Source organism: Polyodon spathula, chromosome 27 (assembly GCF_017654505.1).
Source record: "Polyodon spathula isolate WHYD16114869_AA chromosome 27, ASM1765450v1, whole genome shotgun sequence".
Lineage (NCBI taxonomy): Eukaryota > Metazoa > Chordata > Actinopteri > Acipenseriformes > Polyodontidae > Polyodon > Polyodon spathula.
Genome location: NC_054560.1, coordinates 1512222 through 1648247, shown reverse-complemented (window position 1 = coordinate 1648247; position 136026 = coordinate 1512222). Strand labels below are relative to the sequence as shown.

General features: G+C 40.6%; 4 protein-coding genes across 6 annotated transcripts in view; 1 reads left to right on the top strand and 3 right to left on the bottom strand.

The window, feature by feature from the left end:
• The window catches only part of ddx49 (DEAD (Asp-Glu-Ala-Asp) box polypeptide 49), a 15400-nt gene extending 7104 nt beyond the window's left edge, over positions 1-8296 (bottom strand). The window contains exons 1-8 of the mRNA XM_041231234.1: positions 8084-8296; positions 7400-7523; positions 6938-7023; positions 5554-5675; positions 4906-5093; positions 4571-4711; positions 1941-2016; positions 531-607 (exon numbers count right to left, since the gene is read on the bottom strand). Coding sequence (XP_041087168.1) covers positions 531-607; positions 1941-2016; positions 4571-4711; positions 4906-5093; positions 5554-5675; positions 6938-7023; positions 7400-7523; positions 8084-8198 — 929 coding nt within the window. The 5' untranslated portion in view covers positions 8199-8296. The remainder of the gene's footprint in view (positions 1-530; positions 608-1940; positions 2017-4570; positions 4712-4905; positions 5094-5553; positions 5676-6937; positions 7024-7399; positions 7524-8083) is intronic.
• Positions 8297-16438: 8142 nt separating this feature from the next.
• LOC121301401 (homer protein homolog 3-like) lies at positions 16439-68333 on the top strand. 3 transcript variants are annotated; one of them, XM_041230770.1, is made up of 13 exons: positions 16439-16624; positions 16945-17083; positions 19157-19206; positions 38726-38882; positions 42000-42131; positions 44118-44225; positions 45240-45248; positions 45961-45990; positions 53138-53274; positions 58658-58814; positions 61842-61952; positions 65233-65313; positions 67505-68333. In XM_041230770.1, the coding sequence occupies exons 3-13, from the start codon at positions 19184-19186 to the stop codon at positions 67688-67690; spliced, it is 1131 nt and encodes a 376-aa protein (XP_041086704.1). In that variant the 5' UTR covers positions 16439-16624; positions 16945-17083; positions 19157-19183; the 3' UTR covers positions 67691-68333. The 3 variants fall into 3 exon arrangements, with proteins under 3 accessions (XP_041086704.1, XP_041086703.1, XP_041086705.1); XM_041230769.1 differs by having other exon boundaries at positions 16439-17083; XM_041230771.1 differs by having other exon boundaries at positions 16443-17083; positions 45982-45990; positions 67505-68327.
• An 8194-nt stretch (positions 68334-76527) lies between these two features.
• On the bottom strand, positions 76528-80235 carry LOC121301389 (ubiquitin-60S ribosomal protein L40-like). The gene is made up of 5 exons (XM_041230742.1): positions 80146-80235; positions 79076-79193; positions 78318-78404; positions 77316-77418; positions 76528-76693 (listed from the first exon to the last, which is right to left on the bottom strand). The coding sequence occupies exons 1-5, from the start codon at positions 80233-80235 to the stop codon at positions 76600-76602; spliced, it is 492 nt and encodes a 163-aa protein (XP_041086676.1). The 3' UTR covers positions 76528-76599.
• Positions 80236-87365: 7130 nt separating this feature from the next.
• LOC121301434 (paired amphipathic helix protein Sin3b-like) lies at positions 87366-123196 on the bottom strand. Its single transcript, XM_041230827.1, has 19 exons — positions 122812-123196; positions 113865-113971; positions 112078-112231; positions 110988-111335; positions 106690-106842; positions 106050-106163; positions 99418-99504; positions 99179-99297; positions 98545-98755; positions 97652-97768; positions 95874-96112; positions 95163-95346; positions 93802-94405; positions 91950-92119; positions 89911-90084; positions 89326-89418; positions 89024-89118; positions 88659-88857; positions 87366-88133 (listed from the first exon to the last, which is right to left on the bottom strand). Exons 1-19 carry the CDS (start codon positions 122911-122913, stop codon positions 87903-87905), a joined length of 3501 nt encoding a protein of 1166 aa, XP_041086761.1. The 5' UTR covers positions 122914-123196; the 3' UTR covers positions 87366-87902.
• Positions 123197-136026: the final 12830 nt, after the last annotated feature.

Genomic DNA, 136026 nt, shown 5'->3' with positions numbered 1-136026 from the left:
ACATGGTTTAGAAACAGGTATTGAGAGGATCATATTCTGGGGCTATCTAGGGGTGTGTCTGTTCCTATGTATGTAGGACACACTTGCATGTCAGCACCTATCAGGAGAGCCGCTTAGCCGATTGTCGTCACACTTGTATTAACGCTGAGTTATTGATAGTAGCAGATTTGGGGGATTTATGGGGCTGTCTGTCGATCTGTAGATTCACTCATCTATATGCCACATTTACATTTTAGCATCGATCAGGAGAACCATTTACCTAACTGACTGAACATTTCTTATTCTATACTATCCTGTACACACTGATGATACATGTCATACTGATCATGAGTGCTCTAATTCAGAATTAAGAGTCGTTGCAGGGGATGGATAGAGCAGTGCGGAGCCCCTGCAATGCTGTACAGCAAGCTGCCCAGAGCCACTCTCTGCTAAGCAGCCTGAGCGCTAGTGAAGGGGAGACTTGTGGGTCTGTATCCTGCAGCAGGATTTTGTCCTTATGCATGGGGGGGGCTGGGGGGGGGGGGGCTTACCTGGCAGCTACATCAGTTGCAATGAGGATCTTGAAAATGCTGGACTTGAATTTTGCCAGAGCAGCAAATCTCTGTTTCTGAAGTAACACAAATGTTTCATTTTAGTACAACTATAACAAATGTAAAATGGATATAAAAACATGAGATTTCAAAAATAATGGTTTGCTGCAGGTCACAGCGAGTTGTAGTAACTTTGATAATACAATGCAATGCACGCTTACTATATATACACAGCAGTCACTGTCATATAAAAACATGTTCTAGGCAGTATTTTCTTCACTGTTTCTTCTCCACTAAACTTCTACCTGACAACGGGACATGTAGTTTTGAAGCTTGTGTATCTTAAACCTATGAAATATTTCTCTCTCTCTCTCTCTCTCTCTCTCTACACATACACAGTTGCAGACAAAAGAATTGGCACCCTATACTTACATAATTCAAGAAAACATGTTAAATACAAGCACTTAGTTAACATTCACCACTAATTAATATGACAAAGACCAAAATATACAATTTCTGGTACTTTAACAATATTTATTAAAAAAAAAAAAAAAATTAAGCAGCATTATAAAATCAATAGCCAGAAAAATAGGTCATGATTTCCAACATCTGGTTTGACAGCACAGCAGATGATGGTGAAGACAAAGGAGTTGGATTCATGTTTGAGAAAAGCACTCGTAGCAAACAAAGTTGTTAACTACAGAACAGTACCAAAGAAATAGAGAATAGCAATCAGAGCAATAATCAAGCAGCTCCAGAGAACACATTCAATGAAGCGCTTGAAAGAAGTGGACGTCCAAAGAAAATTACAGGTACAGCAAATAGGCGAATCATCCCATAGCTATCCATAATAAACAGCCAAGACTTAAAGAAAGATTTCAAAGCTTCGGGTATAATAGTGTACAAAAGAACTGTACAAGGCATCTGAACACAGAAGACTTGCATACATGTAGACTTCACTGCAAAACACTTTGAAAGAAAATTCTTAAAACAAGCCATCTGAAATTTGCCTTCAGTGAAGAAAACCTTGTGCCTACAGAGGTGGTTTGATCGTGATATGCTTGTGTTTTAGTAGTTCAGGGACTGGAATCATGTGATTGAAGATCGAGTGAAAGCAGCTATGTATTAAACACATGCTACACAGTACAATGATTCCATCTGTTCGAAGGCTGAGTGACAGATTTCTTTCAGTCTACTTCAGGGTATCTACATAATACTCAAAAATAGCTAAAAATAAACACCAAAAAACAGAAGCACTAATTATGATATAATAAGCATAGGGTGCCAATACTTTCGTCTGCGACTGTGTGTATATGTATGTATATAAGTTATCAAGTTTAACATTGTTGGTGTAAAATAAAATCTCTCAATGAACTGTTTCCCAGGAAGTGTTTCCCCTTCATGGCCTACCTGTTTCATCATGGAGTGGAGAGCCACAGATGGGAAGCTGAATTCTCTAAGCATCATGTTCAAGATTTGACAATTTCTAAAAACAAAACACACACAGTTCAGCATGGCTGCACAGCCCGTTCCAGCAGTGCTAGTGAATGACACACACACACACACACTCCGTTCCAGCAGTGCTAGTGAATGGCACACACACACACACACACACTCCGTTCCAGTAGTGCTAGTGAATGGCACACACACACACACACACACTCCGTTCCAGTAGTGCTAGTGAATGGTACCCGCACACACTCCGTTCCAGCAGTACTAGTGGATGACACACACACACACACACACACACACTCCCACCAGCAGTGCTAGTGGATGACACACGCACACGCACACACACACACACACACACACACACACACACACACTCCGTTCCAGCAGTGCTAGTGGATGACACACGCACACGCACACACACACACACACTCCGTTCCAGCAGTGCTAGTGGATGACACACACACACACTGTTCCAGCAGTGCTAGTGGATGACACACACACACTCTATTCCAGCAGTGCTAGTGGATGGCAGTTGTTCTGCTCCGTTATCATACAGAACACGTGCTGACCACCTTCCACACTGTCACTAACACATAAACCCTTTAACATCACTCTGTTCCGCTTATTATCACACTGAAATGTCCCAGCCACAATATGATGGGAGTCACTGGCTAAATTTACAACAAACACAGCCCTATCAAGCTCACGTGCTGCTACTGCTGGAATCTACTTCACCCTCTCCTTTTTAATAATGACAAGGGTTACAACAAAACTTCCAGTGGGGGTCACTGTATGCTAATCACGCACCAAAAGAACATACCAATAACTGAACATACATTGTATTTACAATGACTTCGTAAGATTGTACTTACCTAATCATGGCCATGCGTCACCTCTGCTTTATTTTTATTCCTTAGACTGGTAAAATGTAATTTGTCGAATGTTTCCATTAATTCAAGCTTACTAGCACAAGAGATTTGTTACTGTGCTGTGCTATTAGGCTATCGCTATTAATTCCACTGAAATGTATTTTTTGAACTTCATTCTATTAATGTTTTGTCAAGTTACCCATTCCCACTCTGCAATACAATCATCAGTAGCTTCACTGTAAAAATGTAGAATCTAAAAGACTCCAAATTATTATTAATTAGTCAATTAGCGCACACTTTTATCCAAAGTGACTTTCAGAGACTAGGGGGTGAAATATGCATCACAACCACTGGACCACCAAGCCTCCAAATCAATATAATTTTCAAAAGAAAGGTTATAACTACTATAATTCTAATATGAGAATTACTTCTGTATTCAAATACTTTGCAAAAGCAGGATTCAATGCTATAATGTCAGTGACTGTAAGTAAAGGCTGCATGGACTGCACTGCAAGGAGAGTTAGCAGCTGGGGACATATTGTTGTTGTGTGTGTGTCTGTCTCAACTATATAGTGGATTTGTCATTTAGATTGATACAAAAAATGCAGTATAAACAGATTCACCCTGTTTTGACATATTGAGAAGTCTTTTGTAAAATTCCTAACAATATATACCGAGCATCAAAAGAAACAACACTATTATAACATTTATTTTCGAAAAAAAATAAGGTATATAAAATGATGACCATTGATGAAAACAATATGCCACATCTGTCAAGAGAGCAGCGCCTTCGTGCAATCGGCATGTTAGAGGCTGGACTAGGGCAGTGTACTGTGGCTCGCCATTTTGGGTGCTCACAGCCAGCGATTTCAAACCTGGCAAGACGGTAAAACCAGACACACTCTGTCAACTGGGAGATCAAGATCGACATATCATTTGCAGCATCTTCGTGATGTCAATTGTTAAATTGTTAAAATATAACTGCGTTATTTTTTCTCAAGTTGTGTGATAAATTTCTTAATGAGATTTGCAGCAGATTACAGGAGATGTATTACTGTCTCAGTAACAGTAACACAATTTGTTCCTTGAATTTGACACATTTTGACCCATGGAACGATTTTAATCATACCAAACTGGCACTGACCCACACCTCCAGCGTTCCATGCAACTCACATTGCTAAAATCTAGTACAGTATGACGGCCATATGACCTCAAAATCCTAGAAAAAGAACATTCCTATCTGGGTGCCACAAGTCATTGAAACACATCCAGTGGAGACAAGCTGCTCATACTGTCAGATGAAATTGGCACAGCTCTGCATCCAGGAGGTTCACAACTCCCCTTGTTTAGATGTCTTATTGAAGACTAGATCAATCAGGACCCTGTAGATCAACACTGAACTGATCACACTCCTCATCCCAGAATGAATAAGGCACGCCCAAGTCAGTAGCTTTACTTCTAGGAGCGACTCATGTAGCCAGAAGGGAGGCAAGATTTATTTATTATTTAACATCAATCTCCTGATCATTATAAAGGTAGTTGAGAAATCCAGGACTGGGGCTAGCGCGAGTTCCAATTACCGGTTTAACATAACGTGTGCATCTTTCACACACGACAATGTGAGATGTATGAGGTGATAGTAACATATTATGCACGATTTGTCAGAATCATTTTATTAGCTAAGTATTCTTTAAGTACTTTATGAACAGAGATACCTACTTGCAAGTGTTGGTGAAGATCATGATAGACCAGTCTTCATGTTCGTTCTGAAATTTCTGAATCAAACGCACCAGGTAAGCATCTTTCACTTTCTCAGCAACAAGAATGTATCTCTGGTCCAGTTCATCGACCGTGCGCACCCTGAGAGAGAGAGAGAGAGAGAGAGAGTGTGAGAGAGAGAACAAAACAGTAAAATGTCTTCAATCACCTGGCGGCACTCTACGATGCGAGCTGTGCTGCCAGCACTTTACAAACAAGACCTCTACGGTGAATGGCAGTGCACACTAGGCCAGTTATATCAGAGTATTGTGTCTGGCTGTGTGGTGGATGCTCACTCAGACTGAGACTCCCAGTAGAAGGGCTTGTTCATGGCTATGCTCTTCAGCTCCTGCAGGGTGTCTGTTAAGGTGGCGCTGAACAGCAAGGTCTGTCTTTTAGCAGGAACAGCTCCCAGGATCACCTCCAGGTCTTTGGTGAAATCTGTACAGCCTTGTTCTAGGAGTCTGTCAGCTTCATCCAGAACCTGGGAGGAAGGGTAAACTGTCAGGAGACGCAGCAAGCCCAATGCATTCTCAACGTATTACCTAGTGTGCAGACGCAGCAAGCCCAACGCATTCCCAATTTCCAAAGACTTAGATTTTAATCAAGTCTACCTAATTGTTCTCTGTTCTGGGCTAAATAGATTCAGTTCTGTACAGCTGACCTGGTCTCTTATGGTATAACAGTGCCTTCTCCAGAGCTCTCTGAAGCTATCCCGAGTGGTTCTGTCAACCGAAGAGCAAAACAAATGTACTAAGGTACAGGTGATATTAAATACTAGACTTTGTATAATGTGTCGTATTAAGGGAAATCAGGGATTATGGGAAATATAGTAATATATAAAAATATAAACCCCCCCCCCCCCCCCCCCCAGTTTGGCTGGCTAGCTTCCCCTCTGAAATGTTTGGTGTCGGGGAATGACAAGAAGCCTGGCTAGTATATACCAGGAAGCGGAGTTTTCTCATATTGAAGGTGTTGGAACTTCTGATATGGTCAGCCAGTCTCCCGGGGGTTGCTATGACAACGTGAGGCTTTTTGGAGAGTTCCAGGGCCTGTGCTACCATATCTGAAGAGAAAATACAAAAACAGAGTCACACTGTTACAGAGGTACACACGCATCAGGAAAACTTATTCCAAGTATTACTTTTAGTTTTACTATTAAAGATCTTTCCAAATGTAAACAAAATGTTTTGCACAATGAAAGACAACGTCTGAATACTACCACAAATAAACTATGAAGGTAGTGTGCATGCTCTGTGTCAGTGAAGTCTTTATTTCTCAGTAAAAACAAGTTTAAATTGCAGTGAGCTGGTTCTGCTGTTTATGATATTAAATACTAAATGTGTACACAACACTTGAACACGTTTGGTCACCATCTCAACTGTTTCATGGAACTGGGGTTACCATATTCTGCAAGTATTAATACAGCACTGTATTCGATGAAATTATTATTACTAGTGTATTTGTTACCATCCTTCTCGAACTTCAGTTTATTACAACATGCGATATGTGTTTTTTCTCCCTTACAGACCGACGTCATAGCGTATTCGTGAATATTGCATCGTGCACGGGGGTAGGTTTTGTACAGCGGTATTGGCGCTACCCTTCAGAGCGGGAGGTCCTGGGTTCACGCCCGCCCTGTGAGAAACTCCTGCCTGCAGGAACCCAGATTGTTACATACTTTCAAACGGAGAGGCAGCATTTTTGTCTTACAGGTGCATTTACAACCATTTTTGTCACAGTCTGGAGCTCTGCAAATTCGAGCCTTACACATTTTACAGAACATGAGTCCATTTCGCCATCAACCTGGCAAGATTATCAACACCAATAATCTGCCTTCACTCAGCTTCCATTTCTCTCAGCTGCCGGCGGACTTGACAAAAACACCCTGAACACAGTGAACGATAGGTGAGGCTGCTAGAGGACATAACAATAGATAGTCCCCCTTGCAAATGAGGTATCTCTCAAGGGTTCTATCCTGGTTAAATACATTTTATTTTTTTATATAAATTTGAAAAATGTGCATGCATTACAGTAAAATATAAGACCTACAAATGTTAGCACCATGTACTTTAATGCAGAACTCTGCAGTGCATGTCATTTTGTGATGCTCTAACCTTTTGCCCTAAGCAGTCACAGGTAGAAAGGGGTTTGACTTATTTATGTTTTGCATTTTACCCCACTGCTAACAGCACTAGCCCTATCCCCAATAGATGATCTTCTCCTAGGCAATATAATACAACTTTTAATGAGTAAACCGTCTCACAAGTGAACTGATATCTAGCTGAACATGTAATCTGTATTTTACAGAGTTCCCAGTGTACTTACTCATTCCACCCACTACGACACAGTCCCTCAGTCCCAGTGGCCTTCCCAGTACTCGGAACTGCTCTCCAATTTGATACGCCAGCTCCCTGGAAAAACAAAAAACATTCATTTATTGCCTATAATCTAGACAAGCTCACTCAACATAGTAATAAATCACCTTTCAGAGTACAGGAACCCCAGGAACCCTGAGGATGCCACAACAGGGTTCACCACTTTCAGTTTAGGAGTCGTTCCTGACCAGCTGGGTCTGACTGAGTGGGGCGGTGATAATGCCCCCCTACCCAGCACCCAGGGTTCCCATGCCCTGGCATTGTGAAGCAAAGCCCCTGCAGCCCGCTGCACAATGACCAGGTTTCAGAATGGTTCAGTAAGATCTCAAGTCAGTTCAATAACATTGAAAAGGAGCTGTAATCCCAGCAAACCCAACACAATCTGCAGTGCATGAGCTTTGAACATACTGACCTTGTGGGTGTAAGCACCAGACAGAATATCCCGTAGGGGTCCTCTGACAGTTTCTGCAGCACTGGCAGGACGAACGCAGCCGTCTTTCCACTGCCAGTTTTTGCACAACCCATACAGTCCCGACCTTGCAAAAAACAAACAAAATACACTGGGGTTTACCAGCCTTGAAGCAGAATGACTGGGAGGGGCATTCATTTTCCCTTTGATTCCACTCACATCCCTTCTTTCCAGACATTTCTGAATATCTCACTGTACCTCTGAATACAGATCTGCCGCGCAGGGGTACAGTGAGATATTCAGAAATGTCTGGAAAGAAGGGATGTCAGAGGAATCAAAGGGAAAATTAATGCCCAGATGTTATCAATGCAGAATGACGATTTTTTTGAAGTAGGCAATTTCTCACTTCCAATCTACACAAACTTGAATTCATGTGGGCTGTGCTGATTCAAATGCAGTGCGATTAATCCTAACCCTTCACTCTCAGATCATCACTTGATTACTGAATCAGGTAACCGGAGGGGGGGTAAGTATATTGTTGGAATAGCCCCTCCTCCCCTGACCACGTGTACAGCAGTGTCTAGTCGAGTTTAGAGGGTCTTGTCTGTAGATTGATTTGTATGACACATTAATTCAGTACTTTTTTACATATAAAAATAGTTCAATATAGCATTACTGTGGCCTTACCTTCTAATATCGCGGGCACACAGCTCTGCTGCACTGGGGTCGGTTTGTTTATACCCATCTGTGTGCACTGCTGTAACAGCCACTCCGACAGCCCCAGTGCTGAGAAATCCGACATCTTTATATTATATCGTATAACAGATCAGGGTTACTTTCCAAGAGAGACAAGCGATCGCTTGTTTAACCCAAATTGTAAACGCGTGGAGCTCACTCTAGCGTCGCGCATATATTACACACAGTCAACACGTCATCATTTGGCTGCTGGGCTTTGTGGGTGGGGCAGTATTATACATTTCCGAGTAAGTTTGTCCCAAATTATTTTTATTTCTGTCTTTGTGGCAATTCCTGACTAGTTTTAACCCTTGTTCTATGGCGGCTAAACAACAGTATTGGACAGCAGGCTATTCGGAATTGTCTTTTTTTAAGACGGTATCGTCGAATGTAACCAGTGATGAAGGAATTAATAAAGTACATTTGCAAAAAAAAAAAAAAAAAGTCCTTTTCTTATAACTACGTGAGGGGGAGTCCAGAAAAGGTGTTGCACCGTTCAGTCTAACTGCCGCCTCATTGTGTTATTTCAGTTATCAGACACGCGTAATCGATGCAAGGAGAATTTCAAATCCGATGTGTTGATGTCTAATGTCAAGGTTTCCAAAGTGTATCATGCACACTCAATTTCTCTTATAAAAAAAAAAGCAGGTTGTTTGCAGTCCAGTTTGTGTACATTCCCACAGGTAGATTCATCCCTCCTTCAAATAGCTTTTACTAACATCTTGCATTGTTCTATTTTAATTACTTTAATTACAAATATTTAGAAAACTAACATGATTTGTTACAAAAAGTACATAATTATAATAACAACGAATAAAAAACCATAATTGAATTAATATTTTTGAAATCATTTGACACATAATTTAAATACTTGGCATACAGTAATACAGTTTACAAAACAGAAAATCTTTGCTTTTGTTTTTTAAGGGCTAGCAGTGGAACCCGTTATATTTTTTCTTTCTTATTGAACAGTTCAGTCTACAGAACCTCACTCTGCAGCAACTTCTCCAAGTGTGGAATAGGAAGAATAATATAATGCTGAATTCGTCTTTATTGAAAGGAAGAGCACGAGAAGCGATTCAGAAGTTAGTCAGTAAACGGGAATTGCGGTGGAATATGTTTCGTTTGTTTGGGAAATAAAACCTTCATGTTTTGTTCTGGTGTGGTATTTATGTTCATATCCACTAGATGGCAGCAAATGACATGCTGTACATGTATAAAATAAACTCGCAAATAGTTCATTAGTGACAAAACAGTACTAATATTTGAGGCCTCTCTGTATAAGAATTCTGTATAAAATCACCAATGATGAATTTTGCTCTATGAAATACATATGAAATGGATGAACATATTTTAAATACATATTTCCAGTTTCAAATGTCTTTTGAATATCTTTTTTTTTTCATGGTTATGGAGTTGTGTTGTTCCCATATTACATTTTTAACATTTTCTCTAAATCTGCCTTTAATGACCACTAGAGATGTCCCATTGTAATTCATGGTCCAGTGGTTAAAGAAACAGATTTATACCCAGGAGGTCCCTGGTTTAAATCCCAGCTCAACCACTGACTCACTATGTGACCCTAAGCAAGTCACTTAACCTCCTTGCGCTTCATGTTTTGAGTGAGACGTTGTTGTAAGTGACTCACACAGCCTGGTTGCTTGGATAAAGGTGCTGCTGAATAAACAAATAATTGCATATATTAACTGCCATTGCAAATCACAGTTGTCATTAATTAAAAGCACAAATAAAAGGAGAGCAAACAGGTAAAAAATATCTTAAATATCCCAGTTATCTTAACTAATGTTTTCCTCTTGTTTAGATTGACTGTTGTTTCAGTCGCCACATCCTGGTTTAAATCCAAGAAGTTTAAACCACCCCTGTGACCTCAAAAGGGCTCTTAACATGTTCACACAGAACAATGGGGTGTTCTTTACATCCACAGGGGGCAGTGTTGCCAGGGGACAGGTTAATCGTTACACTTTGGTGTACCTGCTGTACTGAGAGAGAAGATGTTGTTGAGTGTTCTATAGAAGCCTCAGGAGAGCTTTAAACTTTTGAATTTGTATCAGGATGGGACGACTGACACACAAAATGATACAAAGTGAATCTAAGGGTCCCTGAGCGGCTTACCTGGTAAAAATACAGCGGCGTGGTAGGTAGGAGGAGTCACACAGTGCAGGTTTGGGCTTTTGCTGTGCGAAGTCACCGTTCTTCGCTGGGGATTCCAAAGGGAGCGTGGTATTGGCTTTGGTGCTCCCGTGGGTTAGGAAAGCAGAACCGCAGGGACTGTTTCTCTTCACCACCGGCCAGGGCTGGCCTTTGTGGGTAGGTCGGTAGCTCACCAACATCTGCTCTTGAGAAAAGTAGTCCTTCTGTAAGAACATAAAAAACACACAAAGGAGAGGAGGCCATTGTCTGGGTCCTGGTAGCTGATTAATCCCAAATCTTTGGGTTGGGTCTTAAAGGATCCCAAGCATGAACAGAACTAGATAACCCATTCCATACACTCACCACTCTCTGTGGAGTGTCTCCACACAATTTCTAGCACTGTTCTTAATGTATTTGTTGGGGTTGACTTCAATCAAGTCCCTCCCAATTCTTTGTTCTAGCCTGAATACAGTTAACTCCTCTTAAAATATTTATCATTTACCAGCAATGATATCTTTACTGACACTGTGGAACAGTACATTTCATGGCCATTTCATTAAATGAGCATTCCGACTTGTGGACATATATATATATATATATTATATATATACATATATATATATAATATATATATATAATATATAATATGATACTTTGAACTGACTTCAGGAGCCTCGAAGTCAGTCAACCTGACGGTATATATAAATAACACAGGCTAGATTGACTAAGGTATCTTTATATTAGTAAGTGCTAGCACACATCTAGTGCACAGCTGTGTGTTGACAGCAAAACTAAAAGAATACTTGGTCCATGGATGATCTACAATTGCTTTTTAACATTTTTCAAGCCAGTCAATACAATATTATTGCCATTGAGACCAATGCTGGTCTGGGATCAGTAAATTACAACAGCATTGCCGATTGAGCAGCTGTTTCCAATGGAGTAATACTGTCTGCATTGATGAAAGACCAAGCACTGCCTTACTTCAGCAGTATTAGCATTGCTAGCACTCAGCATTCCAGCAGGGCTTTCACTCCTCTGAGCTCCAAGCTAAGGGAGTCAGTATTTCAACTTAGGCCCTCGGCTCAAATGTTTATTCTGCTACTGCTGAGCTCAGTCTGAACGGAGAATAGCACACACTGGTAGGGTATACCAACTTGGATTTTCATTCACTTGGTTAAAGAAATCTGTTTGCAAGCCATGTTTTCAGATAGTGTTGCACTTCCTGGGTAAGTTTAACCTTGAGAGTGTCCCCACCCCTTTATTGGTTTCTTTCCTGGCAATAACCAATCAGCTGCTTCCCCTATTGACTGAAACGCTTTCAGCCAGTGACATCACTCAAAAGACACTGCTGGAGTGATCACGGAAGTAAAGCAGTAAGAGACTTCCTGGAAGGCAAGGCAAGCAAACTGAGAATGTCATTTTGCCCGGTGTAATAGCAGTTTTTAAAATGAAAACACATAAGAAAGTTTACAAACGAGAGGAGGCCATTCAACCCATCTTGCTCGTTTGGTTGTCAGTAGCTTATTGATCCCAGAATCTCACCAAGCAGCTTCTTGAAGGATCCCAGAGTGTCAGCTTCAACAACACTACTGGGGAGTTGGTTCCAGATTCCCACGATTCTCTGTGTAAAAATGTGCCTCCTATTTTCTATTCTGAATGCCCTTTTATCTAATCTCCATTTGCTATAGCACATGTTTCGTTAAAAACAGCATATTTGAGAACTATTTACTAATAGAAGTGCCTCTAGTGAATGGGTTCCTCCCATTCAATGGAGTGGGCTGCAGCTCATCGGGCACTCAATACCCTGCTCACACAGCATTCCCCCATGGTGCCAGAGAGCCAGCAGATATTCCTCCATTCAGACCATCAGTACAGACATTCCTCCAATCAGAGGAGCAGTACAGACATTCCTCCAATCAGAGCAGCAGTACAGACATCCTTCCAATCACACCATCAGTACAGACATTCCGCCAATCAGTCCATCAGTACAGACATTCCTCCAATCAGACCATCAGTACTGACATTCCTCCTATCACATCATCATTACTGCTACCATCACCAGTCAACAAAATGACCTTAGGTCAGGTTAAGTCTATGCACTGCTCTCTATTGCACAATCACTCCACCTTTGCTGGGGTTCAGCCACAGTCCACAGTGAGGCCCATCTTGACTTGCAAGCTGGCACTTTTAAACTTTCTTCTGTGAAGTCATCTTTTCCCTGTCACTTACCAGCCGCTACAATGAAATGGCCCTGTATAAAACAAGCTGCATATCAATTTTAGAAGAAAGAAATAGCTATTTAAAGAGTAATGCATGCTAATAAACGTTTACCACAGTAAAAGCATAGCAAATTGTAATTAAGCAAAGCATGGTAAAGCATAGGTAAGCAATGTAAAGCCTAGATAGCTATAGTAAAAAAATATTGAAAAGACATGGCAAATTATGGTAAACTATGGTAAATGCATAGCATAGCCACAGGAAAATTGCACAATTACTGATGTTATTACAAAGCGAGGAAGAACAAAGATGCCACAGCTGGTCCTGTCCTTCAGAGCTCTGAAGAATTTGCCATTTAGAAGTGCGGTGACGGAAACTGGATCAGTCACACTGCCAGGGGCTGGAGGGGATTCTTTCAGACAGTTCTATGCCTTCTCAACCCTTGACATTCTCCCAGAGAAGAGCAGAGAGAGCACAGTTACTGCTTCCTAAAAACTGCCTGAGGAAAACACGTCTACTAGCTGTTCCACTGTACAGTAAAGGGTTGGTGCAATAGACATTGTGATATTATTGCTAATTTGATTATTTATTGTACTGAAAAATGATTATTGCCAATAATCGTGTTTCTGAGCATAAAGAGAGGAGTATTAAGAATCATGTAATTCAGGGGGTCGCGGAGTGGATCATCTGGTAGAAGTGCAGTCAGGTGGTGCGCAGGGCCAGTCATACAGCGCAGGCTTGCATCCCGGCTGTGCAAAGCTGTCAGCCTTCGCTGGGGACTCCAAAGGAAGCATCGCATTGGCCCAGGCACTCCCATGGGTTAAGGAGGCAAAACCAGGTACTGTTTCTCCTCATCGTGCTACAGCAAACCCAGAGGCCCAGTGAGCTCATAGAGACACCTGCACGGCTGGCCTTTGTCCTCGCTAACACTTGCTCTCGAGTTCCTGGGTAAAAGGAAGCTGGCACGTTCGTGGGATCGGAGGACACTCACTGAACCTTCAGTCTCCTGAGCCGTGTGGGGAATTGCTGCGGTGAGGAGGAAATGATTGGGCATTCCATATCGGGGGGGTAAAATAATAATTGGACACATTAAATAAATAAAAAAAAGTCATGTCATTTAGAACAATATAATTCAATAAATAATACACATTTTAACTTATGTTAGCTACATGGGTTTCAAATCTGCAGTTTTGAAAGCACACATATTATAACAGACATGATCACTTTAAAACATGATATCTGGTTAGGTTAAAGGAAGTTTCAATTTTCTGAGGAAATATTCTGCTTTCTGTCGAAATACGCAGCTTTTCTGAGTCTGTGTCCTAATGATTCAGCCCACTGGCCTTCAGTTCCCCTGTTGTGGGTAATTGCTGCAGTGAGGAAGTGCAATTGAACTTTTGAAATTAGGGGAATAATAAGGGGTATAGGACCATTGTTCCTGCTCCCATGCTTGGAATTCCTGTCCATTTGACCTCAATGAAACTGACACCCAGCATTTGTCCACAGAGATTGATTGATGTATGTTCCATTTAAATACCAAGATCTCACTGACCAGCATTTGTCACAGAGATTGATTGATGTTTTTATTTCCTGCATGTATCCATTTCTATATCCAAGATCTCACTGACATAAACAAGATTTGCCACTCCTCCTACTTTTGTGTAAAATTTAACAGGAACACTCTATGTATACTGGATACCACACTCCATTCTGAGGAACAGTACTTTCTGTTTAACCACTCTGTATCCACATAGAGAGAATTAATCTTTTATGCTGGACTTTGAACACTCATCTGCTTTGCAATTATTCTGTACAACAGGAATCTCCCTCTCTCCCAGTACCCTGTACCATCTAGGATTATATTTGGCTTACTGGTCTGTAGTTACCTGGTTCAGTTTTGTTTACCTTTTTGTGGATCATAGTCTGTCGGTACCACCCCTGTGTCAAGGAATGACTCTCTTTGTAAATTACTTCTTTCATTTCTTTGAGTACTACTGGGAGGATCTCTGTCCTAGTCCTTTAACACTTCTGCCTCAGTTATGCTAAAGTTATTTAAAACTGGATAGGAACTGGATGACATGTGGGGCATGTTGTCCAGTCTCTGTATACTGGACCCACAACAGGAACACTCTCTGTATACTGGATCTATAACAGGAATACTCTCTCTATGCTGTCCCTACAACAGGAACACTCTCTCTATGCTGTCCCTACAACAGGAACACTCTATGTATACTGGATCTATAACAGAAATACTCTCTCTATGCTGTCCCTACAACAGGAACACTCTCTCTATGCTGTCCCTACAACAGGAACACTCTCTGTATACTGGATCTATAACAGGAATACTCTCTCTATGCTGTCTCTACAACAGGAACACTCTCTGTATACTGTATCCACAACAGGAACACTCTCTGTATACTGGATCCACAACAGGAACACTCTCTGTATACTGGATCTATAACAGGAATACTCTCTCTATGCTGTCCCTACAACAGGAACACTCTCTCTATGCTGTTCCTACAACAGGAACACTCTCTGTATACTGTATCCACAACAGGAACACTCTCTGTATACTGGATCCACAACAGGAACACTCTCTGTATACTGGATCTATAACAGGAACACTCTCTCTAAGGTGTCCCTACAACAGGAACACTCTCTGTATACAGTCCCTACAACGGGAACCTTTTTTGTATACTGGGTTACATCAAACCTGCATTTTTATTTTAAAGCATCTGGTACTAGACTATCAGATGATCAGGCCCTGAAGGGGCGGGGCCAGTTTCGCTTTCCAGGTGAAATGACCCAGGCAGTGCCAGACAGTCAAAAGCAAGGCTTGCAAAGAATTCTCACCAGATACCATTTCATACCAGATATCATGATGTCATGCAGTGTGTTAAACTGTGGACATATAAACAAGTCTGTTAAGTCAGGCAATCCTAAAGCTATGAGTAACATGAACTACCTGATGACCATGGTATGAAGAATAATAAAACAAATAATCATAACGCAAATAATAACAATAAAAAATCATAATACAAATAATAATAATATAAACAAAGTTTCAAGACAATTGGATAAGTGGTTCTACACATATATGCACAAATATAGGTGTGGCATTGATGGACAGATGCATGGACAGACAGACAGCCTCTGTATCTCCAGATATTCTCAATAATTTAATCTGTATCTCCAGATATTCTCAATAATTTAATCTGTATCTCCAGATATTCTCAATGATTTAATCTGTATCTCCAGATATTCTCAATGATTTAATCTGTATCTCCAGATAGTCTCAATAATGTAACCTGTATCTCCAGATATTCTCAATATATTTAATCTGTATCTCCAGATATTCTCAATGATTTAACCTGTATCTCCAGATATTCTCAATGATTTAATCTGTATCTCCAGATATTCTCAATAATTTAATCTGTATCTCTAGATTTTCTCAATAATTTAATGCTACATCATGTTAATCCCAGGTTCCAGGTTACAACAAACATTATCACACACCAAACCAAACATTAATACAACATGAGAAATCTAAAAACGATACAGTCTTCAGGGGCTGAGTGTTCATTTCAAGATGATACCAAAAATAACCAATGGCAACATTTTATTTCCCCTGCTGGTGATGATGTGATTTAGCACATGCAATGTATATTAGCATATACAGCACATTACATAGGTATACACACAGCATATACAGCACATTGCATAGGTATACACACAGCATATACAACACATTGCATAGGTATACACACAGCATATACAGCACATTGTATAGATAAACACATTGCATATACAGCACATTGTATAGATAAACAAAATAAAGATGTAATCTCGACAAACTAAACATGGTTAAAATAAACTATAACATTTGAATAAACAAATCGTATTGTACACCAATATTAAAAACAATAAGGGGTATTGTATTGAATAAGCTAATATAGGTTATGAAATACGAGTAGAGCCACTTTAAGGAATTTGACACTAGCAGCTATTGCCAGCAGGCGGTGTAAGTGAGGATTTAACAAAATCCGACTGGAGCAAGAAATCTCAAGCACAATGGGTTCGGGAGAGTCATTCAAGAAGAAAACAACGGAAGCCAAAATATAAGTAAAGGAGCCAATTAACTTGTGGTCCTGTTCGACATTATAAAACACAGAGAAAAACGCACACACAGAGAGAAGTAACCCGGAGCTTTGCGAAGGGTCACAGCCTTGAGCTGTACAGCGAAGAAGAGGCAGCACGAGTCCGTCTAAAAAGACGAATAATATTAAAAAATAAATAAATAAAATCTTACAGTAAGCGAAACTACAGGAGAAAGACTGCATGATCAATAAAGACGCGTAGAACTACAAGGACAGCCTTTCTGAAGGAAAAAAGTAACGCTGTTTTTTGTTTTTGTTTCTGTGAAATTCCGGTGGTAATTTAAGAAGCATCCGGATCCGGAGACAAAACAGGGGAAAAAAGAAGGAAGGAAAAGAAGAAAAAAAAAACAACACGATAGAAAAAAAGGAAAATTGGAATAAAACCAAAAGAAAACAAATATAGAAGTGACAAGAACGAAATGGGGTGAGTTTTTAAAACTTGTTTTGTGGAGTAAAAAATAAATAAAATACGAGTAAAAATATTAAACAGCAAGGAAAGTTTCAAGCAATAAAAGTAAACCAATATCCTTGATGAACAGTGCGCTAATTATTTTAAACCCTGTGTTACTTAAGTTTGAACGAAAAAGTGACAAGGGCGCTGACTAGCACTCAGTCATGTGATAAACGATGCAGGGTAGCGGGTTTACTGATAATGCAATACAGTTAATCTATATTATGCGTTGTGTTTTAAACGTTACACTAATCGGCAGTTTTAAACGTCGTGAATTTGGTAGCCTAAACATGAAATATGCATTTTACTCAAGATTACCTGTTCAGACTTTGTGAATGCAGCTCAAATAATTATGAAACGTGTGTAAAAGCGATCATTTATAATATGTTTTATAGAAATACAATTCCAAGTTTAATAATAATAATAATAATAATAATAATAATAATAATAATAATAATAATAATAATAATTGATAGTCGCAGTAATAGTACTTGTACGTTAAGTGGTACTAAATAACTCCTAGACTGGCTTTTAAATTGAACATCACTGGATACAGTAGGTTCGCGTATGTTGTATATTAATAATTGCAAACTTTATCGAAATAAATATCCGTCCTAGAATTGACTTGATGCCCAGATTTCAGCCGACACGTGGGGACAGATGGTAATGCCAGTCGGGTGATTTTTAATATATTTCTAATGTTGTTTATTGCACTCAAGACAACGTGGTCCGATTTTGTATTGACGGGATCCTGTTAAGTGCATATGAACCAGAATGGGAAACGTTTAAATACATTGCAGATACCAATCACCGGCAGACCTATCCCGTAATGCAGATAGAAGCGATGTGCTAAAAGCATTCCTGGTCCCGTAAGCGAGAAACCTGATTCGGTAATTGGTTTTCTGGCCTACATTTATTTGATTGGGTAAAGAGCTGGAGAGACGAGGGCAGGATCTCTTTCTGAAAGATACATTTAGACAGACCTAGTTTTTAACCTAGTTGCAATTTGATATAAGACTTCCTCTTATAAATGTAACACTTACAGCTAGTAGCTTCCAATTAAATGCTCTTGGTATTCTTTAATGGCCTTTGCTTTTTAGGATGTGTAAAATACGAGTATCTTATTACACTTGTATTAAATTTTGCTAAGTGTGTGTTCCTTTCTCCCTAGTTAAGAGCCTGTTATAGCTGTAAGTAACACAGGCTAGATCACTGTCCTTATAGCAGGTCAGGTCCCACACCACTTTGTATTACATTTCCTTTTGTTTTGCAGCAATACACAGCAGTGTGCTAGATGGTGCTGGAGCTCAATGATATAAAGGCACTGTCTGATCTAGCCTGCATTACATAAGTAAACTGGGACTGAAGCATTTAAAGTGTAGCTATCAAAATAATTCTGTCAATCTTTCCTGTAGTACACTTCCATTAGCTGTGTCGGTCTCAAATGTGCAGTGCTGAACGAAACACATGTTACAACAAACGCATTTTTTATTTTAAAAGATGATCTCTGGTGCTAAAGAAAGCTCTCTGTTTTCTTTCCTTAGTAAGTTACTCTCAGAAACCCTGTCTCCTGGATCAAAGTATGTCACTGTTTGGAAGCATGTCGGTCAGCAGGGGGAGCAGTTGAAAGGGAGGGTGCAGTTTCACCCTCAAGATGGCCAGGGGAGGGTAACACTCTCCTGAAAGCAGAGCTTGGAAACAGATTTCTTCAACCCTGTAGTGCAAGATGTTTAAAAATAAATAAACCCTTTGTTTCTTTCAAACGGCCCATTTGAGACCTGTGTGAGAATGAGACAGCGTTGCAGTGGAGACGGTTGTACATGTGTCTGTCACACTTGCATAGCAGGAGAACCGGTTGTCATGAAATCTGTTATTAACGTTATTTAGTTTGCCGTGGGACTGTGGGTGGAGGAGGGCTGGCTCTTCATGCTGTACATCATTCTGTATGTGTGTCACACTGATATCCTTGTTTCTGATTCGCTGGTTGAGTTGATTGTTTTTTTGATTGTGTACAGTATGCTTACAGAGCTTTATTTTCTCTTCTAGACAGGGCTTCTTGACTGGCCTGTAAGAATGTATCCGCTTCACAGAGAGAGGTACGAGTACATTTCCAATGTTTTTGGGGTGATTTTTTTAAATCCTTATGCACGGTGAAAATGTTACAATCATGTTTTAAAGTGATTCTAGCTATAATAATTCCATAAATATTAACCATTTTGTATTTCTGTTAGCTGCTTGGGTCTCAGATGTGCAGTTCTGAAAGAAACACTTGTTTTAGCAAACATGTATTTTTACTTTAAAACAGACAGCTGATACTGCATTAAGTTCCCAGTTTGCTTGCTTTGCCATCCAGGAAGTCTGTTACTACTTTACTTCCTTGGTCACTTCAGCAGTGTCTTCTGGGTCATGTCACTGGCTGAAAGCCTGCAAACAGAGATGTATTGAAGCTAGTGTAGTAGCAGATGTTTTGAAATGTAAATGCATGTTTGCTAAAACAAGTGTTTCCTTCAAAACTGCGCATTTGAGACCTGCTGTATATAGTGAATAGAATTTGCATGGCGGAGAAAATGAGTTAACTATTTTGATTGTTACAGTTACCATAAAGTGTAACGGAACACTCTGTGAAGTTCATAAGAAACACACTGTGTTCCCTTTGCTGTGTCATCTTGTCCCTATCGCAGGGTTGCATCTGTATTTCATTATCATTCAGCATTGGTTGGATTTGAAACTTGTCTTATAGTCAGAAGAAAACAAAGCAATGGTTTTTACAAAAAATTTAATTTTACAACACATATTGATATGCTCTCCAAAAAAATAAAATTGAAATTGGGTTATTTTTAAAGACATAAGTCATGTTTTTCAGAACAAACAAACTGATCTTGAGTACATTTTTGCCTCTGATTGACTATAGTGACATTATTTACAGAGTATCTGCTACGGCAGTCTAAGGAGACTGGATCCTTTCTGCATTGAGGTTCAGAACAAACCTGGGTTATTCTGTTCATTGTGATTTACATAGATTGGCTGGTCTGACTTCTTTGTCTTCGTGAGAGTGAAACACTGCTACATAATGGTTTAGAAGGTTATCCTTGGCAAAAGCCCAGATTGTCGTATTAAATTGTTGCTGAAACTTACTGTCTTGATCCCTTTAGAGGAGTTCAAACTCAGTACACACCTATGTAGCCGAGACTGGTTTCTGTTTTGACCAGTGCTCTGGAATTGTTTCTTGTGATTTGATTGACTTTTTTGTATTGGTTGTGCTGTTTGAATTTGTGCGTTTTTGTTTTGTGTTTAATGCCACCTTCTTGAACTGGTCCTCCTTGGAAAAGTGATTTTTTTAGGTCTCCTGGTTGAGTAAAGGTTGAATAAAATATGCATATTTCCAACTTTAGAAATCTGTAATTGCCCTTACATATAAATAAGCTGGGCAATACATTTCTCAACATCAACTCAGAAGCGTTATCCAGGAGAAATGATTTGTGTTCGAGGGATCACGGTGTATCCAGATCACGTTCCCTCCTGCAACAACGCTGTTTTTCTGTTCCCATCAACACACCACTCATTTCAATCCCCATCTTTGTTACGGGAGGGAGCCTGATCCGGATCACTGCAACAGTTAGAAGAAACAATCTTTCTCCTGGTCAACGTTCCTGCGCAAAATAGACAAGAAGTAATTCCCTAGAAGATAAAGTAAAAATATCAAAACAATTGGGAATAGTTTGAAAAATGTATTGCTGCAATATGGAGAGCATAGGTTAGAGCAAATCTAAGGTAACATGTTTCTTATAAACAGCTGTTTCTCATCCAACCCAAGAGCCATCTCTTTGAACCCGGACATTTCCAGTTAGATTGTCAGAAATGATCCAAAAATGCTTAAACAAAATAGAATGATGTAAAGTTGCCATTCTTTTTGCCAATTCTACTGTTTTATATAATGTGTTATAATCTCTGGATCTATGGAGGCTGTTTGTCTGTCGGGCTTTCCTGTTGATAACCAATCAGTTGGTTCCTCTGTTAACTGACATGCTTTCAGCTAGTGACGTGACCCAGAAGACACTGCTGGCGTGATCAAGGAAGTTAAGCAGGAACAGACTTCCTGGAAGGCAGGATTTATTTAACCTTCCAGATGTCTGTTTTAAAATGAAAACGCATGTCTGCTAAAATATGCCTTTCTTTTAACAACTACACATCTGTGACCTGTGCAGCTAATGAAACTGCAAAATGGGTGAGGTGAATGGAATTGTTTTGTTCACACAAACACTTAAACAACTTTCATAGTATATATTTCATTTTTGGCAGTCAGAGTGGTCCTTTTTAATAAGTGTTTATGAACATGTTCAGCATGTTGCAGTCTGCAGTGGTTGATGTTTATTGCACAGGCTTGTGGAGTGCTGAAGGAAATCTTCTTTATAATCCTGGGGAGTTTTTCATTAGACTTGCATTCCAGTTCTGCTGATTAATTGGGGAGCAACAGAGCTGTCATGCTAATTTCAGAGCTACTTCTCTGGCCACAACACTCTGTAGTTCTGTAGTTCACCAAATGGCTCTTGAATGAATAATACATGTTTTTATAGTTGGTATGAACACATACCCTCCCTAACTAAACATTTGTGTTTCGTAACAAAACAGTGCATCATTGAATAATGATTTAATATTATTATGCATCATACAAGAACCATCGGGACCCTCACATGATCAGGATGCATATTGTATTGTGTCAGCCCTAGAGGAGAGTGCCCAGACTGCACAGCTTTCCTCATTCCATTCAGTGGGATTTTCCAAGCTTCCTAAAGTGTGTGTGTGTGTGTATATAGATAGATCATTTTTGCTACTCAAAACTCTTTATTTGCTACTAGCTTTTTTATGCAGTAGCAGTTTATATGACCGACCCCGAGTGAACACGTATGTAATTACCAGTATTAGTTTTTTAAACACATACTTTATCATGTCATTAAGTGGGAAACGATCGGTAGTAGAGCTTCCCAATAGATGACTGAGGTTTGTACCGCCACTTTTTTATCGTTATAAAGCTGGAGAAGGATACAAGAAGATTTCCAAGCATTTTAGTATCCCAATTTCAACTATTTCTATTATTAAGAAGTACAAGACTCATGGTTCTGTCACAACACTCCCTCGGTCTGGAAGAAAGAAGCTTCTTTCACCAAGAACAAGTAGAAGAATTGTGAGGAAGGTTAATGACAGTCCAAGATTGACTGCCAAAGATATTCAAAGTGAACTGGCTGCAAGTCGGACTGGGGTTTCCATTTCAATCACAGGGCGAGTATTGCATGGTGAAGGTCTCAATAGTTGCAGGCCAAGCAAAAAGCCACTCTTAGTTAAACGTCACAAGGACAATCGCTTAGTTTGCAAAATGACATTTGAATGATGGATATGAGTTCTGGTCAAAGGTTTTGTGGAGTGATGAAACAAAAATCGAGCTATTTGGTCACAAGGATAGTTGTTAAATTTTGGAGAAAGTCTGGTGAGGTGTACAAAGAAAAGAACACCATACCTACTGTCAAGCATGGAGGTGGTAATAGCCTTCTATGGGGCTGTTTTCTCTCTAATGGCATAGGAAATTTAGTTCCAGTACATGATAAAATGGATTCCATAGCATATCAAAAGATATTTGCCAGTCATGTGAAACCCTCCGCTACACAACTTGGTTTTAAGTGCAACTGGACGTTCCAACACAACAACGATCTGAAGCACACATCAAAATCTACATCAGATTGGTTAAAGAAGAATAAAATCAAGGTTCTGGAATGGCCTAGTCAAAGTCTCGATCTAAATCCAACTGAGAATCTTTGGTATGAGTTGGAGAAGGCTGTGTACAAGAGAAGTCCTCCTGAATTTGAAGGACTGGAACAATTTTGCGTTGAAGAATGGTCAAAAAATTGCTAATCATGCCAGAAGCTCATTGATAATAGTTTAAAAGAGGTTGTTATTGCTAAAGGTGCCTCAACAAGCAATTCCTTTTGTTTTCCTCGTCAGGGTATGAATAGCATTTTTTGAGTTTTGCCCAATTTTTATTTTATTTTTGTATCTATTTCTTGTAACTTTTTTCCTCATCCACAAAAGCAAAACCTTTGCTACAAAATATTTTTTCCTCTAATTATTTAAGTAATTTCTATGAATTATACATTTCCAGTGGGGTATGTAAACTTTTGTCTACAATTGTGTGTGTGTGTGTGTCTATATTTTCTATATATATGGGTGCCTTGCAAAAGTATTCAGACCACTGACCAATTCTGTCATATTACTGAATTACAAATGGTACGTTGAAATTTCGTTCTGTTCGATATTTTATTTTAAAACACTTAAACTCAAAATCAGTTATTGTAAGGTGACATTGGTTTTATGTTGGGAAATATTTAAGAAAAAAAAACTGAAATATCTTGCTTGCATAAGTATTCAACCCCCACACATTAATATTTGGTAGAGCCACCTTTCTCTGCAATAACAGCTTTAAGTCTTTTGGGGTAAGTATGTACCAGCTTTGCACGCAGTGTCGGAGTGATTTTGGCCCATTCTTCTTGGCAGATTTGCTCCAGGTTGTGCAGGTTGGTTGGACGACGCTTGTGGACCGCAATTTTCAAATAGTGCCAGATTCTCAATAGGATTGAGATCAGGACTTTGACTAGGCCACTGTAGGACATTCACCTTTTTGTTCTTGAGCCACTCCAATGTTGCTTTGGCCTTCTGCTTGAGATCATTGTCCTGCTGAAAGGTGAATTTCCTCCCAAGCTTCAGTTTTTTAGTGGACTGAAGCAGATTCTCTTGCAGTATTTTCCTGTATTTTGCTCCATCCATTCTTCCTTCAATTGTAACAAGATTCCCAGTCCTTGCTGATGAGAAGCATCAACACAGCATGATGCTGCCACCACCATACTTCACTGTAGGGATGGTGTGTCTTGAGGCATGGGCAGTGTTAGGTTTGCACCACACACAGCGCTTTGAGTTTTGGTCTCATCTGACCGCAAAACCTTTCCCACATCGCAGTTGGGTCACTCTCATGCTTTCTGGCAAACTCCAGACGTGCTTTCAGATGGTACTTTTTGAGTAACTGCTTCTTTCTTGCCACCCTCTCATACAGGCCAGTGTTATGCAAAGCTCTTGACATGGTGGAGTGGTGCACCATTACTCCAGTCCCAGCCACTGAACTCTGTAGCTCCTTCAAAGTGATTGTTGGCCTCTGTGTGGCTTCTCTCACAAGTCGTCTCCTTGTTTGAGCGCTGAGTTTTGAGGGACAGCCTTTTCTTGGCAGTGCCTGGGTGCTGTGATCCAGCTTCCACTTCATGATTATTGATCCAACTGTGCTCACTGGGATATCCAAACACTTGGATATTATTTTGTACCCTTTCCCTAATCTATGCATTTGTATTACTTTATCTCTAACTTCTGTAGAATGCTCTTTGGTCTTCATTTTCCTTCAGATTCACAGCCTTACCAATGATCCTTCAACAGCGGGGTTTTTATCCAGAAAATGTGACAGGAACTTTAATGGTTCACAGGTGGAGGCCAATGGTAAGGTAATTGTGTCCTCATCAGGGTAATTTCTTTCATCGGTGCAAACTGGGAGCTTCCACAGCACAGGGGTTGAATACTTATGCAAGCAAGATATTTCAGTTTTTTATTTTTCTTAAAAATCTTTCTCAACGTAAAACCAATGTCACCTTCAATAATTGAGTTTGAGTTTAAGTGTTTTAAAATAAAATATCAAACAGAATGAAATTTAAATGTACCATTTGTAATTCAGTAATATGAGAGAATTGGTTAGGGGTCTGAATACTTTTGCAAGGCACTATAGAGAGATAGATAGATAGATGTATTAGAAATGCACTAGAAATTAGTAGAAAATTAATTAATAAAAAATAAAAACTTAAATAGCTTGGTTGGATAAGTGCCCACCCCCTTGTAATAGCAATCCTAAATTAGCTCAGTTGTAAGCAGTCGCCTTCAAAATCACACACCCAGTTTAGTGGCCTCCACCTGTGTTAAATTGTAGTGATTCACATGATTTCAGGATAAATTCATCAGTTCCTTTAGGTTCCCTCTGCTGGGTAGTGCAAAGACTCAACCATAAGCACAAAGGCGCTTTCAAAAGAACTCCGTTGTTGAAAGGCACCGATCAGGGGATGGGTATAAAAAAAATATCAAAGACCTTGAATATCCCTTGGAGCATGGTCAAGATGATTATTAAGAAGTGGAAGGTGTATGGCACCACTAAGACCCTGCCTAGATCAGGCCATCCCTCTAAACTGGATGACCGAGCAAGGAGAAGACTGATCAGAGAGGCTACCAAGAGGCCAATGGCAACTTTGCAAGAGCTACAGGCTTTTATGGCCAAAACTGGTCAAAGTGTGCATGTGACAACAATATCCCAAGCACTCCACAAATCTGGCCTGTATGGTAGGGTGGAAAGAAGGAAGCCATTACTCTAGAAATCCCACCTTGAATCCTGTTTTGAAGTATGCAAAAAAACACTCAAGAGATTATGTAGCCATTTGGCAAAAAGTTTTGTGGTCTGACGAAACTAAAATGGAATTTTTTGGCCTAATGCAAACCCAACACAGCGCATCACCCAAAGAACACCATCCCTACTGTGAAGCATGGTGGTGGCAGCATCATGTTATGGGGATGTTTCTCATCGGCAGGGACTGGGGCACTTGTCAAGATAGAAGGGAAAATGAATGGAGCAAAGTACAGAGCATGACAACGACCCAAAGCACACAGCCAAAGCTACACTGGCGTTGCTAAGGAACAAAAAGGTAAATGTCCTTGAGTGGCCCAGTCAGAACCCCGACCTAAAATCCAATCTAAAATATGTGGCATTACTTGAAGATTGCTGTCCATCAGCTCTCCCCAAGGAACTTGACAGAGCTTGCCAAATCAGTTTTGTAAAGAAGGTAGAGAAATATTGCCAAATCTCACAGCTGGCTGCCAAATTGCAAAGTTATTAACTCAGGGGGGTGGAGAGACAGTTTTGTATCCCAACAGTGTGGAGTATGGTGTGTAGATAAGTGGGGAGAAAAAAATCCTCATTTAAATGCTTTCTATAGGCACTGTGTGTGTGTGTGTATAATATACAAACATACAGTGCCATGAAAAAGTATTTGCCCCCTGTCTGATTTTCTGCATTTTTCACATTGTTTGGTCATATCTTTTTGTGGGTTGCAGTAGTATATAGAGGGAGTCTGAGAGGAAAAAGTTTGGTGGTGCTTTCATTTATTTGGTGTGCAAGGTAATCAAACATGTAATCTTCAGGTGTGAAAAAGTTATTGCCCCCCTACTTAACTCAACCCAATTAAAGGGATAATTAAGGTCAGCTGTTTGAATACTTTGGTTAACAGTAAGCCTGAAATGGGCCAGTCCTGCCCAATATAAATCTGACTAACTTTGGCCCTTGCCATCAGAGTGAAGTTCTCAGCACACAGGTTCTAGAGGCACATCATGCCACGATCAAAAGAAATTTCCTGAAGACTGGAAAAATGTTGTTGATGCCTATCGGTCTGGAAAGGGTTAAAAAGCCATTTGTAAGGCTCCGGGGCTCCACCAAACCACAGTCAGAGCCATATTGTCCAAATGGAGAAAGTTTGGAACAGTAGTGAATCTTCCCAGGAGTGACCGTCCTGCCAAAATCTCTCCAAGAGCAAGTCGTAACTTCGTCCAGGAAGTCACAAAGAACCCTAGAACAACATCCAGGGATCTGCAGGCCTTTCTCGACTCGGCTGAGGTCAGCGTTCATGACTCCGCCACCCGAAAGACACTGGGCAAAAATGGGATTCATGGCAGAGTAGCAAGGCAGAAACCACTGCTCACTAAGAAGAACATGAATGCTCGTCTCAAGTTTGCCAAAAAAGCACCTATATTTTCCTCAAGAGTTCTGGAACAATGTTCTATGGACAGTTGAGTCAAAAGTGGAACTTTTTGGCCAACATGGGCCTGTTATGTCTGGCGAAAATCAAACCCTGTATTCCACAACAAGAACCTCATACCAACAGTCAAGCATGGTGGTGGTTGTGTGATGATTTGGGGATGCTTTGCTGCATCAGGACCTGGATGACTTGCCATCACTGAAGGAACCATGAATTCTGCTCTGTATTGGAGAATTCTACAGGAGAATGTCAGGCCATCTGTCCGTGAGCTGAAGCTGAAGCACAGCTGGGTCATGCAGCAAGACAATGATCCAAAACAAACAAGCAAGACTACATTAGAATGGTTGAAGAACAAGAAATTTAAAGTTTTGGAATGGCCTAGCCAAAGTCCAGACCTAAACCCCAATGATGTTGTGGCAGGATCTGAAACAAACAGTTTATGCACGAAAAACCCACAAATGTTAATGAGTTGAAGCAGTTCTACATGGAGTGGGCCAAAATTCCTCCACGACACAGAGACTGATCAATAACTACAGGAAGCGTTTGGTTGCAGTTATTGCTGCTAAAGGTGGCGTAACCAGTAATTGAGTCTAAGGGGGCGATTTACTTTTTCACACGGGGGTATTGGATGTTGCATAACTTTCTTAAATAAATGAAATCAGTATCAAAATGTTGTGGTGTTTGTTCAATCAGGGTCCCTTTTATCTAATATTGGGTTTTGGTTGAAGATCTGATCAAAAATATGCAGAAAATCAGACCGGGGCAAATACTTTCATGGCACTAATATATATGTGTGTGTGTGTGTGTGTGTGTGTGTAAGAACATAAGAAACTTTACAAAACGAGAGGAGGCCATTCGGCCCATCTTGCTCGTTTTTAGTTCTTTAGTAGCTTATTGATCGCAGAATCTCATCGCAGCTTCTTGAAGGATCCTAGGGTGTCAGCTTCAACAACATTACTGGGGAGTTGGTTCCAGACCCTCACAATTCTCTGTTCTGAATGCCCTTTTATCTAATCTCCATTTGTGACCCCTTTTTTCAGGTCGAAAAAATCCAATGGGTCGACATTGTCAATACCTTTAAAAATTTTGAATGCCTGAATCGGATCGATGCATAGTCTTTTTTGTTCAAGACTGAATAAATTAAATTCTTTTAGCCTGTCTGCATATGACAAGCCTTTTAAACCCAGGATAATTCTGGTCGCTCTTCTTTGCACTCTTTCTAGAGCAGCAATATCCTTTTTGTAGCGAGGTGACCAGAACTGAACACAATATTCTAGATGAGGTCTTACCAATGCATTGTACAGTTTTAACATTACTTCCCTTGATTTAAATTCAACACACTTCACTATATATCCAAGCATTTTGTTGGCCTTTTGATGTATAGCTTCCCCACATTGTCTAGAAGAAGACATTTCTGAGTCAACATTAACTTCTCAATCTTTTTCATAGGTTCCTTCTTCAATTTCAGTATCCCCCATATGGTGTGTGTGTGTGTGATATATATAATAATAGATGGGCTTCAGTGAGTTACAGGAAACTAATTACATCTCAGCTTTCTGTGACTTGATAAATTACGAGACTGAAGGTCGAGTTTATAAACTGTCACAGAAACCCGAGATGGAATTTATTTCCAGTAACTCACTGAAGAGGTCTGTCTTTTTTATAATACATGGATACCCTTGTGATGCTAATATTACAGTACAGTTTTTTTTTTTTTTTTTTTTTTTTTTAAGTTTGTGTTTCACTGCTGTACAGACGTTCTGTGTCGTTATCCGTTAGCGCTTCAGCCTTATTTGGATGATTGCCTTTACCTTGTTTTTAATTACCTGTTCCTCTCCAGTTTCTCTGAGATATGAATGTACTAGCTTTACATCATGGTTTATTCTAAATATTCTCATTTTGTTGATTCATTAATGAACACTTCTGTACTGTGGGTGTGATCGAGTGATGGAAAACGAGACATTTTGTGTTTGAATTGAAAGGGATGATCTTGAGGGGTTGAATGGGTCAAAGTTCAAGTATATTTTCCTCGAGAGGATTTATCACTTTGATGTCACTACTGTGGTATTATGCCATTTTTTAATGGCTCAGGATGCAAATAAAGCCTTCATATATATATATATATATATATATATATATATATATATATATATATATATATATATATAAACAACAAATTTGTTTATAAAGAACAGCACACAAACACATGTATTGTAATATACAAAAGTACATGTGGTAGAAAGTTTGTTTATAAAGAACAGCACTGCTTGCTTAGCTAAAGGTGCAAGCCTTTTTAACTGTGGGTTTGCGCTGCGTATTGCTCATGAAACTTGTACAGTAAACATTGTTTTACTGCTGGCTCCCTGCGTCATGTCATTTGTAGCTGCTGTACCACTGCGTCGATGCCGGCACACACAATACCGGAAGAATCAGCTTTATTACAGAATATTTATGACTTTCATTAGTGTCTTCCAAAACTATCATCAATTACTGTAAGCGTACATGGTGTGCTCTTTTCAAGCCCCCCCCCCCCCCCCCCAAAAAAAAATATAAAATATATAAATGCTTTTATAAAAATGCTGACATCAGAAATAGACATTGGATTTTCACAATGTAATTACACACCATGGTGAAAGTGAAAAATAAACATCATTTTTGCACATTCCAATGGGGAGATACCCAGGGTAAAATACCATTGTCGACAACTAAATAAAGAAAGAAAATAAACACTTTTGACTGGTTTACTGTATCCTCTATTGTACACAAGCATGTGAGGACTGCAGAATTTGAGCACCAAAAATGTATAATAATCCTCTTCTCTCGCAAGCAGATCATCATTTGTAACTTGGCTTTTCAGAGCTTAACTTAAGCAGGCACCGAGAGAGACGGCTTTTCACTTGTGAAAATACATTGACACACCTCTACCTCATCTAGAACAAAGATCCCTGTATCGCTATCCTTAATATTACCAATAAGTTATCTACTGGGCACATTTATATTCTTCAGCTTATAACTTTACCAAGCACTTTTTACACAATTACCAAATTAATCTCGATATTGCTTATTCAAAATAATGTTTTAAGTACATCACGCAGACTGTCATTTCTGATCCCAGCCCCGATCACTTGCACCATGGTCCTGTGTGTTCTGCTTTTAAGAAAATATATCCTGACAATGCAGAGCCGGATTAAAGGACGTGGGGGCCTATGCTAACCCATATTTTGGGGGCCCTATGCATATTATGGTGAACAGTGTTACTGGCATACTGGTTAATCCAGCCCTGCATGGGGGACAAAAAAGTGTGAGCGGAGCGAGCCAATTGTATATGGAGTGGGGGAGCGGAGCAAGCCAATTGTATATGGAGCAGAGCGTGGAGGGGACATTTCCAACCCACTGAAGAGCACGGTTTTATTTTTCTTAAATACATGTTCAACCATGGAGTTTGCACAAATTTTTTTTTTAAAAAGGTGGTGACAAATACAAATGCAGTCAATCTGCATAAAGCTGATTTGATACGAATCATATGCAAAGTTTGAAATAGGTGAGTACATCATACATGACATCCTAGGAACCTGTTCATTGCAAGATGAGATTTCCTAACTTACTTTCTTTTCAATTTATGCATTTTTTTTCAGTACCAATCAACATTGATTTTAATTTAATTCTTTGCCGATTGTAGCTGGGCATGAGGCTTGTTAAACTGTGTATGCCTTTATTGCCTTGTACCGTACGACACAAATCACATGCGAGTGGTAATAATTAAATCTCACTGTTGTTAGTGATCATTTTAATTAACTTTCTAACATTAAAAAAGCTTCAGTCCCAGGCAGTAAAGTACAAAATCATTAGCAAATGAATAATATACCATCCACTGAGGTTAATGAGTCAGTGGTTTTGCTAGTCTACCAGAAAGTCCAACAACTAATCTATACAATAGTAGTGTGGTAACAGACATTTTAAAATAAAAGTACATGTTTGTAAAACAGACTTCTTTCACAACTGCACATTTGAGACCTTTTAAAGTGAATGGATATGCATGGCTTTAAAGTGAATAGCGTGAAATTTTAAATTGATATAAATAACATGCTTCTAGGACATTCAGAAATATGTTTTTTTTTTTTTTTTTACAGGAGAAAGGCAATTTGGCAACAATAGAATCAGGAATGGATGGTTGTTAGCAGGATTTAGAGCTGTGTTAGTTAAGACAGCTAACAATAAGCATAGAAAAATGAAATTAATAAAAACCGAACAGAAGCCTGATATATAATGTATAAAAATAATAATCAAGATATGTATTTTATTAAACACCGACGTCTCTAATAAATACTGTGATTGAAAGAAAGAGTAGATCTTTTGAACTGAATAAACATTGGGTCTGTTTGCTTTGTTTACGTCAGTGTTATAAATGTGTGTGTTTCCATGGAGATGAGCAGTGGTGGGGGAACAGTAGGCACATAAAGTAAGTGAGCCTCTCCGTGAAAGAACCCATTTAACGGCATGCCCCGCTCCCTCTGAGCCACTCACTTACTTAACGCACCCAGTGATTCCCATGGGAACACTGCTTATAATTGGGGTGTGTTTCCATGGAGATGAGCAGAGTGGTAGTGGGAATAGTCCCTTCAGCGGTTCAGTCCAGATAACCAGGGGGGGACTCCACTGAAGCACTTGAGCAGATGGCTGGAGTTCAAGCAGCAGAAACTGAATTCTGTAAAAAGTCCCCTTGCTTTTTGCATGTCTTTCAAGGAACCATTTATTGACTTGTAAAATGCAGCTTTCAAGAAAATCCATTAAGAAATATGAATACAAAGAAGACCTTGTGAAAGAATGCCTGTCTTTGCATTTATTAAAGTAATGGCAGCTAATAAAATAATTCCATAAATCTTACCCATTTTTCATCATGTTTTTAAATAACATGTTAAAAAACAAACAAAAACAGTTGAGAGCTATATAATGAATGGATTTGCATGGTGAAGAAAAATGAGCTACAATTACAAAGTTTAATTTGAGTATTCTAAATTGAGTGTTTTAATAGTTATGAAAGAAAATACACCAGCCTGACAAGTATTTGGACAAGAGAGTCACAAGTATTGGGTGCTAAAACATGATTTCAGATAATAAAGATAATTTATGATTGTATGAAAAATGTACAGGGTGTATCTGAATGAATAAATACATTTCCAGATTTTGTATTCAAAATGCCATTGCCAACTGCCATTCGTATTCCCCTTTCGCAGTAAACCATATCGTATTAACAGTTGGCTGAGAACACTTCATTTAAATTGCATGCAATGGAAAACGTGGTATTCATAGAACTCCCCACCTAGTGAGCTGACTCTTGGGATCAAGCTTCCTTCAGTATTGTGGGTGTGATATGTTGCTGTGCACTAGATGGCACTTACTAATATAAAGACACATAGGCCGATCTGAGATAGATACATATATATATATATATATATATTAGTGAATGAGATAGAGATAACAGGCAACTAAGACTGAAGAGCAGCTCCTGAACTCCTAGTCAAAGCACAGCCACTCCGATTGACTGGAGGATGGTAAGAGGGCACGTGAAGATGTAATCCTGAAGCGGCTCACTGTTCTCACCAGCTTGTTTCAGTGTGCACTCTCAAACTCCAGAACAAAGCCGAATAGAATATATAATTTGTAAAAGAAAGCATCATTGATTCATAGGCATTCATAATTCATCTCCGTTTAAAGAGGATCGTCTTGCATATAGCATCAGAAACTGAAAACAATGTTCGGGATTCCCTTTCAGGTGAGTGAACCATGAATTCACACGTGACTTAACCTTTTGAGGACCAACCCAAATAGAGCGTTCGTGTTCCAGCACAGTAACAGAATGGCACTTTACAAAGTGTGGTGCTGACAGAGTAGTCCATTAAATCTTGCCTAATAGCCTTTAGATCTCGGGTTCTCCTATATGAAAAACGCTCCCATAATGGCGAAGATGACTTTGTGTCTTAATGTTAATTTATTTGAAGCTGTTAATGAAGAATATTTATCGAACGCTCCTTGCAGGTACGTCAATGCTACGCTTCCGATCCACTTCATAAAGTCACATGAAGGAATTAGATCAACATTGCCACACTTCAGTCACAGGAAAAGCAGTAGTTTGGTACTCAAAGGCAAGCCATTGTGTGAATTTTCTAGGAGATAGAAGTTATTTTGAAAAAAATAAATATAATATATATATATATATATATATATATATATATATATATATATATATATATATATATATATATATATATATATATATATATATATATATGCTATTTGCCATTTTCATTTTGTATAATACATTTTTCATTTATTGCTGTAAAATCTGGTGTTTTGCTAGATTGTTGTATTGCTCTGACAACAGGACAAACTTACTAGGCTAACCAATGCTATACATTGATAGAAATCAACTCAATACCTAAGAAAAGGTTAATTACTTACATGTTGAAGTTAAATACAAAAATGACTTTCACTTTCCTGTTCAAATCACATTTTGCACAATTCCCTGCTAAATCCAATACCAGCGTAATGATTTGCAGTGCTCTCGTATCATAAAATTATATTTACACTTCCAGAATGTGAAGACCTTGCTTTGCCCCACTGGATAACTGTAAATCAAAGGATGTCACACAGTAGTTGGTCATAATTTTTTATCTTGTGTGTATTTAAGGCAGAAATAAATACGCTCAGCAATATTTAATAAAAGTTCCCCATGCACAGTGATGGCAATACATGTCAGATTTGCTGGCATCTGCTTTAATATTACCCAGCATGTGCCTCTTGAGGCATGCTATGAGTTTAGCAGGAGAGAGTATCCTAATCCTAATCTGTTGGCCGGTTGCCATGGTAAAGAATTTGATGGCGCTTGAACTCATTTTACATTTGATTAAGATTTGAGAGCTCTGTATTGCTGGAGTACAAGACCGTCCAAGCACTCAGGAAATGGTCAGTCCATCAGGTCAGCTCGCACCGTCCACACCACAGACCAGATCTAAGCCAAATCAAATCCACAGCGTCTCTTTGTGTAAAATATCGATTGGGGAAGTGACTCTTTGTGTAAGATAATGATTGGGGAAGTGCCTGGGTTAATATCAGTTAGATATGAAGTATCAACAGGTTAACATACGTTTTTGGTCGGTGTGTTTGGTTTATAGTGTTGTCACACTAACATTTCTAGCTGTAATCCGTACAGCCAGGCTTTCTCTGCAATACCTGATAGAACTCTATCAACACATTGTGTAATGTGGAAATGAATTTGTTCCATTTCAGAAGTTTGTTCAAATTTGATATTCATGCTGAAATTTGATGTATATGATTCAGCTTAGTTCTGTTTTTAGTTTAAACTTAGGGTTCCGAGTTGGTGGAGATGCAACTGAAACGGGAACTTCCTAAAAGCGTGCCATGTGACAAGCCTCACAGAGTTGTAAATCCTGTTTGGTTCAGATTAATTATGCTTATGTATATGAATGGTCTCTAATTTTTGCAACTTACACCCCGTTCACACTTGCGGTTTAGGCCGGCCCATGCCTCCTTATCTCATGTGTGAACTCTCCAAAAATGAGAAGGCGGCCCTGGACCGGGTGAAATTTAGACCAGCTTTTTGGTGCGGCCTTTTTGGTACCAATGCCAGTACCACTTATCCAGTTGCCATGAACATGTAATAAGTAGCTCTACAGTTATATGCAAAAATGTAAGTGTCAGATGGATGTAGAGACAGACAGAGACCTCCCTATTTCCCTCAATCTGATATTCTCATTACCATATGCTAATATTAATCATACCAAGTTTTATAACAATGGGATCTGCAGTTCTCCAGATATATTGGATAAGTAAGCAGTAAAGCATGCCAGGGTGTGTGAAATACTCAATTGATTATTAGAGTATATCGCACACCCTCATGTGCCTTATTGCGCTTATAAAATGCATTAACCAATTCAATTGAAAAAAAAGTCAAAACGTCTAACAAGTCATTTTTATTAAATGTCCTTCTGCCTAAAACTGAGCAAGAAAAAAGTTCCATATAACTTTACAAATAAACAAAAGCAAAAACAAATTAAAAAAATCGATTTTACAGATGTTAAATTTGAACATTGCCATTGAAAGTGCAGTTTCTTTTGATTTTTGTTCTACTTTAGATTTTGTTCTCATTAATTCTTTGTTTGTTCATTACATTTTAAAGTCAGATATTACTGCCCATTTTCATCATGACACAGCACAAATGGGTCTGCCGTCACACAGACCCTTTCTCACAAGACCTGCAACAGCATTAGGTGACAGTGCTGTTATATAAAAATTGTCCTTATCCAGGGTAGTGACAGGGGGTATTCAGACCAGATTTGTGCTGTCAATTCACAGCGAGATAGACGTTTGCATTATGGAATACCCTGTTACTTATCAAACTGACTTTACAGTTGACAGCTGGATGACGTGGAGGACTACTGGGCCAGTGTTAAGAAACTACTTAAAACAATGCAGGGCATAATAGAAGAGATGATACTATTGTAGCTGGACACATTTATGTGGCGAGAAAGGTGATGCATTTATAAATATTCTGCAGGTGGGACCTGTGACAGCAGGCAGGGCAGGAGATGCAACCAGCCAGAGAAGAATGGACAGAGATGGAGCAGGGGCAACAAAACATCCATTTAACCACCAAAGTCTTTTAATAGCGACCCAAATCTTTTAAAAAGCTGAACGTTTAAGATATATATTTTCCCATTTTCGGAATGGGATAGGGAAACGCTGTAGTTCAGGGAGAAGCAGCAGAGCGATCAGAATGGCGAGTTTTGAATTTGAATTCTTACTTTTGCCTTTTGTCACTACTTTAATTAGTCATTGGAGTCAGACTCATTCAATATTTCATGTACACTTCGGTTTCCCAAAAAGTCAACATCTACATAAATCTCCTGAGTCATGTTTATTCCAATATGTCTGCCATTGTTTTTTCTAAATTCTACTTGTGTACGGACATCTATCAGTCCTTTGAAGCAGAGCCCCACAAGGACATCTTCAAATCAGGTCAAGTGGAATCAGTCTTACTGAGGAGTAAGAACAGCTGGCAGTGCTTGTGTTGTGTTAATATTGCAGGTCACAAAATATCTTTTTTCTATAGTGTCTTTTATAGTGGACACACAATGAGTCAGTCAGTGGCAGAGGTGGGATTTGAACCGGTGACCTTGTGGTTACAAGCCCCTGGACTTTAACCACTGGACCACATCGCCTCCTACTGTAGAATATGTAGTAGATCCTCAAGGTCAGAACGGTAGATCTATACCCTCAGACTATGCTACATAATGTTAATACAAAGTTTTATAACAATTGGGTGAGTGGTTCTCCAGATATTTTGAAACATGTGAAGTGTGACATGCGTGCGTACAACAGCTTCCACTATATCCCTTTCGCAAGTTATAGAGCATTTGAATCTGGAGCTATTTAGAGGTGTCTTCTAGTCTGTAAATCTGGGAAACTGCATATCTAACTCTGAGCTAGTCTAATGTATTTCAGAGCCTGTCCATATTTACTTGCATATAGTATGTCAAACTTACATTTTTACACTTCATGCTACTGTATGTAAGTTGGTCTAGTTTCTCACGATACTGATAACTACTGGCATGCAAGTTATTCTGGTACATGCTGTTTAAACACTGTCTGTTCTCCACCTACCAATTACAGTCTCCAGTCTCCTGCGGTTAGGACGTTTGTGCCAATGCACAGAGCAAGCTGGGTTAATATGCCCTTCACAGCTTCGTCATTCTCCTAGTCCTCCAAATATTCTATCATTGTAAACCTAGGCATCTCCTCTTTATAACCCAGTGTGCTTTCTGACTGGGAGACTTTCAATAATGTCTCCTGAGAGGACATAGCTAACAAGCTCCACACTGGAGCCCATGTGTTCTTGTAACATGTGTCTACTGTGTGCAGATGAAAGCAGGGTGGAAGAGTTTCAGTAGTTCAGGATACACTCCCACCACACAGAATGTAATCTAGGACAACCCCCCACAACACAGAATGTGTAATGAATGGTGTTTATTTGATGATGATGTAGTAGGGTACAAGATGAAACACTCAGCTTCACTTGGTTGGGAGTTCGTTGCCGGGTTGTTTGGACGAGACGATGGACCCCCTATGGTTACCATGGGGAAGTGAAGAAAGCTAAACAAAACAAAAACCGAACTCCCATGCAAAACTATACCTATTTTCTAGTTCTCGCTAAAACTGGACTGCTAAACCATTTACCCGTCAAACAAGACTCTTGTAACACACTCGCACACAGAGGGTACAAGTTTACAAGACTTTAGTAAGGTGCACTCAGGACCTGTACTCGCACACAGAATTATTTTTTTTTTCTTTCACAGACTTTTCGTTTGCTCCCTGGTGGACTCCCAAAATGGAGCTTCAAGCTCTATTTTTATTCTCTGTGGCTGTTTCCAATTAACACCAATTACCTCATTTGGGAACAGCCACATTCTCGATTTCATTAGGCAGGGATAGGAATTAACCCCATCCCTGCCAGCCACCACCAAAACAGATAACACCAACACTTTCTTTATATGTCTTTTCTTTGTATCAGTGACTGAAAGGTGGCTCAATGTGTGCCTGTGGAGAGGGGCCGCCTTCCTGCACTGAAGTTAAAATCTTCACAAATAATGAAAATCCTAACCAGATTTGACTAAATATTTATCTGAATTTTTTTATTTTTTTTTAAAGCATGGTAACCCATTGTAATTGAGTACAGTATGTGTGTAAATAAAGTAATGGTATAAAATGGTAAAGAGTCATTGTAGAGACGGGTTAAACGTTTAATAAATATACAGCCTTAATACAGTCTCTTCTCCAATTGTCATGAAACTAAGAACATTAATAGTAATTTAGAGATATATGACAGTTGTCTGTATGGAACACATGAGTTTCAAAACTTTATCCAGTCGGGTCTTCAATGATCCAAGTGGTTCTGCCTCAACAGCGTGACTAGGCACCCATTCCAGCCTCTCTCCTGTTTTCGGTCCTCTGTCTATCTCCTCTCAATTTCCAACTGGTCCTGCTTCTGTACTTCTCTGTGTCTCATCCTTTTGAAGCATGTCTTGTCACTGAAAAGTTGTGTTTTCAATATAAAAGATCTGTTTTTATAAATGAAGACTGACCACTGAATTCCTGCAGGTTTCAAGTCAACAAACAGCCTGAAGTGTACCAGCTCATGATTCTGTGCTCTGATACACTTTTCACAATGCACCGACAAAAATGTACAAATTAGGAATTGCTCGGTATCTATAAACTCCCCATTTTATTTTCCAGCCTGAGAGCCCTGTTTGCAACAAGACATTCGAACAAGAACAGCGCCTCCCTGGGGACGCAGCGTGGGATTGATCCCACTCCTACAATGGCTTATAAAATGTAGTCGTGGAAAAATCTATTTCTAGTCACAAAAATGTTCTTTAAATAACTCATGAGTTAAAGCTTTGGGAACACGGCTGTGTTTTTTGTTAAGCAAACAAGTGTGTCAGTGTTCATTGCTGGAAATACAGAAAAAGACCACCATGCACTTACTATACATGCACAAATACAGACAGGCAGATAGATGACTCTCTAAACAATGTCGTAACCTGGAGAGGTAGTAGACCTCTGTAAAATATCAGACCCCCCCCCCCCCCCCCCCCCAGATTACAATGTAGTTTCACACTGCCTGAAAGCAAATCTGTTTCTTTTTTTCTTCTTCATCCAGGGAGCAGCCAATTTTCAGTGCTAGAGCTCATGTGTTTCAAATCGACCCGACGACCAAGCGAAACTGGATCCCAGCCAGCAAGCATTCCGTTACTGTGTCCTTCTTCTACGATGCTACAAGAAACGTGTATCGCATCATCAGTGTGGGGGGCACCAAGGTGAGCACACTAACATATTCGCTACGTGTACATGCAGCCTACATTATTCAGTGATCTTTACTGTTGAAATGTTACTTAGCAACGCACTAAAATGCTTATTTGAAAAAATAACACTGGAGGATGTGTCTCAGTTGACCTGTTTTTGCAAGCCCCAAATGGCACCTGGTCAGCCTTGTATTTGCCTACCCTATTGTACAACAGTAATTACCTGCAACAAATTAAAGTTCATGTCTAGACTGTGTGTGTGTGGGGGTGGGTGTGTGTGTGCGCGTGCGTGTGTGTGTGTGTGTAGTGTGTGTGTGTGTGTGTGTGTGTGTGTGTGTGTGTGTGTGTGTGTGGCAGTGTGTGTGTGCGTGTGTGTGTGTGTGTGGTGTGTGTGTGCGTGTGTGTGTGTGTGTGTGTGTGTGTGTGTTTGTGTGTGTGTGTGTGTGTGTGTGTGTGTGTGTGTGTGAGTGTGTGTGTGTGTGTGTGTGTGTGTGTGTGTGTGTGTAGTGTGTGTGTGTGTGTGTGTGTGTGTGTGTGCGGGTGTGTGTGTGTGCGGGTGTGTGTGTGTGTGTGTGTGTGTGTGGTGTGTGTGTATGTGTGTGTGTGTGTGTGTGTGTGTGTGTGTGTGTGTGTGTGTGTGTGTGTGTGTGTGTGTGTGTGTGTGTGTGTGTGTGTGTGTGTGTGTGTGTGTGGGTGTGTGGTGTGTGTGTGGGTGCGGTGTGTGTGTGTGTGTGTTGTGCTCGTGGGGAGTGCGTGACAGGGGTGTGGTGTGTGTGTTCCCACACACACCAACACACTGCTGTATGTGGGCACGTGTTGGGTATAGTGTCGTGACGATGTTGCGGGACCCGTGTCGTGGGCCCACTTAACCTGGTTCGGAGTGTGCACGTGGGTGTCACGTGGACCATTCGCCACGTGTTGGCAACCAGTGTGTGCGGTGTGTGTGCGTGTGCGTGTGCGTGTGTATAATCACATATTTCAAAATCCTCTCAGGTCTCTGACAATGTTTTCAGAAATGAATTGGACGAAAGTCCAGACGTGTCTGTGTGTCACTCTTGTACATATTTAACTGGAGGACCACTTTGTACAACTGCGATAATGTTTTTAAGTGAATTAAAGAACATTCTGTAATCTGCGTACGACTGTTGAATTAACAGCGTCTTTTCCCAAGTGGCTTCCCTGGAAATGGCACAACCGTGTGGTGTGCAGGGTGAGCCATACAGTCAGAGTGCAGGTTCCTGGCTGTGCCAAGTCGCCGCTCTTCACTGGGGAGTCCTTACGCAGGCGAGCCGCAGCTCTTCACTGGGGAGTCCTTGCGCAGGGCGAGTCGCCGCTCTTCACTGGGGAGTCCTTGCGCAGGGCGAGTCGCCGCTCTTCACTGGGGAGTCCTTGCGCAGGGCGAGCCGCCGCTCTTCACTGGGGAGTCCTTGCGCAGGGCGAGCCGCCGCTCTTCACTGGGGAGTCCTTGCGCAGGGCGAGCCGCCGCTCTTCACGGGGGAGTCCTTACGCAGGGCGAGTCGCCGCTCTTCACGGGGGAGTCCTTGCGCAGGGCGAGTCGCAGCTCTTCACTGGGGAGTCCTTGCGCAGGGCGAGTCGCCGCTCTTCACTGGGGAGTCCTTGCGCAGGGCGAGCCGCCGCTCTTCACTGGGGAGTCCTTGCGCAGGGCGAGCCGCCGCTCTTCACTGGGGAGTCCTTGCGCAGGGCGAGCCGCCGCTCTTCACGGGGGAGTCCTTACGCAGGGCGAGCCGCCGCTCTTCACTGGGGAGTCCTTGCGCAGGGCGAGTCGGATAATTCAAATATTGCTGCTTATATTAGTCTTCCCGTCATTCTGCGCACTGTCAGCTCTTGTTAAAGCTCTAAAATTTAAATTTAAAGTAACAAATAAAAATATTTTAAAACTAGCAAGAAATGACTTGGTTGCAGTAGCAGCAGTTACATTATTGTTTTAAGTTATTTTATTATGGGCAAACGTTGCACTCTGACTCAGTGGATCGTATTTAGAAGCAGCAAAAAGGCAGAGACACTGTTTCATAGGGGAGTAAGAAAAACAACTCTTGACTGGTCCTTCCTGCAACTAAGTTTATACTGTTAAATATATACTGTTTGAAATTTGTTTTATTGAGGAAAAAAATAGTCTGCATTTGCTAAAGACATGGCAAATATTTTGAACTGCCTTATTCAGGAATACTTCCCTTCAAAAGAACAGGACTTGCTTTTCTTTGTTTGTTTAACACTTTCCTTTAATAAACTACATGTGGGGATTCTAGGTGCAGCTCTGTGCAGAGATGCCATTGGTACTGGTTTTGCCATTTGATGCTGCTTGCATGTGTTTGTAATTTAATTCATGCTCAGTAAGTACATATTGAACATTTTATGCAGAAACGTCTGCCCAGTTTTGTCAGTCTGCAATGACTAAAACCGTAACTTTCCAGCATCAGGGTTTGCTTGGTTTCTTAGTGCTTCGGCAGTTTGCCCCCCACTTAAAGTTATGCGCCTGTGACTCAGAATTCTTGGACTATTGCTTTTGACATTGATTATAACACTGAATTGTTGTACTGCTTTTAGAATGAAACACAGCTATAGGTACTAAAACTGACTCTATACTCAAAGTGGGTATAATTTACAATTGTTACTGTACAGGTCAATAAACTGTTAATGCAAAAACTTTATTTTTACAGTTATTAGTTATCAACATTGAAAATTGTCAAACTATTTAAATTAGGTCTTTTGAAAATTGTCAAAATGGTCCTTGAAAAGTCCTTGAAATTTGTATCAGAAAACTGTATGAGCCCTGTATTTACCACATCTGATTGATTTTTACAGCTGAGTTTTTATAAAGTTAATATTATGTGAATTGGGCATACATGTAAAAGGTTTGTTAACCAGCCTCGTGTTGATTTCTCAGGTTGATCTATCTGGTAAAATGACGAGTTGTAAGTGAAGTAATTTCTTTTTTCTACAAATTTGTTTCTGAAAGTGATCCAAAATGGCTCAGAATGCATCTGAGAGCATGTACAACCCCAAACCCCGGCCAGGAGTTTGTTAAAACAATCATTCGCCACTTTCACCCACATAAATAATCAGTGGTTCATTTACACAAAATTGCTCAAACTATATTTCATTCATTTTCAGGCGATCATTAACAGCACCATTACTCCCAACATGACGTTCACTAAAACGTCCCAGAAGTTTGGGCAGTGGGCGGACAGCCGAGCGAACACGGTGTATGGACTAGGCTTCTCCTCAGAACAGCAGCTTCAGCAGGTAAGCACCTAGATGCCAGTGGATACCATTCATTCAACTGAACTCTGCAACACATTTGAGCTCATTTTGCCTTTTCCTATTACTTTTTAAAGTGATTTGTAGCTAACACAATAATTCCATCTTATCGGTCCGGATCTTCTGTTTGTCATAGAGGTCTCAAATGTACAGCTTTGAAAGAAGCAAACACTCGGGTAGATGGGTGCTAATTGGTTAAGAGCACCTCTGTTTCTACAGACAGCTGTGAGTTTTGATTTCACTTGCTTGGTAACCTGAATAGTCTCGCTCCATTCGCAGTCTACAAATCAAAGTTTGAATTGATGATAATAAGACGTCTTCTTGCAGTGTGAATGAATATATGATGAACTAATAGCTTTCAGAACCTAATCTATTAAAACCACTGGCTGTGAGAATTTACTGGTCTTGGCTGGGGATTCCAGAGGGAGGCTTGAATTGCGTCTGGCTCTAGGGTTAGAGAGGCAAAACCAGCAAGGACGATTTTTCCTCACCGTGCTACAGTGGCCCTGACTGGCCAGGTGCTGGTGAGGTCAGGCAGACACCTCCAGAGGCTGGTAGATCAATGTTGCCTTTTACTGCTCAATAGCTCCTGACTGCCTAAAGGTTTTACTGTTTGCCTGTCAAAATTAAAAGGGTGGATCTCGGTAAAAGACATTTTTTGACCCTAATGTTAGCTTTAAAAATGACATATCTGGAAAATTGTGCAGAGTCTCCACTTAACTGCAAGCAGTGTCTTTTGCTCCTGATTTCTGTGTTGTACTTGATGTATTGTTTAGGGTAAGCTTAGTGAAATCTTTTTAGGATTTTAAAGACAATCGAGTCCTCGTTCCTTTAAGTCACCAGCACATTCTGTAACCTCCTTTTTGATTTTCACTCTTCACTTTTGGCTATTTTTCCCCCTGCATGAATAACGAAGTTTCAGGAAAACTTCACGTTTATGCCAATTGTCAGTTGACAGTGTGCCCTTCATAGGAAGAACAGTATTCAATGCTTATCTGCAGATCTTCTCTGTAGCATTCAGACTTGTCTAGGCAACCTTTCTTAGCACTGGATCTATTGGGAAAATGGCATGAATGAATAAGTGCTCGTTTGATAAGCACAGATGTTTCTTTTGGAAACTTGTACAGACACATAAATATCTGTGCTATTCATGGAGGGTGATTGATTTTTGCCTAATTTTCTGTTGGGTTTTTCTCCCATAGAAAGAAAAGTTTAAGAGATTGTAGCTAACAAAATAATGATTTGGTTTTTCATATTATAGTGAATGTCAGGTTCTGGGTATGTCCATACGTCAATCTATATGTGTGCCTCATTTCTCCATTATGTCTTATACATTATTGAGAGTATGCCAAGTCTGTGTTCATCCATCTGTGTTTATCACTTACATTTTTGCAATAATCTGGAGAATTGGTTATCGAACTGACTTTAAACTGATTATTAGTCTCACCTTATTAGTTTAATGAAATCGGACTCATTGCATCTTGTTATAGCAGCAGCAATGAACTCAACTATCCCCTCACAACAAGACTGTCAGCAGGGTAGCTCACACAGGTCTTGAAGGTGAGACTGATAATCAAACTAGCCTCACTGCATTCCCTTTAGTCTCATGATGCAAAAAAAAAAAAAAAAAAAAAAAAAAAGTGGGACATAACTAGAAGTATCTTGTCATGGTAGATATTGCTATAAACCTTGCTGATCACAAACATTAAAAAAAAAAAAAAAAAAGTTTCAAGGATAGGATAAAAAACAAAACCAGAATGGGAAACCAAACCCTATGAATTATGGGTGAGAGAATGACTTCATGTTGTACATCTGTTTGTTCTACCTTTTTAACTCTGATTCTTGTCAGCCCAGTCCCTTTTGAAGTAATGTTTTTTTTTTTTTTTTTGAACATGTGAATTTTCTGTGGTCAGAACCTTATAAAATAAGAAGAGTTTCACGCTTGAACTGTTTTGTGGTTGGTTTTTTCAGTTTTCAGAAAGGTTTAAAGAGGTGAAAGAGGCGGCGCGCCTCGCGAGGGAAAAATCTCAGGATAAACCCGAGCTGAGCAACCCAGCGCTGAGCATCGCTGCACCCCAGGTGAGACTGTGCAGTACCAAACAAGCCACAAGTATGGCAAACAAAGAGTTAACCTGTGGAGAGAGAGGAGGAGGGGGATAGAACATGACAGAACAGGTCATTTATCTTTCAGAGGAGAGAGAAACTAGGACACCGCTAAAATTATCACAGCTCCTCTTTACAGACTGCTATCGGCTAGGGGTTTCAACTGAAAGACAAAGACATAAAAAGTGCCACTGAGGAGCAGGCTGTAGGTATTAGCAGCTTTCGATCCAGCATGACGCTGCCTATGGCATTGACACTGGATTAATAACACAATCATCATTGCCTCGCAGTCTGGAGTTTCCTAGCAACACAGCCTATCGTGTACTTTGTAAAGCACATTAGGGTCTGAACACCTATTCTATTATCCATTTTAATTGGTTTAGTCTTAATTGTATGTATTGTACTAATTATAATTGTATTATCAGCAACTATTTCAATAGTGCTACATTTAGAAATACTAAAATATAAATGAAATGACCAACGTTAATGTCATCAAATAACTAAGTTGAAACATCTGTCTGAGCTGATTGTAAGATGATCAGAATTTTGGTGATAAGTGTTTCGCAGAAAATCAATAAAGTTGTTTAACTTTTTAGTGGAACTGCCGTAGTGTATATGAGCACATCTTGCTAAACATGCTGAAGTTGTTTAAAGAGGGCACTTGCATTTAAAAACATTGATACGAAGTAGGAACCTTAGTGAATGGGCATACATAAGATTCGACTTGCATGGAACAAATAAGATGAGACAAGGTCATTCCTTCAGCTTTATTCTAGTTCCATTTAAACCTGGAACAACTTCCATAAGAAATATTTAATAGACCCTTGTCCTTTTAAGGGGGGGAAATACAGTTTATTTAAAGATCAAATGCATGTACTGCATACTTATAAGAAATATTTGTAGTAAATTGTTTGGCTGATTTATTTTTTTTTTTAACCAGCGTTTTCAATTTGTTTTATTCCCTTGTTTCTGTTCCTGTGGTTCTGACAGATGTCACAGGTGAGTATTCAGTTGTGTTCCAGAATCACCTGCACTATGTGCACAACACCCATGAACACTGACTCCGTTAGCCAAGGGCCTACGTAACTGGAGCATGACCTGCCAGGGCAGTCAGTTTATTAGCACTAAGAGCCTGCAGGTGTTTATTGTATCACTGCAGATAGAAGCAGTGTTTACACATCATAAAAATGTTTCAGTATTAGTAAAATCCAAGATGATATCCTCAAGATCTTTCCGATCTTCTCAGATGCCCTTGCAGACAGCTGTTCTTAGTGCTCAATCTGTCAGGTGTGCGTGTGCACCTGCTTTCTGTCCATCTGTCACACTCAGAATCTTACGATCTAAGCAGGTCGCGGAGGTCAACACAGATAAACTAGGTGACATATAAGTGAGACACCATCTTGCCAATGTTAAAAAGCAGTCATTCCTATGTGCTTCATCCACCTTTTCTTTTAAACACAAATTCTATTTGTTTAAAATCCATTGATAGGTGTTCATAGTCATAATTTCTTACTGTTTCTTCACTTCTGTTTTTACTGCCTCAAGCCTGAGCAAAGTGGAATTTCTGTCACAGTCTTTATAAAGATGACCACTAGAGGTTGCGCACCAGAACCACCCCCCCACTATGAAAAAGTCAGCTTGATACATTTTTCTGTAAAACAGTTTACATTCTAAATAAATAAATTTCCTTTTTTCTTTTTTTTTCTCGTTGCTGCTTTGCCGAGCCTCACAGCTGTCTCAGGTGAGTTCCATTATAGCTAGTGTCTTGTGATTCATCATGTGGAGGACCGTGCAATCTTATTGCATTTCAGTGACCCCTACTGGTCAGACATTTCACAGCACCAGGGAATCCAGCTGGATGTATCGACCATATAAGAGCAGTTAATCCAGGGGGATTCCCAGTGCTGTAATAAACTGCTCAAATTAAATCTATATCCTATGTTCCACAGCCACACTTTCTGTATGTTGTACCCAAGTTATAGCTGAAGAACTGCTTATTCAGTTGTCATGAGACTGGGTATTAACGTTAATTAGGATTTTTGTATATGTTGTCATGAGACTTGGTGTTCTATATCCTGTACTGTTCTGCAGTGCTGTTGATGTATGCAGTGGTCATCAGCCTGCTGCTCTTTTTGATTGCTAATTTTGAATTCACAGCTGTGACGGGGATGTGTGTACTGACATGCTTTTTAAAGATCATTATTAAAACAGGGTCCACCTCCACTAGCTTCATAGCCGTGTATACACTGCAGAAAGACAGACATACTTTGAGCAATCCAGTGTTACTTATTCATGCCTTTTTGTCATGTATAATTCAGGATCTGAAGATCCCTCTCCATTGGTTCTGAGAGCTCTTGTCATGTTTAATAAAAAATATGGGTCTCTGCACAGCTTCAATTTCCAAGCCCTTCTTTTCTCCAGAGCATCTCTTTATTTTCAGGTTTTTCTGTCTTTCTGTTTAACTTGCTTCTCTCGGCCCCTGCGTCTAAGCCCCTTTCTAGACTTGTGGGATTTTTATATCTGGCAGAACAGATATAGCTGCATGGTGTTTTTGTATCGCACTCAAACAGCTTAAGTTAAAACGTCTAGGAAATTTCTGAACTAAACAAAGACTGCAGTTTTGATAGACATGCAATACACTTGATTACCTTATTCAGGAAAATTTAAAAGGCGCTCTGATGGCAGTCTGTGTGTCGGACTGTGTGTGTGTGTGTGTGTATATATGTATGTATGTGTGTGTATATATATATATATATATATATATATATATATATATATATATATATATATATATATATATATATATAAATATAGTGCCTACCCACTTTATTAGGACCTGTGAGGATAAGTAGAGGATCATACTGTCTAATTATTCACGTTCATCCCAAAGATGATCAATTGGAGTCTTCGCTGGGGATTTCACAAGGGCAATTGGCTCTGGTGCTAGGTTGGGCAGGTTAGGTGCCTGGTGCGCTCAAGCGGACCCCCGCAGGGCTGGCTTTTGTCCTCCACACATCCACTGTGGGGCTCCTGAGTGTAAAAGGCAATTGGCTTGGAGATTGAAGGACACCCACTGACCTTCTATAATAAAATACATGCAAATTAAAGGAGGGTTATATTCGCAAGAGAGCCTGTTTACAAGTGTAAACCATTTTAATATTTGTCCAGATCTGTTTGTTCCCAACCTGGCAGTGTAATATAGGATATAGGATAAGTCATAGGATGTTCGGTGCTCTGAGTAAGTGCCAGCCAGAGAAGGCGAGAGACAGTGAGAAATGTGCTGAAAGCAATCATGGTGGTAATGTGACAGATGAGAGATGAAAGGGAGCCAGCACATTCAGTGTCTCAGAGGAGGGCTAGCTAATCAGGGCATTGTTGGCTTTTTATCCACGCAACAGAGGTATAGCAGAGGTGACTGACTGGATTTCTCATGACGTAGGCATTGCACTAACATTTTACATACAGGCACATGGTATACGTAATGGGACACGCATTATTGGAGAGTCCTACTGGACTAATATTCGAATCCTGAGTAGAAAGGTATTTAATGACTGTTATTTAATTTATCATAATTTGTATTATGATCCTTATGCTTTTACACAATTTATAATGTGTCAGTTAAACATGTTGTTAAAACTGGGCTAATTTATTAAAGTGTTCCAGAACCCCCTACAGTGTTTACAATAACCCTGTGACTTTACCTTTGCAGCATCCCGTGTTGTCCATATGACAGCATTTAATTTTTTCCATCATGTTCCCAATTATTGTTTTGATATTTTTATACATAGGTCAGTCAATTAAGAAATCCCTTTTTTGAAACTTTTACTTGGACGTCTCCCAGGGCAAAGATTTTATTTTCTAAACATCATTGTATACAGATCATGCTCCCTCCTAGTGATTTGAAATGAGTGGCATGTTGTGGGAACAGAAAAGCAGCATTGTTGCAGGAGGGAGCGTGATCTGGATACACTGCGATCCTTGCAGAATGTTTGTTTCTCTTCTGGTGAACGCTCTCGAATAAATGCTGAGAAATGTGTTGCCAGTTGATTTATGACCCATGATGTGTGGTTAAAAATGTCAAGAGTCAATAGTATGTTTAAAAATATAATGCTGTACGAACAACCGGGACACAGGTAATGTGCTTCATGAAACTCTACAGGGTATAACACTTGCACAGATAGAATCTCCCAATCTGGCTGCAATTTCTAAGTGCTTTTAATAGTTAGCTTTTATAAAAAAAAATAAAACCTCCCAGACGCTTTGAAACTTCATATTTTTATGGACTGTATGCCTGTAAGCAATATATGCAATGTCTGATTTTGAACAGTTAAAATAAGTCAAGTGTATTTGAGTATTAATCCCCATCAGCACAGATGACTGTCTAGACTCATATGTCTGAAATCATCTGAGATGGTGACTTCATATTTGCATGCAAAATGAGATGGTGATTTAAGCATGATTCGCATGGAATTAACAATTAGGGGTCCTCAGAGTCGGTCAAAAGCCGAGGACATCTAGTAACCTCCCAGACGTGGATTAGTTTTCGAAGAATGAAGCGTATCGACTAAGCCCCTTTTAATTTCATTGTACCTGCTTTTCAAAGGCTACCACTGCCTTGGCCGCGTTGAACCGCTTCGTCCCTTGAGTGATCTGCATTTTAATACATATCTCCAAATGCTTCATTCAATATCCATTTTGTAAATATTTTGTATTTTTGTACACTTGTATCAATTGTAACTTAACTCTGACATGCAGTGGCGGTGTTTGTCCCGCGGTGGCCCCATGCAAAGCTCAATTTTCTGGGGCCCCTATTGTCTATTCTTACCAGTAGTACTACACTACTGTACCAGGACTTTCAAGCAGGGCAACAACAACACTATTAAATGTATTGCATTTTACTACAGCAATTGCACAGAAAACACAGACACAGTTAAATTAATATATCGTGCTTTCACAGCGGCAAAGTCTGCAGTTCTACCTGAATAATCCAGTTTTCTGCAAATCTGGTGCCCGATTTGATTTCCGCCCGAGTCCAGTCAAACGCTCCTGCAACATTGTGGAAAGTAAATAGTTTTTGATTAATTTCATGTTCAGGCAAGAAAAGCTTCTCTCCCCTGATGCAACAGTGGCAGGCAGTCAAAAGCAGACTGATGTTAGGGCAGCCCAGCAAACTTCCCTTGTAGATGTAATCGAGCATCGCAAGAGACGAGGACGATACATTGGCTGGAAACGCATTTATTTGTCTGTAGTGTGTCAATTAGTTCATTTTTAAAGATGTTATTTTTTTTTAGCTTATATTGTGGGTGACATGATTAGGAGGCACATACTGGCAAAGTTGCGGTTGGCTAAAAACCCCACATGTTGTTTTTTCTGTTTATGGCTTGTTGCATATCAATAAAAAGAATGGTAAAATGGCTAAAGCCACTCATTCTGTTGCAGACTTTAGGTGAATATAAGCTTTTTTTTTTTTTTATAGTAACAGAGTTACGATAACAGGGGTCCCTTGCTGCCTCGGGGGCCGATGCAATTTCATGGGCTTGACGTGCCTAAAACCGCTACTGCTGACGTGGTCGATTCGCACGCGAGTAAAGACACAGGATGCCTGAGTTTGAAATTTTACAGAAGGTCCCGATGTCCTGTAAAAAAAAAATTGAAGGACTTCTGAGAATTATCTGGGATAAAAAGAAATGGACGATTCTCACAGGACTACATTTCACAGGCAATTCAGAGGCATGTGATTTTTTGCGAATCTGGCTTTAGTGTGGCTGTTACAGAGAGGTCATGTTTCTGGGGTATAGAGGCACAGCATTTTGAGTTAATATCTGAATATCTGGTGTACTGTATCTAGGATTCTGCCAGTTCCATTGCCGTTGTTGTGAAAATGAACCACGACTGCTGCACTGTTTTAACATAGGATCATATCAGAGTATACACCTGGAATACATTTTTTTATTTGATTAAAAGTATTTTGAGTGAGTTAATCTTTGATTTTAATTTACATGAGCGAATGCCAGCTGCTTGCTCCCTTGCTGTAGCAGCGTGTGGTGAATGAGCCTCATGCAGGCTGTTTCTGTAGTGCAGACTGTGTGACTCCAATGCGGGAGTCCAGCTGAGATCTGAACAAATCCGTGGCATAGGGCCAAGCAGCGTGGTCATACCGGGAATCCACTGATTTTAAAATGATTGTAGCTAACAAAACAATTCCATACATCTACCCTCTATGCACCTCCATTCACTACATAGCTCTCACATGTGCAGTTTGGAAAGAAACACGTGTTTTAGCAAACATGTATTTTCATTAAGACATCTGTTACTATACTTGGTTCCATGTTTGCTATAACATGTGTAAGACCTTTGAGACCTATATGTGAATGAAAGTGGACAACAGGGGAGATGCATTAAGTTATTGTGTAGGCTAGAATCACTTTTAATCGCATATGGGTGGAAAAGAAAGGATGTTAAACCCTAAATTGAGTTCAGACTTTCTTAGATTAAGCTCCACATCTGCTTGGCAGCGCAGCTTCATTAGGAGCAATGCAAGTCCCTTGTGCATTCTGAAATTGGATCGGAATGAATTGGCGATTTTGCAAAATGAGATCCAAGGAAAACACAATTCACTCTGTACCACTGGGTATGAAAAAGTTATTCAGTGCTAAATCTCTCAGTAATTGTTGTAGAAATTGCAGTGTTACAGTTTGATCTGACATTACATTGCTTTTTAAAAAAAATATTTAGTATTTTTACTCTAGAAATGGTTCATTCAGCCTCAAATCTACCCCTAGTTAATTGAGGGTCCTCTAATGAAACTTAGTGTGAAAATAACATCCCCTCTTCTAATGCTGAGGAATGCATTTACAATGCAGAACGACTGGGTACAGTAGTCGCTGCGTAATTGGAACACCTCCTAAGAGAACACTTCACCTAAGGGAACACCCTTGTGATGAAGCTGATTTCCCCATTGTAAACGCTCCAGGTAAAGGAACAGGCTTAACTTAAAAGAACACAGATAGTGATTCGTTCACAACAGATACAGCATTGTTTTGTAAAAAAAAGTGACTTGTCATCACGAGAGTGTCTTGAGGCACACTGATTGGTTTATTAAATCTTTCCAGAGCTGCCGTCATATCACTGAATTGTTTTGTATTCTGATTTCCACGAGTGCACCTCAGCGCTACAAAATGGCATATAAACAACCACCAAAATGCGCCGCTGTTTCTCCTGCTGCACAAAGTTGGAAATTGTTGGAGCTCTTGAAAAATAATAGGACAGAAGTCGCAAAACAGTTTGGTGATTCCCGTTCTTTTGAGTTGCCTTCACCATTCTGTCAAATATTGTGCATGTCTTGTATATTGCTGCTGCATTTTGTAACGTATGTAGGGGTGTTGTGTTAATTTAGTTTGACAGTTTATTAACGTTAAGTTCACCCTAAGTAATAGGTATTATTTTTGCCTCTGTGTGACAGAATTACAATGAATCTTGGTTGTAAATCTCCCTCCCTCCCAATAAGGGTACTAAGCAGTGAGGACAGAGTTCTTTGGAGGGGCTGGCCTGACAGTTCAGTCGGTCAGTCTGGAAAAAGACAAGACTCCTTGCAAGAACGTATTGACCTGGAAGGGAAACAATGTAGCAGCCGCAGATTGTAAAGGCAGCTGCATTCGTTTACCAAGGGGTCATGCATGACAGCATATAAGGGGACAGAGAATCATAATCTGTTCCATTGCATTGGTTTGTAGTGAGTTAAAGCCAGAAGGACAGTAAAAGTGTGTTGGTATTGAAAACCATGACTGTTGTGTTTTTGTTTGTTTGTAATTGTCTCGTCTTGTACGTTACCAGACAGTTAACACAGTTCTGGAGCTGTTGCCAGGGGCAGCACAAAACCGGACACCACTGCACCTTTATCACAAATAAAACTGTATTTGCACCACTAGCACTAATTCACGCACTAACAGACTTGTGTATGTGTTTTGTGTGGGTGTATAATAGAAACATGATTCTTATTTGCGGGGCAACACAGAGATTATAAATGAAGTAATACACACCACCGTATTACTCACTTCCATTATTATTTACTGTCTGTTTTGCCGTTAGGCACTGGACTTTACAAATAAATAAAACAAACCTTTTCACCTGGATTGCAATTGTCTGTCCACTTTGCCACGTTCTGCCATTTTGATAGACCGAAACACACCTAGCAGCTAATTTCATACCACATAACGAGTTTTTTTTTACCTTTTTGTTTTGCTTGAGTTTTATTAACATTAGTTTGTCTGTTACTTTTTATTATTATATTTTATTAACATACACTTGTCTATTGCTTGGCTTTTACTTATTCAGTTCATTTCATATGCTGATGCATGTGTGTCATACATACTGTATGTATTTTGTTTAATTATTGATTCATAATTGTGTCTATAAGAACAGTCCCGCTTCATGGGATTTGGTTTCTAATTCTTGTTTCGTTTCTGTTTTTCATCACATCCTGAAACTTATTTTTAAAAAGTTTGGGCTCAGCTAGGTTCAGAGCAATGTGTACTGAAGCTGCTGTAGTGAGTTTCCTTTGTGAATGTAACGCTGGTGCTCAGTAACCTGTATCAGTGCCTCAGTGTTAAACAGACAGACGCATATTGCACTATTGTAATTTTAAAATTGCTGGGTTTTTTATTGTGTACACTGTTATTTAAATGGTCTGACTCTGTCAGTTGTATGTGTGACATGCTATAAAAATGTACTGAGGTTTGTTGTTTTTTCTGTTATGTACTGTATAGTGCTTTGCGATACTTTTGTATAAGAAGTGTTATATCAATGCAATAAATAAATAAGTGGTATCAGAACGGTTTCACGCCGCTGTATTGGAAGGGAGTCTCAAGGTTCCTCCCTCCTCTCTGCAGGATATGTTGGAGGACCTGCAGTCCCCTCCTGTCCTCTGCATCAACGGCCCGGGCGAGGAGAAGCTGTACCGGAGCCAGAGCGCTGACATCGAACTGTCCTCCGAGAAAGAACGCATCAAGAAAATGCTGTCCGAAGGGTGAGCCACGTTTGCCATTACATGCTGTTTGCAATCCATTTTCTTCTTTTCCTTTGTGTTTGGGATGTTTGCAAGTCATTTCCACTTTTCCTTTGTGCTTGATGCTTGCAGTTCTGTAGAGCGGTTCTGGGGTCAGTTGCTCCAATACTGTTCATGTTGCTCTATCTGTCTTTATCTGCAAGCTTGTCTGGAGAATTCTAACTGACCAAACAGACTTCCTCATTCCGTTCACATCTTGTGACAAAATGGCCTTTCAACTGGGCTGGTTCCACATACTTGCCCTATGTAGAGTGGTTGGGCCAGTAGAGTTGAAAGTTCCCATGGTTTGAATGGAATGAGGGAGTCTGTTCAGTGCTAGGCAGTTAGGATTCCCCAGACAAGCTCAAAGCCAGGTAAAAGCAGACTTGGAGCAACAAAACCAGGCAGAATGATTACACTCATCATGAAAGCTTAAAAAGCTTTAAAGCTTTAAGTGATAAATAAGATTCTGCAAGAAGACTCGTAATATAGAGTGCACACAGAAGACTCTCTCAGGAATCAAATATTAATATAAAAATGAACCAGATTGTGGGATGTGAATAACAACATACTTGAAGCGTTTTTCTGCATCTCGAGTGTATTTTAGGCTACAGTCTGGTGTACATGTGTGTCTTATAGAAAAGCTTCAGTTCGTGTTGAAACGTAGTTTTTATATTTGAAATTAAGCCTCAAGGGAGCGTATTCTAAAGCCCTTTTAATGTTTGTTTGTTTGTTTGTATATTTCATATTTCACGATGATTGCAATGATTCTGAGGAGTTGAGTTCGACTGCTCCAAATGGGTCAGCTCTACATATATAGCAGCAGAGAAGGGTCACATGGTTTTAATGAGAGGAGGAAGGCTGTTCTGTCTCCAGACAAGCTCAAAGGTAGAGAGAGATTTATAGAGAACTGGTAATAACTTTTAAATTGGAGCAACAGCACCACTCTGCAGGATTGCAAACACTGTAGAAAATAACAGAACCACACTACAGGATTGCAAACACTGCAAAAAAGAACAGAACCACTCTGCAGGATTGCAAACACTGTAAAAAAGAACAGAACCACTCTGCAGGATTGCAAACACTGTAAAAAAAGAACAGAACCACTCTGTAGGATTGCAAACACTGTAAAAAAGAACAGTACCACTCTGCAGGATTGCAAACACTGTAAAAAAAAAGAACAGAACCACTCTGCAGGATTGCAAACACTGTAAAAAAGAACAGAACCACTGCAGGATTGTACACACTGTAAAAAAAAGAAAAAGCAATTCAAATGACAATCTTCACATAATTACTGGTGTAAATATGGCTAGGTTATAAATAGGGGTGTTATTAGTTAAGTGTTTAAATGTGTTTAGAATTGTTCCTGAATGTGTAAGCATTGGTGAAGTTGTGTATGATGGGTTTAGATGTGTGGTGTTTATTCAGTGTTATTTATTCAATATTTGAGACGGGACAAGGTGCCCTGGAGTACCTCATGCAAATCTGACATCTTTATTTCTTTTTGGCACGGGCCCACATACACATAGCAAAACCATAAAAAAAGTATTTTAACAGTAAAGTATATGTTATTGGATTTGTATTCAGTTCACATGACGTTGCACTAGTGAGCTTCCAATGTTGTTACACAGGATTATTACACACCTAGAGTTAAGAAAAATAAATGTCTTCACTTATCTCAAATGAGTTAAAAACTGTAAATAACCTGTTTAAGCAAAATCACTTTGAGAATTAATAGGCTTTCCTGCTGCAGTCACTTGTGTCTGATAATTTTTGAGACATTGAAACTGTCTCTGACAGTTTCCTTCAAAACCATTATTAAAATACAATATAATCAGTTCACACAAAATAAAAAAGAAACTGACTATTACATTTAGTAAATCCATGAGTAAGATGATAAAACACTGCTTTTATTAGACAGCACTAGAATAAAATCATAATAGTCTGTATAAATGTCAATAAAAATGGTGCGTCACTGAAAATATAGTGCAAATATCAGCCTTAATAACCTAGTCATGCTGCTAAGCCTGTGTTGCTACCTACCGCTTAGCAGTGCTCTTAGCAGTGCTCTTAGCAGAGCTCTTAGCAGAGCTCTTAGCAGTGCTCTTAGCAGAGTTTTTTCTTTGTTCTTGGTGTGTCTGGCGAGTTGTATTATATTTGTTTTAGCTGTGAGACCCCACCTGCACACAAAGCTGTTTTTGTTTTTACTGGAGTCTCCAGATATTGTCATGAGAGACTGGGGTACAGCACTGCCCGGGGAGCTGTGTGGTGTCTCCTAATATTGTCATGATGCAAACGAGAGAGACTGGGGTACAGCACTGCCCGGGGTGCTGCATGGTGTAAATTAGAGAGACTGGGGTACAGCACTGCCATTGGGGTGCTGTGTGGTGCAAATGAGAGAACGGGGTACAGCACTGCCCGGGGTGCTGCATGGTGTAAATGAGAGAGACCGGGGTGCAGCATGGTGTAAATGAGAGCGACCGGGGTATAGCACTGCCCCGGGTGCTGCATGGTGTAAATGAGGGAGACCGGGGTGCAGCATGGTGTAAATGAGAGCGACCGGGGTATAGCACTGCCCGGGGTGCTGCATGGTGTAAATGAGAGAGACCGGGGTGCAGCATGGTGTAAATGAGAGACTGGGGTACAGCACTGCCCGGAGTGCAGCATGGTGTAAATGAGAGAGACCGGGGTATAGCACTGACCGGGGTGCAGCATGGTGTAAATGAGAGAGACCGGGGTGCAGCATGGTGTAAATGAGAGAGACTGGGGTACAGCACTGCCCGGGGTGCTGCATGGTGTAAGTGAGAGAGACCGGGGTGCTGCCTGATGTAAACGGGAGACTGGGGTACAGTACTGCCCCGGGGTGCTGCATGGTGTAAATGAGAGAGACCGGGGTACAGCACTGCCCGGGGTGCTGCATGGCATCTCATTTCAGTTTTTTTTCATGCAGACTTGCACACATTCATGTTCCAGTGGATCATTAAGTGGATGGCTTCTCATGGGGGATTTTTTAGTTGATTACAAACATTCCCAGTATGTTAAAGTTTAAACACCCAGAAAGACTAAAACCCTAAGACATTTCAGCTCAACTTTGGCATTTGACAATTATTTGGCAAAGATTCTGTAAGATTCTAGAAAGTTCTGGTAGTTTCAGAAATCCCTGTGATTTTCTGCCTGTGCTTATAACACTCTGCCCAGATTTTTTCGTTTTCCAGCACGATGTTAATTCTTTAATCAGTTGCATTGCTCATTTGCTCATGAAACTAAGTGGCAGGTGAAATTGGATTACACAGACAGCTATTTTTCAATTGACTTCTCTGGGTCTAATATACAGGGTACATGCTTTATTAAGTCACAGTCAATTATGAGTTTAAATTCAAATTTATGTAGCTTTCAATGGTTAATAAAGAGTAAGTAGCGGGGTTCCAAAAAATAGAGCGTAATAAATCCGTTTAAAATAATGTACCAGCTATTTTGAAAAGAGCTTTGTAACAGACTTAAGTTTTATAAGTGTAAAAAGTGGTCAGGATGTTAAATGTGAAAAGAAAAATTACAAGTATGTTATTTAAACAGTTGTAGTAACAACTGGGGATGTAAAAAATTATGTTTTTCAGAATATACAGGTAGCTGTACCTGAGGGACTCCCCTGGTAAAGGCACAGCCCTGTGATACCTGTGGTATGCAGGGTGAGTCATACAGTCAGGGGAGCGCAGGTTCCTGGCTGTGCCGAGTTGTTCAATTTCATTGACACCTGCTGATCTTCAGGTCTGTTGTGGGGAATTGCAGCAGTGAAGGAGCAGAATTCTAAATTGGGGACTGTCACAAAGACAGCTGCAGTGGGTGACGTTAGACCAGGAACCAGGAAATAAACAATGGAGCGGTGGAGTTTGGTGAAGCTGAGCGATTGGTACCGCTCAGCATTTAATAATTAAACAAGCAGAAAATAAAAGGTTGCAAGACAAACAAAACACCGGACACGGCACTTTCGCCAAAACAAAGAGACAAACAAAATGGACTACACAGACAAACACGGTGAGCTTGTAGTTTAACTATTAACTATTCTTATTACCTCCATCTCCAATCCCGTTCTCCACTCACCAACACACAACCCTGAGTGAGTGAAAACATGCAGCTGTACCAAGTCGATTGGAGTCTCGGTACAACTGCATGTGAATTAATAAAAGTGCAATTCCCCGTGCTCACATATTATTTTACCTGCACGTGAAGTGCTCTGCAATCCTTGTGCCTAAATACAAAATATACATTTTAAACACTTGTGCTCGCAACCCATATTTATATTCTGTGTATTTTATACATAAACACCAATATTAACACACTTCATACAACATAAAACACTACATAAAGGGGCGGGACACTCCACCACAGGGACAAAATAACGTTCCTATTTCTTTAATATCCTTTCTCAAAAGTCCTCGTTGTTCATGTTCAAGTGACTGTTGGGCTTGCATTACATCATATGTAATTATATTCCACCTACCTTCTGTACCTAGCTCATGTGTGTAGGAAGTACACTCGCTTTAAAGCTGAGATCTCATTTAAAATGTACTTGATTCATACTGCTGTTGAATTTGGTTTTGGGATAGTCTTTTACACAGATGTGTTATCTTCACAACAATATATACAGCGCTGTCCTGTAACGTGAAAACTTGGTGTTGGTTCCTGGTTGCTACGGTGACTAAGTAACTGGCTGTGTCATCCTCCTACTTCAATTAGTACAGTCATTCAGCTGGCATAATGAATGAGTTAGTGAATGTTTCATAAAGCCGTGCTGAATTTGTACATACGCTTTGACAGCAGAAAACAGAAGATGAACATTGCAGATCACTTGGGAAGCAGGTAAGAGGACTCCTCCTCTTAATTTGTTTGATGTAACTGCTGTCCAGCGGCCTTGTTTTACATAGTGTTTTAATGGAAGGTGCCATCCTTTGAAGTAGTTGCTGCTCACCAAAAGCTGATATGTCTATCATATTGGCATATTGGATTATTTTACTGTTTTGCCGTTTTGAGTGGAGTTCTCTTTCCTGTCGCTATATACATTGTAGTGTTGAAAGATTTTACTTTGTCGTGTCAGACTTCAAATAAGATAAGAAACCCTACTAACTCCTGGCCAGTGAACAGTGATGCTCCCTGTGTACTTGTTCAGTTCCCCAACGAAGACTGACTATGCACAAGCCTGCGTTCCCATGACTCAATCACAGGGCTACACCAGTGGAGACACTCTGACCCGTAACTTTATCATTTTAAAGCTTGTTTCAACTTTCCAACCAAGAACTCATTGAGGGATCAGGTAGCCTCCGCTGGTCCAGGGGAGCTGGAGTTAACCGCGGTGCTTGTCTTCCTCTAGATCAATCTGTGAGCTGAGCTGGGAGGCAGAGTTGTTCACACTGCAGGACAGCAACTCCAAGCTGGTGGCAGCATTGCATGAAGCCAATGCCAATGTGGAGCAGTGGAAGAAACAGCTGTCTGCATACCAGGAGGAGACAGAGAGGCTGAGAGAGCAGGTAAGAGACGGGGCAGCACAGCACACATGTTTCTAAGCTGGGGATGGGAAGCTCCTTTAGAAATACTAATATAAAAGCCAATGTTTTGGATTATAACAGCAGGATAGTGAAGTGTTTGATAAGCAGGGTCTCATTTGTAACACTCTTTCAATTAAACAAGTTTCTCACTGGGATCTACCTGTATCGCAGGGATGCGCAAACATTTAACTTCCGGGTCAAAAATGTCAAATGTGTATTGCCTGTGTCCCGTGTGATGTCTGCTTATTCTGTCCAAATTTAGCATATCAAGAGGGGTGCTTGTTTGAGAATCTGTCACCACCTGTGTAATATTTCTCATCAGTAAATTTAATTGGTCACGTTTCAGTCCAGTTGTTAATGCAATCTAAATCCTTTAGGATTCCTGGTTGGCTGAAAACGTTTGGGCCACTCCCCCCAGCTCTCTGTGGTCTGCAGATTACCCCTGATCTAGATCAGTAGTATTGATAAGGAACAGCAAGGGTCCTAACACAGACCCCCTGTGGCACCCCACTGAGTACAGATCCCCAGGTTCTCAAGCACTCTCTGCTTCCTGCGTGTACTACATTTAGGAGTCTTTCCAGAAGCAGATTTTTGTATTAAAATACTTAAGCATGGCAAATAATGCTATTTTTATTGTTAAATTTTGAAGTTTTATCACTGATTTTCCAATTTAAATTATGCAGTGCATTCTTAAAGCAATTGTAGAAATGTTATATGATATTTCTATGAAATTTGAATTGCGTATGAATTAATTTGTTTTGAAGTTTTAAATGCATTTTTATTTTCCCCAGCAAACTACAAAAATCTTTTTTTTTTTTTTTTTTTTTTTATTTTAACAATTGCTATGCCAGTCTACACAACTTGGGGGGGGAATAATGTCAAGAATGAGCTGGCAAACCTCATCCATTCCAGTTGGTATTTTAACAATTGCTATGCCCAGGTGGCTGGGACTCGTGCCTGTCTCCTGGGGCCACGGTTTGTAGGGCAGTGCTTTCCTTTTTCCATTGGCCTAGTTTGAAGCAATGATAAATCACCACAGGGAAATGGCAGCTTCTGCGTCCACATGGTTAAAAATAATCCAGAGTGTCTCCAGGCTTTTAAACTGAGAGCCTATTGGAGGCAGCTTTTTTGGGTTACTTTGACTTTGCAGTGATCGCTCCCTTCCTCCCCGCGTGGATGTTCACTTTCTAACTAGAACACCAAGCATATGAGGGAATATACTGCCTTAATAACTGAAATATAACAGAAGTTATAGCCGTGGAACATTTTCAATGCTTGATACTTGGAAGACACATTAATATTATTTAAAATGATAATCCTTGCTTTGCTTTGCGTGATTATAAGTTGTTTTTGTAGCGATAATCCAAAAATTGGGTTGCTTTCGTTATAGACTGCATAAAAACCATTGCCAGCATGTCCCACTCCACATTTCTGAGTGCATTTAAATGGTCTAGAGGACCGTTGAAAAGTGGAGATAGACTTGGGACAAGAGACTTATTCTTTGTCATTGTGTTGAGGCACAATTGCTTGAATCGCAGGGAGCACTGCTCTTGAAAACTCTTTCAGTTGACTACAGTGCTTATTCAGACAAACAAAGATAAATAGACCAATAACTTTGCAAAGCCATGACTGGAAGCTCACAACCTGTAAGAGTTGTGCAATTATTGTGTTGGCTGCACTCTCTTTAAAGTGATTGGAGACTGAAGTTTCTCCTTGAAAACGCCTCTGTACCCAGAACAGTGAAGTATTCAGAGCACCTCGAATAAAACAGTAGCACTGCATACCCACTCATAGTTGTACGGAAGGAAGAAGATTCTCCAGCCTTTAATTCCTGCTGTTTTTGAAGAGAAAGATTCTAAAAATGGACATGCTTATGCTCTGTCTCTGATACTCCTCTACATGGTGAACAGGCTTGATTTTAAACTTTTATCACACAATCCTAGCCTCAGTTTGAATTGCATTTGGCTGTAATCCAGTAAACACTGGATTTTATGCAAATATTTGTAACCTTTCAGGTGCTGTGTGATTATTACCTGGTTATGAGGACCCTCTGTATGTACCTGCACTGGATACACAGCTAGAGCCAAACCTGTGTAGTATAATTCCAGGTGTCTTAAGCACTGTTCTGTGTTTTAAATAATGTATTTAAAAAGCCTGAAGCAGGATATTTTCATGAGTTCAGATAGTTTAGGGAACTGAATCTATTTTGCCCGGAACAAAGAAGGATTAGGGGAGGGGTTGATTTTCAATTCCTCTTTTATATTTTAAAAAGTTCTTAGTTAACACTAACTAATACTTTAAGTGCAGTGCAGAAACCAGGACCAGAGAACACAGCTGGAAATTCAGTGGAGACAGACAGAGGGAGGAGACTACTTCTTCACATAGAGAGCAGTGAGGGGATGGTATGGGTTGCCATGTTGATGCTGAATCACTTGGATTCTTTATAAATTGACAATGTTTTCAGGTCAATCAGCTACTAGGAAGCCAGACTCATTGATGGGCTGGTTGTCCTCCTCTTGTTCTAAAAACATTAAAAGATTTAGTCTTTAGAACCACCTATCCAATTATGATGAAACTTGGTAAGGACATTCTTTACCACAATTGAGAGAGCCAAAGCTTTCATTGTCTTATAGATTTGGGGTATTTCATCCATAACTAAAACATTCAGTGGTGGTTTCTGTGGAAATTAAGACATTGAGAAAGACTTTGAAACATTTGTCATAGAAGTTTTTAGTACATGGACTTCTGGGACTCAGTCACTTCCTGTGCTATAGGTCACACAGACAATTGGAGTAAATGTGACCTGCACAAGAAGGAAGTAATTTAGGTTCTGCCTACAGCAAGTTATTAAGAGGATCAGAGTGGCGCGATATGGAAGACATTTTACATAGAATGGTTGTCTGGCCTCTTTGCATGCTTGTGATTGCTTTCATTTGACAGCCTTGTCGTTCTTGAGGAGAGTTTCCTGTGAGTCTTGCTCTGATTGTGCCGTGTCTCTCTGTGGTCCAGGTGGCTGAGCTGGAAGCGCAGGCGGCCCGACACGCTGCCTGTGACATTGGCAAGGACGAGCTGAACCAGTCCCTGGAGGAGCTGGAGGCCGTGCTGAAAGCAAAGGATGAGGTAGCGCATGAAGAGCATGGCAGTGTCAGTGCATTCAACAGTGAGGCTGTAGTCAGTACTCACAACATACTGTGATCAGTTGCTGCCAGTGCTTGACTGGGGTTCTTCATCAGAACACCAGGAAGCCTGTTCATTGTACAACAGGGTTCGCCTCAGGTGTGATTGACGCCAGTTTGGTTTGCTGTGATCTCTAAGATGTCTGTAGTCGAATCTGATCAGCTGCTGGTCAGACACAAAGAATACATTGAAAATGGTCGCATTAAGTATTAAAAACCCTGCATCCTGTAACATAATTAACAGGATTCACAATTTAAATTACCTGAAAATAAATGTTACTCTAAATCTATTCATCAGAAGCCATTCAAAATAAATATTAAAAAGAAACCCTTCTGCTGTCATTCCCATTTCAGTTTACAAGGGCTTTCTTTTCATTAGGAAGTTAGTAAGCATAGCAAACAATAAGCTAAGCAGAAGCTATAGGTAATGACAGAGAACAGGATATTAAACTGGAAAGCAAACTAAACATATACTAAAAATAAAATATCCCTTTAAGAGGTGCTCGGTATAAATATTAAGAGTAATGAGGACAGAGTGTGTGTGACTCACAGGATGAACCCAGCAGCCTCGCATTGTATTTATAATGTCTGACTGAGGTCCATGTGAGAGAGCTGTTGTACACTTGAACACATGTAACTGGGGGTGGAGGTTTATATAGCTTTTTCCATTAGTGCTCCAGAACCCCTTGCAGTGTTTACAGAAATGCGTGACTTTACCTTTGCTGTATCCCGTGTTGTTCGTATGCAGCAAATTTAGTTTAGATTTTTCTTTAAATCACAGGTAAGTAGATTAGGGAATTGCTTTTCTTTTCAGCCTCTATACAGGAGCGTTCCCCAGGTGAGAGAGAGAGTTTCTTCAAAGCATCACGGTGTGTCCAGTTCATGCTTCCTCCTGCACAATGATAGAAGACTTTTTTTTTTTTTTTCTCCTGGCGAATGCTCCTGAGTTAATGTTGAGAAATGTTTTTCTGTATTGCCCAGTTGGTTTATGTATGAGTAAGCATTTTGAGAGTTGACTGTGATTGCATGATTCAGCAGTTGCAGTTACAGGACTGGTTGCTTTCATCTGTGCAAAGTATTGGTTTGATTGGTTTTGTGGATAATACGATTAACTTGAACCAATGTTTTAGTATTTGCTGTTGAGTAGATGTGGATTGATCTTCTCTTACAGCATGTAAAATCTGGCACTTGTGCGGATTGATTTTCAGTTTGTCACGGTTGATGCTGTGATGCACCGGCGGGCATCTACTGTCTGATAGAAGCCCGCTAGAGCCAGAAGCTGATTGGCTGATGGTACTGAATCATTTCAAATTAAAAATATAACATACAGCAAAGGTAAGGGAATGGACCGAGATAGAGAGACCACAGGCACTGCAAAAGTAAGGGAATGGACTGAGATAGACAGACCACAGGCACTGCAAAGGTAAGGGAATGGACTGAGATAGACAGACCACAGGCACTGCAAAGGTAAGGGAATGGACCGAGATAGACAGACCACAGGCACTGCAAAGGTAAGGGAATGGACCGAGATAGAGAGACCACAGGCACTGCAAAAGTAAGGGAATGGACTGAGATAGACAGACCACAGGCACTGCAAAGGTAAGGGAATGGACCGAGAGAGAGAGACCACAGGCACTGCAAAAGTAAGGGAATGGACTGAGATAGACAGACCACAGGCACTGCAAAGGTAAGGGAATGGACCGAGAGAGAGAGACCACAGGCACTGCAAAGGTAAGGGAATGGACTGAGATAGAGAGACCACAGGCACTGCAAAGGTAAGGGAATGGACCGAGATAGAGAGACCACAGGCACTGCAAAAGTAAGGGAATGGACTGAGATAGACAGACCACAGGCACTGCAAAGGTAAGGGAATGGACCGAGATAGACAGACCACAGGCACTGCAAAAGTAAGGGAATGGACTGAGATAGAGAGACCACAGGCACTGCAAAGGTAAGGGAATGGACTGAGATAGACAGACCACAGGCACTGCAAAGGTAAGGGAATGGACCGAGATAGAGAGACCACAGGCACTGCAAAAGTAAGGGAATGGACTGAGATAGACAGACCACAGGCACTGCAAAGGTAAGGGAATGGACTGAGATAGACGGACCACAGGCACTGCAAAGGTAAGGGAATGGACTGAGATAGACAGACCACAGGCACTGCAAAGGTAAGGGAATGGACCGAGATAGACAGACCACAGGCACTGCAAAGGTAAGGGAATGGACCGAGATAGAGAGACCACAGGCACTGCAAAGGTAAGGGAATGGACCGAGATAGAGAGACCACAGGCACTGCAAAGGTAAGGGAATGGACCGAGATAGAGAGACCACAGGCACTGCAAAAGTAAGGGAATGGACTGAGATAGACAGACCACAGGCACTGCAAAAGTAAGGGAATGGACTGAGATAGACAGACCACAGGCACTGCAAAGGTAAGGGAATGGACTGAGATAGACGGACCACAGGCACTGCAAAAGTAAGGGAATGGACTGAGATAGACAGACCACAGGCACTGCAAAGGTAAGGGAATGCATTTCTTGTGACACTGTAGGGGCTCTGAAACACCTTGGTTCAATTCAAGACCTTCCAGGGATTTCAATCCAGCTATTCTTGGCTTTCTCAATCAATCAATCAATCTTTATTTTATAGTTTTCTTAGTTGCATACACTTGGGACTTCAGTTATTGCAAATAGGAGAATGTGATGTTTAAAAAAGTGTTTAATTGTTAGTTAAAACTTCTTTACAGTCCAATCTCTTTTTTTTTAATGATTATAGAGTGCGCCATTTCCCTATTGTCTGTATGCCTTAGTTTCAGGTAGCCTTGCTCTTCCTCGGTCACCCACCTGGACTGTGAAATTGTCCCCACCCATTCAGTGGCTTTTTCTGGCACATTTAACCAACTGGCTACTTCAGCAAATTACACTCTTTGATCCTGAAATTGATCCCATTTGGAAAACATTTGGACATCCACATCCTGAATACGCTGCTGAGGTGAAATTTAACTAGGAAGTGAAACAGTGCAGACTACCTGAAAGTCATTCCTTTTACTAATGAGTTGAACACAATTCAGTTCTTAATAAAGTAACCTCATTTCTCAGATTGCTTGATTTAAATTCTAAGATGGCTGCAGTGATTTTGATATTGATAGGAGCCCTCAAAAGACAAAACTGAAGATTTCTTCATTCAAGTGCAGTTTAACATGGTGTGTTCATGTGATCTAGGAAATACATCACCTGCAGAGCAAGAAGTGTGATTACAATGAAGTGGAGCAAGAGAGGGAAGAGGCTGTGCAGAGGCTACAGGTAACAGCAGCTTTCAAGATCACAGGAGCGACGGGAGCTGTGGGCAGTATTGTAACAATTCATATTCTTAAAACAATAACTGCATTTTAGTATAATGTATAAATATCTTTCTCTGAAAACGGTACCGTAAACTAAAAATAGACCACAATCTATTTAATTTAAAGTTCATAAAGGTATTACAAAGGCAAATAATTTACCAGGAATATATTTTAAAAACAAGGGGTTTATTAAACATGCATTCAATCTGGTAATATGTTCATAAAAACAAGAAGCAATAATGCAGAATAGCAACATAAATAATTAAGCAGGCAATACGTTCGTTTGCACAGTCAATATTACATTAAACAAAGTTACAATGAAACAAAGCATTAGACAGCAATTTTTATCAATGAAACAACAATAATTGGTCAAAGCAACTTGTATAGATTTCAATGCAAGACATTCTCTTCTAATCGCTTAGCTTGAAAACTGTAAGTTGCATACAATTGCGATGGAAACTCCATAGCTTACCATACACAAAACAAGAAAAAAACATGTAGGATTATATTCTTTAAACACAATGCTCCATTAGGGATTCTGCATCTTAAAATATTCTCCACTAGTACTGCAGGTGACACAGCATTGCTTATATGAGCCAATCTCTAAAAGGACTTCACAGTGAGTAGCACAAGAGTCCACAATTACAATATGCACTCTGTAGGGTAAGGTACCTGTTATCTAATAAATATAAGCATTGATTTGTACTCTATCTTGGATTTGCCTCTGTTCTTGGGTAACCCTGGTAAGCACGTCAGGGAATGACAGTCTGAGCTCCTGCACAGCCCTGCTAGCAATGAGAGAGAGACCCCAGCAAGGTGGCACATGGGCAGAGAACTGCTCCTCTTATAAAGGGAGGAGGGATGGGGGGGGGGCTCATCTAGGCACAGCCTGAGGCCCAGTCCAGCTGATCCAGGGAAAATGCGTAACGGCTCGGGGGTGCAGGGTTTATTTTGGAGGGATGTGTGAGAGTCTACAATATCTAGAGACAGTAGATAGTTTTAATAAGCCAACTAAACAGATGGCGGATAAAATCTAGGGCAAATCAACAAACTAACTGACAGTGACTCTGTTAAGGAAAATATTAACTGTAATGAGGTTATCACATAAACATAGTAATTAAGAATATTTAATAGAAGAGATGCAAACACTTCAGTTTGACAGACACTCATGGTCATTTTGAATTTAGGGAACGGGCAGAGATGAGTCATTCTTGTATTGGTGCTCAAATCATACTCATGAGCTGCTTTTACAGTAATTGTCACAATTATTTATATGGAATGATGAAGGCCATTCACTGCAGGCATGTAGGACTCTCAAGGACAGCTCAGAGCCAGGTAAAGGCAGATCTAGTGAAAATACTAACTCTATATGAGTAGTATTATTACATTTCAATTAGTGTTGCACTTGCTGGCCTCCACCCCATCAATGGCTTCTTTCCTGTCATTAACAATGTCATTGCTTGATGGTCTCTAATGTGCAGTTCTGAAAGAAACACACATTCTAGAAAACATGTATTATAATTTGAAAACATATCTGGAAATCAAGAAGCCACTGAAGGGTGGAGGCAAGCAAGTGCATAGCTTGCAAACAGATATTTCTTTTAATAATACCACTCTCATGTAGAGTTACCATTTTTCTCTAGACCTGCCTTTGAGCTTGCCTTGAGAGTCCTACATGCCTGAAGTGAATAGCCGTCATCAATCCATTTAAGTCCATGTGATTTTTCAAGGGTCTGGCAGAGTTGAAAAAGCACATGAATGGAATGAGGAAGGCTGCTGAACTTGGCACTTAGATATCTGTAGACATGAAAGACGTCAAATACAGCTGAAAGCATGCATGTGCTGGTAATATAATATATAGAGGAGACGTGAGGTTCCACTTAGAGCCATGCCATAGCGATCAATACTCCATTAATTTGCAGCACTAATCCTCCAGGGGCCAGCAGCTCACATCCGCCGTGGAGCTCCTGCGTGTAAGGAGGGGACTGGCTTGGGGATCAGAGGACACCCGCTGACCTTCAGTCCTCCTGAACTGTGTGGGAGTGGCTGCAGTTAGGGATTAGACTTGGACAAATTGGGAAGAAAATCAGGGGCAACAAAAATGTCAAGGTTTTATTTGGACAGGCCTGACCCTTCTTGTTCTGTGTTTCCAGGAAGTGGAGTCTCGTAACGCAGAGCTGGAGAGGCGCGTGCACGCACTGGAGCAGACTCTATCGAACTCTCTGGATGAGCGCAGCCGAGCGGAGAACGAGGTGCAGAGAATTATCGACATCCTGGATGTCAAGATCTTCGACCTCACTGACCTGCGACAGAGCCTGGCCACACTGGTCCAAAAGTAAACACCTGAGTGTCGGCAAGATACAAGCACAGCACTCTGGGACCAGGCCAAGGGAATCTAAAGCACAAAATCCATTAGCTCAAACTGAACGTAGAACGCATCGTTAAAAATAGGTAGAAGTAGCACTCGGGGAAGTCTTTTTACAGGTAGTTTCTCAAGTCAAAAGTGAGCTGTTTAGATGCTTAACCCTAGTACTGGCTGTTACATTTTCAGTGTTAAGATTTGAGGACAGTTTCAGAAGTTTGAGAGGTGTGTTTTGTATGTATGATAAAGGGCTCTGTGATCATATAATGGTGTGCCCGTTTTAAACAAAGTTTAAGGAGCTCTGATGTTAATCCGGCTTTAAAATTCTTAAATGTGTAATAACCAAGACTTTAAAAACATTACTATAGCCTAAAGGAAGAATGGATAGGGTTAGCCTAAAGGAAGAATGGATAGGGTTAGCCTAAAGGAAGAATGAATAGGGTTAGCCTAAAGGAAGAATGAATAGGCTGTACTAAATGAATTCTCTCATGCACAAATCATTCGTGGTTTTTCATTTTTTGTTTTATTTCTGTTTTTCGTCCTTAAAACATATTTTTAAGTTTGAGCTCAGCAAGGTTCATAGCAATATCAACTAAAGACCATTACAAGCTGCTTCTAGATGTCCTCTTTTTACATCATCAGTATGAGACTAAAGGTAAGAGAGTGAGACTTATTTGATTATTAGTCTTGCCTTTAACATCTGACACCTGTGTGAGTGTCCCAGCTGACTGTTGAGTTCGTTGACACCTGTGTGAGTGTCCCAGCTGACTGTGGATGGGTTGGTTGAGTTCATTGACACCTGTGTGAGTGTCCCAGCTGACTGTGGATGGGTTGGTTGAGTTCATTGACACCTGTGTGAGTGTCCCAGATGACTGTGGGTGGGTTGGTGGAGTTCATTGACAGCTGCCTGTGGATGGGTTGGTGGAGTTCATGTGGATGGGTTGGTGGAGTTCATTGACAGCTGACTGTGGATGGGTTGGTGGAGTTCATTGACAGCTGACTGTGGATGGGTTGGTGGAGTTCATTGACAGCTGACTGTGGATGGGTTGGTGGAGTTCATTGACAGCTGACTGTGGATGGGTTGGTGGAGTTCATTGACAGCTGACTGTGGATGGGTTGGTGGAGTTCATTGACAGCTGACTGTGGATGGGTTGGTGGAGTTCATTGACAGCTGACTGTGGATGGGTTGGTGGAGTTCATTGACAGCTGACTGTGGATGGGTTGGTGGAGTTCATTGACAGCTGACTGTGGATGGGTTGGTGGAGTTCATTGACAGCTGACTGTGGATGGGTTGGTGGAGTTCATTGACAGCTGACTGTGGATGGGTTGGTGGAGTTCATTGACAGCTGCCTGTGGATGGGTTGGTGGAGTTCATTGACAGCTGACTGTGGATGGGTTGGTGGAGTTCATTGACAGCTGACTGTGGATGGGTTGGTGGAGTTCATTGACAGCTGACTGTGGATGGGTTGGTGGAGTTCATTGACAGCTGACTGTGGATGGGTTGGTGGAGTTTGTTGCTGCTCCTAATGAGATGCAGTGAGTCTGATGTTTTTTTCCATTAAAGGGAAGCTTGCATAGTTGTTTATGGTGGGGACTAATAATCGAATAAATCTAACCCTTTAGTCTCACATTGATGATGCAAAAAGCCCTAGTGGAGAACTAACTAGAAGTCATGGTGTTTGGTAGATAAAGCCCTTGCTCTGAACCTTGCTGAGCTGATTAAAAACAAAATAAGAATCGGAAACCAAATCCTGTGAATGGCACGTGAATGAATTGCACGCACATGGAAGTCTCACTTGAATTGGATGGAATTCTTGTTTTTCCCTCCCCACTCGCATCTCATTTGTTTTATAGCATTTTTATTGGCTATTCTTGCATGACTGTGTGCTCAGAGGCTTCCAGTTGAAAAGTTAGCATTGCGTAAGAAGCTTTACATTTAATTTCCCGAGTTTGCTTTTGTACTTGTTTATGATGTTTCTGTTTTTCTGAGTGGTTCTGATTTGCAGTTTACTCAAATACTCTGCTTTTATTCATCTTGATAAGTCTGCATTCAGGTGCTTTGACTATGACATCAGGAGCTGCTCTTCAGTAGTTACCTGCCATAGACATGGGTAACATAGGCTAGGCCAGCACTATCTTGTGCACAGCAGTTTATTACCAGCAAAAATAAAGGAAACTTGAACCAAAGTGGCAAATCACAAGATGAACTTCTGTAGACACTTTGGCTGATCTAGCCTGTGATTCAGGTATCTATGACCGGCAACAAGAACTGAAGAGCAGCTCCTGAAATGGGTCACCTTGACACAGTATTTTAGGAATTACACTAAGAATAATAGCGCCATAAAACACTAAGTGTACAGTTATAAAACAAAATCTAAGAAAATGTAGTTTTAGCATGAAGTAACACACCGTTAGAAATGTAAAGAGCTGGGTGACTGAAGCAGATAGCGGAGTACTTTGTGTTAATGATTGTAGAATGGAATCTAAAATTAATGTAAATGTTAATGGACAGCTTTACCTGGTTTTGAAATACTTTTGAGCTAGACTGTTTTAATATCCTGATTTTGTTTAAACAACTGGAAGTTAACTATTGATAACCAGGTATTAAGGAGGTGTTGCTCAGTTAGTGTAAATTATTTACAGTACCACCTTTTTACACGAGTGAAACCATGGTATCTTACCTTTATCACGAGACCCTGTATTGAACTGGAAATATTTCAGAACTCCCTGGATAAACAGCTTCTTCCTTAATGTACTGTAGGTCACCTGGTCTGATTGCAGCTTGACCACTGGAGTGAGTTTGACCTACAGCCCATGACCATGATTAGGTACCAGGATGCAGCAGCAACTTTCTATCTATAGTTAAAATATACAGCAGTAAACCCTGTCGAATCCAGCCCCTCTGTATAATTCAGCATCATTTTTAGGTCCCGACCAAATCCCTATTGAATTGAATGGTGTGATCCCCTCAATCCGGAACATGCCTATCCTGGAATCACCCATAGTTTGTAAATGTCTCTTCTGCCTAAAATCAATGTAAATTCGACTGAGCATCTGCCATCGGCTCATGTGATTTTTGTTTTCTAAATTTTATAATGAAATATGTAAATATGCACAGCTGTGATTTGCGTAAAGCACGTTACCCTTGAAGGAGCTGGAGTCTCGGGCTGCGTAAAGCACGTTACCCTTGAAGGAGCTGGAGTCTCGGGCTGCGTAAAGCACGTTACCCTTGAAGGAGCTGGAGTCTCATGCTGCGTAAAGCACGTTACCCTTGAAGGAGCTGGAGTCTCATGCTGCGTAAAGCACGTTACCCTTGAAGGAGCTGGAGTCTCGGGCTGCGTAAAGCACGTTACCCTTGAAGGAGCTGGAGTCTCGGGCTGCGTAAAGCACGTTACCCTTGAAGGAGCTGGAGTCTCATGCTGCGTAAAGCACGTTACCCTTGAAGGAGCTGGAGTCTCGGGCTGCGTAAAGCACGTTACCCTTGAAGGAGCTGGAGTCAGGCTGCTGTGGCAAAGAAAGTTGGTGTATTATGGGATTTCATTCTTTTTCATTTTCGTGTAGAAATAAAAAATGGCAATTTCATTTTATTTAGGAATTATGTATTTTAACATTTAATCAATGTGATGCAATCCCTTGTTTTTCTTTTTAATTTGCAAACAAAAAAGTGTGACCCAAGGTCGTCTCAAATGCCTCTCGTTTAATTTGGACAGCAGCTTATTGGGGATATTCTTACTTCTCCCGCAGCATCCCGATAAAGCTGCGGCGACTGTATCCTTGTTTCTACAGTGGAGACAGTGAAATGAAAACTAATACAACCCTAGAATTACACTGTATACCGCGACAGTGTGTATGTACTGGAGTAGAGTTGTTGACGGCTTTGTCATTTTATTTATTTTCTTTTTTTTTAGGTGCAGTATTAGATTTCACAGCACCTCTGTAATCCAGCATACTGGGATCTGGAAATTGTGCTGGATTATACAGGTGATGCTGGATTAGACAGGCTTTACTGTACCAAAAGCATAAAAGTGAAATACAATGTAAACCTTGGTTAGCAATCCTGTTGTTAATAATGGACTTGAATGATTACCATTGACACTAAATGCACAGCAGCATGTTGGGGTAATGAAAGCACGCTGTTTATTGCTCTCTGCTATCTGATAAAGGCCTTTAAATAGCCCCATATCTGAACCACTGAATCTGCCCGACTCTTTCACTAGTTTATTCTTTGATACTCTTTCAACTGCATGCATTGTATTCTTTTCCAGTAACTTGTGTCTAAGCAGTTTCTTAAGGGGAACGTTTTTGTAGATGACAATGTTAATTTAAAAACTGATTGTTAACATCGTATTCCTTTTTAGTGTAGATTCAAGAGCTCTCTAAATGATTAAGAGTGCATAGGGCTAAACACAAGGCTATTTTTGGTGTAGATTTAATTATAGGTATAACTTGTATTGCTATACAATATCGACTTATATTTACCAAAGATGTAATTCAGAATGCTTTGTGTACGCTATTGCACGGTAAGATTATTGTCTTGTGTTGCCTCTTTTTTAATGAAACTGGAACCTGATTTAAAAAAAAAAAAAAAAAAAAAAAAAAAAATCTACATTTGTGACCTAGAATGTCTGTTTTGAAGGGCTTAGTCACCAGTATGTATTTATTTAGTCTGAAGTGTAAGAACCTTTATTATTAAACGTCGAATGGTATTGGTAAAAGCAGAAAGCACAGTTGTACAGATTGCTTTTGTCTCCTCCTGTTCAAGGTACTGCAGTCCCTATAAGAAACCCCTGTGGAGTTATTAAGTGCACACTGTTAGGAAATAGCTGAATCATGTTGTAATCAGATAAGAAATTGCATGTTAGAATTATTGTAGGATTTGTAGTTCAATTTCTGAAACTTTTAAGAATACATTTGTTAAAAAGGGTGTATGTATATGTTTTCAGTACTTTCTCAACTTCATTATTCATACATCGTTTAAAAAAGGGGACTTTGACAAAACCAAGGTCACTTACTGTGTGTGGAACTCTCTTGTGTATTTAGGACTTGAATTAACCAAACCTTTTCAAGTAAGTAGGTTTTTTATCTTCCATTATGGTGTTATGACTGTGTTGTTGTTAGTGTGTTAGCGGCTGGCTCTTATAGATCTGTTGGCTGATCTGGCCTATTTTCTATATGTGTGTTGCAGCAGTGAGCACTGAAGAGCCCCTCCTCACAGACTAACATTCAAGAAAGACCTCATTGCACCTGAATGTACAGAGAAGGGTGGCGAGGTTGATCCCAGGTCTCAGAGGATTGAGCCAGAGGAACACGGTTCAAATAACTGTCTGTTCAGCCTAGAAGAGGGACTCAATGTTAACTTTATAAAATCATAAATTGTTTAGATAGTGAACCCATGGCACTACTGTACTTCAGATTTAGCACAGAGAGCATGGTTAGTTTAGAACAGAAGGTAGGAATCACTTTTTACACAGAGTTCAAAATGCATGGACTAGCCTAGCAGGTGAAGTGTCTAAGACACTTAGCTGGTTTCACAGACCTCGATTTAGCACTAGTATGGGCTGATCCAATGTTACTTTAGGTAAGGGAGTCTGAGATTCATGCTAATCTGTGAAACCAGCCGTCAAATCTTATTTACCGTAGTTCTACTGTAGGAATTAGAAAACAAAACACAGCCAGTCCTTTTTAATACAGGAATCCAATATCGAGTGTTTCGTTAGCTGGGTAATAATATGTCTGCAGTAGTTTTTGCTTTTTATGATCGGCTAGTAGTTTTGCAATGCTAATTATTTTTAGTAATAGGCTCAGTTGACGATTGCTAACTTTATTTGGGTTCAGAATAGTTAAGTGCTGTTCTGTGTTGTGTTCGGTTAAAATGCAATTCAGATCAGGTCTCCCTTGCTCGAACGTCTAGTCCACATCATAAAGCTACTTAATTAAAATGTTCACTAAGCGGTCAGATTCCTTAAAGTTTACCACAGTATTTTTGCAGTTTTCCCATGCTTTTCAAATGGTACTGTACTACTATGCGTTTGCCATAGCTTACCCTAGTTTGCCATGTTTATTAATATGCTTTACCATACTTTGCTATTCTTTACAATGCTTTTACTGTGGGGAAACCTTTTAAAGGATCTTCAAGTGATAACCAATATTCCAAAGATGAATCCGTCAATAGCCATGTCTCCCGTCTCACTCTCTGTTTTGCTTGTGCTACAGGTCAGATTCACTCCAGTGGCTGTTCTTCCTGCAGTGGGAGCATGTGACTGGGTACAGAAAGCAGCAGTTTAAAGTATCACCTGTAGTCAAGGCCCTTGTATTCTCACACAGGCGATTGCTTTTCTCAATCCCAGAGTATTACCCCCAGTATGTACGTCAAGGACTGGGAAGTTCATTATTCTCGCTGGTTTTTAATTCATTTAGATTTTTTGATTTTAAATAAACATTGATAAATTCCCAGGAAATTTTATATGAAAAAAAAAGATCTTCATGCAACACAAATGGAATGGGGGCAGTGAATGTTTCTGATTAGCCGTTTTAATTCTACATTGTTGTGTTCTATCTGCAAAGAACCAAACAATGCCCAGTGCAAGAAAATTGTTATTTTATTGTAATAAAATACTGGCTATCACTCCTTCGAGGGGCAGTTTTTTCTGTCATGGAGACAAGGGAGGGATAGCTTTTTCTGTACATACAAAGCTGCATTTTCATCTGGGATATCTTGACCATCTATATTACTAGCGCCTGTTTATTTAAAATGGAAAGGTATTTTGTTATTCACAAGTGTACAATGAGCACAAGAGCAGGTATTGTTTCTTTTAAAGAAACACTTGACATTGGTTTCATAGACTGATTTTCAATAATAAGGCAAGATGAGTGCTAATCAGGGTCTGTGAAACCAGCCTGCCCAATTCAATTTGCACTTAAGTTTAACATTTGTACATGTTTTCATAAAATGGTAGAGGAAAAAAATCTTGGTACTACTAAGCTGAATTTAAAAGACCCGTTTATAAAGAATAGTATAGAATAACAATTGGCAATTAAATGTTTAATCCTAATTTATTAAGTGGTTACCAATATTGGCAAAATGCAGTGTGACATACAGATGACTTGACAGACTCCTCTGTGTATCCCCAGAATCCGATATCAGTAACATGCACCAATTCATTTTAATACCACGTTTCAGGACAATAAGCGGTTCTCTGGCTATATGGAATCATGTGAAGTGTTACATATGTATTTTTTACACACAATTATAATACTGTTTTAAGATGAAGGGTAAGTGATTGGATATTTTTGGTGCCACTTTATAGTCATTGGTTTACATGCGCTACCTCGAACAAGTAGAATCAAAGGGTTGAGGTAAAGACCGAGATGAATGAAAATGACTTACAGCTACTGGGCATTCGCAGCTGGGCGCAAATATTAAGTATTTCCTTCTAGTTTCATATTTTGTAGCACTTCCATGCATAAAGAGACTGGAAAAGGTGGATAATTTATATGAAAGACGTCAGGTACAGGTTACATGTGGTAAATCTGTGAAAACTGGATGAATATTTTCAAACTTGTTTTTAATTAACATTAGTTTACAACTTGCTAAGATGAGTAGATAAGAATGTATTGAGAAATGTGTATTTAGAAACAGTATTTGTCTGTTACAAATGTATTATTTAATCCAGATTACCAAGAAGGTATTATATCAATAGTATTATTGTTTGAAATGTATTTGTTTCTTTCCTAAGGTTGATAACATAAACTGCCAGTTTCTTTTATGTTTTCAGACTACCCTGCTGCTGCAATGTTCTATTTCTGTAGTTTCTTAACACTATTGAATGCAATTCTGTAACATTTAAGGTTCGCTTACGTAATATATTTTAAGATTTGCTGAAAATAAAGAACATACTTCTCACTTTTTTTTGTCTCCTTTACCATAAGCATCAAAAAGCTCACTCATAGGTTCAATATCCTAATGTGGAATTTAGAAATACTAAAAGAAAGTGTCAATGAATTGAGGCAAAGACCGTCCAATACAGTATTAACAGGAACACACCCCCACTGTGATTTGTGCCAAGTCTGCTCCCCCAGCAGGTACCATTAATCAGACTATGGGTCATACATATCATGAGTGATCTTTGTAAATAAACATAATATACATGCCTGTTACAACAAAGCTTTCTGTATAATTACAGCATCAACTATAAATCTATACTGCCCCCTAAGGGAAAAAACATGCAATTACTAGTTATACGACACTACAAATTAATTCAAAAGGATCTTCAATTTTCAACCACCACCTAGGGATGCACTCAAAAATAGTTCTAATCTGGAAAATGCTTGCAAAGAGTAACACATTTAAAAATGCACTGTAGGGTGGAACACATGGGAGATAGACTGATACTTAACGTTTGTGGGATAATATTTTGATATCTGTGGTCTACAGATTAAAGCAGGGGTTTAAAATCTAGTTACTTTAAAATACTCAACTTTGCTAGTCAAATCTGCAAGTGTTGTTTTAGCTGGTTAACTGTGAAACAGATGTACAACTTCATAAACAAATATATACTTCTCACTGACAAACCCCCACCACAGCTATAGAAGTCACATCCGTATTAAAAAACTAGAAAAGACTTAATTTAATTCAAATATCCCACTTCCAATCAAGAGTCCGATATCTTACTGAAGACTGGCCAATAAAGTTTCATCAATTGGACAAACTATTTCATTAAACCTCTAGTTTGTCATGTGTATGGCTTGACTGGCTATAATCTGCATTGGCAAAGATATTTTAAGAAATCATGTTAAATGAAAGTACACATTGCATCCTTTTTTGAAATCCTTTTATTTGAAACCGCTTTGTGGACAGTGGGAGCCGGTAGCCCCGGGGTCTCCAGTTTACTTCAGCTTCTTCTTGGGGCGCAGGTTGTTGGTGTGTCCGCACTTCTTCTTGCGGCAGTTCACTGCGCGAGGGTGAAGACGGGCGTAGCACCTAGAACACACACACAGTGTCAGGGCTCCACTGTACTAGAGGCAGTGCAAACAGCTCGACCAGGTCTGACACATCACACTGCTGTATTTTACTATCTGACTTGTCATCAAAAAATCATGAAATATTGAAATGTAAAGTGTATTAGTGAAAGGCCCTTATACAAGCAACAGGACCATTTAGAAGGGAGCACTATAACCAACACTATTTCCAATCAAAATGGTAAGAATTGAGTTCTTACTACAATGAAGTTCCAACGGCAACTACTGGGATCAAAAAGACTCAAATATACAAACTAAAGAGAGAATCAGGTGGGTCGCACAGGCAACTATCCTATCCATAATGTATATATACACACACTACATCAATTGATAACTTTACATTCGAATCATAGATTTCAAGGTAAAATGTATAAAAAAAATACAGGGTTGATCAACCTTTACCAGGATCAACTGGATGATGTTTCTAGCGGTTGATGCAATCCAACAGGATTCCCTGGTTGACCAACTCAACCCCCGAAGTCACGAAGACCATTCGTGCTTCATTGTAATGTTTTCTCTACTTGACTTTGTGTGATTGATGCTACCTTGCCCTGTGAGGAAATTGCTGATGGATGAATACTCACTTGCGGCAGATCATTTTGTCGCAGTTGTACTTCTGAGCCAGCATACGAAGGGAAGGCTCAATGATGCCTCCCCGCAGACGCAGGACCAGATGCAGGGTGGATTCTACACAAGCAGAAGCAAAGACCACCCGTCAGTACCCTCATAGAGCCAGAGTAGGAAACACTTGGAAAGGATCTTCAACTAAATGGGCCCTTTATGAAAAAGGGATCCCAACACCTGTGTAGTCAAGAAGCCAAAGTATCCGCCCCAGTAGGATCTAGTTCAAAACTAAATTTAGAGGACTCTTCAGTCCCAACTAAACTCTCAATGAAAGACGGCCACAAAGTTTTTGAATAAAATGAGTTTGAATAAAATCACACAAGACATTTAATTTATTGCATTTTAAAAAACAGCTGCCTTTATGCACACAAATAACCTTTCTTTAGCAAAGGAAAAAATGCATTTTAAATATTGGAATCATTATGATCATGCAGTTTCTTGGAATTCATAAGATTTTATGTTTTCACTTTACCATTAGACTTGTGGAATTGTCACAAGTCTTCGTAAACAGTAACTTTTTTTTTTTTTTTACGATTTGAGAATGCATGAGTTTGTACTAAGTTGTTACAGGCTAGACCTGTGGTTTCCAACTATGGCCTTCAAAACCAATTTCAGTGCCGATAATTCCAACCATGACCTCAGTTAGTTAACTTAACAGGCTATGGGTCAATTAACTAATAAAGGACTTGACGAACTGACTGACAGCCTTCACCTCTGAGCTAGACCATCACCAGGGTCCGACCCAATATAGTTATTAATATTGCTGTACCAAATTAACAATATGCAGACTTAAATCTATCACACTGAAAGAAGAAAGCATGCTTTTGCAGATAAAGGATTGAGGGTGACTGGTGGGCAAGTCACCAAGTTTAAAAAGAAAGCACCAAATCTGTGGTGGCAACAGATCGCAGCCTTCCCAAACTAGATTTATGAACCCCATTGAGAAGCAAGTGGAGCCATACCTTTCTGGATGTTGTAGTCTGACAACGTGCGTCCATCTTCCAGCTGCTTGCCAGCAAAGATCAGACGCTGCTGGTCAGGGGGAATACCTGGCAGGATGGGGAGGGCTGTGTTATATATCAGCTTCACATCATTGCAGGATTCAAGTTACACACTTATCATTAATGAAGCAGCACTGTAACACATTCATAAACTGTTTGAATGTGTTGAGACAAATAACCATATTCATACTGGTCTCTGAAACAGAAAGTACAATGACTGTAGCAAACAGATCTCATGTAAAACAAAGCCAGCGCATGAGATCCGAAATAAACACTCTACTGTACAGAAGAGCGCTCTGTTCTTTGTAACGATCACTGAAAAGCATTTCAGGGTTATTTTCCTCCTGAGACCTTCCTTTATTTGCAATACATTTGTCAGCTCCCACAATGAAATAATTACATGTGTCAGATACAAAATTAAAGGTCATTTGTGAGTAGAAGGTCTACTGGAAGCAGCCTTTAGGGTTTATTACCTGTACATTTTTACTGCCAGTAACTAACCCCAAAGACAAACTGTAGTTTAATATCAGAACTTAATAAAGGGACATGGGCAGTTATATTAAGAACCTATTTTGCGCAGCTGCTTACTGACAGCAGTGAAATCTGCCACCAGCGCCAGTAAAAACTATGCTTATAACATCCACCTTTATATTGGTGTTCATGCTACCACGTAAAGTTGTAGATATTGTTAACCCGCACATAACTAAGCAGTTCTGTACCTTCCTTATCCTGGATCTTGGCCTTCACATTCTCAATAGTATCACTGGGCTCTACCTCGAGGGTGATAGTTTTACCCGTTAGGGTTTTCACAAAGATCTGCATTTTGGCAACAGCGGGCTGCGGGAAAGAGAAAAGGTTTTAGTTAAAGAACATGTAGAAATTAAAATGGGTCCCAGCATCGTCTTTCTACCCCTCTAGACATGCACAGCCTGTCACCACCAACTACACTTAATACTTTGCTTGCGATATGGTGACGCAAACATCTCTACTAAATAGCCTGTATCGGTAACCGAATAGGCGATTAAGAATAAGGCTCCAAGAGATGCACGACAACTATCTGAATTATTCCGCCCACAAGCTTTTGGTTGGAAAAGAAATTAAGACTTCGATCACATTCCGTTAGACAGGGAGACCCATTCTGGAATTAACCACGCATACCACCTATTGCTTTATTATTTGCCAGCCACATCCACGCTCGCTTTCAGTTAGCGTGGAACGAATTAAAAGCAATCATTACTAGGAGAAAAAAAAAAAACCAAAAAAACACCCCGGTTTAAATTTGATACCAAAAGCGTCTCACCCCTGAACACTACCGTAACAGAGACGTGAAATTACATAAAACACAGCACTACTGCAGACCAAGCCAAAAATAAAGACCACGCATAAAACATTATTGAAAAAACGATTAAGAAAAAGTTGCATTAACCATGTCAAACAGAGCGACACTAGCGGTCTCTACGCGTTTGGTTTGTAACCTTGCGTTGCATTAGTTTCTTTATAATATGTGAAATAAATGCTTTCAATGTAAATCATTCGGATTTGCGCCGGGAGAAGGCCCTGCAGCCTCGGCTCTTATTTCGGGATGATCTCCCGGCTCACATGGTGGGCCTCTCAAGCACGCCGCAACACGATATATTAGTTATATACTCAATTATAACACTGGAATGCTATACTTGTGCATCCAAAAACAACACCACCACATTACCACAACAACGTGCTGACTTTACTTCGACCGGCGCTACTTTTCTAACAAGTTATTTGCGCAAAACGGCGGAGTCGCGATACGCACCCTGTCGACGAGCAAGCCAGCAGAGAAAGGGCACAATGAGGGGAGCGGAAACAGAACACTGCCCTCAGTCCCGCCCACTCGCGCTCTCATTGGCTAGGGGCGCTCTGGCCTCTTACAGGCAGTAGAGAGCGTGTCTGAGGCGCGTTCGTTTCAATGCCATTTTAATAGACGGAAAAGAAGTTGGAATAAGTAGCTATCATCTCAACAACGAATCCACATCCATCCTTGGTAAATCCAATGATTTATAATAATGTGTGGTTCTGTTTTACCGTTTATACATTTATTTCTTAAATGACAATCTACACAATTTCTGATTCTGCGCCCCTTATCAATTTAAATTAAGTTTGTGTCGTTTGTGACGATGCATTCAATGTACTGAATCTCCAGCAGGAGAGTTTAAAATAATTGCATCATCATACCTCGCTGACTGGTTCAGCAGGCCATGCCAGCTTCAAGTCTAGCGAGTAAAGGAGCAGTCTTGTATTTCATTTGGGCAGCCACTGTAAAGAAAAGGCTCCGAGCGTAAAGCTGCATCCACACTGGGCAGAGCGAAGCCAGTGAAGTCTCCCAGTGTTAATCCTCAAAACAATCCAGAAGACTGGAATTAAATACATGACCCCGCCCATGCGTTCCTGTTAGACTTTCAGGAGATAGTACCATTAGTAGTAGTCTGATTTGAAGCTGGACAATATTAGTGTATACATATAGTTGAACTGCTGTTTTCAGCAAAATTATATATATATATATATATATATATATATATATATATATATATATATATATATATACACACACACACTTGCACTGCACAGAATGTACTTAATCAACAAAATGTTCTTTACAAAGAAACTTGGCCTTTTTTAAATTCAACGTTATATATTATTATTATATTATTATAATTATTATATTATTATTATTATTATTATTTTATTTTTATTATGCACAGGTCACCACTTACCTGGTATTACTACCGATGCCGTTCTGCAAATCTATTTTTCCACTTTATTGTAAACGCTACTGAAGACTGAGACGCATCAGATCATGCGTGAGTAAGGCGTCTCTGGCTTAATTCACTTATGAATAATTATACGCAGAACAAGGTCATGTGTCATGGCAAGACTGTTACTTAGTTTTTCCTTTTAAAACAGTCCAGTGAACAGTTATGGCTCATAATCCTCAAAACTGTGAGTTTAGTAATGTTGGGATGCGTCACATAGAATACAAACGTGTTGCTGGATTTATTTTACAACGTATAGAATAGTAGGACCTCGATAATATTGTAATGATCTCGGTTAACGCAGGCAGGCGCCTCACACAGGGTGAGGCAATCCACACACAGGCGGAAGCCAGGCATGAGTCCGGGACCTCTCACAATAAAGCATAGCGCCAATACCGCTGTACAAAAGAGCAGGCTTCTTTGCAAGGATCGTATGTCGGGCTTATGTCTTCGTATGTGATTACATCACCTACCAGCCCTGTGCATTCTACACTTTCCCCTGCCAGCCTCAAGTCCGCCCCAGACTTGCTCACCAGGCAACAGTCCGACAAGTGCTTGCCGGCGTACCTGCATCCCACTTCTAACACCAATGTACCGATCTCGGTTAACGCAGGCAAGCACCTCACTCAGGGCGAGGCAACTTAAAATGAGGTCACATGTTTAGGTTGTGTGAATGCGGGACCTTTTTTGTGTCATTTTTAAAAGCTAGCAAAAGTGCACATTTTTCATTTAAATGCTGGATATGTCGACTGCATGTATACTCTGGTTTATTTTTGCTTATTAATAAACCTATTTTTATGCAACTTGCATAACTGGAAAGAAAATGTCTTGGTGCTGCTAAATACACCACCTGCAAGCCACAACTACTGGTACTTGTGGCAAAGTGGTGAATACGTGCATGTGAGTGCAGTTCAGAGCGGATTAATCACACAGACAAATGATTCACAGGTGCAAGGGTGTTTATTAATGATTATAATGTCCAGAGCCTTGTGGCAACCAACCTGTAAACAATAATAATGAAGGAGGTGGTACAGCTGTGTGTATCACTTCTGTTTGTAAAAATCCCATGGGTTTGACCCGCAACCAAAAGTCCCGTCTTTCCTCACCCACACAAAACACAAACAAAGACAGTTCCGTAGTGAAAAGTGAGTGTTGATGTCCGGGTTAATGCTGGCCTGCGGCTACAGCTCTGGGTGCGAGTATTCTTTAATGACAAACGACACAAAACAAACAGTGTTACGAGACAGATGAATACGCAGAACACTCACCGTTTCTATTTTGCAATTTACAGGCTCTTCTAGGTTTGTTTGCTAACCATCTACAAACGCCCCCCTATTTATACCCTCGCCCATGACCCCTAGGTTAATGAGAACATCTGCTCCTCCAATCCTCGGATGCCACCGTCAGTGTCGATGAGCTTGGGTGCTGTAGCTCCGCTCCCTTCCTAAATGGCCGACTTCCACCTACCTTATGGAATAAATTGTCTTGCCATTTGCTTAAGGGTACTCTGTTCCTTCTTTCTAGTGCCCTCACAGGTCGGGAAGGAGATCTAACACCAAGCGTCATTCAATCTATGTCACATATCCCACCGCTCAGAGTGGAGCCGAAGGAACACTCGGCTAAATCTACCTTTCCCATTACTCCCCCCTCCCGGGAAAAATAATCTGCATTTTGGTGGTCTTTCCTCGCACGGTGTAATGTGTTACATGAAGGGCTGCAATGCCAGATACCATCAAGTTATTCGGGCATTGCTGTCCTTCATTGTGCTTAACCACATGAGTGGGGCATGGTCAGTGATGAGATGAAATGAGTGCCCCAGCAGGTAGTATCTTAAAGAATGAGTAGCCCATTTAATGGCTAAACACTCCCTTTCAACGATGGAGTAGTTGCGCTCCCAAGGGAGCATTTTTTTACTAATGTACAGTATGGGATGTTCTACTCCGTTTACCCTTTGGGACAGGACTGCACCCAAACCCACATCCGACGCATCGCTGTGGAGAAAGAATCTCTTGGTGAAGTCTGGAGTAATGAGAGCAGGGGCCTGGCACAGTTTCTGCTTGACAGTATCAAACACCCCCTGACACTCTGCTGACCACTTAATTAAATTTGGTGCGCTCTTTCTGGTGAGGTCAATTAAGGGATTGACCACTGTGGCATACTCTGGGATAAAGTGCCGGTAATAACCGGCCAACCCCAATAGAGACCTCACCTGAGCCTTGGTTTTGGGGATTGCCGCGTTCAACAAGGCCTGGACCTTGCTGACAACGGGTTTCACCCTCCCACTCCCCATTATAAATCCCAAATAGTGTCTCCTTTTTTGCAAACGCGCATTTTCGCAGGTTGGCCGTTAGCCAGGCTTCCCTTAGAGACTGAAGGACGGCTGTGATCCTAGCCAACCGCTCACGCCAGGTGGAGCTGTAAATAACCACATCGCTGCCGCATATTCACGATGTGGATACAAAACCTGGTCCATCAGTCTCTGAAAGGCAGCGGGCACACCATGAAGCTCGTCGACCCGAGGCATGGGATACGCATCAAACTTGGCAATGGCGTTTACCTTACGGAAATCCACACAAAAACGGTTGGTGCCGTCCTTTTTGGCCACTAACACAGTAATGTCATATTAGAGATAATGTCATATTCAGCAAGGTTAGTTCTACCGGGCACGTCAGAAAAAACATCACTAAATCTCATTTAACATGCGCAGCTCACGTTGCTGATCAGGAAGTAATTGTTCCCCCATTGAAATGTTCTTTGTGCTAGAAGTTTCTAGCTCAGGGCCCAGATCATCCTTTACATTGCCTGGGGCTATAAATAAGACCTATCTTGCCTGCCAGGGCTTTAATAAATTTCTATGATAAATTTATTTTTCGTTACCGCGATCGGGCTGTCTAATTTCATAGTTCACCTTTCCTATAGCCCGAATCACTTCATATGGCCCCTGCCATTTAGCACATAGTTTGGATTCTGTTGAGGGAAACAGCAGCATTACCTTGTCTCCAGGTCGAAAGGTTCGAATCAATGCATTTTGATTGTAATGCTGCTGTTGTCGGTGCTGAGCCGCTTTGAGATTGTCCTGGGCCAAACAACCAACCAAATCTAGGTGATCTCTAAGTAGGAACACATGCTGCACAACATTTTTAGACAAGCCTTTGTGCTCCTCCCATCCCTCTCTCAACAGATTGAGAATTCCGCGAGGCTGTCGGCTGTACAAGAACTCGAAGGTGGAGAACCCTGTTGAAATCTGCGGCACCTCTCACTGCGAAAAGGAGGTAGGGAAGCAGCGATGCCCAATGTTTTTGCTCTTGATTTACAAACCATCTCAGCATCGCCTTCAGGGTCTGATTAAAGTGTTCCACCAAACCGACCTTCTGTGGATGATAAACAGACGTTCTGATGAGACATATTTCTAGTATTTTATATACCTGCTGTAACGTATCTGTCAAGAAATTAGTTCCATGATCAGTCAATATCTCCTTGGGGATCCCTACTCTTGCCATAATCTGCAATAGTTCTTTGGCTATCGCCGCAGCACTAGTGGACCTCAATGGAACTGCCTCTGGGTATCGTGTTGCGTAATCTACCACCACTAATATATGCGTATACCCGGAGTCAGAAGGTAGCAAAGGGCCCACTATGTCCATTGCAATGCGTTCAAAGGGGGTGGAAATAATCAGCAGTGAGACCAAAGGGGCGTGGCGCACTTGACCTGGTGCTACTCACTGGCCAAAAAAATTGAGCCAATATTCGTTCCCTTGTCTTGTCAGCTTCTAGGTGCCCCGCAAAAGGGATATCATGCGCAAGCCTCATGACCTCCAGCAGACAGGACGGGGGAACCAATAATTGTATTACAGGCTGTCCTGTGCCTGTAGCCAGGTTTACCCTATACAGTAATTGCCCCTTGATAATGAAGTGTGGAAATACTAGTGCCCCAACGCCTTCAACATCCTTACCTTACCGGACCAGTGTGGATACGGTTTAAAAATCTGTTTCCATTTGCATCGCTTTGATGAATAGCCGTGGTGGAAGGGCTACTTAATAGGACTGGATTTTTGTAACACGGACTTGAAATATTACGATGAGTGTATGGTGGAATATGAAGCAGTTTCATAATCATTACAACCGAATACCGTTTTGTGGCTGACGTGCGTGATTGTGACGTCACCGTTTTGAACGTACTTTGCGACTAAGTTATGATTTTTTAAAGCAGCTGGGACATCAACTATGCCGATATGGAGAACACAGGACGGGAAGTGGCACGGTTGATTGTAGTCAGCTGTTTCAAAGCTCTTTTCAAAATGTCCGCTCTAGTGCACTGATAGTGTAAGGATTATTCGCCACATTGTTAAACAGGCAACACAGCAATAACGATCCATGATGTGGTACGGAACAGAAAAGCCAGAGCACATTTTTAATTGCATTTTTTAAATTGCTCTTCCTGCAGTGATTCAGAGGACAGATCTCAAACCACAGTGCACTAGAGCGGACATTTTGAAAAGAGCTTTGAAAAAAGACTTTAAAGTTACAAGTATAAAAAGTTGTCAGGATGTTAACAATGAAAGATGCCAGGTACCATTTAAACAGTTGTAGCAACACGTGGGGACGGGTAACACTGTATTTTTCAAAACTCTGCTGCTTACTCCAAGGTACTATTATATTTTTCAGTCTTGTGTCTATGCCATTGTGTTTGGAAAGGCAAAAGTGAAAAACTGTGGACTTTTTATTTTTAAAGGTCCTCATTCACAAAACACATGTATGCCCTGACCGTGCCCGCCTGTCTGTCTCACTACCCAGTGAACACGTCAGCTGCCTTGACTTTGCACCAATCTCATGTCTTCCATCACAAAGCTAGCCTCCCGTTTTAGATTCCGTTTGGCTTTGATCCGATAAACTCTTGATTTTATACACATTTTTAATATCAGGTACTGTGCGATTAATGGACCCTCTGTATGTGCACTGCTTCAGCAGTATTTCAGGAGCAATATCCTTCGCTTTGCTCATACCTTTTCCCCACCATTTAAAGCCACCCCCGTATTTCCGGGGTAATCTTGGGGTAACAGGTGGTTGATACAATCAAAGGTGATTCTCCAGCACATTCAACACAAAGTTACAAACAAGAGGCTTTCAGCCCATCAATGCTCACCTGGTTCCTAAGAGCTGATTGATTCCAGAACCACATTCAAATGGATTCAGATAGCTGCCTGAAATAGCCACATTAACAGCAATTTTAATGGGATCGCTTTTACAATACACTGAACTCATTTAAGCATACTGTAGCAAACATACATCAAATACCTTCTGAATGTTTATCACTTTGAAGCCATACAACTCAACACTTTCTGCATGTACTTTAAAAGGGCTCTCTGATCCAGAAACAGGCAAGAGATTTTTTTTTTTTTTTCATTTGCAAAATATGCCTGAAGAGTTTACGAGAACTTGGATTATATTACTTGTTTGGTTCTAGGTTTGTAAAAAATAAGTTTGACCTCTTTCCAAACAAAACAAAACCAAAAAATGTACCCCAGTTGTGCCCCAGTAGTTTTCTTTTTACTTTAATTCTGATGTCTATAGAAGAACCTGCAACCACAATTCCTGGGCAAGAGGATTCGGACCCCAGCTTTAAACTTTTGCTGCACATTAACTTTATGAGTCAGATGGGGGAAGGGGCTTGCGATTGTAGCTACAAAATAGTGCTAAACATTTTCCTTGCCATGCACATCCATTCACTATGCAAGTCTCAAATGTGTAGTTTAGAAATTATTTATTTATTTTTAAAAACATGACACCTGGTACGACACAAGGTTAAAGAAATCTGTTTGATTTCTTGGGTCATCTGAAGAGTGAAACTGTTCCCACCCCTGCAGGGTGCTTCACATGATGACTGTGATGCTCTGCAGCCAATAAGAAGACCCGAAGACACTGCTGCACTAGGAAGTGAAGCATTAACAGATTTCCTGGAAGTCGAGGCAAGCCAACTCAGAACTTTCTTTAAGTAGTGTAGTGCCAGGTGTTTTAAAATGTAAACACATATTTGCTGTAATGTGCTTTTTTCAAAACTGCACATTTTAAACTTGTATAGTGAAGACAAATGCATGACACAACATTTATGAAACTATTTGGTTTGCTTTAAAATACAAAAAAAAGGCAAAGCCAGCTTCTCAGCACAACATGTCTTATCTTTTAAATCATACTGAATATACAGTATTAAATATGAACAAAGAACTCATGAAAATGAAGATTTATTTAATGATCATTTTTCTACTTAAAGGGAAATGCCTTACATTCTGTTCAAACACTGATTTTAATATGGGAAAAAAAAAATTACAATATACTTCAGTGAAGGAATATCAAGATGACCTTTGAGATATAATACATAAACAGGGAGGCAACACAGGAGCTGTAAAAAAATTCAATTAACTCTTAAAGTAATCATATACAATGCACAGACAATCTAAACAGTAACAAAACATGTATGCTTTAAGAAGACGGTTTCTTCCTGACAATAGATAGATAGATTTCATTCAGTTTGCAAGCATGCTGTATAGATGCTTGGATTAAGAGTATACTGTACAAAACAGACATGGATTGTACTCATCAGTATAAACATATACAAATATAAACAAAATACTCTTGTGAGAGCTAAAAACTACATTTATACTTAAAAAGGAGATATGCACTCGCTGTGACCAGTTCTGTTGTTCTGCTTTGCAATACTGAGAGTCAATATAGTTTTCAGATGGGTCGGTTTAGCTGGCGCTGTTCACGGTGAAGGGGGCTGCTTGCTGTAGTCCACCTGGTATCTGTGTACTGGGATCCCATTGACATGCACAGTCTCACGCGTGGTTTTGCATGGAACCATTTCCTCTTCCTCTTCCCCCATTAACCAGTCCTGTACCATGGTGTCCATCTCGCCAGTCACGTTCTGGGACAGCCACTTCTGATGCCACTCTCCGAAACGCTGGTGTTGGGTCTGTGCAACCATGTACTGGGACTGAAAGAGGTGCAGGGCAGTGTGTCAGTAACACTCCAACGGCTTTATACACTTCTATATAAACAGAACACCCTGTGAAACGTCACGGACTGGAGGGGTGTAATACTAATGTCACAATACCACATGCGTATCGTGGTTCGATATCTATCACAATACATGTACTGGCACCAAAGAGTCAACCTCAGAAACTGATTGACTAATCAACGCTTCAATTTCAAAGCAGCAGCAACAATCATATTTTAGTGTATACTAGAAATGAACTAGCAAAGCCAGTACTGTAATTGCATTCAGCTGTTTGAATTAAAATATTCCCAGAATATAAAACTTATGCTAAATAAAGTTAATACCAAGTTTCACCAAACTTTAATAAGGACCCACAAAATGTGATCTTAATGGGAGTGTCCGAACGGGTTATCTGGCCATTTGCATTCGGTGCAGTAGTATTTATTTAAATTCAAAATGAATTTTAAGAACTGGACAGAAGATACTGTAATAAGCTTTGCGTGTGAATATTAAGAAGCTCACCTTTCTGGCTTTCACCAGGGCTCCTCGTCTGTACATGTAGTCCTCCGAGTTCATAACGAACACCATTTTGTGTGTGTTCAGTTTGAACCTGCAGTCCAGATTGCTGGCACTCTCCACCCCCAGACCCAGCCGCCAGGCCCTCCTGCTCTTCATCGCAGTGATCTGTTTAATCTGCCACTTCCTGAACTTCCGAAGATTTCTGGAACAAAAAACAAGCACATTAAACAGGCATGCTTCAAAACTCAGACTGTAAATAGCAAGTCAAATGGTCTCAGATATGAGGCTTGAGGGTATAGAAGGGACAGCTTTGAGAAATTCCTAGCACAGAGTTGTCTCTAGAGATTGGTTTGTATGAGGTGCCCTACCTTGGTAGAAAGACAGGTTTGAAGTAGAATCCTTCCATGTGGTGACACTGGGCTGCTTCGGCACCCACATACTGCTCCATGTAACTTGCTAAGTGCTGAGAAAAGACGACTGCATTAGAACACACAGCTGCTTTAGGGGTGCACCGATATCATTAGAACACACAGCTGCTTTAGGGGTATAGCGATATCATTAGAACACACAGCTGCTGCTTCAGGGGTGCAGCGATATCATAAGAACACACAGTTGCTGCTTCAGGGGTACTTCTTAGTATCTGGTAACACTGAACAGCCGACTCCTTTACCTGCACATCAAGAGGGTCGTCTGTCTGGGACTCCTCGGTGTCGAGCAGTTCAATCGTCATGGTTACCTGGCCTTTACTCTGCATAAACATCACCTGTGACAGAAACACTGGCATTTCAGTTATAACATGCTGCAGGGGGCGGAGCTGCATTCAATTTACACTTACTGTAAAAATAACAAGCATTCTCATTCTTTGTATTTTCCATGATAAAGCCATAGCTATTAAACACTCAACAGTAATTAATTTAGAAATAGTAAAACTCAATACAGTCAATGACAACAATCAGCAAAGTCTTTCTCAATACCTTTCAAAATGTTTGTCCTTGAATTTATGAAGTTTGTTTTGGTATTTCTATTTGACACTGTTGTCTATGGGAACATGCCAAAATTCATACATTGATAAATTTATACTTTTATTTTAAAATCCTAATATTTGTATAATTAATAAAGTTCACTAATAAGGAACTCTACCAATCTGGTTCTTTTAAAAGGGATATCTTTTACAACCTGCATTTCTTACTTGAAGTGTATTATGTATACTGTTTGTGTGTAGACTCTGACAGGGTTTGGTAAATTGAACACGCACCTTGAAACAGTTCTCATCTGCCATAGTGCGCTCTGCTTTCCACTGGTAGCTGGTCTCCCAGCCTGCGCGCACACACTGAGACGTGAGGCTTCCCCCAGCCGCCCCTCGTCTCCGCTCGCTCAGATACAGCTCGACCACCTGCAGGCACACGTCATCGCTCACCAAGTGCTGCAGCTGCAGGGAGACATTCATTACGTCACAACCTGCAGCAGTACCTGTGTGCAGCGCAGCGCCGCAGTACCTGTGTGCAGCGCAGTGCCGCAGTACCTGTGTGCAGCGCTGCAGTACCCGTGCGCAGTAGCGCCGCAGTACCTGTGTGCAGCGCAGTGCCGCAGTACCTGTGTGCAGCGCTGCAGTACCCGTGCGTAGCGCAGCAGTACCTGTGTGCAGCGCAGTACCTATCTGCAGTGCAGTGCCGCAGTACCTGTGTGCAGCGCAGCGCCGCAGTACCTGTGTGCAGCGCAGTACCTGTGTGCAGCGCAGTGCCGCAGTACCTGTGTGCAGCGCAGTGCCGCAGTACCTGTGTGCAGCGCAGCCCTGCAGTACCTGTGTGCAGCGCAGCGCCGCAGTACCTGTGTGCAGTGCAGTACCTGTGCGCAGTGCTGCAGTACCTGCGTGCAGTGCCGCAGTACCCGTGTGCAGCGCTGCAGTACCCGTGTGCAGTGCAGTGCAGTGCTGCAGTACCGTGCAGCAGGGTTCAAAACCACATTCTGTATTTCCTTTTGTGTTTTAACACTAGCACCGCCATATCCGTTTTTTGAATGGCTTTTGCAATTCAGATTTAAATATTTTAATATACGTGCATGTCTGTTCTTAAGTGTTACTAAATATTTGAATTAAATACCCATACAGTGTTTCAGCTGCAGATTCGTAAAAATGAATAAGTTAGAAGCACTTGCTTCTTCAACTGCCAGACCCGCAGTTTTTGCGAAATATAGCCGACAATTTGTTCTGGGCTTTGTAATAAAATCAAAGTCATTGTGAAAGAAAGTATTATATACTCCTGTGTGCTGAAACTACACATCATATATTCTTCTTCTTCTTCTTCTTCTTATTCGTAGTAGTTATCACAAAATATACACACTGAATCACAACACAGTGTGATATAGCTATACTACTTTTTTCTTGTCTGCCTGTCCTCTGAATAGTTACCACCAACAGCTCAAGCTGTGCGAACCCCGTTGCACTCCACTCGGCTCCTTAGGCAGAACGACTCTACCACTCTGAGTGTGTACAGGTGTTTAAAAAAAGAAAAGTGCCTATTCTAAGCTCTCTGCACAAAGCAGTGACCATCGGGACTGATGCTAAATGAAAGCTATGAAGTACGGTGTGGATATACTGGATTGACTGGCATGCCTGTATTCTGTCAAAGGTGGTACTCACAGGTGGCCTGTGGATGTTTTTTTATAATGTTTTGCACCTGGCATCCATCAATGCTTTGGTTTTGTAGAAGGAGTGCAGCGGCAACCCAATCACTCGGAGGGATTTCATTTTGCAAGAGACACGAAAGCCGGCTGGCAAATGCCCCTCAACCTTCAGCCAGCGATGCGCCCACTGGCACACAGAATTAAAGACAATGCCAGGTTGCTAAATGCAATAAAAACAGAATTTTTGATGTCTGCGCCTGGTGTGAAAAGGCAGTCTGTGGTAAATGCACTGGTGCAGCTGATTCTAGTAAAGAATCTGAAGCAGACAAACCTGCACACTCACTTTGGTGTAAAATCTAAATCACACGGTATTTATAGCATTCTTTCTGATCCCCAGGGATGTGGCTACCACTGATAATGAGGACATTTCTAAAAAATGAACTGGAGTTGGTAATCGTAGGGTATATTTCACCACAGAGTGAAAATGCCATTTTCTTAATAATCTTTAGAAAGGTATAATACTGTATAGTGTCGCTGGATATTTGCCCTAACAGAAGCCTTAAAGTCATGTCAGTCTGCAAAGGGTCAGGGTGTTACATCTGTAGTGTTTTCAGAGCCGTTCCCCCCCGTTGTTGTGCAGAGCAGCTCCTGATCTCCTGCGCTGTTCTTTACCTGCCGGATGATGTTGTGTATAAGCTTATCGATGGTGAACCCCACGTAGGCGTGGATGGTGAACATCTCCCGCAGAGTGTCTTCATACTGCATGGAGTCGAGATTCCCATCGAGCAGGCTGCGCACCATGTGCAGGAAGGCAGGGTAGTACTCCTCCAGCTCCACCTCACCTAGCACAGCAGCAAGGGCACATGCAGAGAGAGAGAGAGAGAGAGAGAGAGAGAGAGAGAGACACACACACACACACACACACACACACACACGGTATCTATTAGAATATTACTACATAAAGAGAAACTTTGTATTTATAATGTACATCCGTACAAATACACTTATTAAAACATGAAATACCTCTCCCATAAGTAATGGCACAGATCAGGGGTTTTCAACTGTGGGTACGCAGGATGACTCAGAAATGCAAAAATATAAATGAAAGTAAAAGAAAATAATGAACTTGAATTGATTATTATTATTTTTTTTAATAAAAGTATTATATACACTCTCTAAACATATCTCTAAACCACTGCGCCCGACTATAGTTTCAAAACTATTTTCCACTATTTCCAATTCCCACTCTGATATCAGGGGTGGCTGCATTTTATTAACAGCAATAGCGCCTGGTGGAGTTTGTTTTTCGGCGTTTCAGAGTACATCCAGATCAAAAACCGATACATTTCTTTTGCAAGTAAGAAAAGGCGAAGGCAGAAAACACAAGAGAGTCTACAGAAAGTGCAAAGGGACAGAGTTACACTGAGTCCCTTCGGATCATTTTTATGTTGGCTTTAGTAAAACGCTTACCATTGTTAGTTGTTGTAGTTTTATCTTGAGGTTAATGTTTTTGATGTTGAAAACATTTTAAATGTCACACACTGTTATGCCGAGATGTGAAGTCAATGGTAACGTGATTACAGTGCAGACTGTGTCGGATCATTTATAATAACTTTGCTGAATAGAAAGCTAATATGGGTGATTAACAGTTACCAAAGAGATTCTCTTTGATTCTGTGCATCCAAAGATGTAATTAAAAGTTTTCAGAATTACTGTTTGGTATTGTGTCCTAAACCAGCAGTTTGTCAGTCCCAAACTTGACAAATTATATATTCAAATAAAAACGTGGAGCAAAATGAATCTGTGAATCAGATTATTCTGCCTTTTATTGTAACTGTCGTACCATTCAGTAGAGAGAGATTTGTAAAGGGCCAGGTGAGCTGAAACCTCCAGACAGAAGGGGTGCAGTTTTTAAAAAGGTTGGAAATCACCGAGACAGACAAATAAAAGCAGAACGACAGTTTGAAGTACTTGCTGTCTATTTGACCCCATTCAGACGGTTAACTACATTTCCACCATATTCTATTGTGCTGGGTATTTTGTTGATTACAATTTTTTTTAATAAACATTTTCAATAAACAGTTTGTCTACAGGACTGTTTAAGACATTGTAAAGATTAAAGACATACAGTAATGGCAGCTGGAAACACTGCAGTGTTCTTTATGGCATACTGTGTAACCAGACTCTTTCTTAGAACATTTCAATACAGCAACATGTAAACCTTCTACTCTGATCCTTTTGTTTGAAGTGATTTGAAGCAGGGTGGAAGTGTGCTGCATGACTAACAACGAAATATTAAGTGGGGTGCTATCAGGATCTTGTCCCCATTGACTTCCATTATATTCTAGCCAGGTCTTTTCAGTGTGGCGATAAGCAGTGTGTGGCTGTATTTGAAACCGTTAAGTGTGCCGTATGTATGGACACCTCCACTGTATCCATGTTGCTGGTAAACAATCCTTAGCGGCTTGTAATAATTATGACTTACACTCCTGAAACAAAGGAGAAAGCTCCGAAAGGCACTCACTTGGCTGCTTGAGTCTCAGCTCCATGGCCAGGTCGCTGATCTTCTCCTTGCGCCCATCTGCCAGCTCCTTCTCCCTCTCCTTGTCGGCGCGGTGCTGCAGGAGCTGCCTCTCTGCCTGCTGGTACACCCGGAGCAGCCGCGAGCACAGGATCTGGTGCAGCCGCAGGAAAAAGTACCAGTTGTTGTTCATGAAGATTAGATTGTAGACACCATCCATGTTCTTCTGATGCTCCGCCTCGCTGTCTCGCAGGTCCAGCTTCTCCCCCCCGAAGGCGCTGGTGCTGCGAGGAGAGCCGCAGCGCCTCCTCCTGGGCTCTCCGTTCAGCTCGGGCCCCCTGGCCGGGTCCTGGCTCTCGAGCTCCTCATCGGTGGAGTCCTCCGACTCGCTGAGCTCGCCCCGCTTGGAGAAGAAGAGGTCAGGGACGAAGTGCTGCAGGATCCTCTTGATGTGGTCCTTGTCTTCTTTCTGGATGGTGGGCTGGCGCTTCACGTGGTAGATGATGAGGGCAGCCGCGTCCTCCAGGATTTGCTTGTCCTCATACAGATAGACCATGTGCGGCTCGCTGCTGGTCAGGCTGCCCTCCTCTGCGCTCTGCTCCTGCCGCTGAACAAAAAACAATGTTATTATTAAACAGAAAAAATCTGTGTTAAGGATTTGCCAAAATCTTACCTTGCTGTAAAAAAATGTCATCCAGTGAGTAGAACACAACCTGCAAAAGTTGACATCTCTTCTAATAAAAACAGCGCCCTGCTCACGTTGTATTCAATTATATTGCTTATTTTCAAATAATAAATGTGTTGCTGCTATGCTTTAAAAAGAAGAGTGGATCTTGGTTCAGATTCATTTTCAAGGATGTTATGTTAAGCAGAAGTTGATGAGGCAATGATGAGGCAATGCCTGCCAACACCACTTACAAACAAAATGTCTTTCTCTGCCTCTACATATTATTGGATCGCTTATGTTGTATGGAAACATTTAGTAAGTGAAATACACTAAAAATAAATACATACATCCCTAAGGCATTCAGATTCCCGATGATGTGAAGTATAAAGCAGCAGTTTCTTGTTACGGAGGGAATATTTACACACAAACAGCATTAGAAGAGTGTTTGAACTGAACCACTGCATACAGTGTCTAACTGAACTGTGATGCAAGCTTCATCCGGGGCTGCAGTAGAACTGCATGGCTTTACACTTTCAGCAGGAGAACTGCTTCGTTGAGGGTAGGATTGCGTAGCTTGTGCTGTTGCGGCTCAATTCATTTGTGCTCACATTGGCTGAAGCGACCTAAGCTTTGTGTAATTCTTATAGAACAGATGTTTCAACATATGACATTTAAAATGTTCCTCTGGATGTCCTACCTCGTCATACACGCTTTCAATTTCATTGAGTAAACTTTTGGAGCGGAGAGCCTTGATGTCGTTCTGTTTGAAATGGACTCCCTGGTGGTCTAGGGATTTGAGGTACGCTTTCTCGTACTGCTCACGCCAGATCTTATTGAAGCCCTGCTGAGCCTCTCGCCACTCCTCCTCCTTCGCCTTCAATCTGAAACACCAACACAAGAGACTCTGCTGTAACCAATCCATGCATTTACAACGAAAAGGTTTCAAAGGGTTTTCATTGATTCATATTCAAACTCTTTGTACAGGACATGCATACTTAAAAGCAACTTATCTTAAAAGAGTGACCTTGTCTCGTTATCTTAAATAATATATTCATTTTGTTTAGATTCCCTTTTTATAGAATGTTATTTCCTGTCAACAACCAACCAGCTGCTTCCTGTTTTGATTGACATGCTTTCAGCCAGTAACGTGACCCAGAATACATTGCTGGGGTGAAATGTCCCAGGAAGTGCTACACAAACAGTCTTCTTTGAAGGCAAGGGAGAGACTAGTGCAGTACCATATATCTGTTTGAAATGAAAATATGTTTGTTATAACATAAAACTATATATAATCACATTGCAGCCCTATGCAAATTAACAGAAATGGGTATTTTTTACTGACTTATTCTTTCAGCTACAGTTCCTTTCCCCATACCCCTGAAGGGAATGGTCTCCCATGTGAATTCACCTCTTCAGTACCACAGGCACTGCATTGGCGGGGTTCTTCTTCAGCCCCTCTATGATCTCCGAGGCCTTGTCCCCGTAGATCCGGTACACGGCTCTGCGGTGGATCCCCTCAGACGTCCCGCCCAGGCACTCGTCCAAGCGGAACTTCTCCTGGTCCTCCGGGGACAGGCGGGACAGTTTCTTCTGAACACTTTCCAAAACACGGATCGTGGCAAGATTGGTCTCTAACACCACGTCCAGCTGAGGAAGAAGAAACTGACTTCATTACTCTGCTAGCAAGAACATCCTCCTAAACTGGGACCTGCTTGCTAATTGTACCAAACCGGTCTGTACTCACCAGGCATTATTTTGATTACAGGCCCTATTTTAACAAAACATCTGTAAAAAACGAAATACATTTATTAAGGTGTTCTAGACTGCTGGCATCTTTAGTTTCAATCCAGGGTGGATGAAGGAAACACATTAAATAATGAATGACAATTCATTAAACGTTAAATGTAAGCATGTATCGAATATTGAATTTTAGCATCAAATAATAAATAGTAGCATCAAATATTAAATTCCTGTATCAAATGTAAAATATTAACATCAAATAATAAATTAAGGATGCAAGTATTGAATGTTAAATACTACCACTGAATGTTAAATGCAACAGTAGAATGTTAAAAACTAGCATCAAACATTAAATATGAGCTTTATCCATTCCCAAACTGTCAATCAATCCCATCCATCCCTCCCATTCCCACCCCTTCCACATCGGGGAGATCGGTGCTCCTCCTTGTTACCTGTTAACCTGTTCAGCCAATGAGAGGCTTCGATTTTCAAACCGAAATATGGTAGCTGTCTTGCACTGTCTGTAGAAATTGAAAAGGGTTTTGTTGTTTTATCCGTTTTGTCTAGTCACAGTCTAATTTTTCTTTTGCTGGTGTCCGAGATAAAATACGACTGATGTGCACTCGCAGCAGTTGTCGGCTGCATTTTGCAATTTACTAACTTTTGACAGTACGGCGTGATTTGTTTGTGGTGTGTATAATCAGTTATAGTTTGTTTTCATTAAAAACGTCTTTCACATGCGCAGCTAAAACAATCTTTAAATAATGAATGCTTAATGTATTAACTATGGGACCTACCTGCTTATAAACGATTGTGCCGATTTCAAAGTAGGCTATTTTTATATATTTTTGGATTTTAAAACTTGAAAGTTGAAAGTAAACGATCAAGAAAGTTTTCACGAATGTTGTTGCTCTGTGGTTTGTGCTGTTATGTCTGGAATAAACACGAGTCGTGCAAATTATATAAAAAATGCACAACGTACTACATATAATGTTATTGTTTACAGATATTTGTTTATATATTTATTTATATACATATTGATTGATTGATGAATAGTTTCATGAAAAGTGAATAGTGGTTTTTAAGGCCTAGATGTCATTAGATAAGCAAATGAGGTTTCATTGTAAAGTACATTAAAATGACTGAGCTACAGTATGTGGAATAACATTCACACAGAGTAGAAAAGAGACTCCTCCCTACATCCCCACAATCTGACACTCCCAATAATCTATGCTAATAATGTTAACAGTGAATTTCAAACTTGAATTACATTTTCCAGAAATGTGAAACATGCAAGCGTGCCACACAGACACCCCAAAATCCCCCGGATATCCCAATCTCCATACTGACAGAGGCTCAGTATACCCCCACACTCTGATACTCACTAGTAGGTCCTTAACAAGTCTCATCAATACTGCACAAAGTTACCCATGAAACGCATGTTACCTCAAAGCGCTCATCTTCACAGCGGTGCAGCTGCTCCTCGTACGGGGTTTTCTTCGAGCTCACAAATGTTGAATCTTCAGACCAGGAGGGGAAAGAAACCCAGGTGTCGTTTAATACCTGTGCAAAGAGGATCATTGAGAGAGGAGTACGAGCGCACACACACACGCACGCACGCACGTCTCAACACCTGTCTGACCAACACTCATCAGCAGACCCCCTGATTCTAGAACAAGTAGCCTATGTCAGTAACACGGCTGTAAACTCAAAATTAGAGCAATCAGTATGATGATACAGTGCATGACCGTGACATATATGATCAGCGTGACAAAATAATATAGAATAAGAACTGTCAATGAAATGTTTAATCACACAAGTCGTTCTATATATGCAAAGACAGACAGATAGCTCTCAGAATGATATTATCAACAACTAATGTTAATATTAAGTTTCATGATGATCGGATAGGCAGTTCATTGGACATACAGCTATGGCCAAAAGTTTTGTACCATCCTATATAATTAATTAATTGGGTTTCATAAAGTTGAACGAAACCTGTGGCATAATGTTCTGTTAACATATTGAATTACATACTGCTTTGTAGTTTTCTGTATACTTAACAAACAACTGACAAATAGAAAAATGTGGCATTTTGAAATCCAACATGAAATTCTGTAAGTTATTATGGCTTCCAGTAGACTTTTGCAATATCATTTTGTAATTTATTTGATTACATGATGTTAAATAAAAGAGCTAAATTATGTTCATATAGTTTTTTTTCTTAATTATGATTAAACCTTTGGCCATAGCTGTAGGTGCATACGACTGCCTCCACTATCTCCCCTTCGTAGGGGATTTGAAAGAAGATACAGCTCTGCTGTGGGCTCCAGGCCTACCTCTTTGCAGATTGCAGTCCTGCCTGTGCATTTTGGCTGCTGGTAGGTTTTTGGCAGAGCCCTGTAACTGGAGCCCAGTCTTTTACAGGAAGCATAATCAATGTCTCTGCCATTGCCCTCTGTGTAGCGATCGGCCAGAAGGGTCGGCGCATGTGAAAGCTCTTTATCACCCAGGAAAGATTTGAACTGAGCAAAGAGTTCAGGGAATTTACTGTTAACAAAAAGCAGAATGCATTAGATCCCCACTCAAGACAGAATGCCTTTTTTCACTTCAGTATTAAAAGACATTTTCAGTATCAATTTATCAGTGTCAACAGTGCCTCGAACAATCAGCATCTCTCAAAGCTTAAAAAAAATAAAAAATACAGCACTTTAATATTCAATAGTTGTTATAAGTTGCGTGTAGGGAGTCATTTTGTACATTCAGCTCAGCTTCGTGGTCATCTCTCCCAAACTGCACAAGATGATATCTCTACAATAATAAATGACACTGCACATGACAAATTAATACAGTAAAATTAAGAAGATGAATAAATGTAACTATGCAGAGCGCGCTACTTCTGTACAGGCGACAATCTGATCCAATGACCCAGCGCTTCCATTCAGCAGTGTTCACAGCACACAAGCAACTCACCCCAGGAACGGAGTTACAAGCTGCAGGAGCTCAGCCCCAGACACCACCTCCTGGTTAAAGAGGGCAATGCAGCGCAGAAAGTTCTCATACACTTCCTGGCTCTTAAATAACCTCCGCACCTTTAAAAACAACAAAGAACATTCTCACACTCTTGTAAAACAGCCGGTTTGTCTGCTGTAACTTGTTTTACTGGCTGGAGTTACCCTTCATTGTTATTAACAGCACCTGTGATTATCTACCTTGTCAAAGAAAGTGAACTCCCGGAGAACACCGTGTTTTCCAGCAGACGCACACGACTGCTCTTTTGTACACAGCTTCATTTTTTTCTGAAAGAGAGAAATATAAATGGTCAGGACATTTCCACTCTATTGTCCTGATCAGTTATATGCCGACAATGAAATGATGAAAACCCTAAGTGACATGCAGACAGAAAGGCATGGTGCCTCCATCTACCCCAGACTGAGATACAATCAATACTGCTGCTTACAGTGTAACACTACAGTGCAGCAAAGTGCAGTGCAGGTCTGCATCCACCAACTACACTACACTACACTACACGTCTGTATCCACCTCCACTACACTACAGTGCAGGTCTGCATCCACCTCTACTACACTACAGGGCACGTCTGTGACCAGCAATGTCATCACGCCAGTCTCAGCCCCTCCTGAGAGACACTAGGCTCAGCGCCAGTCAATTTTTTTCTTCTTCAGCCTGCTGCGTGTAATGTATGCAGCGACCGCAGGTTGTAATGGATACATTTCCATTTCAGGGAACCATGGTTATGATAATAATATAACGTTCCCTTTCAAGTACGAAATGGATCCATTGCATAATGGGAAATTATACCCAAGCCGTCGCAAAGTGCATTACTCGCAGAACGACTTCAATCTGAAAGGGTCAGACAGGAAGGCTGCCACAATATAGATTATTTATTTATTACTTTTAGTACATAGCAGGAATCAATTCTCTGCAGGTGCTTCAGGTCTCCACATAGAAGCCGTTGTTAGCACTCTGGTCCCACAGCCAGAGTTTTGAGGATCCAGCACATTTAGTTTGTAAAGCCTTGTGAAAGTATGGGGCGTAGCCCATACTGCAGCATTGCAGATGGCAGTGACAGATACACCCTGGAACAATGCCCAAGAGGTACACATACCTCTTGTGGAGTGACAAGTGACCTTCACAGGAGGTGTAAGTTGGCTTGCTCATAAGTAATCTTGGCTGTCTCTGCAATCCAACCGGACAGCCTCTGCTTAGACAGGGCTTGACTGTGGGCTTTAGCTCCATAGCAGATGAACAGCTGTTCAGATTGCCTCCAACTTTTTGTTCTGTCAACATAATACGTTCACGCCCAAACAGGGCAAAGTGCATGGAGCTTACGCTCCCTATCCGACTGGAAAGGAGGGGAATGGAAAGCCTCCAGTTCCAATGATTGGTTGACGTGGGAGAAATACATTTGGGCAAGAAAGCACGGTTCCTGCGGAGCGTGACCTTGGTCCTAGACTCCGCGAAAGATAGACAAGCCACAGAAAAGGCTTGCATCTCACTCACATGCTTGGCAGAGGTGATGGCAAGCAAAAATGTCTTTAAAAGAGATGCTTCAGCTCAGCTGAATGCAGGGGCTCAAAGGGCGGGTTCAGGAGTCCCTCCAGCACTGCGTTCAGCCACCACTGAGGAACACTGTCCTTAAGGGGAGGGTGCAGCCTCTGAACCCCTTTCAAAAACTGCCCTGCCAGGAAGTGAGCTCCAGGGTAGCGAGTCAGTTTTAACATGGCAAGCTGAAATAGCTGCCAAATAGACCTTTTAATGTAGAGGAGGATTTCCCATCATCAAACTGGACCTGCAAAAATTGCAGCATAACTGTCACGGGATAGATCGTGTAGTCAAGCCCTTAGGGAAGCACCACATCTGAAAAATGCCCCATTTGTACCCATACTGGGAACGCATGGACGTCGCTCTGGCATTCGGCAAGGTGTCAATGACCCTGTTGGAAAACTCCAGACGGCTCAACGTTGCCATTCAGGGACCGACAGGCTCAATGGGTTGAGATGCCTGTCCAATGCACCCGACTGAGCAGGTGGCAGCTAAGAAGCTGCATCAGAAAAAAATCTCCAGAAAGAGTAAGGAGCTACTAATAGCATGCTGGCCCGGTCCTGTGTGATTTTCTCCAGACACAGCGAGAGCACAGAGAGCGGTGGGAAGGCATACAGCAGCTGCCTCGGCCACAGGTGTGCGAAGGCCTGTATCGCTTGTGGGTACCCAGCTCCTGTTATGGAGAATTAGCGGGGACAATGCCAAAAGAGGTTCACCACCTCGGGGTGAAGCCTCCATTCTGAGGCATTGGGAACTTAATAGGAGGTTCATCGCCCAGTTTATCACCCCGGGCAGGTGTACTGCTCACAGGGAGAGGATAGTGCACCCTGAGCAACAGCTTGCAGGCTACTCGATGGAGACTGGGGGACTGGAGGCCACCCTGGTGGTTTATATAAGCCACCACGGTAGTGTTGTCCATTTGGACAGGCACGTGTCTCCCTTGAACCTCGTGTAAAAAAAAAAAAAAGCTAGTTAAACTGCCTGTAGTTCCAAACCATTGTGGAGTGCCAGTCTACACAGCGCCCCAGCCCGGGCTGGACCTGTTTGTGGTGAGGCCTCCTTTTTGGTGGCATTGCCCAACACTAGCCAAGAGGCAGATGGATAGGCTGTTTGCACCAACAGAGTGCCTTTAGACAGTGATGAATACCGTGAATGGGCAGTCGCAGTTCAATGCAGGCTGGAAAAGCCCTGCTGTTGAACTAGGCTTGCACAGGGTACACGCTCAGGAGACCGAAAGGCAGAGTCTGAGAAGCTGCCGTCCTCAAGCCCAGAAGTTCTGGAACGTCATACCACGAGAGCTCTGCTGAGCTGAATAGCTCTAAACAGGCGGCTATTCTCTGCACTCTGCCGTCCGACAGAGTTGACAGCATGGACCGGGAGTCCAAGCACACTCCTAGACAGGAGGCTAAGACAGAGTGGACAGCATGGACCGGGAGTCCAAGCACACTCCTAGACAGGAGGCTAAGACAGAGTGGACAGCATGGACCGGGAGTCCAAGCACACTCCTAGACAGGAGGCTAAGACAGAGTGGACAGCATGGACCGGGAGTCCAAGCACACTCCTAGACAGGAGGCTAAGACAGTTACATGTGAGTGTCTGCTTGAGCTGAAGACTGGGCACAATGAACCAGTCGTCCAAAAAAAGACTATGATACCTTTGCGTTTCAATGTGACAGTGTAACTTCCCTGCACTTCGAAAAGGCATGGGGAGCTACAGAAAGGCCAAACAGCAAGACCCTGAACTCATATGCTGTTCGCTGAAAGGCTAACTGCAAATACTTAACCCTTTGCGGTCCTATGTAGGGCCAGGTCCGACATTATCATTTTCCCTTTCCGGTCCAATGTTGGACCCTACCCGACATCATCGAAAAGACGTAAAGCACAGGTCTCTAGTCGTTTTTTTCTCCGGAAAAAGCTGAGAGTACCATTCAATGGCCGAGTGAGACCGATAGGAGCCGAATGAAACCGAAAAAAAGGGGGCGTGTGAGTAATAGCCCTAGCAGCTGCATCACAGAGACAAGCAGACATAAACAAAGCAGGTAGCTGCTTCCGCATCCAGAGCTCAAAGAATATCACAGACATTTGCAGAGCTTTTTGAGATGTTATAGTAATAAAATAATGACTTGGATCGCATTATTGAGGAGTGATAAAACGAGTGATCAGGAGAGGATTTATCAGTATGCACGTCTACAAAGAGGTATGTGAAAAATAAAGCGAGCACAGGCGAGGCATGGCTGGAGATGCTGTACTGATGTCGCTTAGCATTGCAATGCCCTTAAAACCAGTTTTACACGGAAAAAAATAAAATTTAAACAGCGTGTGTGAAAATAAAATGGGACCTGACAAATGGCCCTGATGCCTGACAGGCGCTGAATAAATGGACTGCAAAGGGTTAAGTGTGCCAGTTTTTATAGGCATCCTTGAGGTCCACCATGGTTAACTAATCGCCTGGCCTGAATGACTGCAACAGCTGTTGCATTGTCAACATTTTGAACCCTGGTCAGTAGCAGATAGGAACCAGGACTGTACTGTAACGATACGCGGGTCTGATGGTACCGGTTCGGTGCCTGTAGCACCGGGTTGGTACAGTAGTGCACAGTACTGTTGCTGCCCTCAAGGGGCATCTGCTCAAGCAGCAACGCTGCTGTGCAGTAATGCAACAGGGCGGATCTGTAGACCAGGGCACCTGCAAGACCACAGTGGCCTCTTGGTCAATGGCATAAGCTCTGCTATTACAGGGAGAGCTTAACTGCAGGGGATGTGGTATCTGACTCCACATCCTCAGACAGGAACGCCAGCTCCAAGAGACACACAGAGCCTTGCAGGAATGCGGCCAAAACTCGCAGAAAGCAATTTAATAAAGACAGCAACTGGGCTGTCAACAGACAGGCAGGCTGGCTTTGCATGTATCACAGGGATAAAACCCAGGCATAATGCAAATAGCAAGCAATGTACAATAAGAAAGCAATGGTGTTTGGTACCAGGCTGGTGCCTGCAGCACGGCAGGTACATTAGTGTGCAATGGGGTTTACACCTCCCCTACGCTCCCCTGCCATTCTAGACCACGCCCCAGCCGAGGCTGGACACGCAAGCTCAAGAGCTGTAACTTTCTGTAACAGGTCTGACACAGTAGACAGTACTTGTATAAAAAATCCTGTTGTCTCAACAACACAAGCAGCATCGCCGTTGTACAATATGTTAAAGAAAAAAAAAAAAGAAAAACAACCGGGTCTGCTGATACTGGACCAGGGATGGTACTGTTTAACCTTGGTTACTTCTTTTATTTTTATTTTGTATAGGTTACCTACAGTTATCTGTGCAGGCTGATGGAACAGCTGCAATTACAGGCAGACCACAGGGTACTGTCACAAGACAAGGTGCAATGCACAGGACCTGGATCTACCACTACTAAGTGCAGCGCACGGGGTGATGCACGGACCGGTGTAGTGCACGTCTTGGTACAAGTGCAATGTATGGGCACAGGCAGGTATACAAGCGGTACCGGTAAGCAATGCAGGGGCCGATGCGGTACCAGTCGGTGCTGGTTCACTGCAAGGGCCGGGTAGTGGTGACTAATGTACGGGCTGGTGCTGCTGGTGCATGCTGTACAAGCCGGGGGCAGAGTGGTGGTAACAGGAGGGGCTAAAAGCAACCACACAGACCCCTGACAACAACAATAGGAGTACCGCAGCAGAGCCTGCGTGTGCCCGCCTGATTGCCTGAGCTAAAACTCCTTCACAGCGAGGTGCTTAAAAGCTGCCCACCACTGCAGCATGAACACAGAGATCAGCTCTCCAATTGGAAGGCTCCTGCCAACGGATCTGTCAGTGTAGCCGGCCAGCTGAGCACCAGAGTGTCTGTCCAGGAGCGCGAGTCAGCAAACACAATTTGGTTCCAGAAAATGCTGCTGGCTGAAAATATCAGCAACTCACATAGTGCACCTGGAAAAGAAAAGCAGCAGAGGAAGTGACACACAGGCAGTTCCTACCACTATACAAATAATCCAGTAACAAGACACTGTACAAAATAACACATACTATACACAATACACAAGTGCGCACACTAGCGTGAGCCCAGGCCAGACAGTGCTAATACAAGACTATCTGAGCCCAGATAACTTGAAAAATCTCCTCAGAGATACAACTCCAACCGGAGTGAACCGTGACACAGAGAGGAGGGTGAAATGATCTGCAGGGGGAGGTTCAGGCAAGCCGTAGGCTCCCTGCGTGCCACAAGGCCACGTACGGACTCACAAAACACACTCAAAACCTCTGGGGAAAAAAGCTTAAATTATAAAATAATTCAGTGATTAATTCCTCAAGAAAACATACAATCGAATTATATAAGTTAAAAAACTTAGCCTTTGATTAATCTGTTTGAAAAGATTAACCTTTCTGCAGCTTGCTCGAATCAGCCTGAAAAGAAAATGGCGCTGATAAACCATCACCACAGAGCCTAGTCTCTTCCAGTTTAAGCCTAGTTTAAATTGAAGTGTTATTTGGCATCCAGGAGGGGCGGAGACTGTCGTGATAACGTAGCCGGTCACTGCGTGACAGCTTCGGCAAGTCTCAGAATTAACTTGTTATGTAATGGATACATTTCGTACTTGAAAAGGGAAACTTTTATCTACACTAAGGGCCTTGGCTTCCTGGAACAGTGCTTTCAGACACAATGCGCTCCTACCATTGAAGTGCTAATCTAGGGTTTGATTCTCCATTATGAATGCGCCTGCAAGCACCGCTGTCTGCAAAAGCACTACAAATGCTTTCCCACTGGAATACAGGATTTCCACAGAGCAGTGGGTACATGTCTTCTGTGCCAGAACTCTGTACCCTTTCTCAATTAGACAGCAACAGCAATCAATATATTTGCATGATTAATAAACAATAAGACAATTCCAGTGGCCTCAAATATCATAAACAGATGCATCCGGACGTTAACATCACTACTGTCTCTGAACAGCACTGTATTGAGGTTTTTATGAACACAGTCTTGGACAGCTAGGCTACCCCCCCAGCCTGTGGTAAACTGTCCTGTTTTGTGTAGTGTCTCACAGCAGCAGACACTGTAACCAGCTGAAAAATATGAAGCACTTGTGATCTAGACTCTGCCGAATATGCACCGGTTCTGTGCATATAAAAACAGCATAGAAAAAGTTTCATTTTATAGGGTTGGGAATAAAGATGAGTATAGTATCACCATGTAGCTCTCCCCCACTCCCACTCGCACTCCCACAGATCGCTAACCCTTTCAGTGGATAAAAGGTTTTGACTGGAATTACCTTAACCTGAGGCATCAGCATTGGTCGAACTCTCTTTCTACTGTGTTTCGAAATGTCTTCTCCCTCTTCCATTTTCTTGAAGTGATCTTTTCCTGTCAACCCGCTCCCAGTAAACTGAAAACAAACAATGTTAATGTAATTGCTGCAGCAACAAGACAGAATGGGAGTGCTGCTGTACTGAGCCATGTCCCTGGGAGACAGGACTGGATTTAGCTCAGCTGTGTGTGTGCTTGCTTACTCCCCAAGCCCTACTGGAGAGCAGGGTTTGGATCTCAGGTTAGAAATTAAGAGTGATCGCACGATTTCAACTTCCAGACGAGATCAAGGGGCCAGATAGTGGTAGTGTAGTGCAAGAGACAACACTATCTTTTTTTTTTTTTGTCCAATTTTGTCCAAATCATGTTCACTGCACACAACACCTTATAACAGCTCAGGAGAATTAAGGGTTAGTGGCGTCCTCCGATCCCCAAGCCAATCGCCTCTTTACACCCAGGAGCTCCACAGTAGGACTAACACACAGTTATAATCAGAGCAGGCCAGACACGTGCCAGGGATGGTTTAGACAGTTATAATCAGAGCAGGACAGACACGTGCCAGGGATGGTTTAGACAGTTATAATCAGAGCAGGACAGACACGTACCAGGGATCGTTTAGCGTCAGGGAGGAACTGTCCGAACTCTGAGAGCAAGTCCTCTTGTCCTTTAAAGAGACTGGCTACTTTAGAGAAAACCCCATCCTCTGTCATTCCACTGCCAGCTCTTCCCTTGGACTCCTTCACATCTAACTGTTCTTTCTGACAAAACCAAGACAGACAATGAAAAGTATTCACCGCGTTAGTACAACAGGGGTGGAAATAACACTCCCACTGCAAAGCTGTTTCAGAAATTCCAGATTGTGTTACTTGGTAGTTAATTGAGCTTGTAGTAAAACCTGGAATGGACCCGACTGCTATGCAATGGTAGCCTTATTTCCATCCCTGTAAAATAAAAAGAAACATTCTTTATCTGTAAAATGATTGCTTGTTCTCTATATACTAGTGCTGGGTGTTTATTTCACTTAGGATTTGGTTTCTTTGCATCTTTTTGATGAATTATAAATTCACTTGCATGAACAAATGACATTTTTTTGCTACCAAATATATTTCAATAATTCCCTGTTTAACTATTCAAATGCATGTCCAGCACTATTAATGTATTTATTTTGTAGATGCAGCTATAAAATCACACTCTTGCAGTTAAACCGATAACTTAAATAGCTACTATTGCACAATGTACTGTACAAAAAGAAAGTCGCACCATGCCGAGTAGTTCTGTTGCTTCAATACTGAGTTAGAGTTTCTCCAAACTGTGTTTACTTTATGCTTGTCTGGTGACTCTGAAGTGCCAGACTGAACATGTTCCCTTCCTCTGCAGAGTAGGTGGGATGGAGCTGAAATTCATTCTCCACACAAGCGTGGAGCGGCAGAACCCAGCACCACTCAGAATGCTGCTCTCACCAGAACACAGGAAAACTTACTGAACTGGGAGAACTGGGGGCACACAACACTATGTATTATCTACCTACCTGCTGATACATCTCAAAACATTTTTTGTTTCTTCAAATGTCCAATCTAAACCTGTAAGTGATCATTATTAGCACACAAATAAGGCCAGTTTCCTGTATATGAAAAGGTCAAGGCTGGTTTTAACAAGTACAGTATTTATAAACAACCCTGCCATGTACAATTCTGTACACTATAGCTGATCTATGCATCTCCTTGTTATTTGATGCTAAACATTTAACACTGTGGAAACTATTGAAGGGAGTGGTAAATGTACCCCTTAGTGTTACAGTGCAATTAAATAATTGTAACCAACTACATTGATCTGTGTTGGACACCAGTAACCTGCACTCTTCTTAACACATACTGGCTACAGAACCCTCTTCAGTACTTACAAGCAGCACATGACATTGCCTTTGCTGTGTCCCTATGCACATGACATTGCCTTTGCTGGGTCCATATAGCAGTGTTGCATTTTTAAACAGTAGACTCTGTTTAAATTTTTAAGTAGGGCTTTTGAGTTTCGGTTTTAACCGGTAAATGGTGACCCCCCCCCCCCCCCCCCCCCATACAAAAAAAAGCAATCTGTGTATATCCAATAAACACTGGAAACGGTTACTCAAGTCACACTGACTTGACCCCTTTCCCCGTAAAAAAAATTAATGAAAATAAAATACAACTTTCCCCAGTGCTGTTGGGCAATGTCCCGCCTTCCTGACTTGTATCTCGCACTGATTTGTTCCGAGTACTTTAAACCCACCCCAACTACTGAGTGGCAGCAAATTGCCACATTTCTATTGTAGTGCAAGATTTAAAATGAGATTACAATTAGAAACAGAGGATTGATTACTTGTGCCTTTTCATAGCTGAACAAGCAAAGTGTTTAAAGTAAAATTTCAGTTTTCGTTTGCTTGTTCAGCTACAAAAAGGCACAAGTAAACCTCACGTTACTTTATGAAAACGTGTCGATGGCCACCGTTTATTGTGAAGAAACGGCAATGGCAACGAATGAAAAAAGAAACTAAATAAAATGCAGCGTCGACTTAATATTTATTTTGGGACTAAACAAAACAATGTTTAACTTGAAGTGTTATTTATTTTGGGACTAAACACAATAACGTTTAACTTGAAGTGTTATTTATTTTGGGAATACACAAAACAACGTCTAAATTGAAGTGTTATTTGGCATCCTTTGTTCAGTATCTAATTCACTTGGGTAACATGTAAGGCCTGCACAACTTATTCTTTATTTCTACGATATTTTTTTTACTTTAACGTATTATATATTGTAAGGACTTGCTATAAAATAAAGGCACACACACAGGGGCCACACCCCCTGCCCCTGTTGCAGTCTGCCTGCATTCTGTGCAATTAATGGCTTTTATTATTTTTTGAAAAATGAGCTAATATCCAAACATGAAAGTCCCATGTTCGTCCCAGTACTTGTGTGTGTGTGTGTGTGTGTGTGTATATATATATATATATATATATATATATATATATATATATACACACACACACACACACACAGTACTGTGCAAAAGTTTTAGGCAGGTGTGAAAAAATGCTGTAATGTAAGAATTCTTTCATAAATAGACATCTTAATAGATTATATTTATCAATAACTAAATGCAAAGTGAGTGAACAGAAGAAAAATCTACATCAAATCAATATTTGGTGTGACCACTCTATGCCTTCAAAAACAGCAGGTACACTTGCACACAGTTTTTGAAGGAACTGGGAGAACTAACCACAGTTCTTCTGTGGATTTAGGCAGCCTCAGTTGTCTTCTCTCTCTTCATGTAATCCCAGACATACTCGATGATGCTGAGATCAGGGCTCTGTGGGGGCCATACCATCACTTCCAGGACTCCTTGTTCTTCTTTACGCTGAAGATAGTTCTTAATGACTTTCGCTGTATGTTTGGGGTTGTTGTCATGCTGCAGAATAAATTTGGGGCCAATCAGATGCTTCCCTGATGGTATTGCATGATTGATAAGTATCTGCCTGTACTTCTCAGCATTGAGGAGACCATTAACTCTGACCAAATCCCCAACTCCATTTGCAGAAATGCAGCCCCAAACTTGCAAGGAACCTCCATCATGCTTCACTGTTGCCTGCATACACTCATTTGTGTACCGCTCTCCAGCCCTTCGGCAAACAAACCGTACCTTCTGCTACAGACAAATATATCAAATTTTAACTCATCAGTCCAGAGCACCTGTTGTCATTTTTCTGCACCCCAGTTCCTGTGTTTTCGTGCACAGTTGAGTCGCTTGGCCTTGTTTCCACGTCGGAGGTATGGCTTTTTGGCTGCAAGTCTTCCATGAAGGCCACTTCTGACCAGACTTCTCCGGACAGTAGATGGGTGTGAGCTGATGGCATTGCTGGACATCTTCCGATTGCGAAGGGAAGTAAGCATGATGTGTCTTTCATCTGCTGCAGTAAGTTTCCTTGGCCGACCACTGCGTCTACGGTCCTCAACGTTGCTTGTTTCTCTGTGCTTCTTCAAAAGAGCTTGGACAGCACATCTGGAAACCCCTGTCTGCCTTGAAATTTCTGCCTGGGAGAGACCTTGCTGATGCAGTATAACTACCTTGTGATTTGTTGCTGTGCTCAGTCTTGCCATGGTGTATGACTTTTGACAGTAAACTGTCTTCAGCAACCTCACCTTGTTAGCTGAGTTTGGCTGTTCCTCACCCAGTTTTATTCCTCCTACATAGCTGTTTCTGTTTCAGTTAATGATTGTGTTTCAACCTACATATTGAATTGATGATCATTAGCACCTGTTTGGTATAATTGTTTAATCATACACCTGACTATATGCCTACAAAATCCCTGACTTTGTGCAAGTGTACCTAGAAGAACTGATGCTGTTTTGAAGGCAAAGGGTGGTCACACCAAATATGGATTTGATTTTGATTTTTCTTCTGTTCACTCACTTTGCATTTAGTTAATTGATAAATATAATCTATTAACATGTCTATTTTTTAAAGCATTCTTACTTTACAGCTTTTTTTCACACCTGCCTAAAACTTTTGCATAGTACTGTACATATTTTTTTTTTTTTTTTTCTGGGGATTCCAGTGTATCCAGATCACGCTCCCTCCTGCAACAATGCTAGTGCTCTGATTGAAATGAGTGATGTATTGTGGTAACAGAAAACCAACACTGATCTTTTTCTCCTGATGCACGTTCCCAAATTGATTTACCTATGATGTGTGAACAAAAATATCAAAACAAATCGGGATCATGTTGAGAAATATATTGCTGCAATATGCACAACATAGCATACAGCAAAGACAACACAATGTGTTTCTTGTGAACACTGCAGACGCTTTTGAACACTTCAGTCAGGGGCACACAGTGAAAGGGATAATAAATGCAAACATTTGTACCTGGTAGGTGTGGAGTATCTCCAGAAAAGACCTGTATATTTCGGGGTGGTCGAGAAAGCGGTTCTTGATTTTATTGACGTAACTGATGGCACTGTCAAACTCGATGGGGCTGGGGTCTGGACTGGGAGATGTGGCGCTGGGCTGGGGGAGAGGCAGTGTTGGGGGTGGGGGCTGGCTCTCCTTCTCCTTGCTAAGGGGAGGGGAGGTGAGCTTCCGCTGGTATTCTGTAGGGCTGCACACGGAGTTGGTCCCCTCGCTGTGGCTGCAGGCGGTGTCGTTGAGGGTGGAAGCTGCGGCAGACAGAACAGGGGCAGCAGCAGCAGCATTCTTTACAGGACTAGGAGACACCTGTAACGAAATGTGAAATCATTTTCTGGAAAGTCAGTGGGACTTTTTACCCCGGGGGCTCCACAGTTGATGTGAGCTACTGGCCCCTGGAAGACAAAGGCCAGCCCTGCAGGAGTCTGCTTGAGCGCCTGGCCAGTAGGGTCCACTGGCACAGTGAAGTGAAACAGTCCCTGTGGTTGTACCTCACTAACCTAGTGCCAGAGACTGTGCTCCCTGTTGAATCCCAAGCAAAGACCTCCGACTTCACACAGTCCTGACTATGACCCCCTGCACACCACGCGGCCGTGTCTTTACCAGGGAAGACCCCTGGGAACCAATGCGCTTCCCTGACCATGTGACTCCCTCTGCATACCACACAGCCGTGCCTTTACCAGGGGAGACTTTTAGTAATTTCAGTAAATCTTATAGAATATGTTTTACCATCACTTCATAGATCTCTCGATTTCCACTGTAAGAAACACATTATGGTAAACGTGTATTTGAAAAAGCCATTAATAAACTTAATTTACTGATTCAGAGATGGAAATAAGAAACCTATTGCATAGCAGTTTCACCCATTCCAGGATTTAATACCAGCCAGATTAGTCACAGTGTTGAGGTAACAAGCTCAAAGAATGGATCAAACTGCTGCGCAATTGCAGCCTTTTTTGAATCGCAGTGATCTCTCCTTGAAGAAATCTTTGAGATATACCAGGAGTACCAAGCACTTTATATTCGTTTTCTCAAGGAGTCTTCCACCCACCTGGGCTGACAGAGGAGACTGCAGAGAGACGACTCCGTTCTTGGGAATTTCAATCCGATATCCTGGAGGGAGGAAGGCATTGAATCCCAGCACAAGGTCGGGATGCCCGTGGAATAGCTGAGAAACTCGGCTGATCACACCGGGTGTGTCGATGCTTAAAAACAAACACATGAATTAAAAGATGTTTTACTGGCCACGGTTATTAAACAATCTGCCAATTGCAGTGACAAATGTGCTTCACTATTAAACTCTCAATAGTGCTGAATTTATAAATACTAAAAAGACACAAAAGCGTACAGAACACCCAGCAAAGTTTACCAGAGAAACATTACCTTTGTTGTATCTGTACTGTCTGTATCGCAGCATTATATTTTGTAACATACTGCCGACGGAAATTTCTAATCACACATCATGGATCGTAAATCAACTGGGCAATACATTTCTCAGCATTCACACGGGAGCGTTCACCAGGAGAATGAACAATCTCTAAGGATCGCAGTGTATCCAGATCACGCTCCCTCCTGCAACAACGCTGCTTTTCTACTCCCACAACACGCCACTCATTTCAATCCCCAGCATTGTTGCAGGAGGGAGCCTGATCTGGAGACACCGTTGGGTTTAGAAGAAACAATCTTCCTCCTGGCGATTGTTCCTGAGCAAAACTTAAAAAGAACAGCAGCTACAAATCTCTACTTTAATTAATGTATCTAATGTGTTTCTTGTAAACACTGCCGGGGGTTGAGATCAGTGAAAAACCAGCTCACAATGGGGACCTGACCATGAAGGCTCAAACTACAGCAAAGACAAGAAATAATTAACATCCATCATAAAAAAAATAAAAACACCAGGCTTCACTTACTTGGGGAGATTTATATTACTGTAACAGGGTACGTAATCACTCATACACTAGTTAAGATCAGGGTTTTATTTCACTTGCATACAAATTGGTATAAAATATTATTGTCTATCAGTAATTTATAACAAAACCATATTAATATTCTGATAAAACCGACACCCGAGTGGAAAGCCCTTTCTGAGGTGGACTGTTACATACAAGCCTGGAGAGTCAGCCCCTGCCCCCAGCACTGCCTCCTATTCAAATGATTGTAGACAACTGAAGAATGTCCTAAATCTGTTCTACACTTCCATTCGCAGTATAGGGCTCAAACACATAAATGAACACTGCACTGACAAACATGCACTTCCATTTGCAAACCCCTGGCACTACAATAGGTTAAAGAAATGTGTCAGTTTCCATGCCTTATTCTCAGTCTATTGCACTTGCACCTGCTGAGTCATTTCACCAGTCAATAAGGGAGCAGTTGGTTGGCTAATGACAGGCTAGAAGCTATTAAAGGGGTATTTTATCATCTTATCTTTTACAATTTCTCTAAGTTGTTTTGTACATTATCATTTGTACCAATAAAGCGCTTTGAGGCAATTTATCGTGAAAGGCACTGTACAGAAATAAAGATTGATTGATTGATTATTAAAGTGGTCAAATTTCACTCTCCAGGTGACCAAGGAAGTGCATCAAAATCTGAAAGCATGGCTTGCAAAAAGAGATTTATTAACCTTGTGTAGAACTAGATATTGTGTTCTACAATGAAAATGCAAGTGCTTCTTTCAAAACTGCACATTTACATAAATGGAATTACACAACAGGTACGATGTATGGAATGCATGTGTTAGCTAAAATCACTAAGTTTTAACTGTGTTTTTTGACCCCTCATCCCTAAATATAACAGAAGAACACCTCAAAAGACAATAGCCTGCTGATTACATACCTCTGTGACTTGAACTCTTTCATTATGTCAAGAAACTTATTGTATATCCCAGGATCATTTCCAAATCGGATTTTAACCTGGTCCAGATAGGACAAAGCATCTTCCACCTGAATAACAGGAATACATGAATTATAAAGCAATACAGAAACAGAAGAGCCATGGCAACATTCCAGTACTCGAACATTGCTTGAAATGTCTTGCGAGCTTAAAAACACAATGATCACATTGCCCATTGCTGAGCAAAGGTAGGAAAAAAATAAAAATAAAATAAAAACTATTTTAAAAGCCCAATGTTACAAAAGACCCTGCAGCGTTTTCTAGAACCACATCACAGTACCTGCTGTGTCCCATGTTGTTCATATCACAGCGTTATGTTTTAACATACTGCCCACTCTTGACATCTTCAATCACATATCACAAATGAACTGTGCAATTTTACTCAACATTCACACAACAGCGATCGCGAGGAGAAAAAATAAATGTCCAAAAAACGTCTCCCTCCTGCAAAACGTCTCCCTCATTTCAATCAGAGCGCCAGCACTGCAGGAGGGAGCAGGAACTGGATACACTGCAAAAAACACATTTCTCCTGGCAAGCGCTCCTGAGTAAATGTAACTCCCTAGTTATTTACTTATGAATGCATGAATAAAAAATAAAAAAAAAGAACTACCAAAAAACTGCCTCCACACATCGTTTTCTTATATGCATAATTGAGGTTGTATCTTTGTAAATGCATTTTTGAGTTTTTTTTTTTTTTTTTTTTTTTTTTTTTGTTTTGTTTCCTCAGATTGAGGATGGGAAATTTAGTCTGCGTGTGAAATTCACAGGAATATGGTATATGGGCCTATACCATCCAGCCGTTGTTAAATCCGGTCTAATTTAAATACCTGGGGTCCTTGTGGGGGGTACTGGGAGGGAGGGGGATAGCTACCCGGGGGGGGGTTAATGAAAATGTGAATTTCACTTGTCCATGTTATATTCTGTACTGTTCTTGTTTCGTGATTTTCACAATAAAAACAGTTGAACAAACAAAGGAATACGACCCATGTAGGGCTTCTGATTTTTGTTCTTAACCCACCCCAACGACTGAGTGGCAGCACTCCTACATTTCTATTGGAGGATTATAACACGGGTGCGAGATTTAAAACGAGGTTACAATGTAATACTGAGCATTGTTCTTGCTCGTGAGACAAAGCTATATTACAGTTCCATAGAGCTTATTTACACTTTTTTTTTTTTTTATTGTAATGTCGCTTATGACATCACTGCACTGAAGACAGTCATTCTGTCAGTACAGAGCAGCAGAACCTGATGCAGATTTACCGGTGTAGGACCAGAAAGTGGCACCTCGTCAGAATGTGGTACGCGTACCAAAACTTAACTGGTGTAACACCAGAAAAAGGTACGCTGTCAATGCTGTGATTGGGTACTGCACAAATCACTACGAAAAAGACAAACTCTAAACACCCACAACATTGTATACGTTTACAAGTTTAAGATAACACAATCTGTTACTCAACAGTTAAAGTCAACAGGAAAACTCAGTACATCGTACCCCCGTCTGATGGGCGTTGCCTTGTTTTCTGATCTAAAATAATTTGTGCATGCCTGGGCAAGCACAGTACAGGGTGTACCACTTTTTAACGTGCACTACAAAATAACACTACATCGGTAGCCTACCAGTGTTTTAAATTACTAGTGATTGTATAGGCTTACTAGTTACTAATTAAATACATTGTATCTGGTTACTGATTCTATTTTTTCATTACATACTGGTACAGTCGTCTCCACGTATAGAACACCTCCTGATAGAACACTTCGGCTACGGGAACACCCTTGTGGTGAAACTGATTTTCCTATTGTAAAGGCTCCGGATAAACGAACAGGAACGTCGCTAAAAGAACACCTTCTTGGCACCGCTGGTGATTCGTTCACAACGGACGCAGTACTGCTTTGTGACCCGATAGCTCATCATCAAACTTAAATTCAAATGGTTTATTCAATCTTTTCAAAAGTGACTTGCCATTGCGAGAGTGTCTTGAGGAACACAGATTGGTTTATTAAGAACATCTTGCTTGTTTGGCTGTTAGTAGCTTATTGATCCCAGAATCTCATCAAGCAGCTTCTTGAAGGACCCCAGAGTGTCAGCTTCAACAACATTATCGAGGAGTTGGTTCCAGACTCCCACAATTCTCTGTAAAAAGGTGCCTCCTATTTTCTGTTCTGAATGCCCCTTTATCTAATCTCCATTTGTTACCCCTGTTCCTCGCTTCTTTTTTCAGGTCAAAAAAGTCCCTTGGGTAGACATTGTCAATACCTTTTAGAATTTTGAATGCTTAAATTAGATCTTCTTCTTTGTTCAAGACAGAATAGATTCAATTCTTTTAGCCTGTCTGCATATGACATGCCTTTTATGCCCGGAATAATTCTGGTCACTCTCCTTTGCACTCTTTCTAGAGCTGCAATATCCTTTTTGTAGCGAGATGACCAGAACTGAACACAGTATTCAAGATGAGGCCTTACTAATGCATTACAAAGTTTTAACATTACTTCCTTAATTTGAATTCAACACTTTCCACTGATTATATGATAATATATATTATATTAGATCTATATATATATATATATATATATATATATATATATATATATATATATATATATATATATATATATATATATAGCATTGAAAAAGTATTTGCCCCGTGTCTGATTTTCTGCATTTTTTGACACTGAATGTTATCAGACCTTCAACCAAAATCTAATATTAGACAAAAGGGACCCTGAGTGAACAAACACCACAAAATTTTATTATTAAAAAATTTGAATTATTAAAAGAAAGTTATGCAACAGCCAATGCCCCTGTGTGAAAAAAGTAATGTCCCCCTTAATAACTGGTTACACCACCTTTAGCAGCAATAACTGCAACCAAATGCTTCCTGTAGCTATTGATCAGTCTCATACAGCATCGTGGAGGAATTCTGGCCCACGCCTTCATGCAGAACTGCTTCAACTCATTGACATTTCGAGCATAAACTGCTCCTTTCAGGTCCTGCCACATCTCAATAGGGTTTAGATCTGGACTTTGACTAGGCCATTCCAAAACTTTAAATGTCTTGTTCTTCAACCGTTCTGATGTAGTCTTGCTTGTGTGTTTCGGATCATTGTCTTGCTGCATGACCCAGCTGTGCTTCAGCTCCAGCTTCAGCTCACGGACGGGTGGCCTGACATTCTCCTGTAGAATTCTGATACAGAGTAGAATTCATGGTTCCTTCAATGACAGAAAGTTGTCCAGGTCCTGATGCAGCAAAGCATCCCCAAATCATGACACTACCACCACCATGCTTGACCGTTGGTATGAGATTCTTACTGTGGAAGGCAGTGTTTGGTTTTCACCAGACATAACAGGGCCCAGGTTGACCAAAAAATTCCTCTTTTGACTCATCTGTCCATAGAACATTGTTCCAGAACTCTTGAGGATCATCCAGGTGCTTTTTGGCAAACTTGAGATGAGCATTCACGTTCTTCTTAGTGAGCAGTGGTTTCTGCCTTGCTACTCTGCCATGAATCCCCTTTTTGCCCAGTGTCTTTCTGATGGTGGAGTCATGAACACTGAACTTAGCCGAGGTGAGAGAGGCCTGTAGATCCCTGAATGTTGTTCTAGGGTTCTTTGTGACTTCCTGGATGATTTTACGCCTTGGTCTTGGAGAAATTTCAATTTCACGTCCACTCTTTTCCGTAGGTTTTCAGGAATTTTTTTTGATCGTGGCATGATGTGCCTCTAGAATCTGTGTGCTGACAACTTCACTCTGATGGTAAGGGCCAAAGTTAGTCAGATTTATATTGGGCAGGGCTGGCCCAAATCAGGCCTGATTGTTAACCAAAGTATTCAAACAGCTGACCCTAAATATCCCTTTAACTGGGTTGAATTAACTAGGGGAGCAATAACTTTTTCACACCTGAAGATTGCATGTTTGATTACCTTGCACACCAAACAAACGAAAGAAGCACCAAACTTTGGTGTCATTTTTTCTGTCAGACTCCGTCTATATACTACTGCAACCCACAAAAAGATCTGACCAAACTCATTAATGTGGCCCCGGGGTTTATGAAATAAGTACCGGGCACACATGGCATATACATCCTGTATGTATGTATGTGTGTGTGTGTGTGTGTGTGGAAATAAAATCTTTCCAGAACCACAGTCATTTCTCATTGGCTCGTTTTGTATTCCGACATGCTAACTTTCCATGAGAGTACAAACAAATAGCTCACAGCAATACATCCACAAGAGAGTGGTATAACATGAGAGTACAAACAAATAGCTCACAGCAATACATCCACGAGAGAGTGGTATAACATGAGAGTACAAACAAATAGCTCACAGCAATACATCCACGAGAGAGTGGTATAACATGACAGTACAAACAAATAGCTCACAGCAATACATCCACGAGAGAGTGGTATAACATGAGAGTACAAACAAATAGCTCACAGCAATACATCCACGAGAGAGTGGTATAACATGACAGTACAAACAAATAGCTCACAGTACATCAGCCACATGAGTGGCATAACATGAATTACATTATGTTATGTAGTACAATATGCACATGCATGTTTTCAGCAGTTCAGTTGACAGAGCTTTTGTGAAGAGACTACATGTTATTTTTCCCAAAGTGCATCGATCACTTTCTGTTATCGGTCCAAAATGAGATCAGAAAACGGGTTGTTGATTGCACCTATAGTTGCGTGCATACAGAAGTTGTCACAAATTTCTGAAAATCTGAAAGATAGACATTGTCTTAAGCATTTTTAGATTATAGAATGGGTTGAGTTTGATTTAAAAAAAAAAAAAAAAAAAAAAAAAGAAGAAACATTGATCCAAAATGTAGAGCTACTGATTTTCAAAATTAAATGTTTTTCAACCAAATCCTTTTTTACTGCCTATTAACCCATTTCTATTGGTAGTTGTTAAAACATGGTTGAATTAATATGTGTGTTTATTTTAAAAAATAAACAACCTACATTTCATAAAAAATATTCAATATCAGAGATTCCATTTTATTGACAGTTCACAAACTGCTATCTAACAAAGCAAGATTATGACAGTTAAGTTTATAGTTACTTCAACAGAATTAACCATAAAATTGCAGTGCTGAGATAAACACTGAATATTCTAACATGCTCTGTGGGGAAATGACTATGTTTGTATTTGCCGATATGAGAATTTATAAATTACTGTATCAAAATTTTACTGTAGAGAAGAGTGCGTCTCTTTTAAACAGCACATTGCACTGTACAGGAGCATGCCTCCCTTTTAAACATTACACTGCACTGTACAGAAGCGTGCCTCCCCTTTAAACAACACATTGCAGGCGCGTGCCTCCCCTTTAAACACCACATTGCACTGTAAAGGAGTGTGCCTCCCCTTTAAACACCACATTGCACTGTACAAGAGAGTGCCTCCCCTTTAAACAACACATTGCACTGTAAAGGAGTGTGCCTCCCCTTTAAACAGCACATTGCACTGTAAAGGAGTGTGCCTCCCCTTTAAAAAGCACATTGTTCAGGGTCCTTTTTACTCCAGGATGGGCCGAATGGCCTCCTCTCGTTTGTAAACTTTCTTATGTTCTATGTTCTTATTACCTTGTACAAATCTTTTACTGTAATATAGTGGAAATTGTTATCCAGCTAATTTTTAAATAAAAAGAATACTTAAACCTTTGTTTAATATTTTAGCATACTGGTGCATGACACTTGCCTTTGCAATATAAAAATGCCACTCCATCCCACACTGAATGGAAAGGTAAATAAAGCACCAAGATATACGTTGAGTGTTTTACTTTATCAATCAAAAGTCCTGAACTTGAAACTGGAGTCTGACAGATGTGCTTGCAATTTAAAAGGCTGCGGTATTTAAATGTGTCACTAGATTAATTGAAGCAGGTTATTTGTTGATCATTGAAAAGGAGCAACTCTGCTTATATTGAATGTTTAAAACTCCTCCGGCCGGTTTCACAAACCGAGAGTAGTGGTAATCTTACTTTCTGTAAAGGGTTTCCAGGATGAGTGCTGAGAGACAGTATACAAGACAAGAGGGGAAGTACAATGTTCCTTCAATGTTGAATTCCAAGCAGACTCATTTTGGCAACAGTGGCACGGACAGAGGGCACACTTAGACTGTTAGTCATGTTTAATCTTATTGGGAATGTCTGGACCCAATAAGAAAACCCATCTTAAGAAGCACTCCATCATTGTTGTATGAATCACTGCAGTGTGTATTATATACAAGACTGTATGTGTACAGCATTTAATTATACCTAAGATGACCACATGGCTCCGTGTTGAGCGGGAGAGTTTGGGACAGTTCAGGCTTTCCAACTCACAACCCAATGCATTCTGGTAAGCCTAGTCTTGCTTCTCTTAAAAGAAAAAACGGTACCCGAGACAGGTAAAAAGGACCAGAATGCATTGGGTTGCCAGGTAAAACATACCAGAATGCATTGGGTTACGAGTTGAAAAGCCTGAACTGTCCCGTTGAACATGGAGCCATATGGTCACCTTAATTATACCTGTATATGAAAAAGAAATACTGAATATGAAATAAACTGGCCTTCACTATAAGGGGATCTTACTGAAAGCACAGAATCTAGTTTTTTTTTTAAATGTTCGCAGAGTGGCGCATCCGGTGCGTGGAGTGCAGGATACACCCTATAGCCTGGAGGTTGCCAGTTCAAGTCCAGGCTATGGACTTTAAAAAAAGCCTTAATTACAGGACACAGACCAGCACTATATTTAGCTCTTGTTAACAGGGTGACCGAGTTTAATAAAAATACCCTGAATATTTTTTTTTGCCAAACTACCTTTTGTGTTTTTTAATATGAAAGTTTATTTTTAAATTGGATTTTTATAACATTTAATTTTTTTACAATGGAAAAGTGGCCTGTATTTTATTTTTATAACGATTAGCATGTGAATCACTCAGAAAACATTGATTTGTGTTTGTTTGAATTACAATTACAAACATAATGGGCTCTCTGTTTCTTTTTTGTTGTTTTGTGAATGAGTATGAAGTCGCCTTGGTGCCCCTTGAGTTGGATTTATGTTTTGCCTTGGTGTCCCTGAATCTTCACGCCCAATGAAGGCAACATTGCCTTGCCCTTCCTGACCATAATGTCGTGCCCTGTACTGCATGGCCTGGTCGGTTATTCCACGCATTAGAACTCTGTGTAAGTGCTTCTGTTCTAAACGCTTACTCAGCTGAGCACCCTCTGCTTCTACTCTCTCGCTGAGTTTGAAGGAGTGACTCGGGTTACCTTATATATATATATATATATATATATATATATATATATATATATATATATATATATATATATATATACATCACAATTGGATAAACTTCAATTAAGTCCATTCTCACTACTTTTTTGATGAAAAAACTTCCGATTCTAAAATATGACAGTTTGAACAATGACATTTCGGGCAAAACAAAAAAATGTAATTTGATAGTTTATATTCCCGTCATTGAAAAAGAATACATTTGCAACATTGCATTTAAAAAAAAAAAAAAAAAAAAATATATATGCCTAACTTCTAGTTGAGATGTGTACACCACGAAGAACGACTTGTAAACAAATGCAGCTGGTGCCACTGTCCCTGCGTTTTCAATGGAGTGCACTTATTAAACTAAACACGTCAAAACTAGCAGTGAACAACTCAGAATGTTCGTTTATTTAAGCGTTCACCTAGCATGGTGGAAAGCAAACATGATGTCATTTAAATAGCTTTGTCATGTCAATAAAGCCAGTTATTAATCACATACTGTAATAGGAACAGCATTAGTATGTAAACCAAACCGTAACAATTCAACATACTCGAACTAGCTGTTTAAAACACCTAAGATGCGTGCATATGAGTCTGTATGTTTAAGTGTTAATACGAGGTGTACTGTGCCCAGCTAGGCTGACTCTTGTTTAAATGTGTTGCCGGGGCTGGGGGGGGGGGAGGGTACAGTAGGCACTGCTGCATGACATGGTGTGTATACCTCCTGTACAAAATAGCAGAGTTCATTCAAGACAAACACCAATTACAAGGGTTACATATTTTTTGTTAGAATTACGTGAATAGGGTATCCCGTGAAGACCCTGTGTCCATATGAACAAGACATTGCTGTTAGCGGTTATGAAGCCTGGTCCTATAAATAGCTCAATATGACAATCTGATTCTGCATTCAGGTCACAGTTTTTCGTGTTTCCAGAGATAAGACAGTCGCGGCCCCACTACGAGTACTGTAGTACGACTAGTCTGTAGTAGAAGGTCGTTACAACTCGGAACTTTGTTTCTGACGGGTACACACTGTTAATGTTCCGCAGATACAAGCAGGGCACTTCTTTTCGACCGAAGAGAAACGATACATTTTTCAATGTTGGTAAAGAACATTCTCCTATAGAAAAAATATCAATAAATAAAATAATACTCGCATACCATTTAAAACAAGAGTGACATGTAAACAAACGGTGTAATTAAAAAAAAACAACAACAACAACAACAAAAAAAAAAAAACACAACAGTATGTGACTGTACTGTCTGTGTGTACACTATTCACTGCGCCAGAAACAGAGGCAGAGCCAGCAGCCTTTGTGCAGACTCCGAGGAAGTGGAGCACACACGATACAGTCTGCTGAACAACCGCGTAGTAACTTCGCTCCCTATTTCTGTAGCACGTTATTACGGGACTTGTGTGAATAGAATTACATTACAAAAACTGCACACAACTTGACTAGTTTTGTGAACAGCATATTCTTTGTCTGCAAATCAAACTGTGGTCATTCTTAGTGGTCGTACTACACAATCGGAGCGGGTGTCGCGGCGCTTCATGGCAGGGCATTCATTACTCTGCATGCTGTACGACAGTGATAGTCATGCAACGCAGCTTTCTTACCTTCAGTTTTTGGAAGTGTTGCTGCTGCACTTGTTTTTGTACCACGTAGGCCTGCTCCTGGAGTTGGCTTATTTGCTGTAGATGAGCTTGAATTTTCGCCATTGTCCCTAAATCATACGAAATCTTGGACTCGGATCAGCCACGACACTTAACTTAAAAAGCTATATTTAATAAACATCTCTACATGCATGACCTCCGTTAAAAAGTTTAAGACAATGAAGGCGCGGGCGTGCGTTTGAGCGCTAAAATTAGTTAATGAAAATTATGTCTGTCTCTTTAAATTGAGCGGCAGCTGTGCAGTGCTGGGCACCAAACCGCTTCCCCTCCGAAAAGAGCAGTGCGCAAGCGCGCAGCGTTACATTCCTCTACTGGCCCCGTACTGCGCATGTCTGCTCACACTGAAGTTCCCCACGGAACTGCGAGTCCTTAAATCTTTTGTCTTACTGTCTGCAAAATGATACGACGACAGGACATTAAGCTTGTCCGCAGAGATATCCGTGCATCCCATTCATCGCGTCCTGTCTTCAATAACATGCAGGCTGAAAACACAAAAACATTTATTCAGTTAAATGCAGTATTTGTTTCAGTCAGTAAGGGCCCCGAAAAAGGGGAGGGCATTGTGCTCTACATACACAGAAACATAGCGGGCTGACAAGGGCATGACACTATGAATAATAATATAGAACCAAACACGCATTGCTGAGATGTATTAGTTATTATAGTACATATCTAAAAAAAAAAACTATTATTTACAATGATTTCTTACTTAACTAATTAATTTTCCTCAAAGAGCCAACTTCCAAACGTTTTGGTATGTGTAACATGCCAATGTCCAGGGAAAGAGTGTAAACAGGTAGTGTGGGAACTTAAAGGCCTTTGAAGCCATGGTAACCGCACATTTATTTCTAATCAAATGTCTTTGTGATGTCAGTCACTGTGTAGTTAATGATGTCACGATCTACTGTTTGTATTTAAACCTTTGTAGCATATGTATCCATTTATTTCCTTTTTTCTTCTATACTGTACATTATCTAATTAAATTTTTTTCTAAAACCACGAACTTTATCTCCTCCACGGTGTGTCTGTCCTTGTAAAGTGCTGAATTGTTGGTTCAATTACTTTTTTTAATTCCTTTGATAGGTGGTTCGGCATTCTTTTATATAACCTGTCTCTCCTACATATTTTATTTCATTACATTTGATGCAAAATATACCGTATACAAGGTAGCTATCATTGCATGACGGATATTTTAAAACTGAATATTTTCTTTATTTGCAATTTCACTTTAATCTTTACATGTGCTTTTACAGATTGCAATGTCCCTTAATGTATCTGTGTCCCCTTTATGTTTTTTCCCCTTTATGTTTACTGTGGGCTAAAAGGTCACACAAATTTACATCCCTTCTAAAAGCGACGATCAGTTCTTTCGGAAATATTTTATTTTATTTTTCTGAATTATGAAGTGTACATAAATGCTTCCAAACAATTTTTGAAGTGCTGGGTAATAATTTAGACTATGTGATTTTTTACCTGGTTCTCTCTTAACCCTCTCTTCCCTTTTCTTATAATCAAGTAGTTAATTCCTATTGAGTTTGTCAACTGTTCTCAATAAGTCCTAATATCCTGTTTTCTTAAGATTTATTTTTAATTCCTTTCTCTGTTTTGTAGTAATTTTCATCAGAACAGATTCTTTTTATCCTTCTCCCCTTCCTTTAGGAATGGCTCTTTCAGTATAGATAGGATATACAGATGACATGTATAGGTACTGATGCATATCAGTAGGTTTTGAGTAAAGATCTGTTTTAATAGATCCTTGATCACGTTTACAAGGTGTCTACGAATTCAGCTTCAGAGTATGTCCATCTTAAATCCACCGAAATGTTAGGGTGGATATAATTTGCTAATGTATGAAACTGTATAAGAGATTCTTCTTCATATGTCCATATTCCAAATATGACATCTACATCTCTTATGTATTCTAATGGTTTCTTGTCTAGTTTACTCTCATTTGCCCAGATACGTGCTTGCAAAATGCAAACCTCATTTTGAGCCTATTGCTGTGCCATCATTCTGTTTGTAAATATAGAATGGTAGGCTTATAATTTAAATGTTGGCCAAAAACTTGACATATTTTTACAGTTTAAATTGTGTGTCTGTGTGTATATTAATGTAGATACTGTTTGCTTAATTTATATTAATTTCATTAGTTTGCAGAAAAGCAGCGCCAATCTTCATCATGGAGATGGAGAGTAATGGGCTCTCACAGTACAGCTGTCTCGAGTCCAAGGCCCTGGGCTTATTATCACCACATTGAAATGCTCTAGCTAGAATATAATGAGAGTCAATGGGGCAAGTGATGGTCTTAATACTGAATATAGGGTGATCTTAACATTGAAGGAAACTTTACATGAAATTACATTAACTGCAGAGAGGTCTTTTCTGTTTCTTATACTGTAGTTATAAAAGTTTTCCACACTAAATTAGCACTGTAATGTTGCAATTGCCCCATGGTTATACTAAGCATTTACTATGGTTTGCCATGGTTTATACCTCTATGGGCTTTACAATACTTAACTGTGCTTTCTATGCTTTATTACATTTTTATTATGGGAAACGTTTATAAGGGGAGACATCAGATGATACAGTTAACTTGGTTTTACCAGAAAACTGGAAATGTTTTTGTTGCCTATTCAATTCCAATTTCTAGCTTTGTACAGGCATTTCAGAATTAAATTAATAACTGTTGCTTTCCCCTGAGCTCAGGTAGTGCTCTGCAGTGGCAGCTGTGTTGCTTTCCCCTGAGTTCAGGGGGTACTCTGCAGTGGCAGCTGTGTTGTTTTCCCCTCAGCACAGGGAGTGCTCTGTAGTGGCAGCTGTGTTGTTTTCCCCTCAGCACAGGGGGTACTCTGCAATGGCAGCTGTGTTGTTTTCCCCTGAGCTCAGGGGGTACTCTGCAGTGGCAGCTGTGTTGTTTTCCCCTCAGCACAGGGAGTGCTCTGTAGTGGCAGCTGTGTTGTTTTCCCCTCAGCACAGGGGGTACTCTGCAATGGCAGCTGTGTTGTTTTCCCCTGAGCTCAAGGGGTGCTCTGCAGTGGTAGTTGCCTGTCCCAGATGGATGGAACACAGGCCACAGCACTGGTGTCTATGTAGACGTATGAGCCAGCGCCATCTAGTGATTTGGATGAAGTTTCCTTTGTTGTACTTTGTACTAGATGGTGCTGGCGTTTGCTAATATAGAGACACTCTGCATAGCCTACATTACACGAGTCTATGGCAGGCAACCTGACGAGGATGATAGCAAACATTCTGAAAGGATAACGAGACAGAACAAAATTAAGGACCTGCCATTTTCGGGGGCTCTTTGATATACTGTACTGCGCCCTTTATCGAAAACTAAGCCCAAAAATTCCTCATATGTCTCTTTCTTCAACCTCGAATCTGTTAAAAAGAAGAAAACTAGTCAAACTATCTTCATTTTTACTATCACTACACTGCCCAAACTATGTAAAATCTAAATCCAAATTACTTTCTTTTGTATCTTCTGTATATGATGATGATGATTTAACGTCAATATACTTTGTTGACGTAAGCCAATTGCAGTTCAATTCTTAGACAGCAGATGGCAGTGCACTTCATGGCAGCAACACAGTGAAAGAATTAAGCTGCCGTGTCACTGTTCAATTTCACATTCGAATGTGATCTCTGGGTGAACTGCAATCATACATTCATCAGAAATCAGACATTACTGGCTTTTCAGTTTGTTTACGTTAGAAAGAGTTTTGTTTTAGCACCATCCACACACAAGCCTTCTCTTCTAAGAATTTTCCATAGTGAAGCATAGTGAAAGAGTAATAAGAACATAAGAACATAAGAAAGTTTACAAACGAGAGGAGGCCATTCGGCCCATCTTGCTCGTTTGGTTGTTAGTAGCTTATTGATCCCAAAATCTCATCAAGCAGCTTCTTGAAGGATCCCAGGGTGTCAGCTTCAACAACATTACTGGGGAGTTGATTCCAGACCCTCACAATTCTCTGTGTAAAAAAGTGTCTCCTATTTTCTGTTCTGAATGCCCCTTTTTCTAAACTCCATTTGTGACCCCTGGTCCTTGTTTCTTTTTTCAGGCTGAAAAAGTCCCTTGGGTCGACACTGTCAATACCTTTTAGAATTTTGAATGCTTGAATTAGGTCGCCACGTAGTCTTCTTTGTTCAAGACTGAACAGATTCAATTCTTTTAGCCTGTCTGCATATGACATGCCTTTTAAGCCCGGAATAATTCTGGTCGCTCTTCTTTGCACTCTTTCTAGAGCAGCAATATCTTTTTTATAGCGAGGTGACCAGAACTGCACACAATATTCAAGATGAGGTCTTACTAGTGCATTGTACAGTTTTAACATTACTGCCCTTGATTTAAATTCAACACTTTTCACAATGTATCCGAGCATCTTGTTAGCCTTTTTTATAGCTTCCCCACATTGTCTAGATGAAGACATTTCTGAGTCAACAAAAACTCCTAGGTCTTTTTCATAGATTCCTTCTCCAATTTCAATATCTCCCATATGATATTTATAATGTACATTTTTATTTCCTGCGTGCAGTACCTTACACTTTTCTCTATTAAATGTCATTTGCCATGTGTCTGCCCAGTTCTGAATCTTGTCTAGATCATTTTGAATGACCTTTGCTGCTACAACAGTGTTTGCCACTCCTCCTACTTTTTGTGTCGTCTGCAAATTTAACAAGTTTGCTTACTATACCAGAATCTAAATCATTAATGTAGATTAGGAATAGCAGAGGACCTAATACTGATCCCTGTGGTACACCACTGGTTACCACACTCCATTCTGAGGTTTTTCCTCTAATCAGTACTTTCTGTTTTCTACATGTTAACCACTCCCTAATCCATGTACATGTGTTTCCTTGAATCCCAACTGCGTTCAGTTTGAGAATTAATCTTTTGTGCGGGACTTTGTCAAAAGCTTTCTGGAAATCTAAATAAACCATGTCATATGCTTTGCAATTATCCATTATCGATGTTGCATCCTCAAAAAAATCAAGCAAGTTAGTTAGGCACGATCTCCCTTTTCTAAAACCATGTTGACTGTCTCCCAGTACCCTGTTACCATATAGGTAATTTTCCATTTTGGATCTTATTATAGTTTCCATAAGTTTGCATATAATAGAAGTCAGGCTTACTGGTCTGTAGTTACCTGGTTCAGTTTTGTTTCCCTTTTTGTGGATCGGTATTACGTTTGCAATTTTCCAGTCTGTCGGTACCACCCCTGTGTCAAGAGACTGCTGCATGATCTTGGTTAGCGGTTTGTAAATTACTTCTTTCATTTCTTTGAGTACTACTGGGAGGATCTCATCCGGCCCAGGGGATTTGTTTATTTTAAGAGCTCCTAGTCCCTTTAACACTTCTGCCTCAGTTATGCTAAAGTTATTTAAAACTGGATAGGAACTGGATGACATGTGGGGCATGTTGTCAGTATCTTCCTTTGTAAAAACTTGTGAAAAGTAATCATTTAACATATTTGCTATTTTTTTTTCTTCCTCTACGATTTTGCCATTTGTATCTCTTAAACATTTAATCTCCTCTTTGAATGTTCTCTTGCTGTTGTAATATTGGAAAAACATTTTGGAATTGGTTTTAGCTCCCTTAGCAATGTTTATTTCTATTTCTCTCTTGGCCTTTCTAACTTCCTTTTTGACTTGCGTTTGCAGTTCTGTGTACTCTTTTGCGTACTTTCTTTTTGGTCCTTTTTTAATGCTCTGTAAAGTGCCTTTTTTCGCTGAATATTTTTTTTAATTGATCTATTAAACCATTTTGGCAATTTAGTTTTACATTTAGATTTGTCTACTTTAGGGATATAATTGTTTTGCGCCTCTAGTACTACATTTTTGAAGAACAACCATCCTTCTTCTGTGGGTGTTTTCTCTATTTTACTCCAATCTACTTCTGTTAGTCTCTGTTTCATACCTTCATAGTTTGCTTTTCTAAAATTGTAAACCTTAGCTTTAGTCTTTACTTTTGGGGATTTAAAAAACACTTCAAATGAGACCATGTTGTGGTCTAAGTTTGCCAGTGGTTCTCTGACCTCTGTTTTAGTTATTCTATCTTCTATACTATACTTCTATACTACTATAAAAAGATGTCCATATTTTTAAGTCCTTAAACTGGGGCAGTATGGAAACATTGTGAATAACTTCCAACCTCCAAGCTACGGGGAAGCTGTAGAGTCTTTATTTTCACTTTGGCAATGTTTGATCTAATAGCATATTAAAAGTGAATGCAAAGACTCATGGTGATATTCAGAGTGGAATATTTTACTTTCAAAAACTTTTTTTTGTGAATAAATGATCTTACTGTCTTTGTAATTTCATTTCTACAGAACAAGTATAGTTATTACATTACACAGTAGCAATTAAATAATATCAAATTCCGAGATTCTATTTTATTGCTGATTACTGCTGCAAATCCAGTCCCTTTTCTGCCTAAGAAACTGCATCTTCTCTCTCTGATTTCCTCTTTCCATCTCACGCTATCTCTATCTTTAAGCTATTCTCCAGGGTCCAATCTGCAAACCAGGCCCTTCCTGTGTGAAAACATTGCATATCTCGATATTTATATTTATTGAATGGTTACCTCATAGAATTTTTCTCCCCAAAATATTTAATTTCTTAGTATTTAATATGGCATAATATTTGTTCTGTATATATTTTTTTCAGCCACTTATTACTATTAAAGGTGATGTAATGTGTTAAATATCCTATCTTTTGACTGTGTGCAATAAATGAAGTACACTAATCAACTTTTCTGTGTTTTGTTTAGAAGCTGCCCTGATTGCAGAAACAGGAATTCCCTTCTGAAATAGTCATTAAGTCTGGTAAACAGTAATCCACGCAGGCAAACCCTTTAAGCTTCTCTGAATAGTTGTACTTCCAAATTCCCCCTTTAACAGGCTGTACACTGACGGGCATCGCTTCAAGCAGAAAGGAACCTGTTAAAAATGCATTCATTGAATGATGAAATTTCCTGTCTATTCGATTTTTCGGTACCAATCAATGATCTCAAGGCAGCGTATTCTGACAATCTCAATAATAGATAACGATGCATTTTACCAAGGCTTTCTTTCCTGATCTGGCAGGAGTTTATTTTTTGGAGTCAACAGTTGAATACAGATTAAATCGTATTCCTTTTCTGATGAAATACGAGATTGGAATACTGTACTGTTTAGTCTTTCTCAATATAAGCATAAGCGCTATGTAAATGTAAATATATTTTTTAAAGAAAGTTAAAATGAAACGAGGACGTGGTTCTGTTTTTGTAATTGTTTTAAACTATTTGTGTCATATACAGAACTCATCTATCAATGTAAATATTTATTTTAAAGAAATTAAATTGGCACCAGGAGACCTGAAACTCTTGTATTTCATTATTGCTAAAAACAACATAAAATGTTTACTTAAAGAAATAAAAAATGTTCTGAAACTTGTAAATTATTTTTACAATATGAATTCCACAAATGTAAACTAGTTCATAAATAATTTGGCATTATTCACGAACATGCGTTTCCCAGAGGGTACCTGTGGTGAATTGAAAGTGAATATAAACGTATTTCAATAGAAAATATGTTTCCAAATTATTTTGTCATGTTACGACATTGTTGGTTTATTCAGTTGTCGCCTAGCTACACACGAAGCACAGTCGTTTGCACTCAGATATACAGACAGTATGAAGAGAACAATTCCAATACAGTAGGTTTGCACCGCGATGTAGAGCCGCTTTCTAATGTACTGGTCGTTCACCCTTGTTTACACAAAAGTAGGAGGAGTGGCAAACACTGTTGCAGCAGCAAAGGTCATTCAAAATGATCTAGACAAGATTCAGAACTGGGCAGACACATGGCAAATGACATTTAATAGAGAAAAGTGTAAGGTACTGCACGCAGGAAATAAAAATGTACATTATAAATATCATATGGGAGATATTGAAATTGGAGAAGGAATCTATGAAAAAGACCTAGGAGTTTTTGTTGACTCAGAAATGTCTTCATCTAGGCAATGTGGGGAAGCTATAAAAAAGGCTAACAAGATGCTCGGATACATTATGAAAAGTGTTGAATTTAAATCAAGGGAAGTAATGTTAAAACTGTACAATGCACTTGTAAGACCTCATCTTGAATATTGTGTGCAGTTCTGGTCACCTCGCTATAAAAAAGATATTGCTGCTCTAGAAAGAGTGCAAAGAAGAGCGACCAGAATTATTCCGGGCTTAAAAGGCATGTCATATGCAGACAGGCTAAAAGAATTGAATCTGTTCAGTCTTGAACAAAGAAGACTACGTGGTGACCTAATTCAAGCATTCAAAATTCTAAAAGGTATTGACAGTGTCGACCCAAGGGACTTTTTCAGCCTGAAAAAAGAAACAAGGACCAGGGGTCACAAATGGAGTTTAGAAAAAGGGGCATTCAGAACAGAAAATAGGAGACACTTTTTTACACAGAGAATTGTGAGGGTCTGGAATCAACTCCCCAGTAATGTTGTTGAAGCTGACACCCTGGGATCCTTCAAGAAGCTGCTTGATGAGATTTTGGGATCAATAAGCTACTAACAACCAAACGAGCAAGATGGGCCGAATGGCCTCCTCTCGTTTGTAAACTTTCTTATGTTCTTATGTTTAGTCACACCATGTGTTGTACACTGTACGAATTTATCAATGAGACAAAAAAATGTTTTGAAATGACTTTCTCGCAAAGTTCTTTGGGTACAAGACCCAGTGTGGCGAAGGTCACAAGGCTTTCACCCTGACAGGGCGTGACAGTGGGTACAGGCACTTAAAATATGCCATTTTTTATAGTGAAGGTTAAATGCCTTCCATTTTACGGAAGAAAATCTCACTGTTAAAAACAGAGTTGAAATTAGTTGTTTAATGGAAGTCCATGATCTTACAATTTTTGATCTTAGGGTCTTTAGGTAGCCCTGTATCACATTTTATGGTGAAAATAAAATTTTTTTCACAAATAAACACAATAAATGTGCTTGTCTACGTGTCCACTCACTAGCGTGTATATATGGGTTACCACGAACAGGAAAACAGAGGGAGTGGTAAATACACAAACAAAAAAGTACAAAATTGACTCGTTTAAACAATTTTGTTTTGTTTTGTTTTTGGGGTACGCATTGTAAATTCCAATTGTAAATTTCGAGAGCGAGTGGGAGAAGTACAGGCGTGGAAAAGTACAGAGCAGTTTAGAAGCAGAAAGGAGAAATTGCATCTTGAATTGCTTTAATCAGAAAACAGAGGACATTGGGGAAACACAGCAGCAGCTCAAAGTCAAACAGCCGCGTGTGTTTTTCTGATAACAAACAAGCTGAAACTCGGAGCAGCTGATTCAAATTCAGCGCCGTTCTGAGACACGGGCGAGGGGAGGAGCCAACAGCACAGCAGAACAACGCAGTTAAACGAGGCAGTCTTCCCAGCGACAGCGAGTGGAAGCGACAGCGAGTGGGAGAAGTACAGGCGTGGAAAAGTACAGAGCAGTTTAGAAGCAGTTTGAAAGCAGGCTGACGGCTGCAGAAGAAACTAAACTTCAAAAAAAAAAAAAAAACCTCAACATGGTCTTCAAGCCTGTAATCTGTGACACCTGCTTGATGTGGGAAATCCGAGAAAACCCAGCGGAGCTAAACCAAGTGTGCGTAAAGTGCCGCACGATCCAGGATTTGCATAAACTAGTAAGTATGCTAGAAATGGAGCTGGAAGAAGTGAGACAGCAACAGGATCTTGAGGAACTGGCACACCCACAATTCATGGAAGTCTGCATCACCCCTAACAGACTGAAAGCCACCAGGGAGATAGAAGGTCAGAACAGCTGGGTTCAGGTAGGCAGAAGCAGGGAAAAAAAGAAACTTCGTCAAACACAACCACCAGAAATCAAAACAACCAACAAATTTGAGTCACTTCAGAATTTTGATGAGCAGAACCAACAACAAGAGAATGAAAGGAACAACATCCAGGACCCTATTGACAGTGGTGACCAGACAGCAAAAAGAAGGGAGGTCATGATTGTTGGGGACTCCATATTGAGAAACACAGCAAGTTCAATTCGCAGTTTGGACCCCCTTACTACAACAGTGTGCTGCCTTCCGGGAGCCTCGGTCAAGCACATCACTGAAAACGTGGACAGGCTCCTAGAACGAACAGGAGACGACCCGGTAGTAGTCGTCCACATCGGTACAAACAACATTGGAAGAGACAGACCAAAATCCCTGCAAAACAAATTCAGAGAGCTAGGAAGGAAATTAAAAGAGAAAACCAAAACTGTGGTATTTTCTGGTATACTACCCGCACCTTGCAAAGGACCATATGGACAGCTGGAAATAATTAATCAAAACGAATGGCTGAAGACGTGGTGCACACGGGAAGGCTTCACCTATCTTGATCATTGGACCACATTCTACAACGAGGACTATCTGTATAGACGGGATGGACTGCATTTAAATAAAAAGGGAACCAGTCTACTCGGAGAAAAGATCCTCGAGCAGGTTCGGAAGCATTTAAACTAGAAAGGAAGGGGGGAGAAATCAACAAAAAAACAGAAGGGAGACCGCATCAAAACAAGAACAACAACTCAGGTAAGACAACCATTAAATGTATTTATCTAAATGCTAGAAGTATCAGAAACAAAATTCTAGAACTTGAAGCTACTGCACTAACAGGTAACTATGATGTGATAGGTGTTACAGAAACGTGGTTATCTGAGAGTGATGGGGACGAATATAATATTTGTGGGTATACACTGTATAGGAAAGACAGGCAGGACAGAAGAGGAGGAGGGGTAGCGCTATACATAAGAAACAGTCTTGAAGCCCAGGTGTTAAACCTGGACAAAGAAAATAAAACCGAATCAATATGGGTCAGAATAACAGACAAAAATTCAAAAGGCATAATAATAGGAGCATGCTATAGACCGCCAGATTCAGACGGTGAGCACAATAATCTGTTATACAATGACATTAGAAATGTGTGTAGCAAAGGAGAAGCCATACTAATGGGGGATTTCAACTTCCCCCAAATAAAATGGGAAAACCCGGTGGGTAGCGCGAAGGATGAAATAGAAATGGTGGAAATGACAAATGACTGCTTCCTAACACAATTTGTGAAGGCACCCACTAGAGGGGAGGCATGCCTTGATTTAGTCTTTTCAAATAACGAAGATAGAATAACTAAAACAGAGGTCAGAGAACCACTGGCAAACTCAGACCACAACATGGTCTCATTTGAAGTGTTTTTTAAATCCCCAAAAGTAAAGACTAAAGCTAAGGTTTACAATTTTAGAAAAGCAAACTATGAAGGTATGAAACAGAGACTAACAGAAGTAGATTGGAGTAAAATAGAGAAAACACCCACAGAAGAAGGATGGTTGTTCTTCAAAAATGTAGTACTAGAGGCGCAAAACAATTACATCCCTAAAGTAGACAAATCTAAATGTAAAACTAAATTGCCAAAATGGTTTAATAGATCAATTAAAAAAAATATTCAGCGAAAAAAGGCACTTTACAGAGCATTAAAAAAGGACCAAAAAGAAAGTACGCAGAAAGAGTACACAGAACTGCAAACGCAAGTCAAAAAGGAAGTTAGAAAGGCCAAGAGAGAAATAGAAATGAACATTGCTAAGGGAGCTAAAACCAATTCCAAAATGTTTTTCCAATATTACAACAGCAAGAGAACATTCAAAGAGGAGATTAAATGTTTAAGAGATACAAATGGCAAAATCGTAGAGGAAGAAAAAAAAAAATAGCAAATATGTTAAATGATTACTTTTCACAAGTTTTTACAAAGGAAGATACTGACAACATGCCCCACATGTCATCCAGTTCCTATCCAGTTTTAAATAACTTTAGCATAACTGAGGCAGAAGTGTTAAAGGGACTAGGAGCTCTTAAAATAAACAAATCCCCTGGGCCGGATGAGATCCTCCCAGTAGTACTCAAAGAAATGAAAGAAGTAATTTACAAACCGCTAACCAAGATCATGCAGCAGTCTCTTGACACAGGGGTGGTACCGACAGACTGGAAAATTGCAAACGTAATACCGATCCACAAAAAGGGAAACAAAACTGAACCAGGTAACTACAGACCAGTAAGCCTGACTTCTATTATATGCAAACTTATGGAAACTATAATAAGATCCAAAATGGAAAATTACCTATATGGTAACAGGGTACTGGGAGACAGTCAACATGGTTTTAGGAAAGGGAGATCGTGCCTAACTAACTTGCTTGATTTTTTTGAGGATGCAACATCGATAATGGATAATTGCAAAGCATATGACATGGTTTATTTAGATTTTCAGAAAGCTTTTGACAAAGTCCCGCACAAAAGATTAATTCTCAAACTGAACGCAGTTGGGATTCAAGGAAATGCATGTATATGGATTAGGGAGTGGTTAACATGTAGAAAACAGAAAGTACTGATTAGAGGAAAAACCTCAGAATGGAGTGTGGTAACCAGCGGTGTACCACAGGGATCAGTATTAGGTCCTCTGCTATTCCTAATCTACATTAATGATTTAGATTCTGGTATAGTAAGCAAACTTGTTAAATTTGCAGACGACACAAAAGTAGGAGGAGTGGCAAACACTGTTGCAGCAGCAAAGGTCATTCAAAATGATCTAGACAAGATTCAGAACTGGGCAGACACATGGCAAATGACATTTAATAGAGAAAAGTGTAAGGTACTGCACGCAGGAAATAAAAATGTACATTATAAATATCATATGGGAGATACTGAAATTGAAGAAGGAATCTATGAAAAAGACCTAGGAGTTTTTGTTGACTCAGAAATGTCTTCATCTAGGCAATGTGGGGAAGCTATAAAAAAGGCTAACAAGATGCTCGGATACATTGTGAAAAGTGTTGAATTTAAATCAAGGGAAGTAATGTTAAAACTGTACAATGCACTAGTAAGACCTCATCTTGAATATTGTGTTCAGTTCTGGTCACCTCGCTATAAAAAAGATATTGCTGCTCTAGAAAGAGTGCAAAGAAGAGCGACCAGAATTATTCCGGGCTTAAAAGGCATGTCATATGCAGACAGGCTAAAAGAATTGAATCTGTTCAGTCTTGAACAAAGAAGACTACGTGGTGACCTAATTCAAGCATTCAAAATTCTAAAAGGTATTGACAGTGTCGACCCAAGGGACTTTTTCAGCCTGAA

Excerpts from the sequence above, each read along its gene's own strand:
- LOC121301389 (XM_041230742.1), bottom strand. The coding sequence starts at position 80,235 with ATGAGAGCGCGAGTGGGCGGGACTGAGGGCAGTGTTCTGTTTCCGCTC. Across the intron at positions 79,194-80,145 it reads CTGGCTTGCTCGTCGACAGG|CCCGCTGTTGCCAAAATGCA; the intron begins GTGCGTATCGCG and ends TCTTTCCCGCAG. Across the intron at positions 76,694-77,315 it reads GACAAAATGATCTGCCGCAA|GTGCTACGCCCGTCTTCACC; the intron begins GTGAGTATTCAT and ends TGTGTGTTCTAG.
- LOC121301434 (XM_041230827.1), bottom strand. The coding sequence starts at position 122,913 with ATGGCGAAAATTCAAGCTCATCTACAGCAAATAAGCCAACTCCAGGAG. Across the intron at positions 99,298-99,417 it reads AGTTCACTTTCTTTGACAAG|GTGCGGAGGTTATTTAAGAG; the intron begins GTAGATAATCAC and ends TTGTTTTTAAAG. Across the intron at positions 88,858-89,023 it reads AAACCTGTCTTTCTACCAAG|AAATCTTCGGAAGTTCAGGA; the intron begins GTAGGGCACCTC and ends TTTTTGTTCCAG.
- LOC121301401 (XM_041230770.1), top strand. The coding sequence starts at position 19,184 with ATGTATCCGCTTCACAGAGAGAG. Across the intron at positions 38,883-41,999 it reads TCAGTGTGGGGGGCACCAAG|GCGATCATTAACAGCACCAT; the intron begins GTGAGCACACTA and ends ATTCATTTTCAG. Across the intron at positions 65,314-67,504 it reads AGGCTGTGCAGAGGCTACAG|GAAGTGGAGTCTCGTAACGC; the intron begins GTAACAGCAGCT and ends CTGTGTTTCCAG.